Source organism: Solanum dulcamara, chromosome 3, assembly GCF_947179165.1.
Source record: "Solanum dulcamara chromosome 3, daSolDulc1.2, whole genome shotgun sequence".
NCBI classification, from domain to species: Eukaryota; Viridiplantae; Streptophyta; class Magnoliopsida; order Solanales; family Solanaceae; genus Solanum; species Solanum dulcamara.
In genome coordinates, this window is record NC_077239.1 from 74,366,144 (window position 1) to 74,493,875 (window position 127,732).

The 127,732-nt window shown below is 33.9% G+C and overlaps 7 protein-coding genes and 2 non-coding genes across 11 annotated transcripts; 5 read left to right on the top strand and 4 right to left on the bottom strand.

Annotated features, from left to right (window-relative positions):
- The first annotated feature begins 13,898 nt into the window (after nt 1-13,898).
- On the top strand, nt 13,899-24,861 carry LOC129882908 (cysteine-tryptophan domain-containing zinc finger protein 7). 2 transcript variants are annotated; one of them, XM_055957400.1, is made up of 13 exons: nt 13,899-14,436; nt 15,932-16,004; nt 16,106-16,236; nt 16,362-16,754; nt 16,855-18,185; nt 18,398-18,864; nt 18,951-20,776; nt 20,899-21,035; nt 21,133-21,293; nt 22,327-22,427; nt 22,944-23,998; nt 24,107-24,276; nt 24,369-24,861. In XM_055957400.1, exons 1-11 carry the CDS (start codon nt 14,269-14,271, stop codon nt 23,136-23,138), a joined length of 4,983 nt encoding a protein of 1,660 aa, XP_055813375.1. In that variant the 5' UTR covers nt 13,899-14,268; the 3' UTR covers nt 23,139-23,998; nt 24,107-24,276; nt 24,369-24,861. The 2 variants fall into 2 exon arrangements, with proteins under 2 accessions (XP_055813375.1, XP_055813374.1); XM_055957399.1 differs by having other exon boundaries at nt 13,901-14,436; nt 22,267-22,427.
- A 740-nt stretch (nt 24,862-25,601) lies between these two features.
- LOC129882909 (cullin-1-like) lies at nt 25,602-33,983 on the bottom strand. Its single transcript, XM_055957401.1, has 20 exons — nt 33,741-33,983; nt 32,364-32,526; nt 32,045-32,144; nt 31,451-31,636; nt 31,287-31,334; nt 30,957-31,160; nt 30,775-30,852; nt 29,828-29,917; nt 29,632-29,712; nt 29,477-29,536; nt 29,141-29,167; nt 28,975-29,061; nt 28,734-28,883; nt 28,587-28,642; nt 28,370-28,490; nt 28,122-28,283; nt 27,868-28,011; nt 27,567-27,785; nt 27,306-27,473; nt 25,602-26,060 (listed from the first exon to the last, which is right to left on the bottom strand). The coding sequence occupies exons 2-20, from the start codon at nt 32,498-32,500 to the stop codon at nt 25,959-25,961; spliced, it is 2,220 nt and encodes a 739-aa protein (XP_055813376.1). The 5' UTR covers nt 32,501-32,526; nt 33,741-33,983; the 3' UTR covers nt 25,602-25,958.
- Nucleotides 33,984-41,817: 7,834 nt separating this feature from the next.
- LOC129882910 (homeobox protein LUMINIDEPENDENS) lies at nt 41,818-57,985 on the top strand. Of its 2 annotated transcripts, none has more exons than XM_055957402.1 (13): nt 41,818-42,318; nt 46,732-46,759; nt 47,304-47,434; nt 48,102-48,475; nt 48,564-48,657; nt 48,751-48,844; nt 50,082-50,211; nt 50,286-50,337; nt 50,459-50,502; nt 50,574-50,659; nt 50,947-51,363; nt 55,850-56,379; nt 56,840-57,985. In XM_055957402.1, exons 1-13 carry the CDS (start codon nt 42,157-42,159, stop codon nt 57,722-57,724), a joined length of 3,027 nt encoding a protein of 1,008 aa, XP_055813377.1. In that variant the 5' UTR covers nt 41,818-42,156; the 3' UTR covers nt 57,725-57,985. The 2 variants fall into 2 exon arrangements, with proteins under 2 accessions (XP_055813377.1, XP_055813378.1); XM_055957403.1 differs by lacking the exon at nt 41,818-42,318 and adding an exon at nt 46,482-46,607.
- A 585-nt stretch (nt 57,986-58,570) lies between these two features.
- On the top strand, nt 58,571-72,481 carry LOC129882911 (metal tolerance protein C1). Its single transcript, XM_055957404.1, has 12 exons — nt 58,571-59,184; nt 63,732-63,801; nt 64,718-64,815; nt 64,898-65,028; nt 65,265-65,380; nt 68,333-68,429; nt 69,279-69,363; nt 70,599-70,661; nt 70,769-70,874; nt 71,220-71,335; nt 71,885-71,976; nt 72,091-72,481. Exons 1-12 carry the CDS (start codon nt 58,816-58,818, stop codon nt 72,242-72,244), a joined length of 1,497 nt encoding a protein of 498 aa, XP_055813379.1. The 5' UTR covers nt 58,571-58,815; the 3' UTR covers nt 72,245-72,481.
- A 2,214-nt stretch (nt 72,482-74,695) lies between these two features.
- Nucleotides 74,696-74,776, bottom strand: LOC129883786 (small nucleolar RNA Z155). Its single transcript, XR_008765936.1, has one exon. It is a non-coding gene; the product is annotated as a small nucleolar RNA Z155 (small nucleolar RNA).
- A 147-nt stretch (nt 74,777-74,923) lies between these two features.
- LOC129883788 (small nucleolar RNA Z155) lies at nt 74,924-75,003 on the bottom strand. The gene has a single exon (XR_008765937.1). It is a non-coding gene; the product is annotated as a small nucleolar RNA Z155 (small nucleolar RNA).
- A 2,130-nt stretch (nt 75,004-77,133) lies between these two features.
- LOC129881782 (nuclear transcription factor Y subunit B-5) lies at nt 77,134-77,870 on the bottom strand. Its single transcript, XM_055955892.1, has one exon. It carries the CDS (start codon nt 77,781-77,783, stop codon nt 77,373-77,375), a length of 411 nt encoding a protein of 136 aa, XP_055811867.1. The 5' UTR covers nt 77,784-77,870; the 3' UTR covers nt 77,134-77,372.
- A 22,141-nt stretch (nt 77,871-100,011) lies between these two features.
- On the top strand, nt 100,012-102,038 carry LOC129883678 (uncharacterized). The gene is made up of 3 exons (XM_055958294.1): nt 100,012-100,335; nt 100,684-101,304; nt 101,544-102,038. Exons 1-3 carry the CDS (start codon nt 100,012-100,014, stop codon nt 102,036-102,038), a joined length of 1,440 nt encoding a protein of 479 aa, XP_055814269.1.
- A 15,798-nt stretch (nt 102,039-117,836) lies between these two features.
- Nucleotides 117,837-122,760, top strand: LOC129881783 (zinc finger protein GAI-ASSOCIATED FACTOR 1-like). The gene is made up of 4 exons (XM_055955893.1): nt 117,837-118,200; nt 119,741-120,137; nt 121,336-121,613; nt 121,699-122,760. The coding sequence occupies exons 1-4, from the start codon at nt 118,026-118,028 to the stop codon at nt 122,460-122,462; spliced, it is 1,614 nt and encodes a 537-aa protein (XP_055811868.1). The 5' UTR covers nt 117,837-118,025; the 3' UTR covers nt 122,463-122,760.
- Nucleotides 122,761-127,732: the final 4,972 nt, after the last annotated feature.

Sequence of the window (127,732 nt, forward strand, 5' to 3'; positions counted from 1 at the left end):
AGTACAAAAAAGGGTCTAAAATACCCCTCAACTATACGAATTGGTACAAAAATACCCTTCGTTTACCTATTGAGCCAAAAATGCCTCCGACGTCAACCTTTGCGGTCTGTTTTGCCCTTATTTTGTAACAGCTGAAATTTTATACTTAATTAACAATTTCATTTGACGTGTCACCATTCTATTGGCTACCCTAATATTTAATCAAATCAATTAAAAAAAAAATGAAACCCGCCCCACCAAAATTCCCACCCATAAAAAGACCCAATTCTTTTAACCCCCAATTTCCAAATACCCCATTCATTCTCCAAACCTTTAACTTAAAAATCATACGCTCAATAGGGTAGCCAAAATTTCAGCTGTTACAAAATAAGGGCAAAAAAGACCCAAATGTTGATGTTGGGGGCATTTTTAGCCCGATAGGTAAATGGAGGGTATTTTGTATCAATTTGCATAGTTGAGGGGTATTTTAGACCCTTTTCCAAAAAAAAGTATTAATTAGAGGTATATTTTACTAAATTAACATTTTTAAGGATGTTTTAAAACTCTAAATTTGATTTTTACTACTTTATGTAGTTTTTTTAATACTAAGGATAATATGATTAAAAAATAAATAAAACTCTCTTCATTTGTTAAAATGGACAAGTAAAATAAAATATTTATTTTGGTATAGGGCCAAGTGAAATAAAACAGAGGGAGTACCGATTTATTCTTATTTTATCCTTAATATTAAGTACTCTCCCTTCCTCCAATTATTTGACACTGTTTAATTTGACACAAAATTTAACAATACTTTCAAATTTATATAACAATCAAAATAAACATTGTATCTAGGTAAACTAACAACACAATTCACTGCAATAGGTAACAACCACCCAAACAAGCTATTAACTAAGTAGTGTCATTCATTGTCGTTTTATTAAAAATTAAATACGCATAGGGATCGTTTGATAGAGTGTATTAAAAAAACAATATATGCATTAACTTCTTATTTTATTAGTATCTTGTATATGTATAACTAATGCAAAAGATTTTAACGCATGCATTAATTCGCATGATTAAAGACGCTATTGCCCCTCAAAATCTTATTCACATTCTTTTCATCATACATGTGGAGGATATTTTTATAAATAAATATTTTTTTTAGAAATTATGCAATACATGTTATTTTTAATACACTAAATTAAATATTATGTAAAAAATAATTTTAATATAACTAAATTAATTTAATACAAACATAACTAATATAACCATTAATAATATCAGTATTATATCAATGCATTAGATTTGACATTCTTCTTATAAATTTAAGGTCGTCTTGCCATATGAAGGATCCAAATTTGACTAATTTAAAAAGTGAAATTGAGAATATTAGATGTGTTACTTTTGATACTTCCTCTCCCAATATTGGCCACAACCACATAGCATGTAGAATTAATTTGAGGATATTCTCCATCAGACAAGGGGCCCTAGTTATCACGCTTTTCGAAAGAATGATAGGTACATAAAAATAATACAAAATAAAATATATTAATAATATTTATATTAATCATGTTGAAATTATTTTTTATCCAATATTTATTTAATTTGATATATTAAAAATAAAATACATTATATAATATGATAAAATATATATATATATCAATAATTATTTTTTTAATAAATATATCAAGTCATAATGAATAAAAATAACAAAAGAGAGAGAGAAGCACGTGAGCATATTGCAGCCACAAGAAATACGTGATGTAATATTCTAGATGTGTCCACCATGTTAATATTATATATTTACTAAATGTAGTATTTACTACAACAACAACAAACCCAGTATAGTTCCACCATGTGGGTCTGGGGAGAGTAGAGTGTACGTAGACCTAACCCTCACCTTAAAAGGTAGGGCGGTTGTTTTCGAAAGACCCTCGACTCAAGAGAGAAAAACAAGATAAAAAGTCAGATAGGGACAAGCATATAGAAAACAAGATGAAAACAACAAATAACAAAAGTGAGAAAGTCATGGTAGAATAGTACGAAAAGAAAGAGGCATTAACTACTATAAATAAATAAGATAATCAAAGTACAACAGCTCACACCTATAAACAGCAATACAATGCAGAAATTCAATGGCAATAAACAATGAGCAGAACTACAACTACTATGGTGTAAGGATAAATCACCTAGTCTTTTATCCTAGTATGAGTCCTCCACAAAAGAAATCAAAGTACGCTAATGCGCCTACTACTAAGAAAGAATAACGAGACTATGTACTAGCCTTCTACCTTAATGTGGGTCCTCCACACCTCCTATCTAAGGTCATGTCCTCGATAAGCTGTAACTGCGTCATTGTCCTGTGTAATGTGGTATTTACTATTTAGAATTATTATCAAATTGCACTATCGTCAAACATAGAAGAAATTATCAAAATTCTAAAAATATCATAACATTTTTTCCTCTGCTTTTTTTATTTGTAGATCATCAATTTTATTATGTGTTTGACTGTTAAATTCACTAATAACTGCATTCACGTAGTAAATCATTTGTAAGCTAAATGTCAATTTTCCAACGTTGTGTTGTAGGTTATTTTGAGTTGCATGATAGCAAGCATCTCAATGAGAATATACCTTCTATAAAACTAATTATCCAATCGATATTACTATATTATTCATGTGATTTTCTTTAATATAAAAAAAATTAATTTAGCTCATTGAAATTAGTTGACAAACGTTAACGTTGAATATTATAAAGAACTTTAAATTTAAATTTTAAAGTTGATTTGATAAATAAATAGCTATTATACTTTATTTTTGTAGAAATTAGTAGTAGCTATACCAAGTAGTACATAGAGTCTTAGCTAGTTCAGCTTGTACATTGATTAGTTACAAAGTTAGTTATAACTAATTGATAGGTTGTTAGTAAGTTGTTAGTTTGTTACATTAACTGAATGAGTTAGATACTTGTATAAATATTAGCTTTGTATTGAAAGAGAAGTAAGGCAGATCATTCTTCTCTCAGATTATTCCCTCTCGTCTGTTTTCTTTCCTCCATTGTTGATGTTGCAGTAGCCATTAATTAGAGCTAGGTCGTTACTTTCAACAATTTTAATAAATTTCTAAAATTGATAATAGATAATTTGAAAAGCAACTTGATTTATCATTCTTAATTAGAAAAAAAATAAATTAGGAATCACGTGACGCCATAAATCACATCACTAGTATTATATATATACACTCATTCATTTAAAGAACATTTATTTAAACATTCTAGTAATCAAAATTTTAAAAATTATTTTAGTTCAGACTTCACACTATAAAAATAAAAATATTTTATATGGTCGAAAGTTGGGGTGTACATGGACCGGGTTGATTCGGATTTTTTATAAACCAAACCAAACCATTTGTATCGGGTTATTAAATCTATAAACCAAACCAAACCAATAAAGTCGGGTTTTTCGATATTAATTTTTCTCGGGTTTTTCGGGTTTTTTCGGGTTATTCGGGTTTTTTCGGATTTTTCGGGTTTCCATAGTATCTAATAAAAAACAAAGAGCAGTGCTTCTTAAAAAGAATTCTAGTACAAAATATCAACATATAAGATGGAGGCAGAACACTGTTTGAAGTTTTAACTTTATAATATAACTTTATAAGATGGGCTTTTTTTTTGTATATTATTTAGATGGTTTCTCAAGTCCAAATCTAAATGTAAGAAAGAAAAAACAATTATGAAAAAAAAATTAAAATATTTATAAATTATATTTTAATAAATATTTTTATGTATAACATAATTTAAGAGTAGTATATTTATTATCGGGTCGGTTTGGATTCGGTTTGACTTTTTTTAGTTAAAACCAAACCAACCCTATAATGGTCGGGTTTTTTTTCCAAACACCAAACCAAGTCAAACCAAACCACTAGTCGGGTTTTTTTTCCGGTTTGATTCGGTTTGTCGGTTTGGTGCGGTTTATCGGTTTGTCTTGTACAGCCCTAGTCGAAAGTAAAATTATTATTTGTTTTTCACGTCAATGTAGTGAAAGGAACAAGCCAATTACGTATCCTAAAGTTTCTTAAACACAAAATTAACATTTGAACTTAGTTTCAGATTTTTCAAAAAATATCAAATTTCTTTTGGTGTATTTAATTATTTATCAGCACGTGCCTACAAAACAACGTTAATTACTCTCTTTCCAGTTTGCAGGAATTAATCGAAGATTTTAATATAATCACTCCATAGTCCTTGTTAGGATGTGACATTAAAAATATGGACTAAATTATAAATTAAAAAATTAAATTTAATAAAAATTAATGACTTTAATATTTGTGACCTTTTCTAGATGGTCGGTATCACAATAATTTCTAACGCATCTAATAATGAATAATGTTTAATTATGTACTCTATGCAAAAACTTACATATATCAGATATTTACAATAAATCATTTATTTACTTGCTATAAGTAAGTGATAAAATCAGATAAGATCGAATATACATTGTACTTTATGCAAAACTTACATATATTATATATTTATAATAAATTATTTATTTACTTGCTATACGCAAGTGATAAAATGAGATAAGATCTACTACACATTAACTAGTCATACTAATAAATGATAGGATTTTATGAAAATAACATATGTCCTGAGTTTACCTTTTCCAACTAGAAATAATAAATAATAAGAAATATGCCCTAATATTGTAATTCATGACATAATTTTGTACTTTATGCAAAAACTTATATATATATATATATATATATATATATATATATATATATATTTATAATAAATTATTTATTTACTTGCTATAGGTAAGTGATAAAATGAGATAAGATCGACACATTAACTAGTCATACTAATAAATGATAGGATCTTATGAAAATAACTCATGTCCTGAGTTTAGCATTGTAATTCATGACATGATTTTGTATTTTATGCAGAAACTTACATATATCATATATTTATAATAAATTATTTATTTTCTTACTATTAAGTGATAAATCGAGATAAGATCGAATACATATCACTAGTCATACTAATAAGTGGTGGGAATTCATGTAACTAATATATGTCATGAGTTTAGTAAAGAAATTCAAATATTAAACATAAAAAATTATACGGAAAAAGGCCTAAAATGCTCTTGAACTATTGAAAATGGTACAAAAATGTCTCTCATCTATCTATTGAGACTAAAATGCTCTTGAGATCCACCTTTAGGTCCAAAAATGATCTTTCTTTAACGAAAAAAGAGCATTTTAGATCCAATATATGGATGAGGGGTATTTTTGTACCATTTTCAATAATTCGAGGGCATTTTAGGCCCTTTTCCGTAATTAAAATTCTATTAAATAAATTTTGATTTATAATTAATTTTAAATAATTAAATTGTAACCAATAGATGGAGAGAAGTGTTGGTCAGTTAAGGTCTCTCACGTTCAAAAGATAAAGGTTGCCGAGATGAGAATGTTGAGATGAATGTGTGGGCATACCAGGAGAGACAGGATTTGAAATGAGGCTATTCAGGACAAGGTAGGAGTGGCCTCGGTGGAAGACAAGATGCGAAAAATGCGACTGAGATGGTTTGGGTATGTGAAGAGGAGAGACACAGATGCCCCAGTGCGGAGGTGTAAGGTTGGCCATGGATGATTTCATAAGAGGTAGGGGTAGGCCGAAGAAATATCAGGGAGAGGTGATTAGACAGGACAGGACGCCGTTACAGCTTACCGAGGACATGACTTTAGATAGGAATGTGTGGAGGACCCACATTAGGGTAGAAGGTTAGTACATATTCTCGTTATCCTTTCTTATTAGTAGGCGCATTAGCGCACTATAATTTTTTGTGCTCTGATTTCTGTTCTTATATATTACTATCTATTACTTTCTATACTTTGATTACTCTATTTTATCTGTGTCGCTTTCGTTATTTATTTTTCCAAAACGCTTTGAATTTCTTAGCCTTATCTGACCTCTTTTTATGCTTTTATTGAGTCGAGGGTCTTTCGGAAACAGCCGTCCTACCTTGGTAGGAGTAAGGTCCGCGTACACTTTACCCTCCCCAGACCCCACCGTATGGGATTTCACTAGGTTGTTGTTGTTGTTGTAAATTGTAACCAATAGATGGCAGCCATGTGTTTAAAAAAATATTCAAATTATTTATTTAAAATTACGTTAAATAAATTTTGATTTATAATTAATTTTAAATAATTAAATTATAACCAATATATCACACCCTAGAAGGGTATTCTAGGTGTGGCCGGCACTCGGAGACTATTGCTAGTCCCAAAGCGAATCACTTGGCCTATCCACACAATCATTCAATCAACTCTTTATCAGCGGAAGACTTAACTCATCAAGATGATCAAATAACGACTTATAGAATAAGGCCAAAAGCCAACAATCTGTCTAATCCAATCAACAAGACTAGTACAAATAAAATTAGCCAAAAGACAATCTCGAATCAACAAGTCAACAATCTAGTCTATGAAGCCTCTATCATTACTATCTAAATGGTGTCAATGACAGGTTCATGGCTACCTTAATTCAAATGAAGAAAACTAAACTCAAAAGGTAGAAAGACAAATGTGTCCTCCTCCTGAAGCAGTGAGGACTCACCAATCAGCTGAATAAAAATAGATCCTCAACGATGCGCCTGTTGATGACCTCTAGTATATGTCTCTGCATCATGAAATGATGCAGGCCCAAATGGATATCAGTATATGGAATGTAGAGTATGTAATATGGCAGAATAAAACATGCATAAGGTAGAATACTATCAACTCAGATAACTCAAATCAAGAAGTAAGAAGCTCGATCAAGATTCATAAATCTAAAGCAAGAGTAAGGTTTAGACAAAGACCAATCATATACAATCAAATCCAATCAAATCAGAGTACTATTAAGATCTATATAAGAGTTTCGCTTATCCAACAACAATCACCTATGAGTTGTGATCATACAACAAGCTCGTTATTGTTGCCACAACTGTCCAATACCTTGTCAGGGTAAAGGACAAATCTACCAATCTTAGATCCAACAATCAATTGAGTCCTATCTTTTCAGGACAATAAAATAGGAAAACATCTAAATTTAATGGTTCAATCCTCTCCTATGTTTGGCAACGTAGTTATTGAGTTCGAGTTATTGCTTACTCTTACCCAATTCAGTGCTCGATACTCCTCTCAAGACTCAATGTTCATAGGACAATCAATCCCAATCAACCAATGAACAAGCCTCATATGGACTTTTATCAGTTCATCGGTTCTATCCAATCATTTCTTTCAGACAATTAATCTTCCAATCAACAAGTCTCATATAAAAAATTTTCAGTTCATCGATTCTATCCAATCAATCCTTTCAGACAATCAATCTTCCAATCATTCCCAAATCATTCATTTATGAGTAGTTGAGACAATCATTTATGACAATATTTAGTTGAGACCAATCAATTTGGTTCAATAATGAAGATGCAAAGACTATAAAGTTTCATCAAGACCATCATCATGCTCATATCCCAATCACAATCATATATTCACAAGTTCAAGGCTCTAGACTCAATCCTTAATCATATTCATCCAATGTTAGTCAAAATATCATGAGGGTTTATGAAGTAAATAGTCAAAAATCATTTGTTCAAGAACAAGTTCATAGAAATCATCAATTACGTAATATTATGTAAAAATATGTTAAATTTAAAAAAAATTCTCAAGAAACACAATCATGGGGACTCAATTCAGTCACAATTCAACCTATGACAATTATGGGGACTCAATTCATTCATAAATCAACCTATCACAATCATCAGGCACGTGAAAGAACAAAGTTCATGCTTTAGTTTAGCCTTACATACCTGGGATGAAGACAAGACAATCAATCTTGCAAGATATTGCTTGAATCTTTTGAACCCTAGTCTCTTCTCCACTCCTTAGCCTAGCTCTCAAGTTAAATTAGCGTAAGACTTAAAAATGCATTTAGGAACTCTTTTAAGGTCAAAAACGACCTATATAAATTGTGGGGTAAGTATATGAGGGGTGAAAAAAAGACCGGAATGCCTCTCCTTAAGAATAAAGACGAAAGAAAAATTGACCTGTGGGGGATTAGATCCGCGATGAGGACTGGTTCCTTCATAGTGCAATTTTTTTCTGAATTTTTTTTTATCGAATTCTAACCGCGTAGGAAATAACTAGGATAGAATTAAGTCCAATCCGCAGCAGGTCCGCACCCACTTCTCTATTTTCATCGCTTCACTCCAAAAAATTATCTTTTGATCCGATTGGCCTAAAATTTAGCCAAGACCATTTCCCCACACAATTTTTCACCCTAATCAATATTTCGGTCTCGGATTGACCGAGAAGGTTAAGGAAGATGTGTTAAACAATCATCCACCTTTGGGTTCAAAAATGACTTTTTCTTTAATAAAATTTTAATTAAATAATTTGAGTAATTTTTTTAAACACGTGGCGGCCATCTATTGGTTATAATTTAATTATTTAAAATTAATTAAAATCAAAATTTATTTAACAAAATTTTAATTAAATAAATTGAATAATTTTTCAAAATACGTGTCGGCTTTCTATTGGTTACAATTTAATTATTTAAAATGAATTATAAATCAAAATTTATTTAATAGAATTTTAAATAAATAATTTGAATAATTTTTTTAAACACGTGGCGGTCATCTATTGGTTATAATTTAATTATTTAAAACTAATTATAAATCAAAATTTATTTAACAGAATTTTTATTACGAAAAAGGTCCTAAAATGCCCTCGAACTGTTGAAAATGGTAGAAAAATGCCCTCCATCCATATATTGGGCCTAAAATGCCCTTTTCCGTTAAAGAAAAGATCATTTTTGGACCTAAAGGTGGATGTCAAGGGAATTTTAGGCTCAATAGATGGATGAAGGGCATTTTTATACCATTTTCAATAGTTCGGGAGCATTTTAGGGCTTTTTCGAAAACTATATTACCTCTCTCAGTTGTTAAAAAGGGAAACATGATACTTTTAATGTATGTATTAAGGTTATATTCTGATTTTAGGTTTTTTTTTAATTTAGCATTATTGACCTTCAATTATATTATGTTGAATTTTTTAAAAAAAATTAAAATTGAACAACATGAGAATTATTTTTTAAATTGCTTGATTTTTTTTTTAATCAACTAAATATTAAATAAAAATTAAAAATAATTTTTCTAACCACACCCAATAACTTTTTAATGTCTTTGAATAAGACGTAGTTGACCACCAAGTCCACGTTCTCGACTCCCAAAAAATTACTACTCCCTCCGTTCCTATTTACTTATCAAATTTTAATTTGGCATACCTATTAAGAAAGAAATGATTGGTATAATGAGATTACCATTTTACCCCTATGTAACGACCTTTTCCTGTCATTAGGAATAGGATAATGGGAAGGATTTCGGGCTAGAAAACTTCGGGTAGTAACTTCGAAAAAAATTAGCCTATGCCAGACTTGGATGAATTCTGAGTTAGGTGAGGTCTACGGTGATCATTGAATGGTGAGGGATCGAATCTCTAATTTGAGTGGGTAAGCTGATAGCCAAGACGATATGGAGCATTTACGACTTTGTGAAATCGCATTTGGGCGAGTAAAACTCCCAAAATCGAATTTGGCGTGAAGGGTATATTTTAATATGTCTTAAGAAGGGGGTGTGTTTTGAAATGGGGGCTTGGAGCTCAAACCCCGAGCTCATTGTTTCCGTGCAACCCGCCAGAGCGGAATTTCTCCCGCCAAAGTGGGATGGATCCCGCTAGAGCGGGACAGTCGCGACGTAAGTCGAGAAAAATCTCAGAAACAATCTTTTTCTGCAAAAATAGTTCCTAAGACTTCAAGAGGCGACCTAGGGATAATTCCATCTATTTCCCACGAATTTTCACGCTTAAGGTACGAATTTTACTTCCTAAATTCATCCTTTGATTCCTAGAACCTAGAAACTATAATTGAAGATCATTGGGGGAGGGTTGGAACTGAAATCAATGGTGGGAAATAGCCTTATGGTGGGTAAGAATTTAGTTATAATTCTTGTGAATTAGACTATTTTATTGATCCTTGTGTATGTGTGACTTGTTTTAGACCAATAACTAGCAAAAAGAACCTGGAAAGAGAAGATTCTTGCATTGTAAGGTTGTTGAAGCTTGAATTTGAAGTAGGTGATGGTCTTATTTCCCATACGTGTTTCATATACTTGTTAAATTGCTTCATGATATGCATGTGTATATGAATAGGGAAGACATGCTAGATTATGTGTTAAATGATCACTTGCTAGCCTGTTTTTGCGATGAACCTGTTCTTGGTGATAAAATATTATAAATACTGAATATATTTGTGATTGTGGTATGTTTGGATCGGGTGTCACGTTCCGACATATAACCTGGATCAGGTGTCATGTTCCGACATATATTTGGATCGGATGTCACGTTCCAACACATATTTGAATCGAGTGTCACGTTCCGACACAAAATGGATTGTTTGTAGGCCCCTTGCAAGGACCCTTGTGTGAAGTTATAGCATGTTGAAGATATTGAGTTGTGACCTTGCTTAATATGGTTAAACATGATATTGGTTGACTTATTCTGTATATGTATATGCTTGTTATGTTGAGTTTACTTGTGTATGATCCGTTTACTAGCTAACCGCGTGATCCTACCAGTACACCGTTGTTTTTGTGTACTGATACTACTCTTGCTCTGTCTTTTGTTGAGTACAGGGCATATTCTGCCGGGTACGGAGAGATATCGTTTAGAAGACTGAAATTTGTTTGAGTTCAAGGGTGAGCTGTTTATCTCAAGCTGTCGTGGACTCTTCCTTGTTCTAGTCCCTTTTCTAGGACTAAGATTTTCAAACACAGTTTAGTATTATGACTTCATTTTGGGAAGTGTCCCCCCTTTTTTATATTGATTTTGGTTAGAATTTGGTACAGACGACTTTCAGTTCTTAGGATATGTTTATTTTCGCATATTTTGGGTTGATAACTAGACGGCTTCTGAGTTTATAGGAACTCAGTAGTTATTTCTTGATCTAAAGTTGTTTCTGCATCTTTAAGCTTTGTGTACTTCTCGATTATTGTTGTTAATCTATTGAAAATGGTTCTCCCATCGGAGGGTTAGTGTGGGTGTCAGTCACGGCAGGTCGGGATCGTGACACCCTATTAATTGATAGAGTTTTAAACATATTTGCTCACTACATATTTCAAAAACATTAACTCAATGTTAATAAATTGAAGGTATAATAGGAAGAGAAAAATTATCCTTTTTTGATTTGTCAAAATTGACAAGTAAAAAGGAAAATCAAATTTAAAAATATTTGATAAGTAAATAGAAACGGAGGGAGTACTATTTTGACTCCCAAAACATTAATAAGCCGGTCAAAAAAAAAATCTACTCCAAAGACATAATAGAAAAATAAAAATAAAATACACATCGTAAAAGAATATATATAAAAAAATCCCAAATGATAATTAAATCTGACACCATAATATTCTAAAAACTCAAAGTACTCTTATCTCCATAGTAGATAATTTCTGAATCAAGTTCTTACTAACCATCAGTTTATACAAATATAATTTATGTAATAATTATCCAATTGAATTTTTTTTATTATCAAATATAATTAACTATCTTCTATTTTAAGAAGTATATAGATAAATACCAAATGAAATATATAATTTTTTTTACAAAATAAATTTATTTTCTATTTTAAGAAGTATATGGATAAATACCAAATGAAATATATAACTTTTTTTACAAAATAAATTTATTTTAATTTTTGACTAAAATAGTACAATAGATCCTTGTGGTCGGGCCCTTCCCCGGACCCTGCGCATAGCGGGAGCTTTAGTGCACCGGGCTGCCCTTTTTTACTAAAATAGTCCAACGTCTATTTTATAGGACTGTCCTTATTATAAAGAGCTTGAATTCTAAAACAAATTCTATCACTTTTAACTAGTACTATAACATGAAGATATTAAGCTTAAAATGGGAAATCTCCAACTCATGTTACGTAAAATAATTAAGGAGTTTAAAGCTAGATTCTTAAAGCACTATTAGATTATATAATATGATAATTTTAATTTTGTAGGCTTCTTACAATACAACAAAAATAAGTCAATAAAATGTTATTTTATTATTAATATTAATTAAAACAATATTATTTATATAGTAAAATCCTTTATGTTTTATCAAGTAGTAATAATTTTATTCTGTAATTATCCTTAATGTGTACTTTTCTTGGTCAAACATAAGTAATTATAGTAATTTAACAAAAAGGGTCTATAGAATTCCTAAGAAACAAATTTACAATAGATATTTATACATTAAGATAAATTTTATTATATCATAGAAATGCAATAAAGTATTTTATCTTATTGTAAATAAACTAAAGCAATGACAATTATTTAGAATTTTTTTCAATCTAGTGTAATTGCTTTACTTCATATTTATTTTATACTCCAATAAGATGTATTTAATACTTCCTTCATTCCTTTTCGTTGTCATAATTTTCTTTTTTAGAGTCAAATAGTATAAACTTTGACTAATATTTTAAGATGTATTTTTTCATCATATTGATATTGAAAAAAATTACAATTTGAAATATTTTTTGAATATCTAAATTTTGATATTATCAAATTAATGTAATTTAATTTAACTTTGAAAGTTAGTCAAATTGACTCTCGAAAAACGTAACATAACAACTAAAAAGGAACAAAATGAGTACTATCCAACACTATTTAGGTTAATAAATTTTGGTTCACGAAACAGAAAAAAATCTTGCTTGTTAAATTTGTTTAGAATTTTAAAAATCATGATTCAATTTGCCAACACTATTTACGTTAATAAATTTTAGTTCACGAAACAGAAAAAATTCTTGCTTAGAATTTTAAAAATCATGATTCAATTTGCATCAAGTTATACATCAACTATGAATAATAAAATGTTGTTTTATTATAAGTATTATTAAAGCAATGTCCTTCAGATGATACGATTATTTTACTCATTAAATTTATTTGAAAATTTTAAAATAAAGATTCAATTTGCAACAGATTATACGAATAACAAAACGTTATTTTATAATAAGTGTTAACTAAAGAGGTGTCTTCTAGGTAATATGATTATTTTAGTCGCTTTTAAATTTATTCAGGGTTTCTAAAATCTAGAATCAATTTGCAACGGATTATACATCAAATACAAATAACAAAACGCTATTTTATTATAAATTTTAATTAAAATATTATATTTTAAATAATATGATTATTTTACCCGCTCGCTAAATTTATTCAGAATTTCTAAAATTTAGATTCAATTTTGCAATAAATTACCCAACCAATACGAATAATAAACCTCTATCTTGTTATAAAATTTTATTAACGCAATATCTTTTAGACAATACAATCATTTTACTCACACATTAAATTTATTCAGAATTTTTAAAATACCTAAATTCAATATGCAGTAAATTAATTACACATCGAATACGAATAATAAAATCGTATTTTATTTACAATTATTTTTACTCTCTTAATAAATTTGTTCAAAATTTCTAAAATCTAAATTTAATTTACAACAAATCATACATCAAATGCGAATAACAAAACCCTAACTTATTCTACATAATATACATAAAACACTTGTTATTTTTATATAATATGATCGTTTTACTCGCTCGTTAAATTTATTACAAAGTTTCTAAAATAAATATTCAATTTTCATATTATGGTATGTCTAGCTGTTAGGTTATGGGTATGCCTTCTATCTGTCAAGTATATAAAATACTATATATTATACTAAAATTAATTAACTCTTACAAAGCAAAAAATAAATAAATAAAAAAGAGCAAAACAAAAAAAACGCAAAATAAACGCGGCTGGTAATACACCAAAACCAGAGTCTCTTTCTCTTTCTTCATTTTTTCTCTCTCTTTGCTCATACAGTTTTGAGCTTTACAAAGATCTTATAGTGGGGACGATCCAAGCTTTTACTTTACAGAATAATCTGAATTAGCTTTTTTGTTGAATCCGTATCAACTTTTTTTTTAAATTATTTTTTTTTTGGTTGAGTTTTGATTAATTTAATTTATTTTTTATTGATAAAGGTAAGCTGGGTTGGTGAATTTGTGCTGTTTTTCTGCGATCTCGATTGGTTAAGCTGAGGAGTATTTGGAACATTGGTAAATGGATGGGGAATTTTTGTGTTTTGTATAGGTGAAGTTTTATAGAGGTTTTGGGGGGTCTAAAAAGTGAAAAATCTTTGAATTTTTGGAGTATTTATTTGAATGATTTCTGGTGGGAGTAGAGATGGAAGGAAGGGAATAGGTTTAGGGTTTGATGGTGGAGTAGAAATGATGGAGGAAACTGAGCTTGAAGAAGGAGAGGCTTACAGTTATGATAAGAACAACAGGAATGATTCAACCATTGACCCTGATGTTTCTCTATCTTACCTTGTGAGTTTTCTTCTTTATTTTGTTTTCTGTTTAGCATTGTTGATCACTGTTATGGATTTATAATTGAGATTGAAGCATTTTCTTAGTTTTGGATTATGGTGTATATATTCTGTTCAATTGCAATTGGTTCAATTTGTGTATTTTTTGGCTTTTCTTCTTTGTTAGCACGTAACTTATGTGTTTGATCAATCTACTTACTGTTAGTTGTGTATATCTCGTGTTGCTCGATATAATTGACTGTCTAAAACTAAATCTTAATAAGAGACCTTATCATATGTGTGATGGAAAACTTGATAACAAAATGGAAATAAGGAATGATATTAAACTAGTGTTGCTCAATATAATTGACGGTCTAACCAAATCTTAATAAGATGCCTTATCATGTGTAAGAAAAACTTGATAACGAAATGGAAAAAAGGAATGTTATTAAACCTCGTGAATAAATGACCTTAATTAGTTCCAAGTCCTCAACAGTACAACCTAGTAGCGTAAATTTTGGAACCTTGTGATAGATAATTTGTGGCAGGCAGGCAAAACATAGTTGAAAAGAATCTACTTGGTGTTAATAATAAATATTTCCTCTGTTCCATATGAGTTCCATTTTATATGATGCTTTTTTCATTTTATTCTGTTCCAACAATAATGACAACTTTCTATATTTCAAAAATGTTGAACTTTAAACTTCCTTTCTTAAATTTAAATGTCATGGCATGTTTTTAAGACCACAAGTTCGTAGTGTACATTTGGTATGTGTTCTTAAACTCCCTGTCCAGTCCAATAGTATATGATAACTATATCTACTGAAGTAGTAATTTGAGACTAATGAAATTTCTCGCCCGTAAAGCAAGGGCTTTGGTGGCCAATGTATCAATCAACTATGCCTCAACCCCAAATTAGTTGGGATCAGGGATTTATCTCTTATATTTCCGCTCTAGTCAAGGTCCATTTATTGCTATACTAACAAAAAAAAATCTCTCTTTAAGGCAAAGGGGTTCTCTGAATCTAGAAGTTCTTTAAAATCTCATCTTATCCCTACATCGATATGTATAGCTAGACAAAAAGCTACAAAGAATGTGGAAGGGCTAAGTTTGTAATTCTATTGTGTGTAGAGAGAAGTGATTAATTTTTCATCTTATTTCATCAAAAAAAGAGAAAAGTGATTAAATTCTTTCCAACATTGATATAAAATTGTTAGATTTTTTTCTCTAATCGGAAATTATTCTTGAGGGTACTCCTTCTATGTGATCTATCATGATTTTAAGCAAGAACGCGTTGAGTTTCTGTCCTAGTATACTGTGATGTTAGAGAAACCCCGCATTTGCTCATTCTATTTTTTGCTTATAACTTCTCTATCTAGAGTTGATCTAGGGGCTTGTTAGTGAGTTGGTGGAAGTGTTCTGGCAGGTGTTGTATATTAGTGTTTATAACTGCATTACGCACCTCTGATGGAAACACTTTCCAGTTTCTCATATATCTATTCTCTTACTCTGTCAAGGATGAGAAACTCCACAATATTTTGGGACATTTTCAAAGGGATTTTGAAGGTGGAGTTTCAGCTGAGAATCTGGGTATGTAATACTGGAAATAGGGTATTCCCAGAAGCATAAGTTTAACAGTGACAAGGCTTATGCCATGAGCTGATGATTGTTGATTTTGCATATATTGACAGGGTCAAGATTTGGCGGGTATGGTTCATTTTTACCTACTAATCAGAGTTCTCCTTCTTGGTCTCATCCAAGGACTCCACCAGAAGCCAACAACAATAGCAGACAAATATCACCAAACAATCTGCTCCCTGAGGTATGTAACCTTTGAATGAATCCTTATGATTTTCTTATATTATAGTTTACTGCAACAAAGAAGTAATATGATTTCACATTGATATTCTACTTATACCTAGCAATATGCATCTTTGAATTGTACAGGATGGTCGACAAATCTTAATAGGATCTTCAAGCACTTCTCTGTCAGGAAGGCTTGCAGCATCTTCTGCCCATTCAGCAGCAGTATCTGCACTTAAGGCTCCACAATTTAAGGGGGAAAGGAATTCTGCTCAAACAACTACTCGAGCTGAAGATTCCAATTCAAAAAGTCAAAAAGTGAAGAAGCCAAGAAATGCTTCTGACCCGAAAACGCTTAAGCTGCGTATCAAAGTTGGCCCCAAAAATTTGTCGATCCAAAAGAATGCCGAAATCTACAGTGGGCTTGGGCTAGATGTCTCTCCATCATCATCGCTGGATGGTAGCCCCATCGATAGTGAAGGGGTATCCCGTGACCTTCAGGTTTCCCCAGATGAATCCCCTACTAGTATACTTCAGGTGAATCTTCCCTCAAGCATTAAGTTTGCTTTGTTTTTCTTCTTTTTGGTTTAAGCTAACCTTGGCATCTGCAATTTTCTTAATCAACCCATTGGAGCAGATTATGACCTCACATCCAATCCGTGATAGCTTATTGTTATCCCCCCTCTCAGACGAGTTGATTAGCTTGACTGAAAATGAAAAGCTTTGGGGAAAATGTGGATATGAAGGAAAGAAAAAGGCAAGCCTTGAATCTTTGGCATTACCGAATGGTACTCATTATGCAAATGGAGAAGTTTCAGAGGCGAGGAAATTGAAAACTTACGACAAAAATTCCTTGGCAAAGGACAAAGGCTATGCTAATCAAAATGGTAGTGCCTTATTATCAAAGAAGGAGATCGATATTGATGGTCTTGCATGTGAAGAACTTGTTTCAAAGGCCTTGAAACTCCCGCTTTTATCTAATCCATACCCTAATGCTGCCGATCCTCCAAAAGATGCAGAGAAGACAGTAAACAGTTCAAAAACAGCCATTAAGGGTAAGACAAAAGAAGCATCCTCTGAGCGGGCATCCAAGAAATCTTTGCTGCCTGTCACTGCAATAGACACAAGTTCTGTTGAAGGGTCTGGTGGAAAGGTTTCCTCATCTAGGAGAACTATGGAAATTAAAGGGTCGGATTGTAATGATCATAGCTCAGGATACTTGAAGAAAGAAGGCCACAACGAAGAGGAAAAACCTGATGCTTCATCCAACAATGGACAGTCTAAAGACGGGAATGTGCGAAATGTAGATGCAGTTAGTCCCCTCAAGCAGTTATCTCGTCAGAAAAGCTCCTCCAACAATGAAGATGGAATGAAACTGGCTCCTGAAAAGGAACTTTTAGCATATAGAGACACAACGAAACCCAAAGGAAATCAATGTCATAAAGCCCAAAGTTCCGAGGTAATAAAAGAAGGTTCTGTTCCTCATTCGTTTATAGCATCTAAGGGTAAGAAAACCTCTTCGAGCAACATCCTCTTATCTAAAAGTGAATCAGAGGACATGAAAAAGAACCTAGCCAGGGATAAATACAAGGAATTCTTCGGTGACGTAGAACTCGAACTAGAAGATGCTGAAACTGGTTTGGAGCAAATTCATTCAAAGGAAATGCTCAAGGGTTCTGATGCAATCAGTAAGAAGAGAGTTGAACGTAATAGCTCAATGAAGGAAAAAGTTAATGGTAGGAAAACTGAGAAGCCCTTTGCTTCCGCGGAGTATCCTAGTTTGGCTTCAAATGGGGCTCCTCACACCGTCTGTGAATCCAATCCCGCTGCACCTCCAGGAGCAGGGGCTCCGGTAGTTAAAGAAGATTGGGTATGTTGCGACAAGTGTCAGACTTGGCGTATACTGCCACTTGGCACTGATCCAGACAGTCTCCCCAAGAAGTGGGTCTGTAGATTGCAAACCTGGCTGTAAGTTTTCTCCTACCCTGCTTTCATCCTTTGATTAGCTGTCTTGCTATAAGTAATATTCTCTATTCAGGAGGAGTCATATTTGTAAGGTGAAGACGTATAGGATGTTAGGTTGAAAGATTATCATATTTATACTTGATCATTACAACAGAAAACTATTTCTAATATTTAAGATGTTTTTTGAATGCTAATTAGTTATCTTCATCTTCTAGGCCTGGAATGAATCGCTGTGGTATCAGTGAAGAGGAAACGACGAAGGCTCTAAGAGCTCTTTACCAGGTGCCGATGAGTGGTGCTACCGCCCCTGCGTCACACAAACAATATAGTCAGCATGAACATCCTGGTGGAGCACTCTTAGGAGTAACTTCTCTTGACACTTTGCATGCCAGCCAAGAACACCAAAAAGCAGATATACAAGCTGTTGATGCTGGTGGGAAGAAAATTTATGGATTAAAAGGTGTGTTAAGTGTGTCCAAACAGGAAGGTTTACTGTCATCAAACAGTGTCAAAAGAAACCATCAGGGAACTCCAAATAGCAGAAGCTCGAATGGTACTAATAATTCTCCCACTGATGAAAATGGCCATCAACTGGTGGACCTGCCAAGTAGCTCAATCGTAGAGAAGCAGAGACGTAAACAAAAAGAGAAGAGAAGATCGCTTGAGAATCATCCTGATCGGGGTATATCTTAAGCTGTCTTATTTTGAACTTGATGAAATCCTTGAATTTCTGGAACTTCTCTTTACTCTATGTGACATGTTTTGCAGGTATAAAAAATTCGAAGATGAGTAACATAAGTGAGACAGATTTGGATGGTTCTACAGCTAAAAAGTTCAGGAGAGATGATATACATTATGATGATGATCATACTGGGGCAAAACCAGGACGGAGCTCAAGCACTGGTTTGTCAAACAGTGGATCGGAAAAGGTTAGAGATAAATATAAAAGCAAGCAGCCAAAGGTTGAATCATTGAAAAATTCGGCTTTAGCAAAAAACCCAGAAAGTCATTCTTTGGATGGTTCACTCCATAAATGTGACCGTAAAGACTCCCTTAAGAGGAAATGGAGTGAATGCCAGAATTCTGATACACAACCTCCCCGAGATATTATAGAAGAGACATGCAATAATGGCCGTAGGAAAGAAAAGAAATCAAGGGTCTCCAAGTCCTCAGGAAAAGACTCCAGTAGAAGCAAAGCTAGTGGAGGGACTGATGGAAAAGGTAGAGGTAAGAAGGGAGAGCCAGTCGGACAAGATCTAGATAGCACTGTGTCTCAGCCTAGTGCAGATGCTGAAGATTCTTCAAAAATGGATTTGTCTGCTTTGCAGCCTTCTGTTGCAGCCACTTCAAGCTCTTCTAAAGTGTCTGGTTCACATAAGAACAGAACTAGTCTTCAGGAACCGAAGAGTTCACCAGTAGAATCGGTATCTTCATCTCCTTTGAGAATTTCAAAAAAGGATTTATGTTCAACAACTAAAAGGAATCCCAAGAGAAAAGACGAACACAAGAATGCTAATTCCATTCCCAGTTCTACACCAAGGTGGTCTTCTTATGGTGAAAACGATAGGTGCAGCAATCGTTTTGGGATGATAAAGAAGGAAGAATCTTCCAATGGCAAGTATCATGGAATGGAGTCCTCTGAACTTGATTACCAGGAGAAAGATGTCCATGATGTATCAGGTGCTACAATTAAAGCAAAGATCACAGGTTCTGATTTTGCTACTCATCGGGACACTGATGTAACTGCTGATCCATTAGGTCAAGATAATCAAGATGCTTGCAGGACAGAGAACTCAGACCAAGGCCTAAATAATGAAAGAAGGAACAACAGTCAGTTTCATAATAATGGGTCTACCTCTAAGGATGAGAAGCTTTTGTTTTCTCAGCATAAAGAAAAGAATCGTCCTGTCAGATCTGATTCTGGCAAATGTAAGACTAAGGATCCTGATATTTCAAATGAATCTTCAGATCAAAGAATAGATGAGGGGAAATTGACATCTGGAAGAAACAAGTTTGAAGATAAATCTGGTGCCAGTTCTGACAGATTACAACAAGGTTCCAAGAAAGATTCTTTTGGAAAATTGTTGAATGAGAATGTTAAAGGTGTTACTCAATCGAAATTTGTTGATGGTGCTGAAGTTAAATTGGATGTTATATCCAGCCTGGATAAAAGGCAGGCTGCTCTAACTGATCAAGATGATGAGAAATCGTCTAGGAAGCTTGCATCTGACAAAACTCAGCAAATTGAAGTACTTGAGAAAGGGAAGTCACACTTAACATCTCCTTCAATAAGAGGTCAGAATGAGACAGTTCAATCTTCACAACCAGTTCCTGCATTCAAAAGGGAGGGTGTAGCTAACTTGTTGGCAGTAGATGCGTTTGAAGGAGAGATGTTGAATGCTTCAAGACAGGGTAAAAAATCTGAAAGCCACCCTGGAAACACACCTAATAGTTTGCGACACTCTACTCCGCCTGCAAATAAGGTCCGGGATCCAAACGCTCGCAGCCCTATTCGGAAGGTTTCTGCAAGCCAAGCTGCTGCAAATGCTATTAAAGAAGCCACAAACCTTAAACATCTGGCAGATCGCCTCAAGGTTTACATAATTTTCCTTCATATCCAAAGATGAGAGGAGGCTAATAATATTCTTTATCATTTGCTCTCTTCTGTGTATTTATTTTCTCATTTGTGTTGGCTTAACTTGACTTCTTGTTCCAGAACTCTGGCTCAAGTGAAAGTACAAGTCTCTATTTTCAAGCAACCCTAAAGTTTCTCCATGGAGCATCCTTGTTAGAATCATGCAACGACAGCGCCAAACACAGTGAAATTTATAGCAGCACTGCAAAACTGTGCGAGTGAGTTGTCTAGTTGTTGCATGTTTTCATTCATTGTGACCCTAATTGCACTACCGAGTAATGCTGATTCCAGGATTTATTCTTGTTTTATTTATAGGTTTGTTGCCCATGAATACGAGAGATTGAAAGACATGGCTGCTGTTTCACTAGCCTATAAATGCATGGAGGTTGCGTACATGCGAGTAATCTATTCCTCTCATTTCAATGCAAACAGATATAGAAATGAACTACAAACAGCCCTGCAAATTTTTCCTCCAGGTAATTTGCTATAGATTCACCTGAAAAGTATACATCTTACATCGCGATACCAATTTTATATCAGATACTTCCAATTGCACTGACACGCCCCTCTAAGACTTCTAGTTTGACCTTGATGTTACTTAAGAGGTGTGGTATTGCTGTATATTGGTTGACAGGATGTTCTCCACATTTTACTTGTACTATGCTGAACCATTTCTGTGTATTCATAGGCTTATGCTTTGCTGTACCTATGAATTGTCTAAGATGAAAGATGAGTCAATCATGGATAGATAACTCTGGAATTATTCTCAGGAGATTGAAAAATAATTTTTTTGGCTTATAAATAATTGAATATAAAATTTGGTAGCTTTAGCCAAAAAGATGGATGTTTGTTAAAAGTTCATTCCATTTTATTTTCATGCGTGCTCAGAAGAAATTATTGAAGAAAAAGATGAAAATATGGAGTGTTAAGCTGTGCAGTGGGCACAACATTGTAGAATGCTAAATTATTCCTAAGTCATCATGATTCATGACAATTCACATAAATAATATTTATCTCTGATGATCAATGCTTCAAAGGGATTTTCTTCAAGGGTGATCAATTATTAGGTATTAGTAGTATATGTTTTCACAGCTGTACAAAAATTGATTCCTTCAAAAAAATTTATTATAAAAAGTAATCAACTTTTGGAATATTGATTGAAGATTAAAGAGTTGACTCGAAATTTGGACGGTCTGTTTTCGTTTATAAAAATAATAACTACGAGCACCATAGCATTATAATGAATTGAGCACCAGAAGTAGTTGATCAACTCTTTCTTATCAGGAAAGAAAGTTTAACAAGTGCAAATAATTGTTTCTTTCTTTTTCTTTAATCAAAACAGCTGTATCTGATTAGTAATATTGATGAAATGTCTTCGACTCTCTTATTGTTGGACTAGACTTCTTCTTAAGGGTTACACTCACTGTATTGCTTATCATCATACACTAGGTGAATCCCCCTCCTCTTCTGCCTCCGATGTTGACAATTTGAACAATCCAACTATCGCAGACAAGGTTGCCTTGGCGAAAGGTGTTGCTTCTCCCCAGGTTTCCGGAACTCATGTTGTCTCAGCGAGAAACCGTGCTAGCTTCACGCGGCTATTTAACTTTGTAAGTAGTCATATAATTCAGCTCCATTAATGAGCGAGTCTAATTGAGTAAATGACATCAGTAATCAAACATATTTTCAACGGAGAGAATCATCAGACCAGATAAAGTAGAGAACTATTTAATGTTGTCTAACTCTGTTATTCATCTGGTGTAATTGAGTGAACGATGGCACCAGACCAACTATTTTGACGTTAACTCTGTCACTCACCTGAACAATTGCCTTAAGCTGGGCATATTACCATATTCTATCAGTAATTTTCCCAACAGAACTGGAATTGAACTTGCATCTTATGGTATGATGACTTCTCTTCTGAGGGATAGGTCTTTTATTTTTCTATTCCCTTGATTCTCACCCACCAAGTTGTTTGGGTAAAGGGCATAATTACGAAAATGCTTATCTCTACACAAGTCCAATCCTTTCCATGTATCCTTTTACTTGAGAACTAATGCTCTGAATCTAATTTTTGATCTGGCCATGTTCCTTTTTCTAGTATCTTAGTCTTGATTAATTTGCAGGCACAGGAAGTTAATTTAGCAATGGACGCCTCCAGGAAATCACGTGTTGCTTTTGCAGCTGCTTATCCTGGACACAGTGATACACAGTGTAAAGTGCCTGCATTATCCGTAAAGAAGGCCCTTGATTTGAGCTTCCATGATGTCGACAGCTTATTACGCTTAATCCGGATTGCCATGGAAGCTATTAGCCGTTGAAATTTAAATTATGGCTAAAACCATGTGAGTCCATGGGACAGACTCTTGAACCTGTTCCTTCATTTGCTGTCAATTGAGGAGATGTCAGAAAGAGGATCTCTTGGTCGAGATATGATATAACCTATGAAGTTATGAGTTCTACTCATAATGCCCTTGTAAATCTGTACATAGCTGAAAACTATAGTTGGTAAGATATTCTCAATACAGTCACAGTCCCAATCTTAGAGAAATAGGGGGCTTCACTGTTTGGTAGTCGGGAAAGCTTGTTTGACACGAGGTTTTGAAGAAAAAGGGGAGGATTATAGTATCCAGATGTCAACTTTGTGGGGAAACAGATGAGACAAATAGACATCTTTTGTTGCATTGTACATTCACTGCACAGTTATGGAATTTATTTTTTACTCTCAGACACAAAATGGACCATGCGTGAGCGCACTGCAGATCTGTTGAGTTACTGGATTAGAAGAGGTGGAAGCAAGAGCTAGAAGAGGTGGTGGAAAATCAATCCTCATTGAATCAGGGGGACTGTGTAGGAGAGAGAGAAATAGCAGATGTTTTGAAGATATGTCCAATTCCATTCATAGATTTAAATGGAATTGTATTGTATCTTTCTTTTTTTGGTGTAAAGAAACAGAGATAGTGGAATTAGAGCTTGTAGATCTGGTAGGCTCTCTGTAAGTAGTTTCTTCCTTATTCTCTTCTTTTGAAGGTCTCCAACATATCCTTAATGTTGATGAATACAACATTACCAGTTTCAAAAAAATAATAATAATAAGGAACTTGGTGGTCCTGTCATAAATTCATAGCATTGGAATGCTTGTTGTTATTGATCCAGCTGACTTGCCTCTCCCAGATCGAAGGTAAAATGGCCTTTGATAATGCATTTCCCCCTTATCTCAATTAGTTTATTTAGAGTTATTGTGAGTTGATATATGATCTTTATTATTTTTCCTTGATTCCTACTACAGATACATTTGCAATCAGGATGGCTTCTTGTTAGTTTTGACTTGTAGAAGGAAAAATTCAAAGAGCTGAACTTCCACAACTGCACAGAAGAGTAGTGTGATTAGTATATAGTGTTCGAGTTGATTGATGAGTTGTTGACATTGACGAGGCTCGGAATATACAAACTCTCCCTGTAAGTTGAAAAAATTATGTTAATTTATTATGTGCAAAACTGGAAAAACATAAATTATCTCCATCTTTAAAAATCGGAATTTTGTGTTGCAGGTCTAGTTGAGGGGAATCATAAGATGAGAAATGCAGTTGTTGCAAGTCTTTCTGTATTTGTTAATTGCTTCTTGTTGAGAAAGAAGTTCAGGTAGCCAATTGCTATACTTTTTCGACAGTTAACTTGGCTTTGTTCTACATACTGACAGTGTTGATAAACTTTTTCTACTACCAGTGCACTTTGTTTGACCTTTGAATTGTGATTGTAGCCAACAGGTTAATCACCCATTTTTACCAAGTTACCAAATATTGTACTTCATAAGATATACTTGTAAATTGTACAGTGCCTTATAAGTAACTTGACCGTGTAAGTGAAATTTTCACTGGTCTCAAGGGTTAGGTTGTTTAACTTATGTCTTCATGTTATAAGTTTGAGCCCTGCGGCAAACAAATATGTAGCAGGGGCGGTCTCATGATTGCTGAGTTTCGGAGTCTGTAGTTGGCCCAAAAAGTTACTGTTTATACATAAATTTACTTTTTTGAATGGGATTTATCCTGTCAATCTCTGTTACTAGCTGTTATATGATGCTTTAATAAATAATGGTCTCAATGTGTAAAAGATACTCTCTTTTTTCCGGAATATTGTTAAGAAGTTTCAGAGTTCTAATAGATTGTTTTGTAGAACAAATTATCAACTTGCCCCGCTTCACCCGTTTTTGCTGGAGATACATTTGGTATCAAATAAATATATTCTATCAATTTTGATATGCTACAGGATAAATGATCATGTTATTGCTAGTACTTTTTGAAACATGTACAATAAATAAATGTTCTTGGTTTTGGTAGTACTTTTTGAAACATGTAATTCTACATGAATGGTTTGGAGAGGGTAGTATATACGCAGATCTCAAATTTTACCTCGTGAAGAGTAGCATTTTTTAAAAAGAAAAAGCAAAATATCCAAGACAGTTCCATTATATACATGTCAAAAAGTAACGTAATAGGTGGAATCTCAAAGAAACATGGGTTCAAAACCTAGGTTCAGATAAGTAATTGTTCTCTAAGTAGTTGAACAATCAACAAAAGAAAGATGCATAAATACAGATAGAAAAGCTCAAAGAACGTATTTACGAGGTGTAGAGTTGTCTCTTGGTGGGCTATGGGCTATTACACCTCCATGCCTACTTCTGAAACTCCATAAAATATCACTCTTTAATGAAAGCACACATATAATGTAGCAAACAGTAACAAATATCACTTCAAAAGAGGGAGGGGGAGTGGAGCGGAGTCCAATTATGTTATCTTGCAATCTATTAAGGAAAAAAAAGCAAGAGGGAACTGTCCTCCTTGCGAGTGCAATAGAGTCACAGAGATATTTGTAAGCAATAGATCAGAACACAAGGGAATGAATAGTTGAGTGTGTTGCTCGAATCTATGACTGCAACAAGTACCGTATTAACCTTCCACCAACTTCTTGACAAAAAAAAAAGGCGGAGTGATATCTAAGAACTGCACAGTTGCCTACTTATAGGCAAAGGTTAAAAAAAATTATCTGCTACAATATCCCTATTGAGTGACATGGAGAAACCAGTTGTACTCAGTGTGATGTGCAGAGAACAAAAAAATTCAGCCGAGCACCAGATTATTGCTTCAGGCTAAATACTTGAACAAATTTGGGTTCTCTCTATCTCTTTCCAAGTAATCTCTAGTGATGAGATCTTCAATTCGCTTTTTGATTGCTTTGAAGTCGGGCTACACAAATACGCAAAATTAATGATATTAATATAAAATTCTCAATCTCTATAACTAGAGCCAATAAGACTATCTTCAGGATAAAGCACAGTTTAAGATTGCAGTAGACAGTTGCAAAGGAAATAGAGCCCATAAAATGTGAGTGTCATGATTAGATGGCACAGCAAGATCATTAAAAATTTATGCACAATGCCCAATCATATTTTGTCCTTGTTCATCTCTGATCTCACATAGTTTTTGAATTTGTTGGGTAAATTCTAGCTTTTCGAGAATATGAATCCTCAAGTTCATGAACTAGACTAAAATCACGTAACTCTAAACTTATTTCCCTCAAGTTATACCACTTCTTTTAGGACCAACATAACTTTACCCATTGAGTAAGTAGTTGAAACACCAGATATTTCCCAAAAAGATGCTGCAGACAAAAAAGTGGTCACCCTCCTCCTGTCATCTCGTGTTACATCGGCGGTTCAAAAGAAAGTGAAATGATAGAGAAGCAAATGGAGAAGAAGAAAACGAACTATCTATACAAATTGTTGACCAATTCACATAATGAAACTGAAAGTGGAGGATTGTCGCCGGACAGTATATTTATAGGTTTGGAAACTACTGAAAGATATCTCAACTTAAAGATTCTTTGTCTCAGTAAATGTCTAAAAAGTCAAGGTTAAGAAATTCCAAGTGAGTTCTGGTCTCAGAAAGCAAAACTAAGAAACAAATTGTGATGGAGGCAATTAGAAGATTGAAAGAAAAGGTAAAATTGGTGTTTCTGTCATTCTGTCAAGTTATATTCATTGGGAAAGAAAACCAATAGTTTCACTTTAAGTCAAATAAGACTATGTTTTAAAATATAATAGTAATAATTAGAGTACAACTAAAGGAAACCCTTCAACTATTTTACCAACACTATTCCCTATATTTAAATGTTTAAGATTACTTTCGACACCAAGACCCCGAAAGACCGTGATCCTGAAAGAAAGTTGTTAAGTAATGAGGCGATAGTGTGATCCAAGTTGTTAACAATTTGTCAAAACAGGGAAAAAAACTGCTAAGTTATCTGTCGTTACGAGCCTAGAAGGTGGTATCCTTCAATTTGTTTACTGGCAAGCTGGAAAACGTCCAATACAGTGACATAAATAGCCATCCAGCATCAAATTGAATGTCATGGTTATAGAGCGTGGAAATCATATCAATCTTCCAAAAGTGATTTATTTCATTCTAGAAAATCCAAAAAAAGGTGCATACCTTAAACATTCGGCTCAACTGCTCAACACACTCCAACACTAGTTGTTGATGAGGAAGAACTTTCCGGCTCTTCATAATGCGCACAATACAGGCATCAATTGCATAACGTCTATCTTTGTCTACATCCTCGACCACCTTTTTCCTTTCATCCACAGGAGGTAATGGGACCTGGATGGTACAAATAAAACAAGAGATTAGGAATAGGTGGCTATAGCGCGTTCATGAAGCATCACTGAAATATACAGAGTTCTTTATCTATACCCTAATCCGCCTCATCCTGTCAGTGAACTTGGAGTTGAACTCAAAATGATCTGATGACGAAACAGTTCTATTGCAAGGCTCCTTAGTCAGAATTTTATACTTGGCACATGAAAGGGATTGAAGTAATCTGATCAAGTCATCATCAGCCAAATTTAACTGATTCTTGATTTCTGAGTAAGTTAATCTATCTGAAGAATTAAACAATAACAGAGCAGCAGCCTGAAAAAGCGGAAATCATAAATTAAAAGTGTATTGAAACCAGCAGGGATAGTTTAATGGAATCATCAGACATAGTAGTCACCTGATAAGTTCCCAGAATCAGTTCAATGGTTTTTGAATCAAACTTCCCATTGATGTTACAAGTACCCAATGAATAAATCCATGTCAATTTCCTGTGTTTTGTTTTTGTCTGATAAAATTCCTTGAAGACTTCCACACATTTTACCTTAGGCAAATGACACAACAAAGGTTATGTCATTCATTAATTCAGAAGAAAAACCTCATATCAGCAAACAGAAAGTGGATTTTCAAATTATCAAGAAAAGCTCCTCTTACCATTTCCACAGGGAGACTCAAATCAGAAGATTTATAACTAGGCCAGAACCCAGTTGTAAGAACTGTCACAGTTAAATCAATTCCAGGACTCGCTGCAGGGTTGTTGCTGAGATATTCTTGAAAATGGTTCTGATTTTCCCTAGCCAATGTCAAGTCTGTTACCTGTTTTTGAGTTACCAACCACAAATTTTAACAAGACATTTGAATGGGGATGGGATAAACTATGAAAACGTATTCTGTTTCCTCACCATTCCCTCCATCTTTGATGTAAACTGCCCACCACACTGTTGCTTTAGCTTTGTTAAGATAAGCCTTTCATGGTCATCATTAGCACTTTTATCAAAGAGCAATCGACGAGAAAGCTTCTTCCTATCACAACAAGACAATGGACATTCCGAACAGTAAATGAAGATTCAACCTAACTAAGGTAACTACATCAATAAACTGTTGGACTATATAACCCACCTGTAGAACTCCGCAAAAAGGTCTTTGTCACTAATGTATGCGAGAAGTTTGACCACCTAGAAAGAGTCAAACCATTATTATGATATTATCATTTGGCCGAAAGATGGACTTTCCAGGAAATGGAGTGATTTTAAGTTCATGCTATACCTTATCCAAGGTCTCCTCAATAGCGTCATCACTGAGTTTTTCACTCCCACCTTTCTTAAGAATATTATCACAATAAGAAGCAAGGAGCTCTGCACTTGAACAACCAGATACAACCTTGTTACAGAAGACCTCAAATGCCTCCTTGAGAGCCTGTATATGTCAAACTTTAGACATCAGAAACACTGACAAATAATTTTGAAGTAGAAGAGAACAGCATACAATTGTTAACAACGGAATATACCTTATGAAACAGAGAGTTATTAGCAAAACAGTCCGTAACATAAGCCATATACTTATCGTGAAGCTCAATCAACTTTCTAACAAAGACCTGTGGAAGGAATGGAATCCATGGTAAATAAATTTACATTACATAAAACTGAAATCAGAATAAAGGAATATGGTTTTACCTGCTCTCCTGAGCCTGAACTTTCAGCCTGTACAAAAAACACAAACACTTCAAATAGAAACACTAGTAAAATTACCCGGAACAAAAATTTCTTGAACCCACAAGGACAGCAAGGCTGCAAAGGAACTCCATATATATATGTACTTATTTCTACAAAAATGCTTTCAACTCCACTCAAAAGTTTTGTTCTCTAAATGGTGTATCATGCATCCCCCTCCCCTGCTGATTTTTCCTATTCACAATTTAAAAGGACTTTATACTCGCATGTAATGAATAGATAATCATTGTTTTTAAGTGAAACAATTAAAAATATGAAACAAGAACATGAACAATTCACCTTGCTACTTGTCGTATCTTCAGCCTGTTGCACCAAGACCATGCCTTCAGCTATGACATGCTGCAGCAGAAGTTTAGCCGAACATAGGAAACTAAATAAATAATTCTTTTGTTGCTCAGTGATTGGCATTAAATGATAGAAGAAAAAAAAAATACCTGTTTAAACATATTTGAAACAGGTTCCAATCCCTTGGGGATTCTGTGGAATAGCCTATACATACGAGATAAATCCTCTACCTGAGTGTACAAAAGAGAGTGCGGCAGTAAGGGCAAAAGAGAAAAACATTGAATTACATGTGAAATACATTGAAACTTCCCCGAAATGGTGAAAAGCAACAAAAGAATTCAATACCTTATCATCTCTAAGCAATACTCGGCATCCAGAATGCTCCTTCTCAAGTAACTGATTGGTATATACAACCAACAATTCATTTTGCACTTTCTGCAGCACAAATTTGGTCTCAACATTGAAAACAAAGCCAACTAAAATGAATATTCTCAACAAAGTCTGAATTTCCAGCATTCAAATTCAACTATATATCGGGAGAATACTTTAAAGTAGTGACATAAATGACAAGTGCATCGTAGAAAAATGAAATTGCCAACTTTACTTTTCATGTTTTATTTCCCTGAACAAAATTAAAAAGACCACCGTCTATTCGGTAAGTTTTCGCTCGAACAGAGAAATATAACACTTATGAATTGTGCACTCGTGGATTTGGGGTACACGTGCAAACCACATACTCATAGACTAATATCACATAAACAAAAAGCAACATCTCCCCTGTGAAGGAGTGGGACTATATTTGCAACTTCGACTCTAAACCAAAAAGAAAAGCAGGTAGTCAATCAAAATGTTGGGCATTAACTCTTCCCCCCTTGAAGAGAAACAAACTGAAAACAACCTTTTTGACAAGTTGAATAATTTATTAGAAGAGAGCAAACAATGAAAATGCAACTGGTATACAATGAAGGATACGACCAACCCACAAATAGAAATGCATAAAACCTTGGGAGGTCATCCCTTTAAGCTTCCTTTCTAAAGGTTTTACAAAAAAAGTTGAACTTAAAAATGCATACATTGCACAGGCATGAAACAATTAAATCACGATTATTTATTTTTTCAAAATTGTGGTGTCCGAGCCAGCTTGTGTGCACCTCGACTAAGTCCATGGGGCACCTACTACCTCCCCAGCATAACACAAAATCACATAGTATTCATCTATGCTCAAATTCTAAAAAAAGAAAGTTCTTCAAAAGTTAAAGATTTCAAGTTGCTAAGAAAATTCCGATGCTGACCTCTAGAAGTTTTGTCTCGCTAAGAACATGGAGATAATGAGACACTCTATCTTTCTCTTTCTTCAAGCACTCTTCTGCCTGTGGTAGCAACGCAAAGCACATGTATCACAATTTACTGTGGCAATTTAAAGCAATAACCAAACAATTTACGAACTCACGGCAATTGTAAAAATAAATTGTACCTTCAGCATATAATCTGGACAAGAATCTTCCACAATCCAACTTGAAGCTTTCCGAGAATAATAAGCTGCAGTATCTTTAAGCATTGCATCTTCAAAGTCACTCTCATAATACTCCATTTCCCCCATTCCAATTCCAACAAATATATCAAGCACATTCTTCAATAAACCTCTGTCAATCTGCTCACCCTCACGTTCTTGATCAATCTAATACAAAAGGATTCTTAATCAGACCCTCATAACTAAAATAATATTGCAAGAGTTGGGATCGACTGAAAGTAGGAAGAAACAAAAAACAAAAAAAAAACAAAAAAAAGAGGATATGATACTTGCCAACACAATAACTGCATCTCTAGCTTTACCGTTCAACTCCTGATAAACCTATTATCAACAAAAACAGAAATAAATTTCCCACATAACAAGGATATGAAGAAAGCAAAAAAAGAAAAGAGACAATTATGTTGCCAATAATTATATAGGAGATGCAAGAAACAAACCCGATCACGGAAGCACATCAGACCAACTTCATTAAGACCAGGTAGCGACCTTCGGGCAATAAAATATCGGTCGAGATAATGGAAGAACCGTGAGAGCCACCTAACCATAAGTTTATGATTCGCCCATCTTTTCACAAACTCCCTCAACATAAACTCATCGTGCCTCTCTCGTAAAGCAGGAAGAACCTAATAAGGAAAAATACAAATTGCAAAATTGAACAGCAATAGCAAAGCAAGTAGAGTAAATTTCACAACATAGTGGAACTCCAAATTTATCCATATGTACTGTTTTCAAGTTAGATGAAGTAATGTTGACTTCAGGGTCTAATCAACTTAATATTCTCAAGATAGCCACCCAGATGAACCATCAAGGCTTAAATCAAGCATGTGACAGTTATACCAATACAATAACACCAAAAAAAATCCTGACCAAACTCAAGTTCTACTCATTAATTGCCATATTAGAAGAATAGCTCGGCAACAAGTCTGCTAACTGCATGAAAGTAAATATGCGTGCCCCATTACTAAGGTAACCATCAGCTAATAACTTTTCAAAGACTAATTATCATGAGAAAGAAAGCCAATGCTTCTTACCGTAGAATTGATATATTCTTCAAATGCTTCCTTGTACTTCTCATACAACTGCTGGGAGTAATCATGTGGCTGCTTCTGTGTACACATGTTATATATAGTTCTACACTTCAATTAAGGAAAAACTTCCTGCCATGTCAAGAGTAGTTCACTAATAACCAAGAAGGTAGTTTTTTAAGACACCATGAGATCAAAGTGGTTGTAGGCAGGGTTTACCATATTTTAAAGATTGAAAAAAATAAAATAATGTGTATATATATATTAAAGAACAAATATTTTATATATAAAGACAAACTTCAAGCGCATGAAACCCTAAGGATACGTGTAGAGCATCATGTACTCTTCAGAGCTGAAAGAGTGTTGTTGTCCTTCTAAAAATTTCTTCAATTTAGTGATTCCCTTCTGCATAAACTCCCATCCTTCCTCCAACTCAATAATCTTCAGCTGGCTCATTGCCATCTTAGAAGCACGTATTTTACAGCCACCTATATGACCAATTGAAAACCACAAGTAATCACAACACTACACCATATAACAAGCACCATAAGGAAAAGCTAATCACAACCCAACTAATAATCATTAACAAAAACAATGCCGATTAAGAAGAAAAAAACAACCTCAATGTACACAGGTGACAGCAACAAGAAGCAACTTCTCAATTAATAATCAAGTAAAAATACAATGCCAAATTAACTTTCAAGTTTCAATGGTAAAGAAGTTGTTCATAATCAATGTATATAGGTGACAACAAAAAGCAGCAACTTTTACAGTTATCTTTATACAGGTTCGAAAAATTTTACCAGCACTCTAGCATTTTAAGAAAGAAATTTTTCTAACACAGTTAGCATTACTAGAACTCCAATATCATAAGCTCGCATGTAATAGCAAAAATGACCTTACGTGTGTATCAGTAATACACAAACAACAACATATTTGTTGGGACGGTATCTTAATACAAATACAGTAAATAAGGAAATTGACACATATAATGTAATTCCAACTCAATTCAATGCTCAAGAATTCTACAGCTCCATTGTATGTAACAAGGAAAATACCCATTTTATATAGGACCGATTTGATGTGGCGGGATCAACAACAACATGCCAAGTATAATCCCACAAGTGGAGTCTGGGAAGGGTGTTGTGTACCCACACAGCTTTACACCTATGTAATGTGGTGGAATCACTACGTTATTTCTCTTTCCCATTATTATTTCATAATTTCACCCTTTAGTTTACCTATTTTTCGATTGAACTCCATCACATACCCTATTAGACATCTCCAATCCAGATTTTTGGTTCGTTTTCCGCAACCTTTTTTTTCCTATCCCTTTTATCGTTCTCCATCTAAGTATTTATTATTGCCAAACTTCTTTCTATTGATTTTGATTGACCTTGTGTTTGGTTAATTTCATTAGTAATTGCATGAATTTAAATTAAACGCATGATTGGTAACAAATTATGAGAATATAAACTTATTAAGTCGTTATTCAATACTAAAACACAGTCAAACCATCAATAAAAACGTTAATAAACCACAACGAGTGATCCTATCTATTCAAACATACGATACACTATGAAACGATGGATAAGGACTATACAAAACAAGCTGTTAGCATGATCTTAAACCCTAGAAAAGTTAGCAACCACAAGAATCAGCAAAACAAAGCTAAATCATAATCTCTTAGTCTGTCGCTTACCGGAGAAAAGGATCGATCACCGGAGAGCTGAATTACAATCGCCCTCTCGCCCTCCTGTTGATTAATGGATTCTGTTGATCGAAACAATGCGAGGAAAAAGAGAAAAACTCCGAAATCCTTTAGAATCACCGTATTTATAGAGAAAAAGTGGTAGACAATGAGGCGGTTGAACTTCAACCAAATTACACTTCCAGAGTCCAGAGTTCACTTGGAAAAGTATTTGGAGATTTCCTTACTATTTTTATTTGAGTTTTTTTAGAATACAAGGCCAATCATCTCGTATAATACTATTCTTAAATCTTAGACGTATATTGATTAGTAAATATTAAAGTATTAATTACTACATACAAAACAATAAAGTAATGTACGGAAAACTAAAAAAGAACTATAATAATGGATATGAGACAATGGGTACTTATGGGGCGATTCCATAGGATATTTGTATTCCATGTTTATTGTTAAAATAGTATAATTAAATTTAGAGATATAATTCAAGAACACGTGAATTGAAATAGTTAAATAGTAAAATTATTTATACTAATAACTTGCTTGATTAATATAATTCAAAGTTTCAAACAATAAAAAAGTGATAAGAAATCATACATTGAAAGACAATATGCAAATATATAAATAAACAGATCCTGTTTTTGGTGTGATTATTCAGAAATATTGATAAAATAAAAATGTGAGACAATTAAAAAGATATAAAAAATAATAGATTAAAAGAAGAAATACATATATATATAAGTGAACGGACCTTGTTTTCGATGTGATCGTTTAGAAATGCTGCTGAAAAAGAAAGTAACAATATTTCAAAGCTTGAGAGCTAGTGAGTGATAAGAAATCAAATTTCTAACAAACGACAGAGGGATAATAGAATATTAATAACTAAATTCTAGAAAATACATTGGGCAAATAAGGTCTCCATAAAGACTCATATTTGCGTGTTGTTTCCGTTATATGTTGGACTGTGTAACGATCGGAGAAAATCTCAAATTCTTCAAAAGCAACCAAAATTTTAAACATATAATGTCGGCCACGACCTCATCTCCGATATCACATGTTTGTAGCAAAGATAGGCCACCGATGAGATACTAGGACTTTAGCAATGACTTCAGATCTTCCATGAACAAGGTCACGCCTATAGGTCGTATTCAAATATCGAATATATTATTATTCTGTTGAGTCATATTTGATATATCACACTTGTCATGCATTTTCTATCGATTTTTCCATTTGTTTAAACCAAATTTTATCGATCACTTATTAAATTGAGATCAAGAGGTGAAAGAATTTTATTTTGTGACAAAATGCACATGAAAAGACCTCCAACAATACTGAATTGATATGGATCTCCTCGTATTGCATGCTCCAACCATTTGTCACTACTCAATTGGACCAGATCAAGCATCAGTTATTGAGGTAATGATGAATCTACTTTTTTGAAACTCATATATGAGCATCAACTTTTCTTCATTCTCACTTTTTTCTTCAAATTTTCAATCTTCCTTTTCTTCAATCATCTTCGCAGCCTTTCGCAATTTATCTCTTTTTATTCATTCTATCATCAAATTTTCATGGAAACATTGAATTCTTCTTCTCCGGTTCAGAACCTTTGCAATTTCTTCATGCTCGTTCTAAACTATGAGCTCAATTTATTATTTCGTGATGTAATAAGAAAAAATATAGCAATGGCTCTTGAATATGAAACTTAATCACATTTTTTTGGATAAAAAAAAATTCTCCGCCATTTGCAAAGAAAAATGAACATGCATAAGAGGAATCTATTCTCACTTAGACCAAGACAAAATTCTTACTTGTTCACATAACAATTAAGGTGAAGCACGATCTTTACCTTTGAGTTTTATTCCTCTCTTATCTATCAAAAAATAAATTGATTAATCCCAATTCAAAGGGTAGAGAAATTCAATATCACTATATTCTTCAATGATTAATTGGAGTTGAAGAAAAATATGTGATTCGAAAAAAATATGGAGTGAAAATCTACGCATTCTTGAATAGAATTGAATTTAAGATAAATACTTGATTTACGTTATAGACGAAAGGCCTTCCAAAAGGCAATAAAGGCGTTTAAAGATTTCCTCCGATCAGATGGAGTTGTTCAATAATTTAGTTTATAAACTCATGCTTCATGCTATTCCGTTGCTCATTTCGTGGCATGTATTGAAAGCTAAATGAAAAATGAAATACAAAGGGACAAGAGCTTGCATACATGGTATCAGTTATTTTATACATCAATTATCAAGAAGTCACTATTATTCCCCAAATACATTGTGCATAACCAAAACTTGATCAATAGAGAGGACATAATCACTACTTAACGGTACCTGTAATATGTCTCGACATCCATTTTCAGAATCCTCAGTTCGTCTAAGAGGAAAAGGGGTTCCATTAGTAGTTGCTAACACATGATTACTACTAATGGTTTCTATTTTGAGTTGAAGTGATCGATCATTATGATTCTTAACAGCTTTAGAGTTCAACCGAGCTCTTGATGAATCTTGAAGTACTTACAAGAAGGAAATAAACAATTTTCTCAAGTCAATATTAAGACCCCTTCAAATTCTCTAATTCTTTAAGCTAAAAATGTGTGTCTCTAAATAAAGATTTTTATATCATGGATTTTTCTTTTTAGATGTTTTATTAAAATTAATTATCATAATTGTTTTAGAGGTAATTCAAAAATTTGTGGAGGTAGAGGAGTTATTAGAAAATACAATAGAGACTTGATTATTGCTATGCTATCTTTTTTGGCATACCAACTAATAACGAGTTAAAAGTTACAATATAAATGTATTGTAACACCTCAAATTTTTTTAAAGCTGAGACCGAGCCATCCTTCATATGTGTATGGAGTTGTACTGAATGATTCATAATTGTATGCATGTGTGGAGGTTAATTTTCTAGTGTAGAATAGATTTTGAGATGAAAGGTCATAAGAATCCTCTACCACAAAGTCGAGTTGAAAGTTACCTTACCGATTGAGTTTCGGTGAAAGATTTTACTTGGATCAATTTCAAACGACCATTTATCTCAAAATATAAGGATTTAGGTGGCCACTGACTTGTCAAATTAAAGGTCCATGAGTTTTCTTTCCAAAGCCGTCAAGTTTGCATCAATTGGACTTTGGAGTAAAAAGTTATGCCCATTTTATTGGGCATTGTCTTGTCGCACGCCCAAGACATTTTCCGCATGCTAGCCCAACGAGGCAGCGACTATTTCCCTCTCCGCGCGTTGGCCGCGCGCTTGAAGCATTTTTCGCGCACCCACACGTGCTTGCATTTTTTTAATAAATCCCCAAAGACGTAATTCATCTTTCTAGTTCTAATATTTACCCTAGAAAGAGAAGTTCTCAAGAAACTAACTCCCTCCGAGGTTCATCCATCATTCAAGGTAAGATTTGACCATGAAATTCCATAATTTCTTCATCTTAACACCAATTAATATCTTTTACCCATGGAATCCATAGGTTTTCAAGAAAATCCACCTCTAAGGTTCAAGAAACTGATTCTTGCCATCTTTTCCTCCAAAGATCTCACCTTTCTCTAGAATTAGGTGCGTATAAGGCATGTAAGGCTAATCATAGAGTCGGATTGAGTTCGTCCACGCGCCATACATCTAAATTCTATCATTAAATAGTTGAGTTGAGTTCTAGCCCTAGTTTATTGCGTTCTTGAATCAATTATAATCCCCATTGAGTTTTGCATATAAATTCCATTGTGTTGTTGTATATACTACAATTTCTTGAGTTGAGTCTTGTTGAAAATATGGATTCGTGTTTGCATTCACATGAACCCTAATTGAGATTTCATTTATATTTTATGCATTGATGGAGTTTTTTTTAGAATGATTTGTGAACGATTTGCATTAATTATTTTATGCACTATTTTGAGATTAAAGAATGACTATTTTCATTCTTGATTGAGAAAGAGTTTGAGCATGAGTTGAGTTTGAGAAGTCTCTTAATTATTATTTTGAGTATGAGTTTGAGAAATCCCTTAATTATTATCTTGAGCGTGAGTATTTTTAAGTATAAACGAGTTAAGCATTATCACATTAAAACATCTATTTTGAGATTGAGTTAACAAGTTAAATTATATTTTTATTTTAAATGCATTCACTGAGTTAAGATTATGCTTATTTTAAAGAGAAGAGTTGAGTTTTAAGGTAAGTCCAAAAAAAGGACTAAATGATGTATTTTGAGTATTTTCTCACTTGACGTATATGAGCATAATACAATATTTTAGAAGTAGCATTGAGCATCGATATGGGGTGAGCCAATAAACTACGTAGCCAGCGTATGATGAAGGCTATACCTTTTAAGTCCCCAAACGATGGACTTTGAGTAAATTTTGGATCCATTGAGTTTGCGTCCCTTGCCCTGGCAAAGTAATGGGCGGCTGTGGCAACAACAATAGTTCATTGTATCATCAATAGCTCATAAGTGATAGTTGTCGGTTAGAGAAACTCTCCAAAAAGTAAAGCATTATATTTTTATATGCCGAGTTGCACTCACTTACTTATATTTTATAAAGCATTATTTTACACATATTGCATGTTTTATTGAGTTGAGCTATTTTCAGAGTTAAGTGCTATGAGTTGAGTTAATTATCTTTGAGTAAGTTTTCTTTCAGCTATTTTACATACCGTACATTTCATGTACTGACGCCATTTGACCTGCATCGTTTTATGATGCAGACACATGTATTAGAGATGCTCAACAGAAGTATCATTGAAGATCCAATTCCTTCTTGATAGTAGTGAGACCTCCTTGCTTTTAGAGGAATCATAATTGTTTCATTCATTGCTCATGAGTCGTTTCTTTTGAGATAGTCGTGGACTTGTCTCGATACCTTCTTGATATTGAAAGAGGCTTCATAGATATAGACCGAGTAGATTGGAGTTGATGTCCCTTTTGAGTCTGTTTTTGCAAATACTATTATTTATGAGATTGAATTGACTTTTAAAATTGTTTACTTAAAAACTATTTTTTATTGAGTTGTTGAGCTTTAGCCCACTTGAGTGTCTTATTTTGTATATCTAAGTATTCCGTTGAGTGATTGGATGAGTAATCAGACCAGGTAGTTCACAAGGGACCAGCAATGGTCTTCGAGTGCTGACCACTCCTAGAATACCATCTCGAGGCGTGACATGTATGATTTAAAATGGTGTAAAGAGAGATGAATATATAATATTGTGGTGGAACTAGACTATTAAATTATAATGGACTGTATTAGAGAAAGATATAAAATCATAAAATTTATTGGGCAGCATTGAAGACAAAGAAAATTTGCATTCAATTTAGCCAGTTTCGAATTCAACATTGTTTTAGGGAGAAAACGTCATCTTGTTCATGCTTTGACTAATGAAGGAACATATATTAATCATGATACATGATTTATCATGCCAAAGATCTACTAGCTAAGTTAATTTATGATGGATAGACATCATTTTCTTAGCTTTAGGATCAGATATTCCAAGAAAACTTATTGTATATGATGATCTCTATTGTGATTTTCGTTATAGTTGCATGTGACTGATTTTTACTTTTTTTTTAATTGTTCTAAAAATACTTTCACCCAGTGTTTGATTTATTCCGACCTCAAAATTTTGAATATCAAAGTTATAAGAATTATAGAGATTCAATTTTCACATGTATTTTGCAGAGGTAAGTTTCATATCCCCTCTTTTTTTGTATTTATTTATTGAACTTTAAAATATAAAATTGAATTCTACATTGAACCTTATTACCTCTAGACGATTTAAACAAACAAATACATAATAATAATTAAATTGTATATGCATTCGTTTTTTATTTACTTATCTTTATTATTTGTTATTTTAATTACTTTACTCTTTGTTTAATATAATATGTTGATGTCCTAACTTTTAACGAATAATCATAAATATTTTTCTATATACAACTTTCACCTAACTAATAACAAATTAACGATAAAGCTAAAGAAAACAAAATACAGAGCATCTATTTTTTCCGTTGATAAAGTTCAATTTTGCTTTAATAGCCAAAAAATCTACTTATAAATATCAAAGAATGCTTGCGCTAACACTAAATTGAATTTCTAAGTTTATGGGATAATTATAAACAAACGCTCAAATATAATATATTGTATTTTTAGTGTATTCACATTAAAAATCTCCAATTTTAATTATGATACTGCATAGTTAAATATATATGACTTACTCTAATATATTTTACTAAAATAATATTGTCATTATCTAATGGATTTCTTGTCACTTGCTTGTTTAATGTCAATAAATAATAATAGAAAAAAAATAGAATATACATTTATGTATGGTTAGTATCTGAATCAAAACTAATAAGTAACAACAAACCGATAAATATGGACTTAGATTTGATTTGGTATAGTTTTAAAATTTTAAAAGAGATACGTATTAAAAATATATTTAAACTATCAATTTTTTTGAGTTTAATATCTAAACTATTGGAAATGTGAATTTCATACCTAAACTATTACTTATTATTAGTTTGAGAAACACATCTCTATCTCTGAATGTGTGTAATGCACTCTCTCCACTCTCTCTATTTTTTGAGAAAACCTTGCCGCACGATATTCCACCTAAACAAAAATTAATAAACTATTAATATTAATTAAAAATTAAAGACTAAAGTATTTTTATTCCCAAAAAAGGAAATTATCTTTTCAAAAAATAAAATTTAAAATATTTTTCTCACCCACTCCACAACCTTCCCCCCCCCCCCAATCCTCATTCTTTATTTTTAAACATTTCTTATATAAAATATATTTTAAAAAATTCATACTTCATTCCCTCCCCACCTCCTTTCTAAAAAAAAGTTATTATTTTTATTTTTTGAAAAAAATAAAATTATACCCATCTCATCTAACCCTCCGCTTTTAATTTATTTTTTATTATTTTTACTTTTTTTTGTTTTGAGTTAGATATGTACATCTATTTCTAGGAAAATATTTTTTCTACTTGCATATCAAATACAACAGAAATAAAAATTGTATTTTAAGAAAAGTCTTATAGGAAGTAAAAAATACTTTTCTAAAATCATATATATATATATAACACAAAATGAGGGCAAAAATACTTTCTAAAATCATATATATATAACACAAAATGAGAAATTTTTTGGAAGCGGAGGGTTAAATGGGGTGGGGTAGATTCTTTTTTTAAAACAATTAAAAATAATATCTATATTATTATTTAAATTGGGGGGGGGGGGGTTATGAAGTAAGGATTTTTTTAAAAAACTTTTATAAAGAAATTTAAAAATTAAAAATAAAACTAAAAAAATTGGGGCGGGGGAGGAATTGGTGAGAGAAAATGGTGGAGTGAGATAAGAAAATTTTTTTAAATTTTATTTTATAATTATTTTGTTGGAGGGAAGGGCATAATAATAGTTCAATCTTTAATTTTAACTTCTAATAATTTATTTAATTTTTGTTAAGGTGGAATGTTTTGTCCATGTGAAATGTGATTTGAATTTTTTTTTAAATGAAAGAGAGAGTGTAGTACACAAACTATGATGAGAGTGGAATAAAAGAGAGAAATGTGTTTCTCAATCTAATAAGTGATAGTTTATGTATGAAACTTCCAATAATTTAAATATGAAATTCAAAAAAATAAAATATTTAGATGTGTTTTTAACTCTTATCTCAATTTAAAATTAATTAAATTAATTTAATTTTAACCTAATCAAATCAAAACGTGAATATTCTTACTTATGCTCACAAGAAATAAGTTATAAACCCATTTTACCACGCCATCCTCTAGCCTCTACGTCCACAAAAGTTGCACATCTACCAAATCGTTACATATATTTGACTTATTTTAATATATTTTAATGAAATAGTAGTATTTTTATCTCATAAAGATTCTATCACTTACCCTATTTAATGTCAAAAAATAACATAATAATAACAAAAAAATATTTTTATATATAATTAATAATTAAATTAAATCAAAGCAAAATCAATAATAATATAATTATAAGCCCATCTAGCTAGTCTCTAGGTCCCTAAAGTTGGACGCCTGCACCCAACTTGCCCAAAACGTTGGTAAGAGCCCCTTTTTTTCTACTTCAGTTTATACTTCCTCTTTCGTCTCTCAATTTCTCAACTTGTCCGTCCCCTTGTGTAACCCTTCCTCTTAGCCTTTTCATCAAACAGGTGGGGGACAAAACAATCCTGTTCTTGTTCTTCTTCATTCTTTATCTAAACAGCTCTAGCTGCCCCTATTTACATAGCTGCTGTGGAAACCCTAGAATAATCCTTATGGGATTTAGCTTTGCTCTTATCCTTCAATTGGTTGTTGAATCTGATGCGTGAATTGATTCGATCTGTTGCTTTCCGAGGTCGGTCGGAAGTTTCGATTGACAGAGTCAACAATGGAAAATCAATTACAACTGGCCTTGATCAGTCCTACGACGCCGTTCTCGAACTTGTTCGACTCGCAGAAGGAAATCTTCCGTAGCCAGATTGAACAACTCCGAAACATCGTTTCACAACAATGCAACCTCACTGGCGTCAATCCCCTCTCTCAAGAGATGGTTCGTTTTCTTATCTTTGTTTTTTCTGATGTTTTTTATTTCAGTGCTCACTCGTTTCTCTTAAAATTCTGAATTTGCGTCTTCGCTCAAATGATTCTTTAAGAACTTTGTTGGTAGTTATTGTTTTAGGAAATGTAGGAACTAGCATTGGTTAAGTTGTCAGTTCATTAAGTTTTATGGTTAACTAGATTCACCATTTACTGTACAGAAATGGTAATGAATTTATGTAAGTCATAACATACTAGATGTCGTTGTACAATTGAAGGATTAATAAACAACTTGAGACTAGCAGCATGTATCCACTTTTTTGAGTTGAGGACTAGCATGTCTTATAGTTTCTGTTTATCCAGAAGGATAGAAAAAACTATAGCTACCTTTTGGCATACGTTTGCATCCAGAAAATTTAAGATCTTGGGTGTATTTTGTGTGGCAGAATTTATTTCACAGAAAATGTTTTCCTTAATAAAATTATTTTCCAGTGTTTTGTGTTACCTTGACAACAACAACAACAACAACATACAAAGTGAAATCCCACAAAGTAGGGTTTGAGTAAGGTAGAGTGTATGTAGACCGTACCACTATCTCGTGGAGGTAGAAATGCTATTTCCAAAAGATCCTCAGTTCAAATGTATCAATCCCAAATAAAAGAAGAAAAAACAGTGGAGAAAGCATAATTGTTAATAAGAAAAACAATATAAAGTCTACTGGAGTGAAATAATAACAACAAAATAGTCTGATAATCGAAATATAATAAACAACATATGATAAGAACTACAAGGGCACGATTAGTCCTACATCGGGCACTAGATCTTGCAAGGCAAGGCAATACTTTATCCTTACTACTCTTCTACCGTAATACGCGACCTCCACTCCTTTTTATCTAAAGTCATGTCCTAGGTAATATGAAGCTGCGTCATGTTCTGTCTAATCACCTCTCCTTAATATTTTTTTGGCCTACCTCTACCCCTCCGCGTACCCCCTACAACCAGCCTCTCGTACCTCCCCACCGAGGGGTCGATGCACCTCCTCTACACATGTCCAAACCATTTCCATCTCGCTTTACTCATCGTGTCTGCCACGGAGGCCACTCTCACCTTTTCTCCAATAACCTCATTCGTAATCTTGTCACTCCTGATATGTCCACACATCCATCTTAACATCCTCATCTCCGCAGCATGCATCTTCTGAACATGAAATTTCTTGATTGGCCAGCACTCTGCCCCTCCTATTAAAGACGGTCGAACCATCACTCTATAGAACTTATCTTTAAGTTTAGGTGGTACCTTTTTATCACACAAGACTCCAGAGGCAAGCCTCCATTTTGTGTTACCTTGAATTGTGGAAAATACTTTCTCTAAGGAAAATATTTTTTTATCAAAAGGTAACTTCCGCCACTAACGGGCAGAAGTCATTCTCCATTATGATTAATCTTGTTCTTAGTCCATATTATCTATTCCAATCGGTACTTAGACATTGTTTTTTAACTTTTAATACTCAAATTTATCACCAGAGATGCTATCTCATACCCCATATAATTATTGTACATCACATATACTATTTACAAAATGGAACATGGGGTACATTGATTTATAGTAAAACATCTTTCTTATAGGACCACTTTTTTGGCCTAATCGAGAAATCCCACTGACCGGTGGCGCAAGGTTCAAAACTCGGTGGATAAATGACCCGCACCCCTACTCTTCCCCCCACTTAAATTCCAGGTTTTATATGTGCCAAGGTTGACATGCCCTAATCCACACACCATGCACTATGCTCTTACCACTAGACCAAAGTCTGCCCTGGAGGCTCTTGTAGGACATTTTCCCATACCAGTGTGTCCTTTAGCTCCTAATTGCGATAACTCTTACCCTTTGGGGGCCCCAGGTTTTTGGGCTTGGGACTTTCATGTTGGAGGTCTCAAGTTCGAAACCTCTTGCTAGCGAAAGCAGGAGGTTTGCTTTCTGGGTCGAGCTCGTCGTAGCGAGTTACCTAGTGTGGGTTATCTCTCCTGTGTGGTTTGTGAGCTATTGCATGGGAGCGGGGTTTTTACCCTGTGCTTACCAAAAGGATAGCGGCTGCGAGTTTCCCTTGTCGTAAAAATAAAATTACGATAGCTCTTCAGCTTATGCATCTATTCATTTGTTGACTGTTGCCTTGTATTATATTTTGAAGTGTAGTGATGCTGTGGAATAGGTGCCTTCGAAGCCCATATAATAGTAAGAAGAGATAAAGAATTTGATGAAAATGTTACCTTATAAAAAAAAGAAAGATATGGAATGTGATGAATAACTTTGAATTGAAAAAGTAAAATGAAAAAAGAGGAACGTTGTCTTACGTTTCACATTGTGAACAAAGCAACTCGGTTAATCCTACCGTTACTTTCATGAACAAACACCTAAATGAGGTAAAGAAAGAGAGTAAATACAAGATATTTGTATGGGTTTTCATAGTCATCCAAAGTCATTTACAAGTTTAACCAGTCATTTGTAGTTTATACAGCTCGTTATTTTTTCCCTTGCTGAATGAACAGGTTAAATTTTAAAAAGATCTTTTTAAAGGCGTTCTCTGTCATTCTTGCTGTTATGGATAATCTCTTATTTCTTTTGTTCCATATGCTCCAAAAGAGACAAGAAAGTGCTGTCTTCTATGCTTGCTCCTTTTTATTTCCAAGCATATCTAATTTCTGGTACATGATTGCTTTCTTAGGTGTCCTTGGTTAATGAGAATACAAGATTTCACTGTTGTTAAGCCAACCTGCATGCAACAATAAGTTGTTAGTATCTTGTCCAGATTCTTTGACACGTGCAACACTAACTTACAAGTATCCTTTCCTCTTTCTTAAATAGTCCACACTTGAAGTAGCACCACGTACTGCACATAAAAAAGCAACCTACTTTCTTTCCATCACTTAGTGGTCTTAATGTTTTCCACACATCCCTCCCGTCTCCCATCCTAAAGGTCCAAATAAAAGTTTTTATCTATAAAGACCTTGTCCCTGCCCCCTCCATTTCATTTTATCTCCCCCTTCCATGGATCATTATATACTCTATGAAAGAATTCCTCGACTTTCCAGTTCATTTTTTTTAATGGAAGAACTTCTCGACTGCATTCCATTTCCAATCTTTAATGGCCCTTCTAAAACTTATACTCATACCCCTAAAGGTCTCGTTCAAGTAATCAGTTACCAAAGTATCTTTCTCTTTACTAATACATTTACATGTGTATATGCATTCTCTATGGCAATCCCTCTAGACTATACATCCTATCAAAACGTAACGCTAGAGCCGTCATCATCTTAGAGCCGAGACATCTATCAACTCTCTCCCTCACCAGAAAATCATGCAACATGTGCTATTTCATATTTAGTAGATTCGACATTACCCGATACCTGTATAGAGTTACTCGGTACCTGTGTTTGTGGGAGGTAGCAAGTACTCGGCGTAATAGTCGAGGTGCGCACAAGCTGCCCTAGACACCTCTATTATAAAAAAGTTTAGAGCTTGAATAGTTTAACGGATTGAACCGATAGGCATTAACTTCTGAATTGATTTTATAAATAAGTAGTTATGTATATATCTTTCTTCTCCTTAAAAACTAGTTATGTGTTCGTGTAGAAGTGTTAAAATTGATAAGGAGTTGAATTCTTGGTTAAAAAGTGTTGATAAACAATTTTTCCATTAAAATGACTAATATATCCTGAAAGTTATTTTCAGAAAATTATATATTAAGAAGTATGTATACAAGGAGAAGAGCAAACCACAGAAATGTAATGGAGGTGAGTTTAGAGTCCTATTTTGAAAATTTTAAAAGTTTTATGAATAAACAAATTAAAAGTGCTTGTACACCGAAAAGCGACAAGTTGGGGTTTACCAACTTGTGACTTATGTTGATTTTGGCTTATAAGCACTTAGAAGCAACTATGTGTTTACCAAACATATAGTTAGTAGATATAATATCTTTCAATGACACATTCTCCTCTTGAGCGTATCCCCATTATCATCTTCTTAAAAGTGCTGTATTGAAGGTTGATAATCTTTTTTTCTCTTTTGATACAGAGAAATCCGTCTGGAGCTAGCTCTTCGGACCAATCACAACCTTTGAAACTCGGGGATAAGGAGCCCACACCTCTATCTCCTGATTCCTAACCTGTCTCTGTTTCCTCGCTACCTAATTTGCCTTCCTTTCTTCCCTAGAAAATTTTTGATCAATTTCTCCAGTTTGTTTGCTCGTAAATACTTCCAAAATACATGATTTATAAGCTGGTTCACAAAATGAGATTCCTCTGCTGAGTTAATTTTACTATTTTTGGATTTGTACATACAGAGGCTACAGTTATCAAACCTCATCTCATTACATTGCGTGATTTGAACTTATTTTTGCTGATGGCTTATTCATTTTTCTTCCTTTGTGCAGGCTGCTGGCGCTCTTTCAATAAAAATTGGTAAGTCTCTGTGGCCTAAAGTAAAATCGTGATGCTTTTGTAGTCGAGTAATAAATTTAGTCGACTTGGATCCTTTCTGAGAATGAAAAGACCGTAGGTCATATTGACATGTTCATTTGTTACTCTATATTATTTTTTGCATATTGATTATACTACATGAAGCATTTTTGCTTTTGTTGGGTAGTTCTTTCATTTTATTTGCCTTTTACTTGTCAATTTGTTTTTTATTTTAGTCGCTTTTTAAGTGTCTTCTTTTTTTTTAAAAAATTTATTTGGTTTAGTAGTAGTTTATTTTCTTTTTTGTTGCCAAGTACAACATTTGCTTTATGTACCAGAATTACTTGTCTTGATGTATAAGGAGAACTTGCTCAACTATCTAAGTTGCTACTATCATCGTCTTCTTACAATGTGATGGTTTGATCCAAATTTTATGTAATGCGTCTTTTTGTTTGTTAGCGTAAATGATGCTCTTGACTTCTTAAATTTTTGTGTGAGCTACTCTGATTCCATTTGTATTCGGTTAGTTTAACATCTTCTGTTGCAGGCAAAAGGCCACGGGATCTCCTAAACCCCAAGACAATCAAGTATATGCAATCTATTTTCTCTGTCAAAGACGCAATCAACAAGAAGGAAATCCGTGAAATTAGTGCTCTCTTTGGTGTCACAGTCACACAGGTGTGTTCCTTTTCTTAGTTTTTATTAATCCTTTCTCCATTCTTCTTGGCTGTTTGGTTAAAACTTTTCTACATTAGTGAATGTCAACTATTTTATATGTGATTGGATTCCTTGTCTAGAAATTGAGTAAGGATCATAGATCAATAAGAGCAATGGTTTGACTTGTAAATCTCAGTATCTCACATTTGTTTCATGAGCAATGGTTTGACTTGTAAATTTCAGTATCTCACATTTGTTTCATGCAATAGTGTGCAATACTTCTATGCTCATGAGTCATCATTGTTCAAATGATTTATCTTTTTCTGTGGAATGTCACCCTTCAAAACCTATGAAAGGAACATATGTTGGTGGCATTTGCATGCCAGTTGCACCATCTTTCTTTAGTTCAGTTTTGCGATTTTGGATATTAGGAGCACACCATTGCTTTTGAGAACAGGCTATGTGTATGGTGATGTAGCTTTTTAGATATACGTTCCCCTTTTCTTCTTCACTTTTTTTTTTGCGGTTTGGGTATGGACAGATTCCTTAATCCCTTCTGCGTAGTCATTCAGTAGCTTTCTCTGTCTGCAATTTAAGCTGGAAGATGGTAGAATTCTGTGCATTCTTCGATTTTATCTTCTCTGACAGCTTCACGTTGCTTGTTTGAATACCATCTTTGCATTTGCAGGTTCGGGACTTCTTTACAGCTCAGCGCACAAGAGTAAGAAAGTTCCTGAGATTTTCTAGAGAGAAGCCTAGCATATCCAATTTATCTATTGAAGGGCCTTGTCCAATACCATTGAGTTCTGATCCTAGTTCACAAACAGAGCCAGTTCCCTTAGACAGTGCGGTTCCAATTCCCTTAGACAGTGCGGTTCCAATCTGTACAGAGGAGGGCCCATCTTGTTCTACACAGGATGAGGTCCTAACTGGCATAGAGGAGAGGGATAGACATTTTGTTGATAATATCTTTACTTTAATGACAAAGGTAGAAGCCTTTTCTGGGAAGGTTAAGTTGATGGACTGGATCTTGGAAGTGCAAAACCCCTCTGTGCTATATTGGTATTTGAGAGTTATGGTTATTGAATTAATTATATACTAGTTTACTCCTTTTTGAATATAATTTGTTTTCTTAATAACATATTTATAGGTTTTTAGCTAAAGGGGGTGTAATGATCTTGTCTGCATGGTTGACTGAAGCAGCTGGAGAAGAGCAAACTAGCGTTCTTCATATCATCCTGAAGGTCCATATTGATTTTTCAATTTTAGATCATTGGCCCATAATATCATTTTTTATGCCAGAATATTGTTGTTCTAATGGTTGCTTTGGTTATCAGGTACTATGCCATCTTCCTTTACACAAAGCAATTCCTGTACATATGTCTGCTATACTGCAGAGTGTTAACAGTCTGCGATTTTATCGGACTCCAGGTGTGTTGTCCTCGCATACGACAACTCCTTATTTTATCTTTAGGCATCTTTGTGCTAAAAAGACATTAAAAAATTTAAACTGTTCCATCTCCATGGCATATACATTTCTGGTAGCTTGTCTGAAGCTTGGTGTTATTGATATTGTGCCGTATTGCAGAAGTTCCTGAAACTAAGTTGTATATTTAGGATAAGTGTCAAACAAACTCTGCACAGCTTTTTATACCAGCACTGAAGCATCTCTACTGAACTATTTACTCAGTGAATCACACATTACATAGTGCTGCTCATAAGAAATATGTGTAAATGGCATGTCATATTAGGACATTACTTTAACAAATCACTGTACTGGCAATGTAATCATTTTCAATGTTTCGTTATCTCAGATGATCTGTTGTGTTTTTGCTGTCAAATAAGGACACTGTTCTTGGAAACTATTGTACTGCTAGTACATTCAACTATATATTTCTTTACTTCAGATGAATTTTTGGACCTCTTGATGTGTAAATTTTTTAAAGATCCTGATTTGATACTTCAACTTATCATATTCTGAGAGACAATGGAAAGCCTCATGGAAGAAATATGTATGAGCCCGTTTGGATAGGCTTAAAAAAAGTAACTTTTATGTATGAAGTGCTTTTAGAACTTTGAAGTGCTGAAAGTTATTTTTATAAATAAGCAGTTGAGTGTTTGGATAAAAGTGCTTATGATGTGAATTTTAGGGTTAAAAGAATAAAAAAAGGTAGTTTGGGAATTTAGTTAAAATATAAGGGATATAAAAGTAATTTTCATGGTCAAAGAAAATGACTTTAAGCACTCTGGAAAAAAAGTTAGGAATTCTAACTTTTCATTTTTGACTGACTTTAAGAACTTTATGGCTTAAAGTCAGCATTAGGCAAACACGTCCAAAAGCTAAAAAGGGGCTTTAAGTTGGTTTTGACCAACTTAAAGCCAATCCAAACGGGCTCTATATTTCTAGACTGCATCCGTAATATAAAATTTGTTAGATAAGAGGACACTACTAAAATAGATGTGGTTGCAGTTACTTTTATTTGTATCAGCCGGTCAGAGGAATTTGCTCTTTGAGTGGGGTTTATACTGTATTTCATGATAGCTGACTTCTGTACTGTACTGTACTAATATTTTTTGGGAAAGGGGGGTGGGTGGGTGGTTGAGAGAGAGAAATCCTTCTTTAGCGCCATCAATATTTTGGATCTCATTCATCTGATTTGAAGATCAGATATCTCAAACAGGGCAAGAATTTTGCTTGCAAGATGGAGCAAAATATTTGCAAAGAGCCAGGCTATGAAGAAACGCAATGGGATTAAATCGGCTAGTGATGTGCAGGATGAGTTGTTATTGCAACAGAGGTAAGCTTAGGTTGTGCCTCAAAAACACCTGATCGACTTTTCTCAGTTATCAACACATTTATTGCTGTTTGCAGCATTAGCGAAGTTGTGGGCGACGAAATATGGAACTCAAAAATTGAGGACGTTGTAAGTTTATTGTGAAGCTGAATGAATTTGGTTAAGAAGATGCTTTTTTTTTTTTTGAATAAAAAAGAAGAGCAGGTTTTCTATTCTTACTCGATCATTTTCTTTCTGTTTGGTCTTCTAGGAAGAAGCTCATGCAAGCCTATGTGGAACTTCAGAGAATTCAAGGTCTGGTGTGTTCTTACTGCCTTGCTTTTTGTAATTGTTGATGAGTTTCTAAGCACACACCTCTCTTTCAGGAAGTTGGATTCTCCACAGCCAGTTAAATTACTTACAGCATCTTCAGATGACTCTAACAAAAGGCTTAAAGGAGCTTTGGTGTCTAGTATCCTTAGATTCCACTATGGTTAATTCAATTTGTCTAAATTTTTTTAGTGTAAGGTCTTCATTCATCTTGATTGAATGATGACTCCTTGTTCCATGGACAATAAACTGTCATTGGAAGAAATTTTGATTTCTCATTTATTTCCATGCTTTGAAATTTGAAATCATAAGAATTCAGAAGTTTCCATATGGCATACTCAATTTGATCATGGTAGGGAAAATAGCTATGGTTTTTCCTCTCCTTTTCTGATTTCTTATCACTAGCATAGAATGCCTTAACTACTTCAGAAACTCGAGAACGCAGAAAAGTTCAGCTAATGGAACAACCAAGCCAAAGAACAACGGGAAGGAGTCTAGGAAGACCAGCACCTGCAACTCAAGGCCGCCCACTTTCAGCAGATGATATCCAAAAAGCAAAAATGCGTGCACAGTTTATGCAGAGTAGATATGGGAAAGCTAATAATGATGACAGTTCTCGGGTGAAGCCTCAAGCTCCAAATGGAATTAGCTCTCCACCAGATGGTATCTTGCTTGGAGCTCCAAAATTGCAAGATCAGCCTAAAGTTGATGAATGTGAAAAGCTTAATAGTGTTGCCTCTAAAGGATCCAATCAGCTGGAAAATCATCTAAAGTTGAGTTTTGACGTAGAGGAACCTCCATCGAAAAGGTGCAAGAGAATGCAGATCCCTTGGCGGAAACCACCAGGTAAATTTGCTGTTGTTGTTGCTGAAACTTGAAAGACCGTTCTTATTAATCTGTAGATTTCAGAAAAGGAGGAACATTAGTTTTTTTAATCGATTGAAAAGGCGGATGATTAGTTAATCTCCTATTTAATATCCTGTTCCTTAGAGTCTAGGTGTGCTTCCAAATCAGTGAAATCAGATCATAAACAATCTCAGCTATCTTGTCTAATATTATTGCTTAATTTTTTCACCACAATCCCCTTCATTCTTCTTTTTTTTTTTGCTTTCTTTATTTATTTCTCCCTCTGTCCCAATTTATGTGACACACTTTTCCTTTTAGTCTGTCCTAAAAAGCACTTTTCTATAATTAGAAACAATTTAACTTTTTAAAATTTCCGTTTTACCGTTATGACATGATTTATAGCCACACAAATGGTCAAGTAGTATTTTAGACCACAATTTTCAAAAGTTTTCCTTTCGTTCTTAAATGGTGCCAAGTGAACAGTGCCACATAAATTGGGACGGAGTGAGTATTACACAAGATTCAACTGTGAGAATCGTCTCTAGTAGAAGCAGTTAGCAACTCAGTCTTGGTCTCTGACTTACCAAAAAATATGGTTAGCATTGGTCTCCAACTTGTCCGAAAAAAAGAAAAGAAAAGGAAAATGATTTTCTTAAGCTTTACTCTCTAATGATATTTCACGGTAGTCGAGCTATAGACAATCAGGTTTCTGTTGTCTTCCATAAATTCATTATTCTAGGAACTATTTACTGGGGAAGATGTTGCTTAGTAAAACTAGCTCACTATAGAAATATCTCTGAAGCGAGCTGTTAGTTTTCATTGTTAAACTATCAATTGGGCATCTTAGGAGTGAGGTCTTGATTTTTTAATCATAATAAGCAACTGTTTCCATTTGGTTTTTAATGTTGTATTTCAAAAATCTCTTGGAAATTGTGGGTTTTCTGTGGAGCAGTTGATTGCCAAGTGTGCTTTCTCATTGTGAAGGAAATCCTACTTGCAAGTAAAGGGATACTTTTTGCCTGACATGGATTAAAACGTTCAACATTTATGCTTAAAATCAATCAGAGAGGAATAATCAGAAAAAGAAGCAGTGGAGTAAAGGTTAATGGTACATTTATGGGAGACTTGTCTTGGGGGAGACCTGTCTTGGGAAGATATCAACCTATCTTTTGGGAAGATATCAATCTATTTTTTGAGTTAACTTCATATAGCGTGCTTTCATAGATGATCAGTTTGAGAGGCAGGAACACGATAAATTAGGTGGGAGTATACTGTACCTCATAATCTTTTATACTTCAATTCATTGGCATAAGTTTTTTACGAAAGGCTCAATAGTATGGAGTGCAGTAGTTTTTTCTTTTTTCTTTTTGTGGTATTTGGTTGTTTTAAAATCTGTGGACAATGCTTTACACTAAAAGGGTAAAAGCAAGTCATTTTCTGCTGTGATACCCTTTCTATCTTAAGAATTTTACTAGCTTCTAGTTACATCTACATGCTATTATCAGCCCTTTCAATAATTACCCATTGTCCTGCAAAATTTCTAGGGGTCGTTTCTGTTAGTTATGCTACCAATAGTTCATTATCTAATGGATCTTTCCGTTTTAATACTCTATCCGAGAGTTATCAGTATTTATCAAAGGTATAATATCTTATTGACTGTTCGATTTTTTATATTAAAAATAACATGCATTGCATAATTTTTAAGAAGTTGATTGTTTACAAAAAATACCCTTCAACTTATTTAGTTGAAAAAGGGTTTGAGGGACCTCTTGGATATTTTTGTAATTTTCATTGTTTATCCTGGAATAACTAATTCCGGTACTATTCCACCCTCCTGTAGAGACAATTTATTCCGGTACTAATTACTAATTCTGGTATAACTTATCCCAAGATTAGTGGCCAAACAAGGAATAAGGCACTACTAAATTTTATCTCATCTCAGGACTATCTATGCTTGATCAGTATACTAGGTGACCCTTAGAGAATGTAATATTATTACATGGTGTTATTATCCATCAGAATTTTAGTTTGGTCAAGCACTGAAGCTAGTTTGGCACGACATGTTAATGAAGCCAAATGTATGTTCCTGTTCTTCCAATGTTTGGTGTTTGTAATTATTTTTTTTTTGACGAAAATGGCTAAGATATAGGTGTGTTTGGTGGTGATGGGAAAGATATTCACAGAAAATGTTTCAGTCAAGGAAAATATTTTCTAGTGCTTAATTACATTCAATCGTGGGTTCATTTTTCTTGACAAATATTCTACCATTCAATCAACACTAAGGGGTAGTTTGCCAGCTGGTTTGGAGGTGAGTTATACAAGAATATTCTGTATAAGTAATACCACGTTTGGTAGCTGGTTAGGAGGTAAGTTATTCATGTATAAATTAATTTTATTACTACGGTGTTTGGTTTGCATTTTAAAAATCTGTGTAACTAATATCTCGTAACATATCCAGTTTATCCTAAAGCAACATTTCTCGAAGTAGCATTATATAAGTTATGAGAGAATTTGTTTATTATTTTATGCAGGATAAAATATCAAAGGACTTATACATGAATAACTAATACCTGCATAAAACAATATTAGATTCTCTCATAAGGGATTGTTTGGCTTGATGTATTAGAGAAAGTAATACAAGTATGGTTTATTAATACTGAGATAAGCATGGTTTTCGATCTATTTAATCCTTAGTTATTTATGCAATACACAGGTTATTAACACTGAGATAAGCATGGTTAAAGACAGAATTGTTCTTAATACACCAAACCAAATAGTGGATCTGAATTAATTTGAGCATTACCAATCCCAACATTACTAATACACCATATTCCATGCTTTTCTTATACTTTATCAAACGATCCCTAAGATATTATTTCAGTATCTAATTCTAAAAAATATCGTCAAAACACTAATAGCATACCTTGCAGTCTTGCACATTGCACTATTATCGCGTCTACATATTTTTATACCCACAAACATTGGAGATGATCTAAAAAATGATGACCTGACTTAAAAGATGTTTTTCACAAGGATTATTTTCGTCTAAAACGTTTTCCTCTGTACAAAGAGCACCTTAGAATAGAAAATGTCTTCTTTAAAGGCGTGAACAAGTAATTGCTCTTCCTATTAACTGTCATCAATTGACTGTTCACTTTCATCAGCTCTTGCTATTGAACCCTTCCACATCCCCATCCCCACCCCACCTAATCGCAGTTGGCATGAATGAAGATTTTGGGATGCTGAAAATGTTATATACTTCATTGATAAGCTTCTTACCTTGTCTATCAAAAACAACCTTACCCTCCTTGCTATCACTTGTGGGATTACACTGGGTTTGTTGTTGTACTTTTTATTTACTGGTTAGATAACATAGATCATATTAGAGGCTAGGGGGTGGGGTGATTCTTTGTCCAAAAAGAGAATCGGAAAGCAGGATATATGAGGTTTGTTGAACTGCAGAGAATGACCAACCCCAACCCACTTCCCCCCCTGGGGTGGCATTCATTAGACTAAACAAGAGGAAACAATGGTTGCGGCAGATTATAAGATCTTTCTTATGGGCATAAATTGAAAAGATAGGATATTTGCAGTGTCAGTTCCTTATCTCCCCCCTCCCCGCGTGCGCACCCCTCAAACTACATCAGCACATTGTAGCAGAGAACAGGTGTAAATAAACTCATAAAAGCAACATGCGGTGCTGCCTGTAGATGCACGTTTCCAAAGGCCAAATGCAATCCGTCTTCTGCATATGTAGGCAGCAATACCAACATTCAGCAAGCTTTTTCCATGCACATATGTTTCCAAGAGGCCAACTCCAAATTTGAAGCTTAACAAACTAAAATAGTTGGTCAATTGTAGTTAGATGTTGGATTGGTTGTTTCTTGTTGAGCTCCAAATCTGTGGACAGGGAAAACAAGCAAATGTTTCAAATGTTAATGGTGGTACGGACATGTTTGTCCTTTCGGTGTTGGACTGTCATGTGATTATTTTATTTTATTTTCTCGACAGAGACGAAAGTAGGGGTGGCAAACAGCGACTCTTTTATGTAGCTCAAGGTCTTGACCCGTTTACCGTGTGTTGTTGGGTCCAATTATTCAACATTGATACTCATATAATTCTGGCCCTTCTACTCTCCCCCTTCCTTTCCATTCACGGCTCGATGTGTGGAAAATCCAGGATGGGAAAGTTGTAGACTTATCCTCTTCATGTCAATGATAAAAAAATAGCTCTGGTTCTGATCACCAGTTTTGTTACTTTTCAGTATGTCTTGCTGTGTCCGGAAATGCAAATAACTTTTTTAAAACAACATTTCTAAGTGGTATATAAGTGTTGCCTTCTGGTTTAACAAATTTGAATCGTCCACAGCTGCTAGTATCTTGTTGGGAGACAATGTACGAATGCAAAAGTTGGAACTCTTGTCTGTTAATGGTCACCCATCCTTATTTTGCAGTTATCCTTTTTCAACCTTTTCTGTTTGATGCAGAGGTGCAGCTCAGCGATACATGGAAGGTTTGTGCTGGGGGTGAGAGTAAAGAAGTCGAAGTTCAGAATAACAGAATCCGCCGAGAGAGGGAAACCATTTATAGGACAGTCCAGGAAATTCCATTGAATCCCAAGGAACCTTGGGACCGTGAAATGGATCCCGATGACACATTAACCCCAGAAATCCCGATTGAACAATTACCAGATGCGGAAGGTGCTGAAACAGGTGTTTTGCCGCTGGAGGACAAAGAAACTGAAGCTGCATTAGCCAGTATGTCAAATAGCATTGCAACTACAGCAGAACCAGATGTAGAGTTACTTGCTATACTGCTAAAAAATCCAGCGCTGGTTTATGCTTTGACGTCTGGCCAAGGTGGAAACTTGTCCACTGAGCAAATTGTAAAGCTGCTTGATTCTATCAAAGCAGATGGGAAGAATTCACTGAGCATTCAAACAAATTTAGGCGGAGATGCTGAGAAGAAAGTTGAAGTTTCTCTTCCATCCCCCACTCCTTCCAGTGATCCTGGAACGGTGCGTTATTTAGTCACATTTTGTACAGATTTCAAGTATTATGGAATTTGGGCGGGACTTTTTTTTTCCCCTCAGCTGTCACCTCTCATCTCTCTTTCCTTTTTTTTTCCTCCTCTTCTTCTCGTTTACTTTTTCCAGACCATTTTATATTTTCTTGGTAGGTTTTTAAGAAATTAATATAATGAAGAACATAAACAAATAAATAAAATATATCATAAAGCAAATGAAGCCTGCACACTGAATCACAGTGTTATATACAAGTTGTTTTTCTGGTTAGCACTGTACTTTGAGAATCTCCACTGTAGTTCGAGGTCCCCTTAAACAAGGATGTCTTACATATTCATGAGAAAAAATACTCAACTAATAGCGTGGGTTAATTGTTGTGCTATACCCTCTTCTTGACATCTTAGTACTTTTCTGAAACGGTCTCTAATTTTTTTCGATTTTTTTTCCCATGCAGAGTGGCTCGTCGATGCAGCACTTTGCTAAAAACCCTTTCTCGCAGAGAAGTTCAATGGTGGTTCCAGAAGCAAATGGTGTACCCCAACATGCCGCGTTGGTCCATTCACAGGAAATGCTTCAAGCTAGCAGTTTGGTGCATCAGCAGATACCCCTTGCGCCACAATTGGCCCAACAGTTAGCACTGCTTCAAGCAGCTGCAGGGTCTTATGGAAATGATCATCGACCATCACCACTACATCCTAGTATAAACCAGACTCTCCTTGCAAATCCTATGCATTCACAATTATCTGCCTCAGAACCAGCAGTAAATAGAAATAATTACGCTCCCTTTGGATTGACGGAATACAATCAACAGAGTGCCACTGCAGCAACAGCCACAAGAATCCAGGGTGAAACATATGGTAATATTAGATCTTCGCAAATGCCTATAGCTAATGTACAACAAAGAACTATAAGCCTACATTCGCCTCAAATGACACCACCAAGACCGCAACTACAAACACAGTCTCAACCTGGATATGCACCTGAACATATGTGGGGGACTATACCGGGATCAGCTTTAAATCGGGGTTATCAAGAAAATTCCATTCCTAAACATTATAATGCACATCTTGCCGGGCATGTAGAACCTGGATTACAACAGCCTGCATGGAGAGGAAACAATAACTATGTAGAGGAAGCCGGATTTGAATCTTGGAGTCCTGATAATAGTCCTGTTAGGCGTCACGAACAGGTACCAAGATGGAATTATCCAGAACCTCAGATGAATATGAGAGACAACTACAGACCTGATTGGTCTACATCGCGTAATCCTGGTTATTATTCTGGTTATCGTGGTCCTGACGATGGTGGGAATAGGAGGTGGGGTGACAGGAGAAGATAACCTTCAAACGGCTGGCTATTTGATTCATTTGACAAGAGATTCGTTAGTGTTTACTTTAGAGTAGAACGTTCTCAAGAGAGAGATTGCATTTTGCAACGTGAAATGGTTGTAAACTTGTAATGTCAGCTTGTCACATCACTTTATTTTGTTCCCAATTGATACCTGTAAACAGCAAAATAGAAAATAGGAATTCAGTTCACTTGTGATTATGCCAAAGATTCTTTGGCAAAAAAAAAAAGAAAAGAAATTTATCCTGGCCAAGGGCTGTCTTGATTGAGTCCCTACTTGACATCTGGCCTTGAGAAATTAGATACTCTTTGTTTCATTTAGTTTGGCTTATTTTAATTTGATATGAAGTTTAAAAAAATAAAGAAGATTTTAAAATTTTGTAATCTTAAATTAAATACAATATATTTTAAATGTATCAAAATGTCTATTAATTTTGTGGTACATGCTATATAGAAAGTTGAAATTAAAGAGTAGTTAAAAAAGAAGTCATTTTTTTGAAGCATATTAAAAAGAAAAAGATAGGTCAAACAAATTGAAATAGCGAGAATATTACACTGGTATTAATACTCCGTCTGCATCAATTTGTGGTAAATTTAAAATTTTGAGATTTAAATTTTTATATTTTAATCGTGAATTTAGACATAAAAACTTTTAAGCTTTTAGAAATTTACTTTAAAAAAATACTCTGTACTGTGTAAATTGGGACAGATATGACAAATATAGTAATTATTATTGGCAGAAGAAAATGAAATTCATGATCTTAGTTAGACTTTTAGAGCCGTTTGAATTAACTGAATTTAAGTAATTTTTAGGTTCCAAGTACTTCTCAAGCGCAGAAGCTCAATTTATATTGAATAAATTTTGTAAAACTTATTAGTTACAGCTTTTAGTACCTTTCATAGTCGAACTGGCGAAGCATCTGATTCTCTCTTGCACATGCATACGACTAATTTTCAACGGCGAAAATCGGTACTTAACTAATTACAGCTCCTCGCCGGCGTTTCACATCATTTCTTCATCGGAAAACTTCAACAGTAGGCGGAGCGATTCTCCGATTTGATCCAGCTGAAGAATCTCTAAATATGGTAGCTAGATTCATAGCAAGCAATCTAAATCGAATACGAAAAGCCTACTCAGTATCAACAACAATCAGTAGGCACAATTGCGATTTCACTCCTCTATATTTTTCTCCGAATTTCCAATTCGATGATGGTGATTCAGCTACACGGGTTGTGAATCCGAGTTTTATGCTTCACAAGAGATGGCATACGGGCGATTCACATTCTCATCATCATGATCATCACGACCTCCGCTCCGGTAAAGAAGGAGAGAGGATTTTCCGGCTTGGACTTGCTGCTGACATTGGCCTCGCCGCCAGTAAAGCTTTTACGGGTTATGTATGTGGAAGCACCGCCATTATTGCTGATGCGGCTCATTCTATCTCCGATGTGGTACGTATGACGTATCTAGTCATGTATATTGTTTAGATAGCTTTGATTTGTAAAATGAACTCTAAATTTGTTCCGCTTGTATCTCTTGACCATTTGACAATAGAGGTTGTGAGTTTCCAGAAAATGAAGAACATAAAAATCTGGTTTTACTTGTTGTTAAACATGTTGAATATAAGTTTGATAGAACTTCGATAGACCAGAAAAAAAGATATTAATGAAAGCAAATTGGATACTTCATTATAAATTCCAGACTAATTTATAGAGTTCGCAATCCCAGCTGAAATAAAAAAGCCAACTCTTAGGAATTAGGGATAACATAGAAACTAAATAACTGCTACACAGATTACAGAGAACTTGGACTGTTGCAGTTTTTATGCATTTTTCTAACACTCCTTGCTTTAAGAGCTGCAAACTCCAAGTTTTTGCCTGAGAAAGTTGAAATTTTTTGCATGGTAAAGGCTTGGTGAAGATATCAGCCAGCTCCTCCTCAGTTTTGCAATAGAGAAGACTCACATTACCATTTCTTTTTCATTTCTGTCCAGAAGAAAAGCTTGATGTTGAAGTGTCTAGTTTTACCATGAAATATAGGATTGTGAGGAATTGCTATCGCAAAGTGGTTGTCCACAAATACTTCAGTTCCTTTTGTTTGATTCATATGCAAATCAACCAATATTTTCCTCAACCACAACACTTGATTCACTGCTGCTATTGCAGCCACAAATTCTGCCTCCATAGTGGATTGAGCCACAATGAACTGCTTCATTGAATACCATGAAAAAAGTTCCTCAGCCAAAACTGAAGCAATATATATGCCTTTGAACCTGTGGAACATAGGAAAAACAATAAAGATTATAGTCCCAGTTTGTGGTTGGAAGACCTTATATGCCTTTAAAACTGCACTATATCCAAAAAAATGCCCCGGGAAGAATTTTTATCTAGCTTATCTCGTTTAACCTGAGGAACATAGAAAAAACAGAGACAACCAAACACTTTAAGGAAATTTAATGAAGGTTTGAGTCCATACCCAACTTCAAAGGGAGTTCTGAAATTCACTGCCTTTATGGGAAGCCTATTTTTGAGAAACACTGCTGTACTTGCTGCCTCTGTCCAAAATTTCTTTGGCTAGTTCTCCTCTTGTTCTCCTTGTGCAACATGCATCTGGTCATCTCCATAATGTTTATGTTCCTTCTTTCACTTATTCCATTTTGTTGTAGAGTATGTATAAGGAGTAGTAAGTTGATGATAATCCCCGCTTCCTCATATAAAATGATGAATCCCTGCTTTCTCACACAACATGTTGAACTGTCTAGAAGTCTATTCCTTTCCATTATGTTTTTGTAAGGGAGTCCTTTGAGGATTGTTCATAGTGATCATGTCCGAGTCTCGTGTGCCATATTTCTGCAACACTTCCTTCGGCTGAAAAAATGACATGCTCCTCCTCAAATGGATCTAATGAAAAAAATTTCCCTTTCATTTTTACTTTAAACATTTCTTGATCTAAGACATATTTGATCAAGCAATGTTTCTCTTCAAAAATTAATTTGTAACCTTTTTCCATCAATTGACCAACACTAAGCAAGTTTTGATCTAGTTAGGTATATAAAACACGTCAGAAATTGTTTTAGTACCTGAATGACTTGGAATACCAATGGTTCCTTTTCCTCTTACAAGAAGATGTTCACCTTTGCCTATTTCACTTTAGTAATGGCCGTAGGCTTCAATTCCTTGAAGAGCTATGCCATTTGTCACGTGATTAGTGTATCCATTGTCAATCAGCCAACACTCGCTCAATGATCTACTTGAAAAACATGTAGCAACAAAGAGTTGATCTTCCTCCTCTCCATCAACAATCTGAGCCTCTGCTTCTTGTTGTTGACTGCTGTTCTTGCAAATGACAGTTTCGTCCCCAAGTTGATTGCATTTACTACACCTAGCATCAAGCCTTCTCCAACACTTGTATGGAGGATGACTTTTCTTGCCACAATGCTTACAAGATTGATAACTTCTCATTTAGTTTCCTGCTTTTCCTTTGGTAGTACTTCCTGGAATGCCTTCACCATTTGTTTGTTGATTTTCTTCTTTTTTTGCCAGTCTTGATGTTTGGCAGAAAATTCTCCCTTAGTATATCTTTTTTCTCTCATGGCCCTTCGTTGTTCTCACAATTGCCTGAATCTTTTCAACAATACGAGAATCATTGAATGTGAAACTACACAATCTTACCCTGTTTGCTATGTTCAGGATCCTTCCAGAGCAGTGTTTCATTGTTTCGGTTTCTTTCATCTTCTGCATCTCGAAATCTCTTATAAGATTAAGCACTTGCATATCTCTGATCCTTCCCTTCCCTTCGAATTCTGCCTTTGAGATAATCCCAAATGGATTTGGCTGATCTTAGAGACATAATCCGAGTGAAAATTGTAAAAGCTACGACTGAAAATGGATAGGCCTTTGCCTATGATTTTCTGGTTTTCCGTCTTTATGTTCTTGATTTGGGCCATAGTTGGATTGTTAGGCAGCAGAGGAATTTCATAGTCCTCTTCGATGCCTCCAGCAGATCCATGGCATCTAGATTAGTTTGCATCCTTACTATCCAAATTTGATAATTATCACCATTAATAACAGGTCATGCCATTGTTGAAAAACTTGATTCTGCTTCCATGCCTGATAAACTTGCGTAGTTGATTTCAATTCTGACTTTGATGAAACACCCAGAGATCCCTCAAGAAAAAGATGCTCTGGTACCAATTGTGAGTTTCCAGATAGACAGTTTTTGCCAACTACTTCAACAACTGAATTCATGTTCAATAGAACAAGACAGAGTAAAAAACCTAGTTTGGGTTAACAGTAGGGATAAGGTATTCTCAGTCAATAACTGCTACAAATTGCTGTTGCAACAGTTTAGTCAGGGAATTCCTAACTGGCCATGGAAGATGATTTGGAAAACACCAAAGAACCTATGAAAGGAACTTTTTTTGGTTGGCTAGCAGCTAGGGATGCTTGCCAAACACAGAACAAGTTACAAAGGAGAGGTTTTTCCATGTGCAGCAGATGCTATTTCTGCAATTTAGAGGAGGAAACAGTTGAACATCTTTTCTTGCATTGCAGATTTTGCAAGACAATGTTGGGAACTTTTCTTTAGCATAATGGGCATATCTTTGGTGTTACTAGAGAAAATTAGTAGCTTGTTGGAAGTGTGCCAATCACAGGAGGTTAAAAAGAGCTTAAAGCCAAAATGGAGAACTATTCCCTATTGCATAATTTGGACCTTATGGCTGGAAAGAAACAAGGCATGCTTTGATGGGAAGAAGTTACAGGTTTCTTGAGTTTAAAAAAACTGTACTTTTGGGTGTTATAGCAGCAGTTTGGATATGATGGATAAGTATTTGGTCATTTTGTACTTGCCAGGAGATAATATGTAGTATTGGATTATAGAGTTTGCTGCTAAGTCCTGTACCTTTTTCTGCACCATCTTGGTACTCTATAAATAAAATCCTTATCAAAAAAATAAAAAATCTGGTTTTACTTGCTATTAAACAAGTCGAACATACATTTGATAGAACTTTGATGAGCCAGCAAAAAAAGATATTGATGAAAGCAAACTGCATACTTCATTATAAATTCCAGACTAATTTATAGAGTTTACAATCTCAACTGAAATTATTAAACCAACTACAAAAAAAGATATTGATGAAAGCAAACTGCATACTTCACTATAAATTCCAGACTAATTTATAGAGTTTATAATCTCAACTGAAATTATTAAACCAACTCCTAAGAATTAGGGGTAACATAGAAACTAAATAACTACTAAACAGTAAATAACCGCTACACAAATTACAGAGAACTTGGATTGCTGCAGTTCTTTTGCATTTTTCTAACAGAGGTGAGTCCATGATTTTAAGTCAGCAGCTACAAAAAAAGTCTGATTCTTGGTTTATGAAAGAACTAAATTTGTGATACTGGGTGTGATTTTTGTATTGATATATACTTGAAAAAAGATTTAAACTTTATATATCAAGAGAGATCAAGTTGTATGCAGCGATCCATATAAATACATATTTTGAAGAAGGCATAATACATAAATGTGCCTTTTAACTTGGCTTCAGCTTGCATCTATGCCCTCCAACTTTGGATGTGCACAAGTAGATACTTAAATTTGTATAGAGTCGAACAAATAGACACACGCGTCCTACGTGGCATAATACACATAAGACGCTACCTAGGATGCCGCGTAGGACGCGAATTGCCGCGTAAGACTCCAATTAGGATGTGTGTGTCTGCTTGTTCATCTCTATACAAGTTTAGGTATCTACTTGTGCACACCCAAAGTTAGAGGGCGTAGATGCCAAATGAGACCAAGTTAAAGGGCATATTTGTGTATTATGCCTTTGAAGAAATTTTAACTGTGCATATAGAAGTGGAGTTGAATTTAGTGGGTTCGGATGGACCTGCTACCTAACACTTGCATCTGCTCCTGAACGAGAGGTTAGAGTGACGTTGAATCAACTTTGTAAAAATTATCTTCTAATGCTCGGTTATGATCTTTGCAGGTTCTGAGTGGCGTGGCATTGCTGTCGTTTACAGCTGCAAGGGTTCCCAAGGACAAAGAACATCCTTATGGTCACTCTTGATTTGTATCTACACTTTAACTCTTTTGATCTTACATCACTTTGTCTACATGGTTTTACCTTTTGATTTTGTGCTTGTGTTTACTTGTGTAATAGGTGGATGTAATAGCTGCCAATCTAATTAGATTAACTGAGGACAGTTTGTTACCATGGTTGATTCGATAAAAATAATCAATATATGATATTGTAATAGAGCTGATATGATATGATCTTATATCACGTCTTCAATATTTATCAATGAATATGAATCTTATCACTGTCGGCTCCTTGAACTTTACAACTTAGTGGAAGGCAGACAGCCCTCGAAACATACACTCCCTCCGTTTGTATTTTGTTTGACACATTTGATTGGGGGGCACGGAGTTTGAAATGTTGATTTATACATTATGTTAGTTGTAGTAGAAAAAGGCATCAAAGTGATGGTTTATAAGTTAGTTTGATAGATAAATCATTATAGTAAAGTTTCTGTTAAGAGTTATTAAATTTGAATAAAGTTGTAAAATATAATATTACTTGTTAGTAAAACAGAGCCAAACAGTTTGAGCTCCCCCACCCCCACCCCCCCACCCCCAAAAAATAAAATTAAAAAAATCACATAAGTCGGAAGGATGGAGTATTAATTAATGCACAAACTTCTTATGTGACATAGTATTTTGCTTCAGTTAAAGACAGTCCAATGTAACGATTCTACTTCGGATGCTTTGTTTCCTCTACCCTGCTAATTCTCTGTTTTGCTTACTCCTTTACTTGTGTGTTTCTTCCAAATCTAATTTATTCCCCAGTTCTGTATTATTGTAACTTTGGTAACAATATTTGGATGCTTACTAGATTACTTATTAAAACCACTATGTTATCTGATCAAATCATGCTTCTGGTTTTGCAACTGACTTTACTTTTTATATGGACAGGACATGGTAAATTTGAGACTCTTGGAGCTCTTGGAATTTCTGGTGTGCTGTTGGCTACTGCTGGAGGTATTGGATGGCATGCTTTAGATGTTTTGCTGGTATGTATCTATCGCTAATATTCATTATATCTAGGAGTCTATGTCCCCTATTGTTTTAAAATATTTGGGACATTTCTTGCAGGGTTTGTGGTCTGCAGCACCTGAGTCAATGAATCATCTGGACGTGCATGAGCAACATCACCATGGAATTGATATGGATCACCCTATCCTTGCTTTGAATGTGACTATACTCTCTATAGCTGTTAAAGAAGGGTAAGATTATCCATATACATATTACTTTCAAGCAGTTTTATTTTTATGAAAGACAGTTCCTTTGTATTGATTTTATTGTCATGTCAAACAGTTGCTTTAAATTGATTATAAAAGCAAATTATGAAGCTGTTATACTTCCTGTCAGATGCGCAGGTAGTATAACAGCTTCATTAATGACGCAAGTAATGAAGCTGCTAGTTTGTTCCTATATTTATGCTCAATTTTTTTTCTTGTAGATTATACTGGATAACAAAAAGAGCGGGAGAAAGGGTTGGCAGTGGGCTAATGAAAGCCAATGCTTGGCATCATCGTGCCGATGCAGTATCCTCCTTTGTTGCTCTCATAGGGGTTGGTAATGACCTTTATACTCAAATTTGACGTAATTATGTCTCTTTTCTTTAGCAAACGAGTTATCACCATTGATTTGTCTAATTGTATCATTGAGAACTAAACAAAATGTGTGTACTGGTTTTACTTTAAGCATGAAATGCCAATATGTACTCCACATGCTGGCTTTTATTACTATTAATTTGGCACATAATAGTTTATGAGTTTTTATATTCATAATACCCTTTTTTTGGGATAAAGTACATTTATGTTTGTAATGTCTACAACAACAACATACTCTGTGTAGTCCCATAAGTGGGTTCGGGGGAGGGTAGGATGCACAAAGTCCTTACCCTTGCCTTTGCTGGGTAGAGAGATAGTTTTTGATAGTCTCTCGGGACAAGTGAGAATGTAATCGAAGCAAGGTTGCAAGAACATATGACAACAAAAATATCATGATAGAAAGAACACCTTGGAGCATAGGAAACTATATCATTACTAGATACTACTACTAATAAGTCTATGGTTAGGGGGGGGGGTTGTGGCTAGCCCTTGGTCCCTGCCTCTCCCATCTAATGGGTGACAACACTCGACTATCTACTAACCTTCTACCCTAATCTTCGACCTCCACACCTTCCTATCTATTGGAGTTATTTCATATCTTATCTAATCACCTCCCCTAGTTCTTCTTCTGCCTACCTCTACTCCTCCTAATTCCTATTACAACTAACCTCTCACCTCCTTACTAGCGTATATGCGTACCTTTTCTTCACATGTCAAATTATCTTAGCCTCGCTCCCCTCATCTTGTATGCCTCGGGAGCCACTCCCACCTTGCCCTGTATAACTTCATTCCTAATCACATATCTTATCCGAGTATGCTCACACATCCATATGAGCATTCTCATCTCTGCTACACTCATCTTTTGAATGTGGGTGTTCTTGATAGGTCAACACTCCACCCCATACAATAAGGCCGGTTTAACCACCACTCTATAAAACTTACCCTTAAGCCTTGGCGACACATTCTTATTGCACAGTACTCCGGATGCGCGCCTCCATTTCATCCACCCTGCTCCAATACGAAGAGCAACATCATTATTAATCTCAGTCTCTTTTGAATTATAGACTCAAGATACTTGAAGCTTCTTCTTTTGGGTATGACTTGTGCATCGATCTTCACTTCTACCTCCTCTTCATGTGTCACGCCTCTGAACTTGCATTCCATGTACTTTGTTTTAAACGTGCTTAACTTAAAACCTTTAGAGTCGAGGGTCTGTCTCCAAGTTTCCAAACTATCGTTAACTCCACCACCGTTTCATCAGTCAACACTATGTCATCTGCGAATACCATCCACCGCGGCATCTCCCCTTGAATATGTCATATCAATTCATTCATCACTTAGGCAAATAAGAACGGGCTAAGGGATGAGCCCTGGTCCAACCCCATCATGATAAGAAAGTGTTCCTATTTATCTCCCACTGTTCTCATCCGGGTCTTGGATCCATCGTACATGTCCTTAATTGCTTTGATGTAAACCATTGACACACCTCTAGCCTCCAAACACCTCCAGAGGACCTCCCTAGGAACTTTAACATACGCCTTCTACGTTTGTGATATCTATCTTTAGTTATTGGGGCATAAATATTATTTTCCTGTTGTGCCTTTGAAATGCAATTAGATGAAATCCTTCTGACTAAAAAGAGTGTATAGTGATTACTATCATTATGGTCAATCTAGAATATTTATATTTTCATAGCTAGTATGATCGACAGATTGAACTTTATGCTAATGATAAAAAATTTCCCTTTTGTTCTGTACCATTATGTTCATTTGTAGGAGGAATCTAGATCATGAACTTAGTCTCTACTGATTCATCTCATTAACCTTGTTGGAATTTCTTGCCCTTCATTACTCATTAGTTCTTAATCTAAAATCTTTGGTCCTGGGGAGAAGTGCAATACTATTTTAAACTCTAGCAATGGTACTTGTACCCAAGTGTCAAGATATTGTATGTACAGCCTTGCTTGGCATGGTTATCTTGATAATATGTACTTGTGGGCTGTGGACAGGCTTTCCTGTTGATTAGTCGAGGTAAGGGTAAGCTTCATGCACCACCCATATTAAAAAAAATAAAAGAGATTATTATGTCCTCTGGAGTTTACAAGGATCTAGTATGAATAAAAACTAGAGGATCATGATATATGCCGAGACCTCTGTAGTTGACGTACTAATCCAGAGCTTCACATAATACTGACATATATCTCTAGATTCTGTTTGTTTAAGATGCTGACTGAGAAGATCACAAAAAGGGTTGAGAGAAAAATAACAATGGTACATAACCTGGGGCATTCTTCCTCCTTAATTTCAGAGATGTATGTCGAGACCTCTGTAGTTTACGTACTAATGCAGAGAGAGTGCTGAAAATTGTCCAGAGCTCTTTTATAAGCGAACCAAGTATCTGTGTTTTACCCTTTCAAGGAAAGGGAAAAATGACATTATGTATACAACATATTTAAATAGAAAATAAAATGATAAAGGATCTCTCAGATACTCGAGCTAAAATGAACCTGCAGGACATAAAGGAAAGGGAAAAATGACATTATGTATATAACATAGTTAAATTGAAAATAAAATGATAAAGGATCTCTCAGATACTCGAGCTAAAATGAACCTGCAGGACATAAAGGATAAAAAAGTTTGTGTGTTAAATCTATGCCTGAAAAGGGAAGAGAAGACCTCCAATCTCCATAATCAAAAGCTCAAGTGTAAAGTCTATGATGTTTTATGAGCAGGTGAGTAGTATATTTCTTAAAATCCAAGTCCACTATTCAAAGTCAATTTATCTAAAAGCTCGTAGAAGTGAGACAAGCCTTTGAATTGAACTAATTCATTATCAGCTTATCAACTCAATGAGCTTTGGATGTTGTTAATTAGAAGATGTATCACTTCTTAAGTTGAATTCTTCATGAAATTAGGTGGTTCTATCCTTGGAGTGAGGATCCTGGATCCACTTGCTGGGCTTGTTGTTGCAGGAATGATCATGAAAGTTGGACTCGAAACTGGATATCAGAGGCATGTCTTCCAATTACTTAGCTATTGTATTTTCCTTCCTGATCATCTTCTTCTTTTGTTAAACTTGTATAGATCTTAGCCTATGTTTGAGGACAGAAATGGATAAAGGGGCAGCCCAGTGCACTAAAGCTCCTACTATGCGAAGGGTCCGGGGAAGGGCTCGACCACAAGGGTCCATTGTATGCAGCCTTACCTTGCATTTCTGCCAGAGGCTATTTCCAATGCTTGAACCCGTGACCTCCTGGTCACATGGCAGGAACTTTACTTGGTTATTGTTGGTTGGGTGCTTGAACAACAAGAATAAATCATTCATTCTTTACCCCTTTTGTTGGAGTAGTTTCTAAGGCTAAGGGTTGTTGTAGGGTCAGTGTGTGTGATGTGTCAAGTCTCTGAATCTGCTCTCAGTAGTAACTGAAAAGTGCAAAGCATGTATTTGTTATAGAAAGTAGGATCGATCTCCCCTTGAGCTTCAGTGGGCACTAAATTGTGGAAGTGGTTGTCCTTGAGTTGAGGATAAATTTGCACGTAATATTGATTTTAGTTGTTCCAGACCCCAATTATGGGACTACATTGGGTATGTTATTGTTGTTATTGATTTTAGATGTACTAGTGGTTTATCTTTTGGTTTGCTGGTCTTATTTATTATGAACTAGACACTCTAGAAAGATTTTCAATTCACCATTTGCAAGTTTATGGATATCCTTAATATGCGGTTGATTGGCTGACAATTTGTAAAGTAGTGTTTCGAAGATTAATGTTATCCCATCTGCTTTATTTGGAGGTTGCCGGTCTTTATCTCAACCATTGTGTCAATCCTTTTTTCATATTTTACTCATTTCTAAATTATAGTGTCTTGGAATTGGTTGATGCTGCTATTCCTTCACATATCTTGGAGCCTTTCAAGCACACAATTCTACAAGTTGACGGAGTTAAGGCAAGTTATTCTTCCTGCTAGGAAGTCGCTGTTATTTCTAATCCTCGCCTTACATTCATATAATACATTATCAACTTATTTTTGTGTCTTTTGATGTTGATACTGCTGACAGCAGTTCCTTTCTCCTATCTACTTGTCACCCTGTGCTACTTATTTACCCCTTATTGGTTTCTACCCCAATTATGGCATTCTGATGCACCCTTTAATGGCTGCTTCCACGGACCGAACACATATAGGTTACACGGAGACAACTTTACCATTGCTTCAAGGCTCTCCTTCTCTGTCCCAATTATGGATCTGATTTAATGCTGAACAGTGCCAAAGGTAGGATAGAGTATGAGACCGGAAAGAAGATTCTTGGTTGGGATTCCGTTCTGATTCTAACAAGTGCAAAATAATTTTAGCATGTATTTACACAAAGGCTCCTCCAAGATGGAAAAAGAAGGGATGGGGATTGGGGCTTTGTTTCTGTCATGCAGATGCAGCTTTTCATTTTTCTGAAAGTGACTACTCTTGGAATAAACATTTTTCGCATTTAATTAAATGTTGGGTATTCACTTTTCAAAGACTAAAAACTAAAATTTGGTAGTTGCTTGGCTATAAGTGTATTTTTATCTTACAATAGAGAAGGGAGGAATGAGAAAAGGAGGGGAGGTTGGTTATCGTGAGGGTGTCATAGCAATATGTTAAAATGATAGAGAACTAAGAAAGAATTTCAGGGTCAAATCAACCAATATGAGATTAATAAAGCCCTTGTCTAAGCACATCAAATTGAGTATTCCTAGTAGAAAAAAAACATACTGTTCATTACAGTTTCTTTTGTGATCAAGCAGCCTTTTACCTGATTGATACTTGTGTCAATTTATATTTGTTATTAGAAAGCAGCAGTAATTGAGTACAAGCACCTAATCATGTATTTATGAGATATTTTAGAAACATGTGTCGCAGGTTTAGTTAGAGTACTCCACTTCAATCGCTTCACCTTAGGACACTGTTCCAGATTATGTTCAATTGACTAAATTTGTCATCTCCTCTATCACAATATTCCATGTGATTTACTCTTGTTTCTTGTACTCTACAATAAATGTTTGGGAAACTTAATGTTTAACACAACATCTTCTTGTTTTTGTGCACTATGCACATGTTTCTCCCGACATACTTCTTTGTTGGTGATGATGTTCTCTGTATACCTGAGAATGATATCAATGAGTAAACATATGGTTTGACCTCTGCAGGCTTGCAGTCACCTGAGAGGAAGGAGGGCTGGTTCATATCTCTATCTTGATGTTATAGTTGAGGTAGTTTGCAGGTCATGTTAAGTATTTATCATAGGGATATTCCCCTATCAAAATTTATTTATTCCGGAGGATGTCAGGCAGATTTAAAGTGCACTTCCTATATGCAGGTTGACCCCTTTTCTAGTGTGAGTGCTGCACATGAGATCGGGGAAAACGTCAGCCGCGAAATCCAGCGTTTACATCCCGAAATAGCTGAAGTCTTCGTGCACATAGGTACCGTTGACTTTTATCACATCTGCATGTGTTAATGTAGGCTTAGAATGGTTTACAGTAGTGTTACGTAATGCTAAACAAATGACATCCTTAAAATAGAGAACAGAGAACGTTTGCAAAACCTGGAATGCTGAACATGGTTGGTTATTTCGCTTCTTCTGGGTGTTCAGTGGGGGTAGTTGAGGGACCTTAAGCCGTGGGCTAGGTATATATCAAGTTGTAGAACCTCAGGCATATGGAATGCAGTCTTGTCATCATGAAAAGATATTGTCAGTAATTGCAGGATTAACTTTCTTATGACTTGTTGTTGCCGTGCTGGCTAACATTGTTCATTCCAACTTGTAGAACCATCAACTATACACATTCCACCCACTGTTGAGTTTCAACAGAGGAGTGCTAACACAATGGATGCAGACATTGAAAATATAGTTTCCAGCATTTTATCTACAAACTTTTCTCAGGTATCTCCTGTTTCTAGATTTTCTTTTTGTTCCTTTTCCTGAAGAGAAGGTTGGTTTAGCATTTTTTATTTTGATAATGGAGTGTACATGAGGCTCCATAGTCTTTCTTGGATCCCTTGGTGCACTTCATATATCCTAATTCACCTTGTTTTGTTACATATACAGACAGTCTAGTGAGTTTCCATTCCTTCCTTTATACTTTGGAGTTCCCATCCCATCCTTTATGTCCTATATGCTTTGGGATGATCACTACTGCTTGCTCTCTCTTTCTAGATTTTCTTTTTGGTTCCTTTTCCCGAAGAGAAGGTTGGTTTAGCATTTTTGATTTTGATAATGAGTGTGCATGAGGCTTCTAGAATCTCTTGGATCCCTTGGTGCACTTCATTTATCCTAATTCACCTTCGTTTGTTACATATACAGAGTCTAGTGAGTTTCCATTCTGTTCTTTATACTTAGGAATTTCCCTTCCATCCTTTATGTCCTTTTATGCTTTGGGATGATCATCACGCTACCGCTTGTTGACATGAGATACTTTTTATTTGTTTTCAGAAGATGATTATTGAGCGTGTGACTCCACATCTGCTGCAAGGACAGGTTTTACTTCAAGTGGAAGTTTCTATGCCTCCTGATCTCTTGATTAGGTAGAACCACTCAAAACACTTAACACTGTACAATTTACATGAGGTATCAGATATCTGTGTTCTTTCTTGTAATTCTCTCATTACTTTCGCTTGGGCTGCTTGTTAATTTTCCAGGGATGCGGTAAAAGTTGCAGAAGAAGCAGAAAAATTAATCATAGAGGCAGCACCAAATATTGTTCATGTGTGCATCCAGCTGCGCTTAGGGCGACCTATGCCAGATTCTTACCACGAATTGGTGGAGAGCAGAAGTCGCGGGAAAGACAACTGAATTTTTACTCACTAAAGTGTGCATGTATAGGTCTTTATCTGTATAATGAATAAAGAAATTTCAGCTAAAAAATCAGAGCTCCATTTTTACATGGGATGGAGTTGGATCTGTAAGCCAAAACTACAGGAAAAGGAGTTATTTCTGTAAGCAAAAACTACATTCAGCAAAAAGGCAATTATGTTTCAAACAGTTTAGAAGTGGGGAGGTTGTGTTTCACAATTGTCAAGTTGAAGTCAACTTATTATGTTCGACCATATAGCCCCAACCCGTACTTCCCATAGTATTTGTCTTGATTATACAAATATTTTAGAATAATTTTATTTTTGTTGAACACGATCACATGTGTTTCACAACTGATGTTTACAAAACAAAGAAAAAACTACTCCCTCTATTCCATATTAATTGAATTTCTAAGATAATACATATATCAAGAAAAATATTCAAAGATAAAATTTCTACAATTGTCGACATTTACTAGGTCGATCTGTAGGGGCTTATAGTTTAATTGGTTGACAATGTGTTTTGAGCTTTCATTTTTGAAATGTTTTATAAATTATGTTTGAAAATTATTAAATTATATAGTTTAATTTTATTGAAATAATAATTAAAATAATTACTAATTAAGGTAATTTTAGTAACAAATATAAGTGTAATGATTCACAATTTATCAAATCGGCATAACATAGGGGATAAGACTTGTACGATCAATACTATTGATGACCATCTCTCTTTGGTTCGACACATTCAAACTTTATGCATGATTTTTATAATTATCGATATTTAACAGGTCTAATGTGTTTTGAATTTTCGTAATCCCAATATTTTACAAATTATGTTAAAAAATTATTTAATTATATAATTTAATTTAAATGTAATAATTAAAAGAATTAATTAATTATTCAAAATTAATCAAATCAGTGTAATACAGGAGCGAAAGACTTGTACGAGCAATGTTTTACAAATCAGTGTTAATGCAATGTTTTACAAATTATGTTTGGAAATTATTTAACTCTATAATTTAATTTTATTTAACTATAATAATTAAAAAAGCATTTAAAGTCTTTGGTGGAATTAGTTGTAAAGTCTTTGGTGGAATTAGTTGATTGCCACTGAATCTAATGTCGTAATATGCGTTATTGATATTTACAAAATAATGCTAATTGTCACTAAAAAATATATTTAACAATAATAAAGCTGTTGACGTTAATTAATTAACCATAAAAATTATTTTGACGCACAGTACTATACCTGTGATTTTGTTTACATATAAAGTGGAAGGAGAATTCAATTTAAACATGAGCATTCCCTTCTTGTTTCCAAAAAAAAAAAAAGAAGAAGAAAAAGCATAACGCTCAAGAATGAGCAATTTAAAAAAAGAATTTGTTATATAATTTAATTTTATATAAAAATTATTTAATTTAATTTATTTAAATAGAATAATTAAAATTTTACTTAAAGTCTTTGGTGGAATTCTAAAAAGAATTTGATTTGAAAATTTTGGTGAAATTTTAAAAAGAATTTCAAGTTGAGAGAGGCCATTGGATTATAGGAGAGCAAAGTTATGACTGGAATAGTACTGAGAAGGACAATGTTCTAATTAAATTGTAATTTTAGGAAATAACAAATTCTGTAATATCTTTTAATTAAAAAAACAAAAAAAAAGACAATTTATTTTAAAAGATAAATGTTAGAATGATCTTTCTACACTTTTGGCCAAATTTGGAAGAAATTTTTTAGGCCAAATAACACTTCCTATTTTCAGTGAGATATCTTAAAACTTGATTTAAAACTTTAAAATTTAATAGTTCAAATTTAAAGTTCATCCCTAATTATTATTATTATCTCAGAGAGAAGTGCTATTTAGCCCAAAAAATTTGACCCAAATTTGACAAAAAATACACAGAGACTATACTAACAAAAATAAACTGTCTTTTTTTCTTTTTTAATTGAATTAAAAGATATTAAGGTGTTTGTTATTCCATAAAATTACAATTTATTCCACCCATAACTTTGTTCTCCTACCATCAACAATCTCTACTTAAAATTCTTTTTTAAATTCCACCCACTGGAAATTGAAGCATAGGCAGCCGAGGCATCTTCTTATATCAAAAGTGATATGGACAATTTGAATAATTTTACGGAAAACTGATTAACTAAAACTTATTAGCCCTCTTATCTTTCATTAAAATGTAGTAGAATAGACCGTACACTTATAATTAAACAATTTTTTCACAAAGAAAAGTTTACGACAAGACTTGTAAAAACTTTAGATCAATTTAGTATTATGCACTTTTACCAATTTTTCAATTGATAAATCTTAATTTGGTTTTTCACATTCCTGGAATTTGAGTATCTGCGAACCATGTTTTAAATCTACTAAAGCAAAAAAAGACACCAAAAAAATGTTTTTTCCCAAACAGAGAAGCAAAGAAAGCAAAAAATAAAGTGAACCATTGATCAGATAATTGTAGTCTGAATTATTTTTTGGGTCGACACATAAACTTTCCTGAATCGGATATCATCCCTTCAATGGTTCATAACATAATGCAAATATCATAGAAAACAATTTCTCTGGTAATGGAAGATGCAGCTATTCAGTATAAATTCATCAAATAGTAGATCTAAAACATGTAAATTGAGTTTTTTTTAAAAAAAAAAAGAAGAGAAAAGTAGCTGAACCATTGATCAGATAATTGTAGTCTGAATGATTTTTTGGTCGACATATAAACTTTCCTGAATCGGATTTCGTCACTTCAATGGTTCAGAACAATCAAACATTAACAAACTTTGAAAAAATTATAAATCAATAAAAGAAAACAAATTTTTCAAAAAAGAAAGATTGAAAAATATGAATAGGCTCAGAAGGATCCATTGGTTAAATGTATAATCACAGACGAAGAAAATCGCCTTTCAGCAAATTGGTAGATTTGAGCATCATAGCCTACTCATCCATCCATTTTTATTTCACAAAGTAAAATCATAAGCAGAACCTAAGGATAAAAAAAAATTACAGACGCTTCTGGAGATGAATGAACAATACAACAATGGAGAAGAGAACGAAGGCAATGTTCATATTGAGTTATTGAACGCTATATATAGGTGTTTGCCATAACAATTAGGGTTAGGGTTTAACGCCTCGGTAAAGCCCTCGTTGGTATAGACACGGCCCGTTTTTGTTAGATAATGGGCTTAAATGACTTGGTCTATCTGGGCTTTGGGTAGACACGGCCCTTTTTTGTTAGATAATGGGCTTAAATGATTTGGTCTATCTGGGCTTTGGTAGACCGGCCCGTTTTTTATTAGATAAGTGGGCTATATGGGCTTTGGGTAGACACGGCCCTTTTTTCATGTCAAAACATGGGCTTTATTACTATTCTCATGGCGTTCCCTCCCCCTCCCCACCCCTCAAAAAAAAAAAGAAGAAACAAAATTAAGGGTCTAATTACCCTAATTACGGAAACTAGACATAGTTTATAAGAAAACATATACAATTTTCGATAAATCTCATACATTTGTTTTTTAATTTTAAAACACTAGCACTAATTTTATAACCAAACACAAATTTCATCATTCACCATAACATGGGTACAATGCAAACGTTAACATGAGTACAATGCAAAAGTCTTTCTCATACAAAAAAAGAAAAAGAGGAAGAGAAACAAACTATTTTAGAACCACCAACAGTAAATTTGCACTCCAATAGTTAACCTATTTCACTTCAAAAACTTCAAACAAGTAAATAAAATTATGACACAACAACGTTATATGTTTTTTGTACATTATTTGTATGTATTTGTACCACTGAGCTAGTCCTTTGGCTTATGTTCAGGGGGTTCAATGTTAAATATATACATAAATTAAATTTTTTATCTTATATATATAGTGTAATTTTTTAACGAAAGGGGTTCGGATGAACCCCTGAACTGCACGTGGGTCCGCCCCTGCATACATTCTACATACACCGAATATACTCATTCCACACCTAGTTAGTAATATATGAACCTGACATATAAATGAGATACACCCGATATAATCTGACGTATAACTATTCACCATTGGAAAAACCACCATACTCATCGCCAAAACCCATCACAACCATCATTCTTTCCGCAGTTTTCAGGTTGAATTTTTGTAGATCAAATAGTACTAGTTGGGTAGATAGAGGTGGTGAAATCTAACCTTTTCACGGAGGATTCTCCTTCGAATTTCTTTTTGAATTCCTCGGGAGTTTCACGCTCAAGACCAATCATCTATGTAAAATAGATGCCTAACCACAACTCACCCGCTGATTCTTCAACATCAATCGGTCGGACCTCTCTACTTCTACTTCTAACTAAAGGCGAACAACCGGCATTGCAAGCAAATAGAAAGCCCCCACCCATTTTTTAGGAATTACTCATATCCAAAGCAGCTTTTCACAAGCACCCCACCCCATACGACTAAAAAAGTCTAATAAATTTAGGGTTCATTTATCATGAAACAACTTTTTGTTGAGAAAAGAAATTAAATTAAGTTTTCAACTAGATTATTATCCAACACAGTATAGACTATGGGGCATTTCAGTAGGTTTTTCCCAAGTATTGATTACCAACAGAAGCAAAATAAGACTAATGTATTCAAAATTAAACAATACATAATTAGATTTGATTACATCAATCAAAAATATTGTTTAGTCGCCAATAAATGACACCTAAAACATAATCCAACTAAAAGTCTATAAATATCAAAACAAAACCTTATGTAGCTAGCCAATGAAAAAGGAAATGGCAATTAGGGAATTAGGAATTTGTGCTAACCTCCATAGAAGTAACTTAGTTATTATTGTTCAACCTGAATCAAGAATCTAGCCAAATGAGAAACCAATTAACATAGATAGATGAATCACAAGGTTAATGTTTCAAAACCATATTCCACAAATTACCTTACAAATTATTTAGAAGATGCATTGGATCACTAGCACGAAAATCAGAGTAAAAAGAATTTGAAAAATAAAATATTACGTATATAGAGGTGGACATAGTTTGGGCCAATCTGAAATCCAAACCAAGATTCAATTTTTTTGTATATTTGGTTTGGATTATGAATTGAACTGCCCCCCTACTTACGTGCCAAGTACCACAAACATGTCTTAAGGACCATAAAATCTTCCAAGGAGAAACTCATCTCTCTCCCTTTCTTCAGTGTTGTTGCCAACATCAACCTTATTTTGGTTAGCTTTTTCACCTTCTAACTCTCTATACCTATGCAAATACCTCTTCAATGGCTCAACATAATCATCAAATCCTAAATTTCCCAAAGCCCAACAAATATCATCTCCGTTCATCGTCTTCCTCTTCTCCTTGTGACACTTATCTGATGCTTCTCCGGTAACAAAGCTAATGAACTCAGATACACATTCTTGCATTGTTTCTTTCCCTTCTTTTGAAATCTTCGCGTTTTGAGGAAGAATATGCTTCATAATTCTCCCCACATTTGCTATTGGCAACAGTCTATCGCTCGAGTCAAATGACCCTAATAATATATTGTTGCTATCAACCATTTTTGGGAAAACCTAAAAACTCGATCCTCTCAAGCACAAACACGTTTGCTTTTCATTGTGAGTATTATTTGCCTCTTTATAAGTTAGAGTTTGTATGTATAACGCTAACTTATAATCAAGTGCTAATATTATATATATATATATATATCAGGATGATATCATCAGAGATTCTACGGTATATAAAGGTATCCAGTATTAGTGCGGAGACACAATATCAAACAAATTTGTATAGATTGATGGTACAAAGTTAGGACATATTTTTTTTATATAAATACAAGTAGTACTAGTATATATTAGCCTTTATTAAAAGCACTAATTTGCTTTAATGAATTATGGATCAAATGGTTGTCCCCTCCCTTCCCCCTTCCTACTTGTTAATGTTTAATCCTTTCCACAAGCTTTGTCTTAAACAATGTTCCTGCTACTATTACTAGTCCAACCAGATGTAATCGGTTGTTGAGGAATAAAAAGATCAACCAATAAAAATATTAGAGATTAAAAAATATGTCTTAAACAATTCTTGAAATATTGAAATTTGTGGAGTAATGCACCTGTGTTTGTACTACCAGACAACATGCACCTAAAAAGAGCCGTTTGATAATTAATGTTAATCTAGTATTTAATTTGCAAATTAACATCCTTGGATTTAACGTTGCCAATGAATGAAGTGCAAAATGTTGAAATTCTACATTCCAAGAACCAGGGGACAGTACATACTCGGATATGAATAATATCATACTCTTACTTTCTCTACTGTACTAAAAATTAATAAATGTTCATTTTTACTTGTCTGATTTGGATCAAAACAAGAGATAATTTATCACTTAAATCCTAATATATTCTTATTATTAACTATAGTCATTTCCAAATACATTTATGAAAACATTGAATCTATTTTTAAATATAGTAAAATTATTATTCTATTTATAACTCCTTAAGAGGTATGTCATAATACTAAAAAAGTAAAAATGGACGGAGGGAGCAGTAAATATTAGAGTAAACAACACAAATTCCACTAGTTTAGGGCTTAATTATGTGCCTTCATTTTAGTTTTCAAAATTACCTTCCGCACCACATTTACTTCGCCAGATACATGTATCTGGCTTACTCAGGTTCATGTATCTCGGATACATGCGGGTCAAATCAAATGTAATTTATTCCAGATACATTGTATCCAAGTATGATTCTCATGTATTTAGGATACACTGACTCTTGACTCTCTCGCTCGCCTCTTTTACTATGTATCTGATTAGAAATCTGAAGGAGTGGTGTATCTGACTTGAAATCTGGTACGAAATAATACAGAATTATTTCAAACTAAGAGTGGATTAGTATTTATGATAGAAATGTTTGTATAATTAGATAGTTTTTCCTACATATTATAGGTAGCTTCAATGTTGCTTAATAGTTGAAATCACCAACATTAACCACCAAAGGATGTGGTGTAGTCGATGGGGCTGCTCCTCCCTTAATCAGAGGTCTCAGGTTCGAGTCCTACGTATGGAAAAATCTTTGGTAGGGAGCTCTTCCCCCGAATGGGGCCCTATGCGGCACGAATCCGGATATAGTCGGACTCCAATATGGATAGCGGACACGGGGTGGGAAACCAAAAAAACAAACAAAAAAAGAAATCACCAACATTATAGATCTGTCTTCTTAGTCCTTTTCAGAAGTAATATGGTATCTCATATCTGCATATTAAGCTGTTAACCATCCTCTATTTCCTTGATGAATCTAGCTCAACAATGCATTGAACGATCACCCTTTAAGCTTGTAGAAAGCACACACACGCATTGAGTTGGCACGATTCAATTGGTCATTTAATTTATGTTGGAAACGAATGTAATCACGCGTTTGAGGCTTTAAAAGTTGGTGAGGGAAGTATCAAAATACACAGTTGAGTCCTACTACGTGTATTTCACGCTAACTTTAAGTGCTCTTTATGGTTGATCAACCAAAAGATAAATAAATACAAATGGTTGGCCATAATGAAATTAGGCCAATTAAAAATAATAATAAGTAAAATTAATTTCTGAAACTAATCATGCCTTTATACTCGTAGAAATTGTTCCTAGCTATGAAAGAGCAGGATGAGAGAAGGTACTGATCAATATTATTTGAGGATCCTGCTAGGTAAAAAATATTTAAATATCATAATTTACTGCAGTATCAATTTATTCAACTTACTTTTTGATGAGGATAAATTTTTCACATCTAAATTAATAAAATGCAAAATCTTGTGGTTTTAAAAATGTCATGTAGATAATTAGAATTAAAGAGTTGTCAAAAAAAAAAGAAATATTTTTTTCCAAACGAATTAAAAAAAGAGTATACGTAGGACAAAAAAATTGAAACAGAGAGTATTTTTAGTGTTATATGATAAGACAATTCTAGAGGGAAATGGGAGAAGAGTAATTTGAAGTACATGTGTACTTACTGTTGCGTGGAAAAAAATAATCCTAAGGAGCCTACTATAATAACATCTCTAGTGTGATTCCGATCCACAAGTGGATATGGAGAAGGTGGAGTTGGATGTATGCAGACCAACCTTACTCTAATTTGTGTGAAGTTGTTATACTCCAGAAATTATCAAAGTACCCCTAGAGGATAGCACGATCATATAACGTATTATTCCTATTTTTTTTGGCCAATTCAAGGATGGAATAGCGATCAAGGGGAAAAATCATGTGCGAAAGTGGTTTTCATTGAATTTTAGGCTAATCAGATCAAAAGATAATTTTTTGGGGTAAAATTGCATTTCCAGAAAGGTGTGCGACCAGTCCGCGTCGCAGACCTGTTCCCCCACAGTGCAATTTTTCCCGAAACTTGGCCAAATTTTTCATTCACTCAAAATTGGCTATAAATCGCATGTCAGGAATGCAATTTAAGAATTATTCATAAAACGCATTCCTTGAATGCGATTTAATTGTATTTTTTTGGCCCGTTTCCAGTTTTAATGAGGGGGTTCTGGTCTTTTCCCACCCCTCCTATACCTAACTCACGAAGTTTGGGATCAAAATCCTCCCTTATTAGTTTCTAAAGGTTTTTTCTCTCATTAAACACCCAAAACTTTTGAGAGCAAGGATTGGAGAGAAGAGAAAAAGCTAGGGTTCAAGAGTTTCAAGCCAAGTCTTTGATTTTCGCTTAGATAATCTTCATTCCAGATATGTAAGTCTAACCTAAACGTTGGATTGAGTTCGTCCACGTGCCTTTTCACTTCTATTGACCTGAATTGAGTTTGAGTTTGAGATCCCGAGTTTCTTGAATTCTTGAATTATCTATTATCTTGTTAAGTTACTAGTACCTATTTAAACACGTATTGATTGTATTCATGAGTTGAGTAATTTATTTGAGATACATGTTCATGGTTTCATTCACTTGAACCCTAATTGAGGATTGTATTTGATTTTATGCATAAAGTGAGTTTGAAGGTACAAATTGTGATTGTCCCGAGTCCTGACTGGGATTGAGCCAATCATGAGTTGAGTTGAAAGAGTCTTTAAAAATTATAATTATTTTGATCATGATTTCACTATGCAGTATTTTGAGTTGAGATTAACGATTGTCATATATTTAACGAAGTACAATTTTTAAATTGAGTCTTTGCATACTTTAAAAAGATCTAAAAGAATTGAGTACTAAGTCTAAATGAGTTGATTTGATTGAGTTGGTTTGAAAGAGTCTAATGATTCGAGATGAGATTGAGTTTTGAAAAGAGTCCAATGAGACTAATCGAATCTTTTGATTGAACTGATTGATTTGAATTAACTGAAGGGATTGATTGGAGTCTTGTGAGCATTGCGTCTTAGGAGGAGTATCGAGCATCGAATTGAGTGTGAGTAACTTACAACTCGAACTCAATAACTATGTAGCCAATGTAGGTAAGGATTGTATCCTAAATCGGATGAATTCCCTTATTTTCCCGAAAGTGGACTTGATTGATTGATTGTGGGTCCTTGATTGGTTGATTCGTCTCTTACCTTGACAAAGTATTGGACGGACGTGGCAATGACGTCGGCTCGTTGTACCTCACTGGTTCATAGGTGATGGTTGTTGGATAAGAGAAACTCCCAGAGAGATCTTGATAGTACTCTAAATGGTTGGTTTGATTGGCATTAGATTGTTCCTGTCCAAATCATATTTACTTTAGACTTGTGATATCTTGATTGAGTTCCTTATTCTGATTTGAGCTTATTTTATCTTGATGGTTATTATTTTTCTGTCGTTTTACATACTCGTACATTTCATGTACTGACACTATTTGTTCTGCATTATTTTATAATGCAGACACAAGTATTAGAGATCCTCGACAAGAGTACCGTTGAAGATCCATTTCCTTCCTGATAGTGGTGAGACCTCCTTGCTTTCGGAGGAATCATAATTATTTTATTCATTGTTTATGAGTAGTTTTTTTTGAGTTAATCGTGGGCTTGTCTCGACACCTTCTTAATAGTTGATAGAGGCTTCATAGACATAGACTGAGTAGATTGGAGTTGGCGTCCCTTTTGAGTGTATTTTTCTCAAACTTTTATTTATAAGATTGGATTAATTTTCAAAGATTGTCTAATTAAAGCTATTAGTTTATTTGAGTTGTTGAATTGGTTAGCCCACTAGAATGTCTCTTGTTATTGCATTGAGTCTTCCGCTGATTGATTGAATGAGTAATCCGACCAAGTGGTTCGTTTGGGGACCAACATGCAATAGTTTCTAAGTGCCGGCCATGCCTAATATACCCTCTTGAAGCATGACAGAAGTACTAAAAAAATTATTTTAGATAAACCCTCATCTCAAGAAAAGCGTTTAAGAAAAAAAACATAAACGAACGATCCCTAATTAACAAGACGCCCCATTCTTTTACTGTTTATCTTATTTTTTCTTGCTTGAATTTTATGCCTTCCTCTCTTGTAAATTTGATTTGGTGGAGTTGACGCGATAGAAGTCCAAGCCAAACTCCATCACCCCGTGAGATGAAAGCCTGGGCGAATGGCTTAGTAAAAAAAAAAAGATGGCATTAACAAGATACAATAATCACTAACACAGGGAACATTTTCACTTACTAGTACTAGAATAATTCTTAATTATTAGAAAATTAAAGTCGAGCTTTTTCTTAAAAATAAAAACAAGTTGATGAAAATCCAAGCTTATTAATTAAGTACGTACCAAGCTGGAAATTAAAGTTATTGTTGAACTAAGTCAAATGAACCAAATATATTGTTGCTATATATCAACCATTTTGGAAACCTAAAAACTCGATCCTGATCTCTCTTAACCATTATTTGCCTCTTTAATAATTATAAGCACAAGTTCGTATGTATTACGCCAACTTATAATTATTCAAGCGTTAATACTATATTCTAATATCTTCAGAGATTCTACGATATATATAAAAATATCCAATATTACTATAGAGATATAATTATAGGCAAAATTTTATTGATAGTACAAAGTTAGGTCATTTTTTTAATTGTTTTATAAATGTACTATATATTAGCCTTTATTAAACGCATTTAGCTTTAATGAATTATGGATCAAATGGTCCCCCCCCCTTCTCTCTCCCTTCCTACTAGTTAATGTTTAATTCTATCCACAACTCCACACAAGTTGAAACCCTAAATTGTTGGATAAGGACCTACTAATTTGTATAGCCATGATAATTTTTTGGTTGTCAAATGTAGTAGTGCAATATTCCACAAACTCTGGGACACTACATACGAGGATATGAATCTTGCTTTATTTCAGACAGGTACCAACAACATGAATAAATAAATTTAGTGGAAGCTTACGACAAAGTTTGTATAAATTAATGAAAATAAGACACAAATTATTGGTCCAGATTTAAGTTAATTACAGGTTATAAGGATTCATATACTGTGCGTCTGTGCCTATAGTTTGTTACTGAAATAAAGGTAGCACCAACTATTCAAACTCAATAATCGAAAAGACTAACTCTAGTATCTCTATACATGCATATAATTTACGGATTCCTTAAAAAGAATCTTTATAAAGTCTTTTCTTCTTTATGTGATTTTTGTGGGAACAAAGTTTGGCAACAACTTTGACAGCCATGTGAAAATTAATAGTCAAACTTTGTGAAAGTAGACAGTCATAAATGTGAAAGTTGGGAACTACATCTATGGAAGTTGGTAGTCAAATTTTGGTAGAGTTTGACAACCAAACTTTGTGGAAATTAGCTATCATATTTGTATCACTAATGATATAGTCAAGATGTTCAATAACTTTATAAATAAAGTAGTAATTGAACATTTGAAAACACATCAAATAGAGAAAGCAATAGAGAGTAGTGAGAGTAATCCACAAACTATTTCTTAGTTTGTGAAAAAATAGTGTGGGAGTAATATTAGTGAGCTGTGTAAAATAAAATAGTGTTCTTTTAAAAAGAATAGTCGTCTTTTGACACTATCAAGTTGTCATCGCTATTATTTTATCATATTTAACCCATTATAATATTTGATGTCGTTGTTATTCTCTTGTTATTGTTATTTAGCGTGGTTATTATCCTCGTCTGATTATTATTTTCCCAACAATTCTTTCCTAAGCTACACCTGATACTTCACTTACCATATTTAATTGTCTCTCCTGAACCTAATAAGCACCATTGGTATATGAAATTCTTTACACCATCAGGTAAATTTACATGCTATTGTAGGTTATCCACTCGTTCCAAATTTATTTTTCTTCCTAAAATTAAGCACTAGTTACCCATTTGTTCCAAAAAAATAAAATAAAATTCTCTTCCTAAAATTAAGCACTACAATTATTTTCTCTATCCTCCAAGCCCGCCTTCTATATTTTCTTTCTTTAACTTTCTTTGTAATTTGTATGCCTTTGATTTCTTTAATGCAAGCAACTAATACACTTCAAAATATGAACACAAGTTTTTATTTATAATATTTGTAGTTACATATGCTTCTCAATTAAACATAAAAAAAATTGAAATTTGTTTATATATCAATCACAAAAATAAATAAACAATAATGTGTACTAGTGAATCCAAGCAAAAGAAATTCCTCAAGATCAACTATGACTGAAGCGTTAAAAAATTATTCGCAATATCTAACGCATTTAATGATTACTTCACTGATAGTAACAATCTTTTTTAAAAAAAATAAAAACTTAAAAATTTGATTCACTTCCTAATGATATTAAAGGGCACAAATTTGATTGACACCAAAAAAGGAAATAATATTACTCACTAATAAATTTGATTAGAGTATAGCTAGGACTCTACTTGTTTTTATTATCTTTTCCTAAATTTTAATTTAAAAATTACGTGATGGTCCTTTAATTTAGCTGATGGTGTAAAAAATATACATACTAGACAGACATAGGCGTTCCATCAGTTAATTTTACATAATTAATTAACAAGTGGATGTTTAGCACTATGATTCTTGATTCTGAAATTGACATGCTGCAGTTCCAAAAGGAGAAAAAAAAGAGTATAATTAAAGTGTAGTGAAGATCAATACTGATTTTGTTGCAAGAAAATCATACCTTACAATTCTTCTTTTGTTAACATGCCATTTAATTTACTTAGATTGATTCTTTTTTCCATTAACGTTGGTGCTAAGAAAATCCCCAAAGATCGTACCAAAAGTCAGAGACACTTGCTAATAATTTTGGTTTTGCCTCGAGAATATTATTGTACTATTATTATCACCATTGTGTAATACTATTATGATCACCATTGTGTAATGAAATTTAATCAAATTCTTAATACTATAGCAAGTTGAGGACATGATTTTAGATAAGAATATATAAAAAAACAAAAATCACGGTAGATTATTAGTAGGTAGCTTGTGGGGGGAGGGGGAGGAGGAGGAGGGGGACTAGCCTTCTCCTCTCCTCTTCCTTTTAGTAGTAGTATTTAGTTATTGTGATTTTTTAATGTGTATTACTATGTTGCTGCATTTAATTTGAGTGAGATTGTCATGACGTTGTTTTGTATCTTGTTATTTTGCTGTCTATTTTCTTATAATCCTGCATTGGATATATACCCAAGACCGTCTCGATCATAAAGTCACTAAAGCAATGGCTTGGGACCCCAATTTTTTCTTAAGATTATATACATATATACATATATATATATATATATATATATATATATATATCATTATTATTTTTTTAAAAATATCATGTATTGTTAAATTTGTAAAGAATTTTTTTTGGATAGAAAATATAATTATTTTTCATCTTATTTAATGTGGGGATCGTTGTAATAATTGAGAAATTGAGTAATTCTTAGGTAACTATAATATTCGTTCTTACGTGATTACCTATTTGTTGTCTTCTTTATATTTTGATTACTAACATGAACCCACATTATTATTTCTATATTTTTCTTTCTTATCCTTTTCAAAAAAAATTTCTTCTTGTTTACCCCTCCCTAGTAGCTCCCACTCTTTTTGCTCTATTGGTGGCTCAAAGCCTCAAACTCATAACTTTAGGATTGGAAGTGAGGGGTGCTTACCATCCCAAGCAATTATCTTATTACTGAATATTCTGAAGTCTCCTAAAGGTTAAACTTTTTGCATTGTAAAAAATTTATTGTTGTCTGTTTTCAAAAAGATCAAATCTGTTTTTCAATATCTTCTTTAAATTTCAAGCATTGCAACAAGTTATCATTATATTAAACAACACAACACTATTTTGATATCATTATATCAATTTATCATATTTAGCGCAACACTATTTCGATATCGGTCTATCAATTTATTAAATTTTTGAACTAAATTTTATTATTCTAACCTTATATTATATTTTTTTCATTGAAAATTTGCATCGTGTACCTTCTTACTTCATAAGGTATGTATAAATTCTACCCTCCGCAGACCTTACTTGTATGATTACACAGAGTATATTATTGTTGTTATTGTTATTCAATTTATATATGTCACCATGAGAAAAAAGATTAGGGCCTCTTAATGAAGTTTGGGTTTAGACCCCAATCGTGTTTAGACGGCCCTGTTAATATACCTTTTCTTTGAGCCAAGGGTTTATCAAAAAAAGACTCTCCAAGTCACAAATATAAAAATAAAATCTGCGTACATCCTATATATCACGCATTATTTTTTTATTAGTACTTAGGGTGAACTACTAAAACACTGCTGAAAAATGACAGACAGGGTCTTTTTTTGGTCAAATTCGACGGAAAAGCGACGCAGTCACTTCCGTCGCTTTTTTGATCGACGCTTTTCAAAAAGCCACGATCAGGATCACAAAAAGCGACGGAATGCGTCACTCCTTTTATTTATTTTTAAAAAATTATACCAAAAACGATGGACTGTGTCTACTATATTTTATTTTTTAATTATTTTTTTCAAAAATATGGCGGATAAAGGGTCCCCATCCGTCGCTTTTGTTCTTGGTGTTTTTGATAATTTCCAGAAAAGTGACGGACTTAGCGTCCCCGTCCGTCGCTATTCTGCAATTTTTTTTAAAAAAAAACTCAGAAAAGCAACGGACTAAAGGACCCTGACTGTCGTTTTTTCAGTTTTTGCTGCCCACCTGCAGTATAAATTCAATTCAACAACAATCAATATGGCCCAATCCAACATAACTAACAAACTAACAGACACACAAAATACTTTATAACAAACATAAATTAACACTCAAAACGATTAATTGTTAACTTACAACGATTTATAGTGTTTCAAAATTAAAAAAAAATATTCAAAATGTTTATAAACTAACATATATCGGGTGAGGCTGAGCACTTGTTTGCTCTACTTCTTCATTCATACTTTTATGTTCGTCAACCCTTTTTGCTGAGACATGATAGCTATCTGAATCTCGTCAATGTCCTTGGCTTGATGTAAAAGTTAGAATCAAAATATATTATACATTATGTTAAATAACTTACATAGGCTCATTTGGCTCTTTTCTCCACCCACTCATCTGGATCTGACTCATTTGTCATTTTTTTCCACATGAATCTTTTTAAAAACTTCATGACGATAAGACTCGTGTCCCAATTCTTTTTTCTATAAATAAAAATATAAATAGTTTGTCAAATAATTTATTTAAAGAGTATGAATTTAAACTTAAAATTTAGAAATCTTACCATCTTCCTCTGAATCGTACCAACACTCTTTACACTTGCCGTGTGCAATGATCTACCCTTTAGGTTGCGTCTAGCTTGTTTGACTTGATCGGACAAAGCCTTGAATTCTTTGGTATTTCAATACCGGCATAATTCTTCATGAATGTGAGGCAACATCCAACTCAATCGAAGGTGTCCGATCATCCCTCGCTTTCTTTAGATAACTAGATAGTCTAGCGCTGCTTTTCTTTCAAAAGTGATCGCAATGACCATGTTGTACCTTGGCTCCCAAGTACATAAAGTCTGGAAAAAGAAGAAGGTGAATAGCGTTAAATAATTAGTTAAGTAAAGTATACTAAAAATATTAAACTTAACTAAAATAATAGATTTAAACACACACACACAAACACACACACATATATATATATATATATATATTGAATTCACTAAACATCATCTGACGGATGTTGTTTGAAATCGTCCCCCAAAAGTGATAGGGCTGAGTTTATAGCCTCCTAACACTCTCCTGAAGAGCCCTAGCAGTATCCTTCGAAGGATGCCACTTGCAAAACAGATAATAAACATGTTAGTTTATGAATAATTTATTAATGTAGCAAAAATAAATTTAAAAAAAACTTACAAGGATCCATCAGGTTGAATCATCACTCTCCCTAGTCTGTCTCTCTCTAGGAGCTAACTGAGGCACATCCTGTGCCGCATAAGGTGTAGAAGAAGAAGAAGGTGAAACTGATGCTGCAGGATGTACATACTGTTGAGTCAAGGAAGGAGTGTGAGTCTCAACATTAGAATCTCTAAGCCTCAGGGAAAATAGGTGAGGAGATTGAGATGAGGGAGATGGAGTAGACGAAGATGATAATATCTGAAATCGAGGAATAACCTTTGTGGGTAGCTGGTAGGTCTGGTCATATAAAGTGTATCTGACATGTGCAATAGAAAAAGCGCCGCGTGGTCGGCAGAACTGACTATGGTAAACCGCAGGATCCATAGTCCCAAAAGGCATAACATAAATATGCGTAGGACTAGGTCGACGGCGCTGCATATCAGATGTCGAAGAAATATGTCTTAGAATATCCTTAGGATCAATAGGTTTCTTAGACTTCTTCTTTTTACTACTATCAGAATAGCTAAACCTAAGATGATCCCGGGATCTATCACCATCACCAGATGACATCTGTATGTAAACTAACAATACAATATATAAAGCCACATTAATGCACAAGACCTTAAAATCAGTCTTTTCTTGATAAAGGTGAGATTTTTAGTAATGGGGTCAAGAAGAATTGAATTTGGGTTGAGAAAACACATCAAGATCAATCTTTTGTTGACAAGATGAGATCTTTAGTGTTGGGATGAAGAAAACAACAACAACAACAACCCAGTGAAATTCCACAACATAGGGTCTGGGGAGGGTAGAGTGTATGCAGACCTTACTCCTACCAAGGTAGGACGGCTGTTTCCAAGAGACCCTCGGCTCAATAAAAATATAAAAGCATAAAAAGGGGTCAGATAAGGTTAAGAAATTCAAAGTGATATAGGAAAATAAATAATGAAAACGGCACAGATAAAATAGAATAATCGAAGTACAGAAAATAATAAATAATAATAGAAATAGCAGAAATGAGAGCATAAGAAATTGTAATGCGCTCATGCGCCTACGAATAGGGAAGAATAACGAGACTATGTACTAACCTTTTACCTATGTGGGTCCTCCACACCCTCCTATCTAAGGTCATGTCCTCGGTAAGCTGTAACTGCGCCATATCCTGTCTAATCGCCTCTCCCCAATACTTTTTTGGCCTACCCCTACCTCTTCTGTAACCATCCATGGACAACCTCTCACACCTCCTCACTGGGACATCTGTGTCTCTCCTCTTCACATGCCCAAAACATCTCAATCGCATTTCCTGCATCTTGTCTTCCACCAAGGCTACCCCCACCTTGTCCCGAATAGCCTCATTTCTAGTCCTGTCGCTCCTGGTGTGCCCACACATCCATCTCAACATTCTCATATCGGCAAATTTCATTTTTTGAATGTAAGAGATCTTAATTGGCCAACACTCCGCCCCATATAACATAGCAAGTCTAACCACCACTTTGTAGAATTTGCCCTTAAGTTGTGGTGGCACCTTCTTGTCACATAGCACTCCGGAAGCGAGCCTCCATTTCATCCACCCTACCCCAATACGATGTTTGACATCTTCGTCAATCTCCCCACTTCCTTGCATGATAGATCCAAGATACTTGAAACTACTTCTTTTTTGGATGGCTTGGGCACCAAGCCTAACTTCCATGCCAACCTCCTGAGGTGTCTCACTGAACTTGCACTCTAAGTACTCTTGTTCCTACTTAGCTTAAACCCTTTAGACTCCAAGGTATGTCTCCAATCCTCCAGCTTAGCGTTAACTCCGTTACGAGTCTCATCGATCAGTACTATGTCATCCTCGAAAAGCATACATCATGGCACCTCACCTTGAATTTGTCGCGTTAATCCATCCATCACCAAGGCAAATAAAAATAGACTAAGAGCTGATCCTTGATGCAACCCCATCACAATTGGAAAGTGCTCTGAGTCTCCTCCTACTGTCCTTACCCTGGTTTTGGCTCCCTCATACATATCTTTGATCACCCTAATGTATGACACAGGTACATTTTTAGCCTCCAAACATCTCTATAATATCTCTCTTAGAACTTTATCGTAAGCCTTTTCTAGGTCGAGGAATACCATATGCAAGTCCCTCTTCCTCTCCCTATACTACTCCACCAGTCTCCTCATAAGATGGATGGCTTCTGTAGTTGAGCGTTCCGGCATAAATCCGAACTGGTTCTTTGAAATAGACACGCCTCTCCTCACCCTCATCTCCACCACTCTTTCCCACACTTTCATAGTATGGCTTAGTAGCTTGATACCTCTATAGTTGTTGCAACTCTAGATATCCCATTTATTTTTGTATAGAGGGATCATTACGCTCGACCTCCATTCTTCGGGCATCGTTGCCATTTTAAAGATTACATTAAATAACCTAATCAGCCACTTCAAACCTACCGAGCTCGCGCTCTTCCAAAATTCCCCAGGAATCTCGTCAGGTCCAGTTGCTCTTCCCCAGCGCATCCTACGAACAACACCCTTAACATCTTCGACCTTAATACTCTCGAAATACCCAAAATACTGACGCCTCCCTGTATGCTCCAAATCTCTCAACACAAAGTCTCTGTCCCCTACGTCATTCAGGAGTTTATGGAAGTATGACTGCCATTTTTGTTTAATGAGAGTCTCCTTTAACAATACTTTTCCATGCTCATCCTTAATGCAATTCACTTGATCCACATCGCGTACCCTTCTCTCCCGCGCCCTGGATAGCTTGAACAATTTCCTATCCCTTCCGAAATAGAGCCGATGTGCCCATTGAATCCCACAAAAAACTTCTCAGTAGGCGGTATGCTTTCCACTAACTCGTCCAAATCCTCCCAAAAACGCCTCTTCTCCTCCTCGGCTAAGCCCAATTGCGGCGCATAGGCACTAATAATGTTCAAAGTGGTCCTTTCAATGACCACCTTAATCGACATCATCCTATCAGTGATCCTCCTAACCTCGACCACCTGATCCCTTAAATCATCGTCTACTAAAATGCCTACCCCATTCCTATACTTTGATCTACTAGAGAACCAAAGCTTATACCCGTCTACTTCCTTAGCTTTAGTACCTACCCATTTGGTCTCTTGGACACAAGCTATATTAATCTTCCTTTTCTTAAGAATCTTAACTAGCTCTATTGATTTTCCCGTTAACGTCCCAATGTTCCAAGAACCTACTTTCAGTCTATACGCTCCTTTAACCCACTTACCTCTCCTTACCCTCGTCCCCGACCCTGAAAGAGAACATGATCGTAGTCTACCATTAGTAACCAAAGCCACGAAAATGCGTATGATCTAATAAAGTATTCAATGATCTAAAGTCAATAAAATATAACGACAAGTGTATGAACAAAGAATATATAGAACCAGAGGTACCAACTCCAGTTGAAAAGAACCTGTTCACGCCGGAAACACTGTTCACTTCGGAAACACTGTTCACACCGGAAACACTATTCACGCCGGAAATCGGAAAACCACTGGACGTCATCGGAAATCAATAGATCTAGCCAGATCTGAACAGATTTGGTCCTTATTGCAACAAACCTTTCAGGAAAATGCAAAAAAAATAATTGTGCGACGAAATATAGATTTAATAAGAAAACGACATAATCAAGGTCGCTTTATTTATTTAATTAATTTTTTTAGTAGCGCTCATCAACCTAAGTGGCAAAAGGGGTTTCTGATTTTTTCAATTGTTCTTAATCCCAACACTAAAAATTTCATCTTTATCAACAAAAGACTGATCTTGATGTGTTTTCTCAATCCAAATCCAATTCTTCTTCACCCCATTGCTAAAAAAGAACATTTTGCTTATCTTTTTGACATAAAGGTCAAATCTTTAGAACTTTTCAAACCACCGCCAACTTAATAAATTCAAGTTATAATTAAAGCAAGAGTTAATTAAGTTCAAGTTCTAAGTAACTTAAGTTATAATTAAAGTTAAGTTCTAATTAATTCAAGTTATAACTAATTCAAATTATAATTATTTCAAGTTATATTTAATTCAGGTTATAATTAACTTCAAGTTATAAGTAATTCAAGTTATAATTAATTCAACTTATAATTAATTCAAGTTATAATTAAGTCTAAATTCTAATTAATTCAAGTAATAATTAAGTTCAAATTCTAATTAATAAAACTTATAATTAATTCAAGTAATAATTAAGTTCAAATTCTAATTAATTCAACTTATAATTAAGTTTAACTTCTAATTAATTCAAGTTTTAATTAAGTTCAAATTCTAATTAATTCAAGTTATAATTAAATCAAGTTCTAATTAATTCAAGTTCTAATTAATTGAAGTAATAATTAAGTTCAAGTTCTAATTAATTCAAGTAATAATTAAGTTCAAGTTCTAATTAATTCAAGTTATAATTAAGTTTAAGTTTTAATTAATTCAAGTTATAATTAATAAAGTAATAATTGAGTTCAAATTCAAGTTATAATTAATAAAGTAATAATTGAGTTCAAGTTCTAATTAAGTTCTAAGTTCTAAGTTCAAAGCTTGTTGACGTTCAAGTTGAAGTTCTAAGTTCATGTGTCCTAAAATTCAAGTATCTAAGTTATTCTAATCAGTTCTAAAGTCTAAAGAGTTCAAAATTTATACAAACCTAAAAAGTTTCTAAGTTCAACTTCAAAAATCCTAAAGTTCAACGTCATGACTTTGAAAATCTAACTCTAATTAGTGTAATTAGTTCATAAGGACTACAATTCAACAAGATTTGTAAAGTTGACAAAAATTCAAGTTCAAAGTTCTAAGTTCAAGTTCTAAATCCAGGTTTTCAACTATAAGTTATAATTTCAAGTTCTAAATTCAAGTATCCTAAAATTCAAGTATATATGTAAGTTATTCTAATTAGTTAGTCTAAATAGTTCAAAATTTATACAAACCTAAAGAATTTCTAAGTTCGAACTTCAAAAATCCTAAAGCTCAACTCATGACTTTGAATATCTTCCAAACATCAAAAATTATACAACCCAATATTTTTCTAAGTTCATCTTTCAAACATTCTATATTCAAGTATTTCTAAGTTAAAAAATTCAAGATTTCTAACTTCTAATTACTTCATAGTTCTAACTTTTAACTTCAAAACTAAAACACTTCATTTCCAACTAAACAATACCCAATTCAAACTAAACATTCTAACTTCAACAACACTTTAATTTCAACTCAAATAATACTAAATTCACAATTTCATTCAAAAAACACCAATTCAAAGTAAAGTCCGAAATCAACTTTCCAATAACATTCACTAATTCACAATTTCATATACAAATTAACAGTATTAATAACACAAATTCAACAAACTAAATGAAATAAACTAACTCACATAACCTAATTTCTCATATTCAAAAAAATAAAATTAAAATTTAAAACCTTAACTATACTAACCTTAACAGGAATAAGAAGAGGACTGACTGACGACGAGGGGCGGCGACAGGGAGGACTGCTGACGGGGAGGACTTAACGGCAAAGGGGAGGGCCGACGGCGATGTGAGGGGCAGGGGTTTCTGATTCTAGAGAGAAGGAGGAGAGAATAGAGAGAGGGAGAAAATAAGAAAAAATGGATATGTATTGGGTTATTTTAAAAAAAGCGACGAACAGCGTCGCAGAGTCCGTTGCTTTTTAAAAAAATAGTTGACCACTATTTTGACCAAAATAGCGACGGACAAAGCGACACAGTCCGTCGTCCGTCGCTTCTTTTAAAAAAATAATAAATTAAAATTAACTAAAAATGACGGACAGCGTCGTAAATAATTATTTTTTTATCAAAATATATAAACTAATTACATATAAATAAGATTTATTTTTGGCAGAAAAATCCTCCAAAATAAGCGATGGAATTTGCGTTACTGTCCGTCGATTTTGATTAAAAAAATTAAAAATGACGGACAGTGTCGCATTTTTGTACAAACTCTGTTCGTCGCTTTTTTATCCGTCATTTTTTGTCTTGTTTTTAGTAGGGTGGCAATTGAGCGGGTTGAGTCAAGTTTGGGCGGGTCACAATGGGTTCTGATTACAATTGAGTCAAGACCCAATCCAACCCAAATTTGTTTGGATCAAAACAGATTAGGTCAAAATGGGTTAGGTAATAGGTTATATAACGGGTTAAGTCCCAACCTAACTCAATTTTTAATAAGTTTAATTAGTTTATTTGTTCTTTTAAATTATTTTAGTACCTAATAAAATTAATTTTTTATTTATTATAATTAGATATAACATATCAAATTGAAAATGAAAAGTTTTTAAAAAATATTTTAACAAGATTTCTCTTTAGTTTGTATATCAACCCAATTTATAATGGATTAAAGTGAGTTGAGATGAAATAGATACTAATTGGGCGGATTGAGCTTCATTCCCTCCCTCCCCCCCCCCCCACCCTCAAGATAATTCTTGAGTAAATTTCTGATCAAATGGTCACTCTAAGTCAAAGAAACGACGAAATAAAATTACTTTGCTTTGTTTTATTTTAATAAAGTCATTCAATTTGTGATTATATCTTTAAAAATGGCGATTGTCGGATATTCTTATTGGCATTTTAAATTATATTCCTTGATTTACTCTAAAATTGTCAATTGTTATAGATATTTTTTTTGAGAAATATACAAATAAATGGAGAAACGGTAATAAACAGTCTCGTATCTATAGTTGTAGGTCTAAAATATCTTTTAAATCTACACTTATCGGTTTTAGCCCTTCAAGTATTTAAAAACTTATCAGATTTGGTCTATGTCCATCTTTTATACAAATAAATTAAATTTATATTATTAATGAAACTCATGTCTCAGTGAAATTAAATTTTTAACCCGTTTCTCCAAATAAATACTATAGTCTGTAGGATCGTGATATATATGTTAGAACCGAAAATAATCAGGTGTCATGCGGAAGTTAGCAAAACAAACCTCAAAAGACCATGAGTAAGAAGACAAACGAGAAATATATCAAAAGAGACACAAGCATTTAACGTGGTTTGGTCAACTGACCTACGTCTACAAGAGGAGATGAGCAACCACTATAAATACGAGAGTACAAAATATAGAGAAAAATAACCTCACACAATTCACTTGGAATACAAAGAGGTTCACGCAAGTGTTAACGTAACATTTTTGTCTCATCGTTTCTCCCCCTACACAAAACTCTCAAAATCCTTAGGACTACATTGTAAATGCTACTATGTTAGAAGGAATGAACCTCTATTTATAGAGTCATAAACCTTTTCCGATTAGTCAAATATGAAAAAATTGTGTTTTTCTTTTAAAAAAAGGAAACCCAATTATATTAGGAAAGTCAGGGCAAAAATCCAACAATATATACCCCTTATCACCAAGCCTTTTTGTCATTTAGAAATAATAAATCAAATTCCCAATCAAAGATTAACAAGATATTTGTAATTTTACCTAATAAATGATATGATAATGTAAATATTTTTTTATACCCTCAAAGTACACAGAACGTAATTATAATGGATGTTATAATAACTTGAATTTTTCCTTTTTTTTAAAGACTCAATAGTAAATTAGAGAGGAATATAAAAATATAATGGACATAATAAGTGCTTGTATATTTTCCTTAAACAAGGAAGCTTTCATTTTAAACAAAATGAAAAAAATGTCAACAAGGATTCCCTGCGAATTTTAGTTTACGATCTGGCATTAATGATTTTCTAAAAAACTTACCCCATAAGTTGAGTGACTATATTAATTCAAAATAACATAAAATAACTTTATTCCATAATTTCTTTAACTTGAGTGACCATTTAATGAGCAACTTTCTTCTTAAGGGGAAAAATAGAAATTATTCATGAGGGGCAATTAATGTAAATTACAGCATAAGGATACATATAGGATTGCAGGCCTGCACGAAATTCTTATTTTGGATCCATGGCCCAACTCTTGCATGCAGGCCCAAGTGAAAAAGCTAAAGGTTGTACTAGGTTTTAGTGGGCCGAAGTGCACATATATTCGATTTTGAGATCACAATTTAAGTCATATTCATAGTGAAATAACTTTAGATATGCAATATGTGAAGTTAAGTAATTGACATAGCTGATCAGTCTAACAATGGTTGAATCAGTATCAATCACCACATTTGTGAAGCCTTTATGTACATAGATTTAAGCAGCTAACTGAATAACCATTATCTTTACTTCAGCCACTGCATATCTGAAGCTGCTCCGAAGTGAGTAAACATGCAAAATATTTCGATAGATGAGTACAAGTTAAATATCAGTGTTCAAATAAAAGGCCTTGTGAAAATTTTATGATTCTAAGGATTGTAAAATTAACTGATAAAAATATGACCCACTCAATCCGCCTAAGTGTGGACGAGTTAATTACTCGCCCATTTAATAACTTAGTCCATTTTAACTCGCCCAAATTCAATTCATATAAGACTTGGACTAATTTGAGCTAATATGTAATCCAAATTAATTTATCCATGAGAATTTTTTCTTTGTTTGATATGTTATATTTATAGCTATAATAAAGATTTTAAAATTGATTTTGTTTAATAATCAAACAAGTTATAAGAAAACAAACACACACATACAAAAAAAAATGATCGAGTTGGACTATGACATAATTACCCATCCTGATCCGATTCATGTCAATTTAAGTAACTTTTAGACGGATCAATAATTCATTATTAATTAAATCAGCTTATTTTAACATATATAAATTTAAATTTAAGTCACAATTTGACATCCCTAAGATTTCACATATTTATCAAAAGTTTTGGGAGACATCTTTTGGGCAGGAGCTGATTTGCATCAATAGTTCCAATTACTCAGCCTTGTCCCTACATATTTTTTAAACATAAACAATCTTGATATGTTATATTCTTCATTCATTTTGATTAGAGCTGTTCAAAGGGACTTGATCTGTTAACTTGTTTTAGTTTAAACTTGTGATTTAATTAAACTAGGCTAATTTTTTTATAAATTCATGAAAAATTGACACTTTCTAGACAAGTCGTTGGCTCGTGAGGCTTAAGCAAGGCTGGACTGAGCCAGCTTGGGGGACAAATAAAAATATACTTAGTTAAAATATATAAATTAAAATGAAGTAGAGTGCTAAAAATAACAAGACGAAGAGTTAAACTCAAAATCGACGTAACTGATGATATATTAAAATTGTAAAGCCTAAAGATCAAAGTCTTAAAATATTTATAAATAATGAGTTATATTATATATTTATAAAATATGTACATAACAATTTCTAAGTTCTAACTTCTAACTTATCAAAGCTACAATTAAATAATTACTTGAAGCCAAAAATTAAAATTACCACACTAGTATTAAGACCAACGAAGCAATAAGAAACATAATTTGCAATTAAAATTGTACAGAAACAAACAAAGAATAAGAAAATCTTAGACATAATGGACATTACTAACAATTGAAAGTATCAGATCATCTGTACTTAATAAGTATTATTGAAATAATTTAATTGTGGCATGAGAGTGCAGTCAAAGCTACAGGGAGATGTACTTCGGTCTTTTCATTGATAAAAAGTCGTTGGTCGATGCTGTGAAAATACTTTCTGATGTCGAATTTCAAAAACCTGCGAGAGGTTCCCCACTCTTCTTTAATAACGGAATGGAAGCCTCGACCCAGGCGAAAATGCGATGTGTCTGGAACTATCAACATCGTTAAATATTATTTTGTAAAATATTTATGTTAGCATTTTTAGGTTAGAATTCAAATTAAAATAATTATGAAAAATAATTTTTTAAAAGGTGCGCTACCCCAGTCTAACCCTAGGTTCGTGTAGGGTTGGAGTAGAGGCGGATCCAATATTTTTAATCTCTGGGTGTCACACTTCCTTGAACAGTGACCCATGAAAAAAACTCCAGCGCAGAGCAAAACAATACTTAATATTTATTAACAAATTTGTATACAAAATTTAGGCTTGCACTATTGGTATAGTTAAGATTTTACTTACGAGAGGTATAGGGTTCTAATCTACTTATTCATAATTTCTTTTATAATAAATTCACTACCTGCATGATAAGAAAATACAGCCCCCTCCAATCTACATAGATCCGCCCCAGGATTGGACTGAGTATTTTAAATCCCTTCATAGTGATAAGCCTACCCAATTTGAACGTCAAGTTTCAAAGCCCGCGAGCCTGGGTCGAACCAGGCTAATCGGGTCAAACTAGGCTGGACCGATCATTGTAATTCTAATATTTTCTCCCACCAAAGCTAAATAACAAAAACACAAATTATAGGACATAAGAGATAGAGATTTAATAGAGAACTATTAAGAAAATTGAAAGAACGTTTAATTTGAATCAAACACAAATATCATATCAATTTTAAAATAAATATATGACCCAAAACTATAAGAAAACTCTCAAGGGAAAGTAATCTCTCGAAAATCAACATTAACAAATTTAAAACACTTTCACTTGACATCTTTCATAATGATAAACATCTCGTCTCACAATAAACTTCTCTTAAATTCTCATAAAAAATTGTCGCTCCTTCCCCGAAGGAGCAGAGAATCCGTCATTTTCTTGATTGTGCTATTGAAAGGTCTAAAAAAAGAAAGTAAAAATAGGATGTACTCATCTTAGGGTAGGCTTACTACTAGTCTTGTCACGAACCCTTTTTTCATCCCAAACTAATAGTACTCACAAGAGATAGACAAATTAAAAGACAAATTAAAGATGAAGAAACAAGTTTATTGGAGGATCAGATTCTGTTAGGTCTGTTAGGAGCAGTTAAGTCATCTTCCTTGTATTGTTAGTTAGTTTGGAATAGTGACAGCTGGAGTTGAGCTGTTAGAAGTTAGTTAGTGAATTGTGATTCACGTGTGATGTGTGAAGGTTGTATAAATAAGTCTCAATGGATCTAAATCCAAAGATGAGAAAATTCATTTAATAACAATTCTCTCTTCTTTCTTCATCTTCCATTCCATGGTGTTCATTCTCCATTCTTGAGTTATTGTTCCTAAGGAACTAACTATGCAGTCACTTATGCTGCAATTCATCATGGTATCAGAGAGGCAATTGTTGTGGTAGATCAATTTCCGCAAAAGAAATATGTCGTCTTAGATTGCTCTAGAGTGCAATTATGGCGGAACTCACAGTAGCAACACTTCCACATAGTCATCCCTTGTATCTACACTAATCTGACACACCTGATACAACATTGATCGCAATCAAACTCACAGGGCCAGAAAATTATGGACTTTGGAGTAGATCAATGAGATTGACATTGTTGGTGAAAAACAAATTGGGTTTTGGATGGAACCTGCACAAAGAACCTGTATAAAGGTGAATTGGCAGTGCAATGGGAAAGGTGTAACGCAGCTGTTCTTTCATGGATAAGTAGCACAGTGGCATCCAATTTGTTGACTACGATTGTGTATGCATCAAATTCCAGATGAGTTTGGGATGATTTTAAAGAGAGGTTCGACAAATCAAATCTCACTAGAGTGAATCAATTGTTGACAAAAGTGGCAAGTTTAAAGCAAGATAACGACTCTGTTACTGATTACTACTCTAAAATGAGAGATCTATGGGATGAATTTGATGTTTTAGTACCATATTCTTCTTGTGAATGTGATGAAGCTAAGTCCTACATAGATTACTTACACCAGCAAAGACTTTTGATGTTCTTAATGGGACAGAATGAATCATTTAGCCATGTGCGTAGTGATATTTTATTAAAAATTGAGACACCTAGTGTGAACCAGGCATATGCCACTGTTGTACAAGAGGAAAGCCAAAGAGTGTTAGGAGTGCTCGATTCGGGTAAAGATACACTCACAATGATGGTAGGAAAGACACAAACTTTAGAGGAAAGAAACCAGCATTTGAAGCAGCAGCTTGTGAGATATGTAGTTTTAAGAATCATCAAACAATAGATTGTTATAGGTTGGTAGGATATCCACCAGATTTCAAAAATAAAAGGAAGAACAATTCACCAGGGAATCAAATTGGACACTATCAAAATGGAGCAAACAACTCCAGACAAGGGACTTACAACAACAATGCTAAAACAGGAAATTTTAGACCATATGCTAACAATAAAGTACTGAAAAATTGGAAACTAAACAAGGCATGAGTCACAATAAGCTGAATAAAGAAAAGCTGAACCAAGTAAGGAACCTTTTACACAACAAAAGACCAGAGGGAACAAGTGAGTGCAAGGATAATTTGACAGGTTCTATTTACAGGTTCAACCTAGTGTTTATGAGTGGATCATTGATTCAGGGGTAACTCATTATGTTACTTCCTGTAAAGAATTACTAAATGACCTAAAACAGTTGGTACGCCAAAGTGCAAATACAGTCCAATTGCCAACAGGTAACAAAGCTAAGATAAGAAGCATATGGGACTCTATTATTTTGGGAAATTTGACAGTAAAGAATGTCCTGCATGTTCCTGATTTCAAATTCAATCTCCTTTCAGTTGCAAAGCTTACTAAGGACCTATCATGCGGTGTTAGTTTCTTTCTTAACTTTTGTGTATTGCAGGGTCTTTACAGTGGCAAAGTGATTGGGATTGATAGAGAAGATAAAGGCCTATATGTGCTGAAAGATGAAATAAAGGCAGTAGTTGGTGGAGCAATAAAAGACATTAATAACACTGATTTGTGGCATATGAGGCTTGGACATCCATCCCTCAAGGCTATGCAATGCATTTCAGCACTCAAGGAACTTGTACACACTAGTACTCACCATGACTGTCAAACTTGTCCTATAGCTAAGCAAGGTAGAATAGCTTTTCCTGATAGTCATAGTAGATCCACTTCTTCCTTCCAATTTATACATGTTGATGTTTGGGGTCCATATAAGGTACCTACCTATGATAAGAAACAATACTTTGTCACAGTAGTTGATAATTTTAGAAGGTTTACTTGGACATGTTTGATTCAATATAAGAGTGAAGTGCATCTCATTTTAAAAAACTTCTTGACAATGGTTCATACTCAATTTGGTGCTCAGGTTCAAACTCTAAGGTCTGACAATGTAGTACTTTACTTTCTTCCTTTGGTATTATTCACCTAAGTTCTTGTACTTATACATCCCAACAGAACGGGGTAGTAGAGAGAAAACATAGGCATATATTGAACACTACAAGGGCTTTGAGGTTCCAGAGTGGGATCCCTATCAGATTCTGGGGTCATTGTGTTAAAACAACTACTTATCTTATCAACAAGATTCCAAGTGCAGTTTTGCTTGGTAAGTCAGCATATGAGTTGTTGTATGGAAAGGAGCCTAAGATAGATCACCTAAGAGTGTTTGGTTGTTTGTGCTTTGCATCAGTACTACCTAGAGTAGATAAATTTGCCCCTAGAGCTAAAAAGACTGTCTTGATGGGGTATTCAGAAACTCAAAAGGGTTACAGACTTTTAGACCTTGAAAGTAATCTCTTCTTGGTCAGCAGAGATGTTACTTTTATGGAACATGGGTTTTCTTTCAAAGAACCCATTCTTTCTTTGGATTTGCTACCTCATCCACAAAATACTCCTATCTCAGACTATTTCATGCCTGAGCAACAGTCATCTGGTGCTGCTGCACATCCATAACCATCTGTGTCTAGTGAAGCCATTATTGATCAGTCAGCTTTCCCAATATTAGAGGATAACTATATGGAGCCTGCTGTTGATGGGATCCAGAATATTGCAACTCCTGTTGCACCTGTAGTACCTCCTGTTGCACCTATACTAGATGATGTTGTAGCCCCTCAACAGAAGATCAGAAGGTCTGCTAGAGCCTCCAGGCCACCATTGTGGCATAAAGACTATGTAGTGCTAAGAAAGGTCAATACAACGTGTTCCTATCCCATTGAACACTATCTTTCTTATTCCAATATGACTACCACTTATCAGTCCTATGTAGCATCTTTCTCAACTGCTACAGAACCTTCAAACATCAAGGAAGCTTCCAAGTGTCAAGAGTGGATTGATGGTATGTAGGCTAAGGTCAATGCTTTAGAGCAGAACCACATATGGATTATAGTTGATCTTCCTTCTGGTAAGCAGGCTATTGGTTCTAAGTGGGTGTACAAGGTAAATCATAAAGCTACTGGTGAAGTAGAGAGGTATAAGGCAAGACTTATTGCCAAAGGTTACAATCAACAAGAAGGACTTGACTATCATGAGACCTTCTCTCCAGTGGCCAAGATGGTCACTGTGAGAACTATCATCTACACAGCAACTTCTTCCAACTGGCCTTTATGTCAAATGGATGTTCACAATTCTTTTCTTCAAGGTGATTTATCAGAAGAGGTTTACATGGACTTACCGCAGGGCTTCTAGAGGCGGGGGGAGAATAAGGTGTGCAAACTTCTTAAATCACTATATGGCCTTAAACAAGCATCTAGATAGTGGAATCTTAAGTTAACTGAAGCTCTATTAAGAGCAGGCTAATGCAAAGTTCCTATGATCACTTATTATTCATAAAGAAGGATAGGAAAAAGATAGTTGTGGTCCTGATTTATATAGATGATTTACTTATCACTGCGAAAAGTGACAGAATGATCAAAGAAGTGAAGTCTGCCTTACACAATAGCTTCAACATGAAGGATCTTGGTAATCTAAAATACTTTCTTGGAATTGAAGTTTTAAGATCCAAGGAAAGGATACTTTTTAATCAGAGAAAATATGCCCTTAAACTCATTTTAGAGTCTGGGATTAGTAGAGCAAAGCCTGCTTCTACACCTCTAGAGGCAAATATCAAGTTAACTTCAGTTGACTATGATGAGTGTATAGGGAAGACAGATGATCCATTATTCAAAGATGTGACTGCATACAAAAGACTCATTGAAAGACTGTTATATTTGACAATAACTAGACCTGACATTAGCTTTGCAGTTCAGTTATTGCCACAATTCATGCAAAGACCAAAGATCTCACACTGGGAAGCAGCATTGAGACTTGTAAGATATATAAAAGGGTGTCCAGGTTTGGGAATATTGTTAACAGTATTGACAGCACAAGTTTAGAAGCATACTGTGACTCAGAATGGGCTTCATGCCCTAATACTAGAAGATATGTGACAAATTATATAGTTAATCTGGGTGGATCACTAATATCCCAAAAATTGAAGAAACAACACACAGTAAGTAGAATCTTAGCTGAAGCAGAATATAAGAGTATGTCAGCGGCTATATCAGAAGTTGTTTGGCTAGTAGGAATCTTGAAGGAGCTAAATGTACCAGCTGGCAGGCCTGTGAAGTTACATTGTGATAACAAGGCAGCAATTCAGATAAGTGCTAATCCTATCTTTCATGACAGGACCAAGCACATTGAAATAAATTGTCATTATGTGAGGGAGAAAATCAAGGATGGTTTAATTCAATGTGAATATGTGAACACAAGGGAACAACTAGCAGATTTACTTACCAAAGGCCAAGGAACTACTCAACATCATCATCTAGTGAACAAGACAGGATTTTTAGATGTATACACAAACTTCAGCTTGAGGAGGAGTATTGGAGGATCAGATTTTGTTAGGTTTGTTAGGATCAGTTAAGTCATCTCCCTTGTATTGTTAGTTAGTTTGGAATAGTGACAGCTAAAGTTGAGCTGTTAGAAGTTAGTTAGTGAATTGTGATTCACGTGTGATGTATGAAAATTGTATAAATAAGTCTCAGTGGATCTGAATCCAAAGATGAGAAAATTCATTCAATAACAATTCTCTCTTCTTTCTTCATCTTCTATTCCCATGGTGTTAAGTCTCCATTCTTGAGTAATTGTTCCTAAGGAACTAACTATGTAGTCACTTATGCTACAATTCATCAAAGTTTAATAATAAAATAAGGCTTAGATCCCATAAAATTAGAATAATCTAGTCAAACGATCCAAACATGCCAAATTTAACACCTAAGAACTGAAAGTACGAAACAAGAAGTTTAAGATAGGGGATGCAACCCCCAAAAAACTCATAAAATAACAAGTTTGGAAGAAGATAGGGGATGCAACCCCCCCAAAAAGTCATAAAATTATAAGTCTGGAAGTCTAAGTTTTGAGAGAAGGAGTAAGATGAAGAAGAGCCCATGGTAGCCTGAAAGAACTGGCTCACCCTTGGACTCTTGGCACTAGCGATATTCTATTCAAGGTCTCTCAGTCGCCTGAATATGCCCTGTACTCAATAAAGACAGAGCAAGTGCATTCAGTACACAAAGACAACAACCTACTGGTAGGATCACGCGGCTAGCCATTAAGAGAGACATGAACAAGTAATTACAACACAGTAACCACATATATACAAAATAGACTTATCCATCATCATCTCATAACCAGTACTTAAATATGATCACAGTTCAACAGTCCCAAATTATCATGCAATTTCAATTAAGGGTCCTTTCATGGGATATACAAACTCAAATTACATATGTGTCAGAACGTGGCACCCGGTCCAAGGTTGTGTCAGAACGCGACACCGATCCAGTTATGTGTCGGAATGTGACTCCCGATCCAAGCATACACAATTAATCACAATCACAGTGAATAGTCCAACTATCATATCTACCAAGAACAGGTTCATTGCAAGCCATAGATAGTAAGTAGTCATTTCACATGGTTCATTTCATTTCCCCTATTCATATACACATATGCATATATTGGAGCAATTAGCAAATGCATACATCACATACGGGAAGACAAAACCATCACCTACTTTGAAACCAAGCTTTGACAATTCTAAAATGCAGGAGCTTTCCCTTCCGGATTCGTTCAGCTTGTTGTTGGTCTAAAAACAGTCACATACATACAAATGATCAAAACAATAATCTAATTCACATAAATTATAACATAATTCCCCTTTTAGGCCAAACTCAAGATCCCAACCCCCGTCTAGGACTATTTCCTACCATTAGTTTCAGGCCAAAACCCTCCCATAATGATCACCTACCTTAATTTCTAGGTTCTAGGAATCGAAATACGAATTTAGGGAGTGATTTACTTACCTTTAGCACAAAATATGGTGAAAATTTGCAAGAAATCGCCCTAGGTCGCTTCTGGTCTCTTAAGAATGAAGTGGGGATGACTAAAAATGGGTTTGAGACTTTTCCCTGTCTATATTCGCAACTGTCCCGTCACAGCGGGACCATCCTACTCTAGCGGCTCCACCCTGGCGGTATATGCGGAGACAGAGAGCTCGTAAAGAGTCTCCAAGTCTCCCATATCACAACATACCCTCATCTCATGACGTCTTAACATATACCCTTCACGCCAAGTTTAATTTTGAGAGTTTTACTCGCCCGAATATGATTCCGTAAAGCCGTACAGGCTCCGTATCGTCTTAGCTATTAACTAAATCGATCAAACTATAGGTTCAATCCCTCATCCATTTACATATCTCCCTAGACCTCATCTGACTCAGAATTCATCCAAGTCTAACCTAGACTCAAAATTTTCTAAGTCACTATCCGAAATTTTCATGCCCGGATTCCTTCCCCATTGGCTTATTCGTAATAACGAGGGACAGGTTGTTACAAATCTACTACCAATAAGGAAATTCAGCTTCACACCTATAGAAGAGTTCAATATTTATCAATATCAAAATAAGCTAAGTAGAAGCGTTCCCTCTAATAGTCTAATTAACTATATTTAGTAAGTCTTAATAGCCTTAACATGCTTATCGCATATACGGTCAAATTAAAGCCTTTATTGGAAACTTTGCAAGAATTGCCAGTATTTGCAATCAAGGGAAACTAATCATGATGCATCAATTAATAAGGTCAACTTATTCATTTTATGACCAAAATTAAAATAGCAAACCGCGTTTGCTGACAAAATCCATAATTCAAGTGTAAAAACAGGAAAGTGTGTCTTTTTCTTGGTGAGCACGTTTTACTTCTCCTTTGTTCTTATTAACAATAAAATGCCTTAATTAAATTATTAAAATTTCATATCAAGATTTCAAAACTAAATAATTAAGATTTAATATTTTTTCAACGCCTAAAACTTACAAAAAGTTAAATAGAACATATAAAATACTTCTTTAGGACACTACTAAAAAACTGCCAAAAAGCGACGCAAAAAAGCGACGGACTGCGTCGCTTTTTTTGTCAAACTCGACGCAGTCACTGCCGTCGCTTTTTTGCTCGACGCTTTTGAAGGAGCGACGGATAGGGTCGTAAAAACCGACGGACTGCGTTGCTCCTAATTTTTTTAATTAAAAAATATATATAAAAAGAAACGACGGACTCCGTTTTTTTATTTTTTTTACAAAGAAATTATTTAATCCAAAGCGACGGACATTTAGTCTCCGTCCGTCGCTTTGTTTATCTGAAATTTTTCCAGAAAAGCGACGGACTAAAGGACCTGTCCGTCGCTTTTTCTGCCACACTTTTGATAGCAGAAACCTGCAGTTTCTGCTGCCCACCTGCAATCAAAATTCAATTCAATTGTATTCAATTCAGCCCATTCAAACACAAATAACAACAAACAAAATTCGCAAAATACATAATAACAAACATAATTAAACACTTAAAATGAATAAAATCATAATTTAGAACGATTTAAAGTGTTTCAAAGTTAACAAAAAATATTCAAAATGTTCATAAACAAACACAGGAAACCCTAAGGACTATTTGTTATATATTCATCAATTTTGATAGTTAGTAATCAGTTATTAATATGTAATTTGATAATTTAATTTCACACTTACTTAAGATATGACTGAATTTCTGGACAGTTAAGCAATACATGGGTCACAACTGATTGTCTTTCCATGTTAGTGAAGCTTCGTCTTCCACGCTGTTTAGATCCTCGACCACAATGATTAAAAATTGAAATCGATGGATACATCGGATCACTATCACATTCATCATTGCGATTAATTCAAGTTATAATTAATTAATTCATATAATAATTAAGATCAACTTATAATTAATTCAACTTATAATTATTAAGTTCAAATTCTATTTAATTCAAGTTCTAATTAATTAATTCATATAATAATTAAATTCAAGTTATAATTAATTAATTCATATAATAATTAAGTTCAACTTATAATTAATTCAACTTATAATTAAGTTCAAATTATAAATAATTCAAGTTCTAATTAATTCAAGTCAGATGTTCTAAGTTAAATAAGAACAAAATTACATGTTTCAAGTATATACAAATTAAAGTTCTAAAATAGGAGTATTCAAGTATCTAATTAAAGTTCAAGTTCATGACAACATAAAGTTCTAATTAATTAGTTTTAAAGTCTAAGTTCTAGTTACTTCTAAAGCTTAAAGAATTCAAACATATACAAACCAAAAATTTTCAAAGTTCCATTTCTAAAATTCCTAAAGTTTAAGTTCATGACTATCAATATGGTCCAACTCTAATTAGCTTAATTTGTTCATAAGTACTACAATTCAACAAGATTTCAAAAGTCAACAAAATTTCAAGTTCAAAGTTTTAAGTTCAAGTTTCAAAATTCAAGTTCTAAGGTCAAGTTCTATATTATATTCAAATATCCTAAAATTCAAGCATCTAAGTCCTAATTAGTTCCAAAGTCTAAAGTTCACAATTTATACAAACCAAAAAAATATTCTAAGTTCAAAAATACTAAAGTCCAAGTTCATAACTTGAATATCTTCCAAACATCAAAAATCATTCAACCCAATGTTTTTCTAACTTGAATATCTTCCAAACATAAAAAATCCTAAATTCTAATTTCTAATTAGTTCATGTTCTAACCGTAATTTTATCATCAAAAACACTTCAAGTCCAACTAACACAATACCCAATTCACAATCTAATTAAAAAAAACCACAATTCAAACTAAGGCCCTAAAATTTTCATTCACATTCTCACTTCAAGAACTAAGCAACTTAACATAACATTTGAATATCAACAACACTTTAATTCCAACTCCAAAAAATATATGTAATTCACAATTTAATTCAAAAAAAAAATCCCAACTCAAACAAAAGACCTAAAATCTAATTCCTAACATTCACCAATTCAAAATCACATATACAAATTAACTATGTTAATAACATACATTAAACGAATTAAATAAAATAAATTAACTAACAAATCAACAAATTAATATTTTTTTTCAAAATTAAAACCCTAAAACTAACTAACCTTATTAACAATACGGAGAGAGAGAGAGAGAGAGGTTAACAGTGGGGAGGGGAGGCGGCAACAACGGCGATGGGGGAGGGCGTGGCGGCGGCAGCAGCGACCGGCAGCGAGGGGGTGGTGGTGAAATTTTTAGAGAGAAGGGGGAGGGTTTAGAGAGAGAGAGAGAGAGAGAGAGAGCAAAAATGAGAAAAAAGTCGGGTCTCTGTTTCGAAATATTTCAAATGGAGTGACGGACAGTGTCGCTCTGTTCGTCGCTTTTTAAAAATATTTGACCGTATTTGACCAAATAAGTGACGGACTTAGAGACGCTGTCCGTCGCTTATTTAAAAAAAAATAATAAATAAAATACGACGGACGGAGACACAATATTTAAATTATATTTAATTATTTTCAATTAAAAGCGACGGACTCCGTCGTTATGTTTATTTTATAATTAATTTTTAAATATATTTAAAAAATTCGCCAAAAATAACGCCAGACATATAGTCTCTGTCCGTTGCTATTTATAAAAGAAATTAAATTATTTTTTTTTAAAAAAAAAACGACGGACTACGTCTCAAATGCCGTCGCTTTTTTGAGCGACACAGTCCGTCGTTATTAGTTTCATCGTTTTTTACCAGTTTTTTAAGTAGTGGGACTTATTGGAAATAAAATCATTTTTGGATGTAAATCAAAATCCCACCTTAGATTAATGTGAAAAGAAAGTATGGTACATTGCCATCGAAAATTATACGTCGACATGGTCTAAAGAATCTTTTTTTAAATTAAGTTACCCGGAACGTCTTTATCAAACTAGATTGATTTAACGTTATATAATTACACATAATTAAACATAATTAATCATGCATGTTAATCTAAAACCTCATTTTCATCAATTGGGGTCCATATGTTAAACTTATATAATGTGAAAGAAGACAAAGTTGGGGTTGGCCGTCGTTTTATATGATTCTATCAAAAGGTTGCTTTCTTTATGTCTATAAGCTATTGGCTTGACCTCACATTTGAAATTATATCAGCTAATTCATTAATTAAATATTTCCTAATCAAATAAAATTGTGGAAATTACTAATTAATGTCTGTCATTACCTCTATGTTCTTGTATTAATTAGTTTCCTAAAAAACATCGACACTATTTATCGATGAAATCCACGTTAATGTAGTCCATTGACAAAAGCACATTTAGTAGTGTTTTGGGGGTAACTAAGAAATACAGAATATTTCATTGCAAAATTAATTTGCAATTGTACTCTTGACCAAGAAATTTACGAGTTAGGACATATGTTTTTATTCTATTCGGTTCGTATTGGAATTCGATTAATTTAAATTCACTCCATATAGAGTCCATTCGAGAAAAACACTCCCTACCAATTATTTTTTTTCATATCTAGGACTCAAACCCAAGATCGCACCACATCCTTTGGTGGAAGGACATATGCTTCTAATACTAATTTTTGTCCTCTAGTTGCTTCAATATTAGTTATCATGTTTCTTTTTTGAAAATTAATTTTAACTCATTTTCAAAGATAAATTGAATTATATCAACACAAATTTACATTTAAAATTTGAATATTAAATAAACTATATGATAAGTACTAGAAATTGCATTTTTCTCGTGTTAATTTGATAACAAAATATATTTTAGAATGCTAGTCAAATTATCCAACTACTCATAGAGTAAAGAGTTTTTAGCGAGCCAAATGATCACTTTTCAAAGAATTTTAAAAAGTTCAGAACTTCATAAATTGCTTGGTGTACTTAAAAGAAAATATGGGATATAACTTATATTATGACTATGTGACTATTCATTATGAGATATTACTCTTTTAAAGTATTTTTGATTGTCTACTTCAGATAAATTAATCAAGTTGAGTGATTTGGCATATCATGAATCAAACTTCTAATTTTTAGAAATTGGAAGGTATAATAAATCAACTTTTATAATTTTTTCAGAAAAAAATATATTTAAACAACCAAATATTCTTTGCCAAAGATATAACCAAACATAACTCTATCTTAAACATTTCAAAATTAAATAAGTAAAAATATATGATTTCTATGCCAAACACCTACTTAATGTATATTGCATTTCTTTCCAGTTAGGGGACGAAGTTGGAAAATTCTAAGTTTGGGGGTTACATCATACATGCGGGTAGAAAAATGTTTCCTAGAACATATTTTTATGAAAAATAAAGTGATTTTCTTACTTATTTTTTGATGTTTGGTTACTAAGAAGAAAATATTATCTAAGGAGCATTTAGGTGTAACGATGACACCGGACCCATGCAAGATAGTCAATACGCGTTTTGAACGCGTAGTCAACAAAACGCGTTTTGAACGCGTAGTCAAAAAAGGAACAAAATACGTTTTGAACGCGTAGTCAAAAAAAGAACAAAACGCGTTTTGAACGCGTAGTCAAAAAGGGAGGTTCAATACGCGGATTTTACGCGTTTCTAGTTTCCTATAAATAGAAGACCTCTTGCCCTCATTTATCCCATCCCAGAAAGAGAGAGTAAGAATACAAAGAGAGTTATACACCAAGATAAATATTGTAGTCTTGAGTGTCCTCTTTAGTAGTTGTTCCTTTTACAAGAGAGAAGTGTTAATTGTTGTTTTCTCCTTGTATTTGAGAGCTGTGTACTCCATATTTTTATAGTGAGATCCTTCTACCCCGTGGTTTTTTCCCTTCTATCAGTTAGAGGGGTTTCCACGTAAAATTCTCGTGTCCAATTTATTTTCATTATTTTCATCATATCAAACTTTAGTTGTGGTGCTTCCTCCCCCCAACAGTGTTCTCCCACTTGAAGATTTAATTGAGAATCAATTAAGTCTTCACACCATCCTTTCTACCCAATTACTGCAATGTTACGTTTCTGCTAGGCCAATAGAAGATCGACACCATATAAACTTGTTACTGTTGATCGGCTTTGTAAATATATCTGCTAGGTTGTCATTAGTATGAATTTTCTGAATATCCACACTGTCTTCTTCCACCTTCTCACGAACAAAGTGATACTGAACTCGTATGTGCTTTGTCCTTGAATGAAATGCCGGATTCTTTGCAAGGTGCAAAGCGCTCTGACTGTCACAAAACAGAGCAATCTTCTCTTGTTTGTGCCCGAGCTCCTCCAGTAACATCTGCATCCATATTGCTTCTTTGCTAGCTTGTGTAGCTGCTACATATTCTGCTTTCGTCGTAGATGTAGCCACGATAGATTGCAGTTTTGAAACCCAGCTTACAGCTCCTCCAGCAAGAGTAAACACATAACCTGTGGTGGACTTGCATTTATCAAGATCACCTGCATAATCTGAATCAACATAACCTTTAACAGTAAAGTCTGATCCTCTATAACATATTGTAACATCTGAGGTACCCTTGATGTATCTCAGGATCCTCTTAACAGTATTCCAATGCTCTCTACCAGGATTAGCCATGTATCGACTAACCACTCCCACTACTTGTGCAATGTCAGGTCTTGTACATACCATAGCGAACATTAAACTTCCCACTGCTGATGCATACGGTACTCGAGACATCTCCATCCTCTCTGCTTCATTGCTAGGACACATACTTGAGGATAACTTGAAATTAATAGGAAGTGGGGTAGAAATTGACTTACAGTCTTGCATCTTGAAGCGTCTCAAGATTTTCTTCAAGTAGTTCTTTTGAGAAAGCCAAATCTTCCTATTATCTCTGTCTCGGTGAATTTGCATCCCTAGAATCTTGTTTGCTGGTCCCAAGTCCTTCATTTCAAACTCCCTAGCCAACCGTGCCTTTAAATTTGTGAGACGATCTTTGTTGGGGCCTGCTACCAACATGTCGTCAACATACAACAGCAAAATAACAAAATCTTCATCACCAAATCTCTTGTAATAAACACAAGGATCTGAACTATGTCTGTTGTATCCAAGGCTTATAATGAAGGAATCAAATCTCTTATACCAACATCTCGGCGCCTGTTTGAGTCCGTATAGAGATTTGTTCAACCTGCAAACCAAGTTCTCTTTTCCATGTTCTTCAAAACCTTCTGGTTGGAGCATATAAATTTCTTCTTCAAGTTCTCCATGAAGAAATGCAGTTTTGACATCTAACTGCTCCAAGTACAAGTCAAATGTAGCACACATCGCCAGGACCACTCGAATTGTTGTGAGTCGAACCACCGGAGAAAATATCTCATTGAAGTCTATACCTTCTTTCTGAGTGAATCCTTTCACCACCAATCTTGCACGATACTTCTCCACTTGATCATTACCATTGCGTTTGATCTTGTAGACCCATTTGTTTCCAATGGCCTTCCTTCCTTGTGGTAATTGAACAATATCCCATGTTTTATTTTTATGGAGAGCTTCAATTTCTTCTTGCATTGCTGCCACCCACAGAGATGATTCTTGGCCTTTCATAGCCTCGTGAAAAGTTGAAGGCTCTCCATCTTCTGTTAGTAGACAGTATGCAATATTACTCTCCATAGAATAATCTGAGTGCCAAGCTGGTTCTCTTCTCTCCCTAGTTGACCGTCGAACTTCTGGAGTTTCGATCTCAGCTTGCTCTTGTTCTTCGTGCTCTGGTGCTGCTTCAGAAGAAACTGGAACTTCTTCTATTTCTTCAACTTCAACTGTAGTAGTCTCTGATTTTTCTTTTGAAGTGCTACCTTCTTTTGCTTGTATCTTGTTTTCAACAAATACAACATCTCTGCTGATTACCACCTTGCGGGCTGTGGGATCCCACAAGCGATACCCCTTGACTCCATCAGCATACCCTAAGAAAATGCATTCCGTAGATTTTGGATCCAACTTTGATTTTTCTTGGGTGTTGTACATAACATAAGCAGGACTTTCGAATATATGTAAGCGAGAATAATCAGCTGGTTTTCCTGTCCACATCTCCATTGGCGTTTTCAGATCAATTGCGGTTGATGGTGACCGATTGATCACATAACAGACGGTTTTGACTGCTTCTGCCCAGAATGGTTTTTCCAACCCTGCAGTTGCCAACATAGCTCTTGTCCGTTCCAACAAGGTTCTGTTCATCCGCTCTGCTACTCCATTTTGTTGTGGAGTATATGCCACCGTGAACTGCCGTTTAATACCTTCTTGTTTACAGAAGTTATTAAACTCATCACCAGTGTATTCTCCTCCATTATCTGTCCTCAAACACTTGATCTTTTTCTCAGATTCAAGTTCCACCCGCGCTTTGAATTCTTTGAAAACTGAAAAAGCATCTGCCTTCCTCTTGATTGGATACACCCAACTTCTCCTGGAGTAATTGTCGATAAATGACACGAAATATTTCGCTCCTCCTAGAGACTCCACCGGTGCTTGCCAGACATCAGAGTGAACCAGATCTAGTATTTCCTTGCTTTTAGCAGAAGAACTGCTAAACTTCAGTCTATTTTGCTTACTGGTAACACAATGCTCACAAAAGGGTAGTGAAACCTTTTTGAGCCCTGAAAGAAGTTTTTGCTCAGCAAGAATCTTCAAACCTCGTTCCGACATATGGCCAAGTTTACGATGCCACATCATCGTTGATTCTTCAAATGAACTTGCTGACGCGGTTGATGCTTCTCCTTCTTGGTGTGTTTCACCTTTAAGCACATATAGATTTGCCGCAAGTTTTTCCGCTTTCATTACTACAAGCGCTCCTTTGGATATTCTCATGACTTCACCATGAGTCTTATATGAACATCCATTATCATCTAATTGTCCTAAAGACAATAGATTCTTCTTCAAGTCTTTTACATGTCGTACCTCCTGGATGGTGCGAACCGTGCCATCATACATCTTTATTTTGATGGACCCAATACCAATAACATCCAAAGCATGATCGTTTCCCATGAACACAGATCCTCCTGAGATAGGATTATATTGATGAAACCATTCTCTCCTGGAAGTCATGTGCCATGTTGCTCCTGTGTCCATGATCCAGACATTAGCGAAACGTTTTCTGCCTTCATTATTTGATATTGCCTCACTACATAAAATATCACCATCATCCGAGGTACATGCAACATTCCCTTGAGCATTTGATGGCTCAGGGTTTTCACTCTTCTTCTTGAACCGACAATCTTTCTTGAAGTGCCCTTTCTTGCCACAGTTGTAGCACTTGATATTCTTCTTACTTCTTGATTGAGATATGCCATGATTGTGACTCCCACTGGGGCCACGTTCCGTTGGTCTTCCTCTCACCATCATCAAAGCTTCAGCTTGTTGCGAACTTGCTTGTCTGTCTTCCTTATTTTTGCGCCGATTTTCTTCTTCCAAGACAGCGGCTGCAATTTCATCGAAAACTAGACTGTCAGTATTGTTCGTCAGGTTGATGATGAGTTGATCATACGAGTCAGGCAGACTTTGAAGTAGAAGCTCCGCACGTTCAGTCCCCTCTATTTTGCAACCCATTGTTGTAAGTTGCGAAAATAGGGTATTCAAAGTATTGATATGTTCAGTAACTGACATGGACTCTGCCATTCGAAGAGTATACAATCTTCTTTTTAAGAAGATTTTATTATGTAAAGACTTAGTCTCATACAACCCCGTAAGAGTATCCCATATTTCCTTCGCCGTCCGCTTTTCCGCTACACTAGACAACACTTGATCAGCTAGTGCCAAGTGTAGATCAGCAACTGCGTTGCTGTCTATGTCGTTCCACTTGCTGTCATCAACAAAGTCTGTGGGTCTGCCTTTAATTGCAGCTAAGCAATTATCTTTTCTCAATATCGCTTTTATTTTCATTTTCCACAATGAGAAATTAGTCCCATTGAATTTTTCAACATCAAACTTTGTTGTACTCGACATTGTTATTTGCTTCACACCCTTATAGATCGTTTCTGAATATTTTTGCGAACAATCGTGACAAACTATACCGTCACCGAAATTTACTATTCACGTGAATAATACTATTCACCAAATTTACTATTCACAAATAGTACCTTCGCATAAAACAGACAGAATAACCGAGGGCTCTGATACCACTGTTGGGGGAGGAAGCACCACAACTACCCAGACCTCTACCCTTTAATACGAACTCGAACCTTAATCCCTAGCTACCTAACCTAACATGACTTCGATTCCAAACCCGACCCTTACTTAGAATTTGAACCCTGACCCGACCTCAACCTAACCCTAAGTCGAGACCCAAAAACGATCCTAGCAATGACACAGGACCCGACAACAACTCATGACCCAGCCTTGAATTTGATCATCCCAAACTAAGATTATAGCCCAATCCAAGCCCTGAGTTAAGGTTGGGGTCGGATAGACATTATAGTCAGGGATCGGGAGTTGAATCTCGGCTCAGGGTCACATGTCGGGTTTTGGGTTGGGGTCAGGAGTTGGACTCGGGTCTAGGTTGGGAGTTGGATCTCTAGTCTGAGTCAAGGATGGGTCGTGGGTCAGGGTTTGATCGCGATGGGGTCGAGAGTCATGGTCGAGTCTTGGGTCGTAGTTGGTTATGTTGTGAGGTTAAAAGAGAGCTTTGGAAAATGCTTTCCTTACTTTATAGAAAATATTTCTTAAATTGAAGGAAAATAAGTCTATTTGAAAATTATTTTTTGGAACATTTAAATCAACCAAACCATGAGGCATTTGGACATGCTATATTTTCACCTTTTTTCAAAGTTCAACAGCAGAAAAAACATTTGATTTTAAAATTTCGGAATTCAACTTCCAAAAATTTCAAGAATTTAAAAACAACAAAATGTTTTCATTTTTTTCACTCTAAATTACTCACAAAAAGTCAAAAACAATTTCAATTTGTATTTATGGCCAAACATTTTGCTCAGTGCGTCTTGTCTGGAAAACATTTTCAAGGAAATATTTTTCAAAACTTATTTATTTCATTCCTTATATTGTGCCCTCTCACGGAAATTTTGAAGTAGAAGAAAAGAATATATATCCCTATTTTACATTATGTGACATTATTACGTTTTGAATAATTAAAGATGTTTTTTTAATTATATATATTTAAAATATTTTAAATTATTAATTACTGTAATCAACTGGTAAGGTCACGGTTTTCAAGCCTTGGAAATAGCCTCTTGAAAAAATGCAAGGTAAGACTGCGTACAATACACCCTTGTGATCGGGCCCTTCTTCGAATCATGCGCACAGCGGGAGCTTAGTATATCGGGCTGCCCACTTAATTTCTAAACGTATAAATTTTATTCAAAACCAATCAATTTGATCCTCATATTTTAATTTGTGTTACACAAAATGAAACAAAGAAAATATTACCATAGAGAGAATTAGTAAAAAAGTAATAGCCATACCACAACTATTATTGCTTGAAGTGGATTAATTGTGATATTTTGTCACATTATTGGCTGGGTCACATCAAGAGGAACTGATCCCTAATAGGATACTAATTTCTTTTGATTATTTGTTCTTGTGTGTGTTTCACACTATGAACTGATCCAAATTTTTGTATTTACTTTTATGTACTAATTTTGGTGTTTCCTTCTAAACCTTTTTTTCCCTCTTGGCCTTATTCTCCCTATAGGTATGTAATAATCAGGAAGTTTTATAATATATATTTAAAAAATGATACTAAATTGCTAACACCGGTTAAACAATAAACTATACTGATGGTATATATGATTCTTTTTGTACACTATAGTATATGTAACTTAAAATCTTTTTTATTGAGTCCATACGAAAAAGCAAACTAATTAAATGAATCATTACACAATGTGAATCTGATTTAAACGATCAAACAGCTAGGAAAACTAAGTTACCAAATAGTTTTACAGAAAAAGAAAGCAGGCTAGTGATCAATAATAGGTGTAGTAAAATGAAATTGTACAAATTAAAGTTAGGGGACTTTCCACATCAATTTCTGTCTATATATCCATACTATATAAGGGTCATTTGTTTGGGCAGATGGAATAGATAAAGAATATATTATTTTATTCCACTATTTATATTAAAATTGTGAGATAAAATAATTTTAGAATTAAATAATATCCATTATCAAATGCAAGGATCAAATAATTCCATATAAAATATCCATAAATTATTATCCTTATCCCACCAACCAAACGATCTCTATATATATTTATATATATATACTAAAATGGAATAACTTATCCCACTTTTCATATGGGATAACTTGTTCCATCATTTATACTAAATATGGTGGAACAAAATAATCCTAGAACTAAACAATACGTACCTATTACCAAATGCAGAATCAAATAATTCCATATAAAATATTTCGAAATTATTATCCTTATCCTACCAACTAAATCACCTCTATATATATTGGTATAAGCCAAATAAATTAAAGAAGGCCATAATTCCAAAGTTATTAATGTGCCAACAAGAGAGGGAATAGAGGAGAGAGTTCCCTGGTTGTTTTGTCTTCCTCTACTCATAGCATATTCCTAGTTTTAAGTAAATCTCTAATTCAACCCTTTTTGCACAAACAAAAAGTGGGAAACAACAAAGCAAAGTTTCCAAAATCTTATAGTATAACTATTTCACCCCATCAAAATGTCAAATATTTCAGGTGAAGAAGGGAGTTTCTCTTCAGGAGAAGTTCATTTGCACACTTCAAATAATAATATTTCTATTACTACTAGCAATGGTTCCACCTCACAATCCCAACAACAACAGAATAAGCAACAACCACTTGCTAAGAAGAAAAGAAATCTTCCTGGAAATCCTGGTAAAATACAATTCTTTGTGAATTTCATGATAAAGTTTATAAGTTTTATACATCATCACTATAAGCACGTAGTTTCTTACACATAGGTATGTTGTTGTTTTTCTTACACATAGGTTATCCAAAGGATATCTATAGGTAAGAGCCTCCTTAAATGTGAATTTGAAATCTTGAAAAAAAGGATATGTAATATATATGTTACAATAGGTAAAAATAATCTGATGCTGTAAAAATTATTTTTTTACGTTTATGATGTATATTACTTAAACACTTCATGACGATATTATATGTTAAACTGTAAATTGTACAAGTGATGTTATTGCTTTAGCTTAATTATATAGTTCAATTTGAATAGTTCTGTGTTTAATTTAACATGAATTAGTGTTTTGATTCTTGATGATATTATTGCTTTAGCTTAATTACATACTTAATTGTATTATTATTGGTTTTATTTGATCTAATGTGAACGTATATAAGTAAAGAATTAACATGTGTATTACTACAATGGAAAATTTAGCAAGTTTTCTGTGCTATGATGGTGAAATCTTTGACTCTAAGCTTGTTTTAAATAGAGAAATCCTTACCTTTTCAAAAGGGTCAATAATTGCTTGCAACTGTGATGAAATCCACTTTTTTTCATTTTTCTTTTTTGGTGACCCACACACCACTTATATGTCTATGAACAGTACACGATTTCTAATCATTCGACAAATTTACTCCACATGGAATGTTTGTGAATATCTGAATTGATTGTTTCTCGTAGAAGAATTCTAGAATCCAGTATTTTATTATCGCGAATATTTAAGCCAGTTGTTTGATTCAAAGTTTCTAAAATCTAATATTTTTTTAATGTGAATATTTGAATTGGTCATTTGATGTTCAAGAATTGTTAAATTTAGAATGTTTTGATCTTAAATATCTAAGCTACTTGTTTGATGTTCGAAGTTTGTAGAATCTAATACTTTTTGTTCGTGAATATCTGAATTGATCATTTGTTGTTCAAGAATTGTTGAATTTAGAACTTTTTGATCTTAAATATCTAAGCTAGTTGTTTGATGTTTGAAGTTTGTAGAATCTAATACTTTTTAATTGTGAATATCTGAATTGGTCATTTGTTGTTCAAGAATTGTTGAATTTAGAACTTTTTGATCTTAATTATCTAAGCTAGTTGTTTGATGTTCTAAGTTTATAGAATTTAATACTTTTTTATCGTGAATATCCGAGTTGGTCATTTGTTGTTCAAGAATGGTTGAATTTAGAACTTTTTGGTCGTAAATATCTAAACTAGTTATTTGATATTCGAAGTTTCTAGAATCTAATACTCTTTGATCGTGAATGTCTGAACTAGTCATTTGTTGTTCAATAATTGTTGAATTTAATTAGAACTTCTTGGTTGCAAATATCTGAGTTGGTTGTTTACTATTCAAAATTTCTCGAGTCTAGTACTTCTTGATAGTGAATGCTTGAAATGGTAGTTTGTTGTTCAAGAATTCTATTCTATCGTGTGTTTGATCGATTGATTCTCTTCTCGAAATTGGTGTAGATCCAAATGCAGAAGTCATCGCCCTATCACCAACAACCCTCATGGCGACGAATAGATTCGTGTGTGAGATTTGCAACAAGGGATTTCAAAGGGACCAGAATTTGCAGTTACATAGGAGGGGACACAATCTTCCTTGGAAGCTAAGGCAAAGAACTACCACAGAAGTGAGGAAGCGCGTTTATATATGTCCTGAGCCAACTTGCGTGCACCACAATCCAGGTCGTGCATTAGGTGATCTTACGGGTATAAAGAAACATTATAGTCGTAAACATGGAGAAAAGAAATGGAAATGTGATAAATGTTCTAAAAAATATGCTGTGCAATCTGACTGGAAGGCTCACCAAAAGACTTGTGGAACAAGAGAATACAAATGTGACTGTGGTACCATTTTCTCTAGGTTAGTTTGTGTGTTTTTCATAATTCTTCAACTATTTTTTCAAGAGAAGAAAAATAAATAATTAAAAGAGGTACTTAATTAATACTCTCTCTATTCCATATTAATTGAATTTTTGATGGATTTTTCATTATTCAAAATAATTGAATTGTTCAAAGTTCAAGATGAATGTTTAAAACTTTTCCCATATTTGCTCTTTCATTTATTGAAATTTTATATTTTCTAGAAGATAAATCTCAATACTTGAAAAGTTATATTTATGATTTTACAAAGGGCAATAGTGAAAAGTATGGTTCAAATTATTTTCTTAAATATTTTTTTTAATATGTGTGCATTGTCTTACAAATTTAGTTAATATGGAATAGAGGGAGTATGAGCTAAAATGGATAACATATTTAATGTTGAAGCATATTTAATGTTGATCCAAGATTCTTAGCTGCTAAAATGATCAAACTAATTACTAGCTACTGAAAATATGTAGTACTTCCTCCCTCCCAATTGAAAGGACATAGTTTGAATTTTGAGAGTCAAACAAAAAAAAAATTTGATCATAATTTATTTGTATGCTCTTTGAAATTTTTAAGTGTTAATTCTTATGATTTATAGTATTTTTAATGTAGTTTTAAAATATGTAAATTATTTTTTTAAAATCTTAAAAATTGTATGTTCAAGCACAAGCAACTTTTTAACTATATCTAATTATAAATTAGGATAGCGAGAGTAATACATTTGTACCTGTATATATATTCAAAAGAATATAATTGCTTAATGATCTTAAGATCTTAAATAATAATTCCAAAAACATTAGATTTGAAACTTGTTCTATAATGTAAAAGAAATTTCATACTATCGTATCACTCTATGATAGTTGTGTTTTTGTTTATTTATTGTAGGGCATAAGTGGACCTAGTTAATTTCCTGAAATATAAGCCAAAAAATTTAAGAAAACATGTTAGATTAAAATGAAAGTGTGTAATATTATATAATATTGTTAGTATATAAAAGTTAAATTCTCTGTGAATATGATAGTTGTTTCTTTGTTTATTTATTGTAGGGCATAAGTGGACCTAGTTAATTACCTGAAACTTAAGACAAAAAATTTAAGAAAACATGTTAAATTAAAATGAAAAAGTGTATAATATTACATAATAGTGTCAATATATAAAAGTTAAATCATCTGTGAAAATTGATGTGCATGCAGGAGGGACAGCTTTATCACACATAGAGCTTTTTGTGATGCACTGGCTGAAGAAAACAACAAAGTGAACCAAGGTCTAATGAACAATAATATGGAACCTAATATGCATAGTGGCCAAATGCATGAACTTATGTCATCCAATGTCTCTCTCGGTTTATCTGAATTCAATAACATTGATCCCAAAAATCCACTAAAATCACTCCCTCAAGAACTTCTCCCCATTCCATTCAAGTCCATGAACAATAATATGCCTCTAGGTGGCATGTTCTCAACCACTTCAGGTAAGTGACTTATATGACCGTCTCATTCAAAAACTTAATTAGTCAGAATGTTATTTTTATTTATTTAATTATATTTTCGATACAGGCAACCTCTTTGGTAGTAGTACTCCAAGAAGTGTAGCTTCATCATCTTCCGGACTTCAACTTAGCTCGAACATCCCATCAAATTTCAATTATCTACAAGATAACGGTAGAAATGGGGTGGCTCAAGGGGAAGGCCAATTATCATCAGTTCCAATGTCGGCAACCGCGCTTTTGCAAAAAGCAGCCCAAATGGGGGCTACGGCTAGTAGTAGTATTAATTCCCCAATGATGCAAAAGAGTTTTGTAACAAGTGCCATGGCTGGTCCTGATATTTCCATAACAGGACCATCACCTAATTATGAGAATTTCCAAATGCAACAAGATAATAACAATCGTCACCATCAGAATCAGAATCAGAATCATCAGTCGAATTTAGCAGCAGTGATGAATGACATGGGAATTTACAGCGGGATACTAATGAGTAACGATCAAAACAACAACGATGGTGGATTTATCAAGAACGTTACAGAAGTACTTGATCGCGAAAATCATAATAATAGTGCAAATGACAACTCTAGTCATGTGATGGGAATCAGAAACCAAACTATGTTGGCACAAAACGGATCAAATGACGTATTGACAGTTGATTTCTTAGGTATTGGAGGAGTTTCGAGGGCACCAGTTAGTAATTTGCAGGAGCAACGAAGATTGGAAGAAGCTATAAATCAACAAAGGTTGCAAGCCACTTCTGCTATAAATCCGTTTCATCATCAACAGAATATTAATAACAATTCAGCTTTGGAAAAGTCTATATGGGATGTTTGATTTAGCACAAAATGGGGGATGTACTCATCAACAATGAAAATAAATTATTTGGCATCAAGTGTTTACATCAAATCAATGATCGCAAGATACGTACACTTTATATATCATTTAACCATAAGGTTAAATTATACGTAAGGTTATGTGTAAATACCGAATGGAAATAAGTATTTCCGTCAACAACCCTACAATCCATATATAGGTTTGATCAATCTCTCAAGTGTTTTTTTTTGTTATTATCATGAAATGACTCTTAGAATTAAAGAACGTGCATGCATGGTAGAATTCAATTTGCAGAAAACATTACTCGACTCTTAAGTTATTTTATTACTTGTACAATCACTTATTTTTGTGTGTGCATTTAGTTGCAAGAACGCTCTTATTAGCAAACACACAATATAGTGACGCATGGAAAGAAATGATATTTTTATTAAGTATATGTTAGCCTCTCACCAAACATAATGGTATAGGAGAATAAATTAAACCACTAATTAGCATTATTTTGTTTCTACTGGAATTTGAACATGATTCTCCTAAATTTTTTTTCATCCTAATTCATTCACCGTTAGATCACAAAAATAAAAGTTCTTATTTTATTTATTTTTTCCTTATTTTCATTTCTTCTTTTTGTTCTTTCGTATTGCAATCTTACACTAGTGGTCACTCCCTACAAGTTTCTTTTTTTTTAAAAAAAAAAATTATTTCAAAATTTTATTTTTATTGCCATAGATATTATTCATGGTCAATGCATGGACCTCGTTGATGCTCAACATTAATGGACTTTGACCAACCTATATTCTAGTAACCACATATATATATATATATATATATATATATATAATGGGTCGGTGCCTATCTTCCTTATTGATTTTGATTGCTTGACAAACATGTATCGTTTAAAAAAATTTATCATTAATTATCCGCCATTATAATCATTGCATCTTGATTAAGATAGCCATATTTACATTGAATTCTAAATATACTCAGCTTCCATTTTGCTAAAATGAAGCTAAACAGTAGAGGTGGATCGAAAATTTTAATATTATAATAAATTTATTTTTTAAGAATTTTTTGTATTGTATTAATTATCTATATATTATATTAAAAGCATGAAAATTCTTAAAATATTGATTGAATTTTTTGCCTTTATTAAATGATCATTCTTTAAACAAAATTATCTTTTCCTATTTTCTATAAAAAAAATATTTAATTTTTTTTTTAATATTTAATAAAAGTCATTTAATTGTTACCTTTGTGAACTATTTAATTAAAAAGACTCCTATGAGTCTAGGAGTTCTTTTGTTACGGATCAAACTTAGACTTAGGTCCTTTAATTGTTACCTTTGTAACTCAAGCCCGAGAGGGTACCCTAGGCGTGGCCGGCACTCAGAAATCATCTCTGGCCTCTAAGAGAACCACTTGATCTCATTACTTATTCGTTCATCAGCGGAAGACTTAATAAGAATACTTATGTGGGCTCTCCGTTAACAACATCAAATGAAAGAAGAAATTTTTTTAGAAGGAGTAGTTTCAAAGGAGAACTACTCCAATTACATCATTAAACTCTGTCTATGAAGTCTCTAATACTCTTAGATGGTGCCAATGACATGTCCATGACTACCTTAAAAGAAACATAATACTCAATAATAATTAAAGAATAAAGAGTTCCTCCGAATATAAGAAGGACTCACCAAATAGCTGAAAAATAATGATCTTCAACGATGCGCCTGTTGAGGATCTCTAACACCTGTATCTGCATCATAAAATGATGCAGGTCGAATGACGTGAGTATGTGGAATGTACGAGTATATAAAATGGCAGGAAAGTAAGGACAGATATCAAGAATCTCCTCTCAAGAAAACTCAGCTCAGAACTCAACATCACCTCAACATTTATATGTAATGCAAATTTAAAATAATAATAAAAAATGCTCACTCAGTTGAGAGTTTCTCTAACCGACAACCATCACTTATGAGCTAGCGATGATACAACGAAGCGATGTCGTTGCCACATCCATCCAATACCTTACCAGGGTAAAGGACATCACCATCTTGGATCCACTCATCAAAGTCCTTTTTGGGGACTTAAGAGGCATAGCCTCCATCCTACGTTGGCTACGTAGTTTTGGGGTTTGAGTCAATTAAACTCTTACCCAACTCGGTGCTCAACACTACTCCCAAAATATGTGCTCATATTAATCTCATCATCTAGTCTCATTGGACATTAAATTAAATCATCAAGCTCATATCATTACCTTTTCATCAATCATTATACTTCAAAAAAAACATCATTTACATCTCATCAAAACATCATTTACTCAAATTCATTTAAACTCAACTATTTTGTTCTTTCAAAACTCAATAAAATACATATATAGTATTAATTCATATCACTCTTTTTATCAATGAAAATATTAAAAAGCCAATATCTTTACTCAAAATATGTGTAAAAATATTCATGAACATCAAATCAATTAGGATTCATGGGAAAGTAGCCATGACCAATAATTTTAATAATATGAGAGATAACAATAATAATAATATTAATGCATAAATATATCTAACTCAATAGAAGAAGAATTAATTCATTTAGAATCCAAGATTTGGATAAAACTCAACTATAACTCAATTATAATAAATTTAATTATTGGGCGCATGGACGAACCAATCCAATGCTATGAAAGCCTTACATACCTTAAATCCAAAGCTTTACTCCGAATTGGAACACTTTTGGACCCCTAGCTTTTTCTTCTCGCCGAAGCGTTTTGTATACTATTCGGTATATAAGAATCACCGGGGTAGTATTTTTATACTACTAAAACTAAAACTATATTTGAGAATGAGTAAAGAAGTATATAGAGAGAAGAGTTGCTTAAGAAAGTTTGATGAATAAAATGAGGAAATAAGGTGGTATTTATAGGTGGAAAAGAGGGACCTAACAATAAATAAAATAATTATAAAGAAAAATCTAAAAATTTAATGGAATATATTGATGTCATTGGTGATGTCAAATGGAGGACTATTGATGTCAAATGTATCTAGATCTTTCCATGGTAGGTGAAATGAGTTATCTTTGACAGAATACTCTTTTTCGGAGCTACGTTTGAATAAGATAAATTCCTTATTAGGATTTGGTGTCTTCATAAGAATTGTAGATATAGAAGTCTAGTTTCATGTCGTTTAAAAATCAAATAATTTGGAGCATCCTACAGTGAGATATGAATTTGCTTCTACAAATACTCAATTTCGTTACAGTACACTGTCTTACAATAAGTAATTTATTTGACCTACTTAATTTCCAAAAATTAACATATGGTCTTCACAAAAGTTGTAGGTAATGATGTTGTGGTTACTCAGAAATTTGAATCAGATAATTTGAACTATCCTATGAAAAGTTATGCCTAAAATACAAAGAATGTATTATTTTCATCGAGAATTGAAATTCCGATATACAACGTTTTAGGGGTTGTTACACTTAGGCTACAACTATTTAATTAAAAAGACTCCTATGAGTCTAGGAGTTCTTTTGTTACGGATGACACTTAGACGTAGGTCCTATAATGGTTTCCAAGTTTAGACTTAGGTCAATTAATTGTATTCAAGTTTAGGAGTCTTTTTGTTAGGGTTTAGTGTAATTTTTCATCATAATTAAAATTAACTTTCTCGGTAGAAAAAGGCTTTCTTGGATCTTTTTTTCTATAAATAATAGAATGGCATTCATAGTGTAGTGTTAAAAATTATGCTTAGAGGGAGATTATTCTCTCAAAAGGTTTTATATTTTTAATATTAATTTTTAAATATAAAGGTCACTTGATTAGACCATATTAAATATTATGTTTTTGTTATTATAATTTTATTTGTCATCTAATTTATTATCGTCAATTTTCATATTTGTTAGCTTGCACATGATACCCTATAGAATAATCAGGGCGACATGCTTATTATTTCGATTCCAATATTTTTAGCAATCAGAATTGGCACTTAACTTTAATTTTAGGGTAATCAAAGCTTAAATTTATGTTACAAAAGACAATAACATATTTGAGATACAATATTTATTTATAGCCTTTATTCTAACGTCAATTGCGATGTTTTAATAATTTTCTTCTTTTTGTATGTAGTTTTATTGTTAACGAGCTACATACGTGAAAAGTACGTACACTAAAAACAAAGGTTATACAACAACTTTCAGCTCGCCATTGCCTCTAACGACAGAAAGACGGAAAAAAGATGAGTAAATTGGATCAGCCTCCAGATTTCAAAAAGTATATGAACAAGCAATTCCAAAACAAGTTGATTCGGGTTAATAACGTGGTGACGATTGAAGCACTGGAGCTGGTAAAATTGCCAAAGCATACAGCGATACGAGGCAATAAATAAAATCCTTAGCTTTGGTTTTTCTTTTAAGAATCTGTCAAAATACAATTTGAGTGCTTTATGAAGAAGGTAAAATCGAAAATCAAATTCATCTTCATCTTTTTTTTGTTTGTTAATAACATCTATAGGTTTGTTGTAAAAGACTTAGTATTATTTTTTGTGTTGGTTGGTATTAGGATTTGATGTGTGTCTGATATTCTATTCTCCTTAATATAAAGGAGGTAGATAAATGTTCGGTCCCGATTTGAGGAATTTTTGTATCGAGGTTAGTTTTAATTGTATTATTTTAAATCTCGATTATCGTATTATTTTATTGTAGTTGTTATTTTGTTACTATGTGTTGTTTTTGTTATTTTATGTAAACATTAACATATCTATAGGTACAAACACTATAAAATAATTTAATTGACTCTCATCTTTGCAAGTTCATAATATATAACATTTATTTATTTTTATTTTTATTATTATATTAATTTTACTGACAAATATTATTTATTTAATTTTTTATATATATCTTTTCTTATTTACGTGATACACACGTACAACGCATTTACTCTAAATTAGTATTTTTAAAATTACGAGTTCATATTTAATATTTATTTTTATTTTAATAAAAATTTTACACATAAATTTATGCCCAAAATACTTAGTCAGATGAACATAACACGATACATTAGATCCACCTTGAATTAGCGTAAGTATGCATTTGATGAGTGATGATATGCCATCCGAAACACGTTTTCTCCTTTATCAAAGAGCAATTTAGTTAACTAATTTCAACAAAAAGTATTTATTGAAAGTGTATTTTACTAAAGTAATCTTATTAATTATGTTTTGAAAATTCAAGTTTAACTACTATTTTATGTCGTTACTTAGTGAGTAATAATATTAGGATAA

What these genes read in the sequence shown, in the direction of transcription:
- LOC129882908 (XM_055957399.1), top strand. Translation starts at nt 14,269, where the DNA reads ATGATTTCTGGTGGGAGTAGAGATGGAAGGAAGGGAATAGGTTTAGGG. An exon ending in AGCACTGCAAAACTGTGCGA is followed by an intron (nt 21,036 to 21,132) that starts GTGAGTTGTCTA and finishes TTTTATTTATAG; the next exon opens with GTTTGTTGCCCATGAATACG. An exon ending in TCACGCGGCTATTTAACTTT is followed by an intron (nt 22,428 to 22,943) that starts GTAAGTAGTCAT and finishes ATTAATTTGCAG; the next exon opens with GCACAGGAAGTTAATTTAGC.
- LOC129882909 (XM_055957401.1), bottom strand. Translation starts at nt 32,500, where the DNA reads ATGGCAATGAGCCAGCTGAAGATTATTGAGTTGGAGGAAGGATGGGAG. An exon ending in GAGTACATGATGCTCTACAC is followed by an intron (nt 32,145 to 32,363) that starts GTATCCTTAGGG and finishes ATTGAAGTGTAG; the next exon opens with AACTATATATAACATGTGTA. An exon ending in AAGAATATATCAATTCTACG is followed by an intron (nt 31,637 to 32,044) that starts GTAAGAAGCATT and finishes TTTCCTTATTAG; the next exon opens with GTTCTTCCTGCTTTACGAGA.
- LOC129882910 (XM_055957402.1), top strand. Translation starts at nt 42,157, where the DNA reads ATGGAAAATCAATTACAACTGGCCTTGATCAGTCCTACGACGCCGTTC. An exon ending in GCGATTTTATCGGACTCCAG is followed by an intron (nt 48,845 to 50,081) that starts GTGTGTTGTCCT and finishes TTTGAAGATCAG; the next exon opens with ATATCTCAAACAGGGCAAGA. An exon ending in GAGTTGTTATTGCAACAGAG is followed by an intron (nt 50,212 to 50,285) that starts GTAAGCTTAGGT and finishes TGCTGTTTGCAG; the next exon opens with CATTAGCGAAGTTGTGGGCG.
- LOC129882911 (XM_055957404.1), top strand. Translation starts at nt 58,816, where the DNA reads ATGGTAGCTAGATTCATAGCAAGCAATCTAAATCGAATACGAAAAGCC. An exon ending in ATCTTGATGTTATAGTTGAG is followed by an intron (nt 70,662 to 70,768) that starts GTAGTTTGCAGG and finishes TCCTATATGCAG; the next exon opens with GTTGACCCCTTTTCTAGTGT. An exon ending in TATCTACAAACTTTTCTCAG is followed by an intron (nt 71,336 to 71,884) that starts GTATCTCCTGTT and finishes ATTTGTTTTCAG; the next exon opens with AAGATGATTATTGAGCGTGT.
- LOC129881782 (XM_055955892.1), bottom strand. Translation starts at nt 77,783, where the DNA reads ATGGTTGATAGCAACAATATATTATTAGGGTCATTTGACTCGAGCGAT.
- LOC129883678 (XM_055958294.1), top strand. Translation starts at nt 100,012, where the DNA reads ATGAGAGATCTATGGGATGAATTTGATGTTTTAGTACCATATTCTTCT. An exon ending in AGCATTTGAAGCAGCAGCTT is followed by an intron (nt 100,336 to 100,683) that starts GTGAGATATGTA and finishes TTCTATTTACAG; the next exon opens with GTTCAACCTAGTGTTTATGA. An exon ending in ATGTTTGGGGTCCATATAAG is followed by an intron (nt 101,305 to 101,543) that starts GTACCTACCTAT and finishes ACATCCCAACAG; the next exon opens with AACGGGGTAGTAGAGAGAAA.
- LOC129881783 (XM_055955893.1), top strand. Translation starts at nt 118,026, where the DNA reads ATGTCAAATATTTCAGGTGAAGAAGGGAGTTTCTCTTCAGGAGAAGTT. An exon ending in TGTGGTACCATTTTCTCTAG is followed by an intron (nt 120,138 to 121,335) that starts GTTAGTTTGTGT and finishes ATGTGCATGCAG; the next exon opens with GAGGGACAGCTTTATCACAC. An exon ending in CATGTTCTCAACCACTTCAG is followed by an intron (nt 121,614 to 121,698) that starts GTAAGTGACTTA and finishes TTTTCGATACAG; the next exon opens with GCAACCTCTTTGGTAGTAGT.